Raw genomic sequence first — 141,410 nt, forward strand, 5'->3', positions numbered from 1 at the left:
GAACAGATCTGTATATGTGGAAGTGCGCAGAGAAAGAAGTGTCGACGAAGCACCTGAAGTGTGCCGCGCTGACCCAGAACCCAGCTGGATGGACCCCATCCTAGCTTTCAAGCTTCGGGGAGAAATTCTCGAAGACAGAATTTTGGCCTCCAAACTGAAGAGAACTAGCTCAAGGTTCATCGTCTTCAGAGGAGAGCTTATGAAAAAGTCCTTCTCAGCCCCATTGCTGAAATGCGTGGGACCAACATATGCAGATTACATCCTTCGGGAAATTCACCTCGGCATCTGTGGAAACCACATTGGGGGAAGGACCCTAGCCCACAAGGCATTGAGGGCCGGATATTACTGGCCCACCATGATCTCAGACGCTAAGGAGCTGGTCCGAAAATGCGAAAAATGCCAAAAATTCGCACCAGTCATCCATCAGCCGGCTAGAGACCTTCAGCCGATCCTAAATCCGCTTCCATTTGCCCAATGGGGGCTGGATATTTTGGGACCCTTTTCAGATGCACCTTACCAAAAAAAGATGGTTAATAGTCGGCATAGACTATTTCAGCAAATGGATTGAGGCTGAAGCAGCTTCGAACATCACAGAGCAAACTGTCAGGAAATTTATCTGGCAGAACATTATCACTCGCTTCGGTATTCCAAAGGTCTTTGTCTTCGATCATGGGAGGCAATTTGATAATTTATCGCTGAGGCGGTACACAGACCAGTTCGGCATCAAATTGGCATATTCAGCAGTTTGTCATCCACAAAGTAATGGCCAAGCTGAAGCTGCAAATAAACAAATCCTCAATGCTTTGAAGAAAAGGGTTGAAGATCAAAAGTCTAAGTGGATAGAGGAGCTTCCAGGAACCCTCTGGTCACTTCGGACAACTAAAAAAGAGGCCACGGGCTATTCACCTTTCGAGCTGGTGTATGGTGCCGAAGCCGTTCTTCCAGTGGAAATCGGCTCTGAAAGTTTACGAGTGCACCACTTCTCGGCTGAGAACGAACAACTTATGAAGGAATCCCTCGATTTCCTCGACGAAGTAAGAGACTCAGCTCAAGACAGAATGGTTGCTTATAAGCAGAGAATCAACAAATTTTACAACCGAAGGGTCCATGCAAGGCCTCTCAAAATTGGAGACCTTGTCCTTCAGAATGCTGCTGCAGTTCAGAAAGGCCGAATCCATGGGAAACTCTCAGCTTCATGGGAGGGACCTTACGAAATTTATGATGAGCTTCAGCCAGGGACATACAGGCTTCGTCAGTTAGATGGAACTGAGCTGAAAAATCACTGGAATGCTGATGTACTTAAGAAATATCATGTGTAAACCCTTCGGGGAAGAACAATATTTGTAAGTACATTTTGAATTATTAATGAAAGGCTTCAGAGCCATCATTTCTATAATTTTTGCAACTTTTTATTCTTTCAAGTTTTCTTTATTCTATCTACTCTTTAAGGGTTTTTATTCAGCCTCGTCTGAAACCTTCGCCTCCGGGTAACTGGGTTTCAGATTGCTGACAAACTCGTCTTTTTTAAAGAACTCTGGTCTTTCAGCTGAAGTTAAACTTCAGTAAGACTTGTTCTCCAAAGACATGAGTTCATGGACAAGTCTGGGATATTGCCTTAACTGAGCCTTGTATCCCAGAAAGCCATTATCTGAAACATTGCCTTCAGTTGGCCTTGTGTTTCAGATATCCATTTTTAAAGATAGACAGAAAACCAAGGATAACAACAACTATTAGAAATTTTTTATTCAGCTTCGTCTGAAAGTTAAAGAAACCCAACTCAGTAATCCAAAGACTGGAGTCTTCAGATCACTGGGGGGAGGCAAGAAGCACTATTAGTGCAAGTTTATCTTCAGCAGAATTCTTCGAGCTGAAAGCTTTGTACTTAGCAAATTTTTGCGAAATTTCTCAAGTTCAGAAACAGTAAAACATTCAAAATAAGACAAAGCAATTGAAGAAAAATGCATCAGATAAAGCTCAAATGCTCAGAAAACGAGCTACAAAGTTCAGACTGTTCAAAGGACATAATGAAATATCGGCAGCCGCCCACAAGCGGAAAAATACAACTGCCGAAGTACATACAAAAACAGATAAAGCAGTTTGTACATCAAGGCAAGCTGAAGCAAAAAACAAGGCAAAAAATTTCAGAAGCGGCAAGTCTAAGGTTGAGCACATGATGAACCGCAAGATTCTGAAGACGACTGCCCGAGTTCCTATGCTTCAGCCCGAGGGTCAGACTGATCAGCAGTGCTGGGTCCCATGGTGGCTTCAGCTCCAGCAGCAGATGAAGCAGGCTGTGCACCCTGCTGAGCCTCCCTTTCCCGCTGTTCGGCTTCAAGTTCCCTCCTCTCTTCTTCTTCTTCGGCTTCTTCAGCCGCAAGGATCTCAGCTTCAACAGGAGTGGGGAACTTCATATGGGGATCTTCTGGATCCTGGACCCATTCAGCACACTAGGACCAGTCCAGCTTCGGCTCAGCATGAAGACAGAGTCTTCGGCACACTCTGAACCCATTCTTGAAACCCATATCATACTCCTCTTGAGTATAGATACGGACCTTGAGCAGGGCTTCAGCGTCTGCCAGCTTCTTCTGTACCTCCTCCAAGTCCTTCTTGGATTGGTTCAGCTCTTCAGCGAGCTTGGAAGAGGCATCCTTCTGCTCGTTCAGCTCTTGCTGAACCTTTGAAGCTTCAGTCTTCACTTGGGTCAGCTCATCATCTTTGACCCTTAGCTGATCCTCAGCCTCTTGAATCTTGGCTTTCTCAGCTTCAGCAGCAGTAGCAGCCTCTGAGAGTTGGACATTTTGAGCTTGGAGCTTTTCTTCAGCAGTCATTCTACTGGCTTCCAAAGCTTCTAATTTTTGTTGCACCTCAGCCTGTGCAGCAGCTCCTTCTCGAATTCGGCTCTCAATGGCAGCCTTGAACTTGGAGATGTCCACTCCCAGATGATCCCGAAGGAAGTTTTCCCCTTATATCAGTGGGGGAAAAACCTCCTTCTCCATTGCAGCGCAGAAGGTTTGGAGGGCTTCAGCAGCCTTTTTCTTGTATTCTTCCCCCTCCTTCTGCTTCTCCTCAGCTGCTGCTTGCTTCAGCTGAGCAAGCTTCAGCTCCTCGAATGCCACCTTTCTTACATGTTCGGCGGCATCGACCCTGTCTTGCAGGGAGTCTATCAGCTCTACAGTGAGAGTCTGATTGTGCACAAACTGGAAACAGAGGCACAACTCAGTAAAAAAAAAAAAACTGAACTGAAGAGCTGAATTGAAAAATAAAAACAAGGATAAGGATTTACCTGCATCATCAGCAGTTGATTCGACCTTGCAGGGTCTGGAACTGATCTACTGGATTCGCCCATCCCAGCAGTGGCCTTCAGTGACCAGATCCTCGCCCTATCTACTTCGGTTAAGCCAGCGAAATTGCCGAAGTAGGCTGCAGCACCTTCTCGGTTCTGGCCCCAAATGAGGTCCCAGATGTGATCTGGAATTGGAATTCGGGGGGCCGAGAAACCCATCTCTCCAGAATGCAGCATCTGGAATGAAGGGAAGGAAGACTCGGGAGCTTCTTGAACCTTAGAGGGCTCAGCATCTTCTTCTTCAGGAGCTTTCTCTTCCTTCTCAGCAGAGTCAATGATTATAACCTCTGCTTCTTCTTCAGGGCTGAGGACAAAAGCCTCAACCTTCCTGGCAATATCAGCTGAGAAACCCTCAGCAACGGGCTTCTCAGCACTCTCAGCATTGTGCCCTTCGGCACTTTCTTGAACCTCTTCTGCTGGAACCCCTCCCTTGGGATCGGGAGTTTTCTGATCCACCTCCATCTCAGGAGGTGGTGGAGGGGTCTTCGGCGGAGACTGAGGTGGTGGCTGAGGAACCCTCGGCGATCCACCGCCTTCCTCAGGTTCCTGAATGCTTATGCCGACAGACCTCGGCCTCGTCTGGAAGTCGTGAGGGCCGATGATGGCCATCCGTCTTCTCCTTTTTCGAAGGGGCTGTTCGTCCATTTCCGAGTCTTCGGATTCCTCCTGGACTTGGTCTTCGGGACTAGCGGGGGCTTTCCCTTCTCTTCGTCTTTTGCTCTCTTCAGACTGCAAAAGACAGGGCGGCAGGAAGAACGTGAGTAAAAAAAAAAATAAAGCTGAAGCCTGAAAAGCTAAGTATAACTCACCGAGGTCTTCAGCAAAGCCTCGTCTTCGGCCTCAGCTGCCCTTGCTGCTGCTTCTTCCTCAGCAGCCCTGGAGGACCCTTCTCCTCCTTCACAAGCTTCAATAGCCCGTGCAACCTCTTCGGCTGTACGAGCAGCTTCGAGTTCCTCGTCCAATAGCTGGCACCAAGGATCTCTCTTCTTCCACCAAGGTTTCTGCCGCTGATAGAGGGCAGAAGCTTCGATCTGAATGTGAGTCGAGTCTAGATGAACGTCTCGATCTTTCGATTCAGTGATGGAGGGGGCCCGAGTCAAGATGGTCCTCCCTTGGTCAACGCCGAGACGCTCGTAGTCAATCCTGGCAGTGACCTCGTCCAGCACTGAACATAGAAAATAAGTACAAATCAGTTCAGCAACATCAAAACGCTGAATAAATTGCAAATGCGAAAGCAAAGAGATAAAAAGAAAAGGCTTCGGCCCCAGCCGAAATAGCTTACCATCTTTAAACTTTCGGCTGAGGCCGACAGCAGCAAGCATATGCTCCTGAAAGATGTAATGGTTATCAGGGAGCCAGGTTGCTGGAATGGTCTTCAAACGACCTCTCCCCCTTGGGTTATCAGCCTTCCCAAAAATATTGGCCTGATTGAGATTATGATCTCCTTGGCCATCATTTTCTAAGGGACCCAAGCTGAGCATCTCTGGGTCGGGATTGGAGAGGTATCGGGGGGCGCTGAAGACGAAGGGGTGGTCAGGATCTGTGGGCGCCCTAACCCAGATCCATTGGCCTCTCCACCCCTTATCCGAAGAATCGTTCGGCCACATTGTCAAATGTCGGGGCCGAGACTCAATCCGAAACCACCCAGGACCATGATGTCCATGCCCACTCTGGGTATTCGGCACCAACTTATGGATTTTCTTGAAACAGTGCAAGTTGGGGATATACTTCATAAACTTGCAGACCCACAAGTACGTCATCACCCTTCGGATGCTGACAGGAGTTAGCTGACACAGGGAGATCCTGTAGTGAATCAGCAAATCTCGGACAAATAAGTCCAGAGGGAACCTCAGCCCATACTGAAGCTGTCTTGTGTACACCCCCACATACCCCGGGGGTGGACGATGGATTCTATCCGATGCAACGGGCATTCTGCACCAATACCCATCAGCTTCCATTATGCCGTTGTGCAGCTCTATTTGCTCAGCAAACTGGTACGCATCGGCATGCTCAACCCACCAAGAGTAGGGGCAGTTCTTTATCATGGCTGAGGCAACCTCAGCGTCCTCCCATTCCTAAAATCCAGGAAGAACATCCCAAAGGTCGGCGGGGACTCCTTCGTCCCGCCCAGAAACGCTTGGCTCCTCCGTTCCTTCAGGAGGCGCCGATGAAATTGGGGTCGCCCTAATTCCTTCAGCAGGGTCAGACCCCACTCTTTGTCCGTTCCAGGTCCCAGTCCTGTTCCTGGGATCGGGGAATTGCCTTGCCCTTCTTGGAGCACGGGCCCTACCTCTAACTCCTCTCACCATTGTTGAGTTTCGAAGAAAAAGTCGAAAAAAGGGGAAAGAGTTCGAATTCGAAGAAAATCAAACAAAAATCAAAGGAAATTACCTTAATCTGAAGCGGAATTTGCCGATCTACAAGTTGGTAGTGACGAATTTCAGTTTCTAAGTTCAATACTCGGGGGATTTGCGAAGTTTTGATGCGGATTCTTGGGTTTTCTCAAGCGTTTTGGGCTCGTGTTTGTGAAGAAGTGAGGAGAGATAGTGCACTTCTTTGGTTTTATTTCCAGAAATGGGAATTTTAGGAGTTTGCGCTTTAATTTCTCTTAAATACCTCACTAAGTAACCGTTAAACACACGTCCCTATGATTAACCACCCATTATCCGTCCAACTTCCATAAATTATCCATCCAGCCGCAGTTATTTCATTAATTGCGGTTTAAATTCAAATTTTTTGGATTAATTAAATCATTTACTTCCCTCCTTTTTCTGATTAATTAAACCCGACCCGTCATACTTCCAAATCGGGTCTGGGGGGCAAGTTGTTTGGGTCCAATTTAGTCCAATTGGGCCTAGTCATTAAATGATCCAATTACAAGCCCAAGGTCAATGTTCAACTCTCCAATCATGCTAAAGTCAAGATCAGTCTACAAGGCAAGTCAATTGGGCCAAGGCCCACTTCTCCCATATATGCCAAGGTATAAAAGCCATCAATATTACATTTGTTCATACATACACACAAAGCCTCAAGCAATTAATTCTCTTGCATAGCTTTCTCTCTCTACACATTGTACTGACTTTAGCATCGGAGGGGCCTTCCTCGGCAACTCCCCCGAGGCTAGTTTACGTGTGTTTGCTATGCAGGAAATCCTCGGCCCAACGTCACTTGGACCGAGCCCAGTCTTCACCACTTCATAGGACCTTCGGCAAGGTCCCATTGTTTTCACCCGAAACACCAGTGAAATCAGGCCATCAATGTAAGCCTGGTTTCGAAGCGTTGGCTCTCGTTGATTTCTAATCCTTACTTTGTTGGTTACCATCGACGACAACATCAAGATAATTATCATCTACATCTTGTCAATGTTTTTACCATTGTTCCCTATTCTAGGATCAAAAATTATATTCCCGTCCAAAAATTACCTAAGAGCCACCCCATAATATCATTGCTTAATCAACAATGGCCTTCGAATATTATATTTTGTGTATCTAATGATTTACTCTTAACCTTGTCGAATTATGGTGGTGCCTTAGATCTAAGCATATCAAACCCCTTAACTAAGCAATCTTATACACTCCCTCAACCTCCACCTTGTTTCTCGGATAATAGGCGGTCTTTTGTAGATTTCAAAGGCATTATATGTAGCGTTGATGATCCTACCCATTATAAATTTGTGGTTGTAAAGGACTCTCCGCACCTACTTAGGCGTGGAGGTAGCATTGTAAGAAGTAGTGAATGTCTCAAGTTTTATGTCTTCTCTTCCGATACTAGAAGTTGGTGTAACTTTCTTGTGCCTGCTCCACCAAAATTCCTTACAAAGACCACGTTTAGTGATGCAATTGGTCAATACGCTACCACGTTGGATGGTGCGCTTTATTGGTGCACCAACATGATCGTGGTATATAATGCATTCGATAAAGTCAATCCACAGCACTGCGACTTTATCCATGTTCCTCATGAAGCTAAAGTTTCAAAAGATGATCTCCGTAGTTTATGCATAGCAAATGTTGAACAACACCTGAGGCATTATCACTGGAGCTTTGTGACCGCCTTTACTCAAAAACTCACCGTGTGGGATTTGAAGGACGACTGTACTTGGAATATAAAGCACTTTGTGGATCTTACGAGTATTAATTGGCTCTGTAACACAAGTGAGAATGTCTATCAAAGGTTTCGATCCTTATGATGGAGATGTGCTATACGTTCTTTCTAAAGACAACAGTCTACTCTCAGTGAACCTGAGAAGCAAGACTGTGCAATTAGTCTCCGAATTCAAATCCACTGCATTATCAATATTGCCATCGATCAAATTGTTTCCTTTTTGCCTACCTTTGTGGCCAATCCCTATCACTAAGAGCATGGCTGCTGCTGCTACTCCGGCACAACTTTGATTACAATTTCAACCTCGTCTGGATTGATTTTTTTATGCACTGTCTGTCTACATATAGACAATTAGACATGTTGTCTAACTAAAAAAACCCTGTCCTGGTGTGAATTCTCATACATATCATGTTTATGATCAAGATACTTGTTTGATTATTTGATAATGCGTCTATATGATTTCACTACTGTGGGTTTGTATTGTTTGATTTGGGCCTTTATTAGTGTGTTACACTCACTCATAAGCTGCAATACAAGTATACAACAGCACACAATCGGATGTTACACATTACATGTATTGTGTTGCTTTAGCAGCATAAGATGTCTTTCCAGGAAAGTTAATGGTGATGACTTGCTAACTATGTTCCTAAAAGCTTAGTATTCAATAGTGATAGAGTATTAAACATAATTTTAGGCCTCAACCAAAAGCTTAAGTTAATGGTTAAGGCCCAAAAAAGATTGGAGGAAGTATCATAATTGATTCATATCAATAAATGACTATAATAGGTTTAAATGAAAACAACATAATGAATTCTCAATAATTAATAATAATTTTAACACTAACAACAAAATAAATTAATTTATAATATAAAAAGTTTTAATTAGTTCCAATAAGTTCCAAGTTGGTCTAATAAATTTTAATCAATTCAATCAGGTCTAATATGTTTTGATCAATTTTATTTTTTTTGGATGTATTAAGGGTGTGTTCTATTCACCTGATTCTCACTAATTTGAACTTATCTGAACTTATTAGATCTTATTAAAACTTATTTTAGTTGTAATTTGTATTTGGGTAACCCTTGTCAAAACTTATTAAACCCGATATGAACTTAACTAAACTTATCTGAACTTATTACACCTGAAATAAGTGAAAATAAGGTGAATAAAACAAATCCTAAAAGTGTGTTCTATTGACCTGATTTCACTTATAAACTTAATTTATCTTATCTAAACTTATTAAAATTTATTAAAACTTATTCTAGCTGTAATTTGAATTTGAGTAACTGTTATCAAAAATAATTTTTCTTAAAATGAACTTATTAAACCTAAAATAAGGTAAATTACATTTACTTTTAGTCGAGTTCAAAATATTATAAATTCTAATAAGTTCAACTATAATCAAATGGAAAAAAAAAAAAATCTAAACTTAATAGACCTGATTAAAACTTAATAATAGACCTAATTAGAACTTATTGAAACTTATTATAAATTTGATTGAAATTTCCAATTGACAAAAATATGACACTTTAACCTAAGTAACAATGAAATTGACTTTTTTAGCCCTATTATTACCTTTACCATACCTACAATAGGCTACAAATCCAAATTTCGGCGGCTTTCTTTTTTCTTCTATATATTAAAACTTTAAAACCTCTTCCTTCCTTAACTTCCACTTATCTTCGAATTAGCTGAAAAATTAATAGAAGTTGCATTTCCACTCAACAATTCACAAGATTTCTTGTATAAACAACCCTCAATCATCTAGGCATCATTGGCAATCGCAAATTACAGGTGATTTTGTTTTACACAAATTCTTGCTCTGCATTTTAGATGATCGTATTCAAGTAAATAGTGTTTTTGGTTTTTTTTTTCTCTGTTTTTTCCTGTCTTTGTTTAATGCTCTTTTGTTTTCCTATTTCTTCCTCTCTTTCTTTAATAGTAGAACAATGCTCTTTTTCTCTGATTTTTCCTCTTTCTATCAATTTTTATTGTATTCCATTTCCCCCTTTTTCTCTCTAAAAGTTGTATTCTCTCTGTGTTTCTAATAATCTGCAAGCAGTTGAGTAATAAAGATTCTGTTGTTTGGAATCAGCTGGGTTATTGGCTTGTTCCCTTTTATAGATGACATTCTTTACTGATAAATGTTATTAATTTAACTGATTTGCTGCTTCCATAAGTAGTTTTGCCTTTTCTATTTGTCAAGATTCAAGAAAGATTTGTTATTTGTACAATAGCACAAATTAAAAAGCATAGACCCGATTAAAACTTAATAGCAAACCTGAATGGAATTTATTGGAACTTATTAGAACTTATTCGATTTAATTGAAACTTGTTATAAATTTGATTGAAATTTTCAATTGACAAAATTGTGACACTTAAAACCTAAGTAACAATGAAATTGACTTTTTAGCCCTATTATTATTACCTTTATCGATAACTACATATTGAAGAGCTCCTCCTTCCTTTAACGAAGATTACAAGCAATATAGGCATTTCAAATTGTTAAATACTCATGATTTTGTTTTAATCTTTAAATATTATTCCTTTTTCGATTATTATTGCAAACAAATACTTTCAAGGAAATTACACTTTGTGATTTCATAACTAAAAGTTCAAGAAAATAATTGATTTGCTCTTTTTCCTCTCTGTTTTTTCCTTCTTTTTATTTTTTTTTTACTTTTTCATTTATTTCCTCCTTTCTCTCAAAAAAATTACTATTCTCTCTGTCTCTTCTTCTATTCTCCGCTACACTCTTGCATCAGTGGTATCAAATTAAAAACGATGCCTAAATTATCCGCACTAGCTTTGAATTGAATATTCAATCTGGCTGAGACTAGGAAAACAACTGCAATGAAGGAACAGGTCAGAAACCTTGAAGCTAAAGGAAGATTAGAGACGAAATGTTAGAGACAAGAATCCTTTAATCATCAACAAGAATCGTTCAATCAAAGGCAAGATCAGTTAAGTATGATCGTAGGATGGTTGAGTATAAAAAGCAGGAAGAAACTTTTAAATCTAATGCCCAGAAAGATGATTATACTAAACAAGTTGATATGTTCAGGGATGCCTACTTCAGTGTGAGACACATTAACCTTCGAAAAAAAAAATAGCGCACAAAGATCATCTCAATAGCACACAATGATAAAAATTTCATTCATTAGAAATTGGAGGTTGATCTTAAAGAACTCTTGCTTATGGATATTATGGGAAGTATTTGTATGACTCCACACTACATATTTTGATGCTATCACATATTTATAGAAGTCACATAGGTTAATCTAGATTATTCTACATTTTTCATACAAATTATGATAATATCAAATGCTATTATTCTAGAACAACTACTCGTAATATTTTGCTAGGACTTTCTAGATATTATCTCACTAGATTTTTCTAGACTATGTCCTAGATTTACATTGGATATACCTTTAGATTTTTCTAGATTAACTTATTCTAACACACAACCGTCGTATAAGTAACACCAATGAATGAGTGATTCTGTCATGCATTTCAATTTAATAAGGAGCATTATAATAATAAAAAAAATGTATTAGATGTTAAGATTGTATACATAATAGAGCAACATAGCAAGGCTCAGACTCACCCCATAATGATACATTACTAAATTATAAAATTTATAATCTTTGTTGAGTTTGTTCACTTTCCCCCCAATTCTCATATTATCAAATTTCAAATTTTATGTTTTTCATTCTATTAATTTACTAGTTGTTAATTCAATAATTAACCATTTAACCCATAAACAAAATCAAGCATGCATACACTAGTCTAAACAAATTTATATCAAATAAGGGCAATAATATTCCAATTAAAAATTATTTATCGTTGTCCCACCTATCAATTCCCTATCTTTATCAGTTTATCCTCTCTTCTTATCCCTTTTATTTCATAATTGCTAAATATAAGTGTAAGTGTGTAACCTCTCTTTACTTACCGCGCCCTCCAAAAAAAACCAATATTACCCCTTTTCCCTTTTGTTAACCAAATTAGATCAGGCATGGGGCCATGGCCCTAGGCCTTAGCTCAGGAAATTTGTGAGAGAGACTTAAAATTGGGGAATTAAAAAAAAAAAAAAAAAAAAATCCCAAATTGAATTAGGGTTTATGCCAGACTTCCATTTTCCAGTAAAAAAAATCATCTTTTTCATTCTAACTCTCCGAAACCCTAACACAATTTTCCCTTTAATCACCAAAATTTCTGGGTTTTCTCCATCGAAATGATTGCATAATGAAGCAATCAAAGCGGCGTCATGGCCGCGATCGATCTCCATCACCACCATCATCGAAGAAGCACCACCATATTCACGGCAAAAGCCCTCAACGCCAAATTCATGATTTGGGTAAGCATCGCCCAGCTTTTATTTCGTATCTTGAATCCCCAAATTTACCCCCAAAAATCAAATTAATATGTGAAATTGTAGCTAGTACCCCACCTTTATCAGTTGCAAAAGTTCTAGATGATAATGGTATTAGGGTAACTCAGGAAGATGTTGAACAAGTTCTTAAATTGTCATATGGTTATCCTGCTGCTGCTGTGAAGTTCTTTAGGTGGGCAGGTCACCAATTGAATGATAGACATAGCCCTTATGCTTGGAATTTAGTTGTTGATATGTTAGGGAAGAATTCATTGTTTGATGCAATGTGGGATGCAATTAAGTCTATGAAGGAAGAAGGGATTCTTTCGCTTGCGACTTTTGCATCGGTTTTTAGTAGTTATGTGTTAGGGAATCGAGTTGATGAGACGTTTATGACGTTCGAGGTTATGGATCAGTATGGTGTTCCTAGGGACATTGTGGCATTGAATTCGCTATTGAGTGCGATTTGTAAGGAAGGGAAGACGGAGAAAGCAGATGAGTTTTTGAGGATTGCTAAGGATAAGATTAGGTTGGATGCTGATTCGTTTGCTATTTTGTTGGAGGGGTGGGAGAATGAAGGGAATGTAGCTGGTGCGAAGCGGACTTTTGGAGAGATGGTGGAGGAGATTGGTTGGGACCCTAGGAATGTGCCGGCTTATGACTCGTTTTTGTGCACATTGATTAAGGCTCCAAGTGGATTTCATGAAGCTTTGAAGTTCTTGAATACCATGAAGGAGAGGAGGTGTTCCCCTGGGATGAAGTTTTTTGGGTTTGCCTTGGAGGATTGTGTGAGGAAGAGTGATGCCCGAGGAGCTTCCTTGCTGTGGGAAGCGATGACAGTGAGGAGCGATTTCAGGCCTGACACTCAAATGTACAATATGATGATTTCTTTGCATTCTCATCTTGCTAATTTTGATATAGCTAGGAGGTATTTGGATGAGATGGTTTATGATGGTGTATTTCCAGATTCAAAGAGTTATAATACTTTGTTTCAATACTTAGTTAAGAGTCGTAAGCTTGATGAGCTTTCATCTGTATTTGCCGAGATGGTGAAGAATGAATTTTTACCAACCCAAGCTAATTGTATTGCTGCTATTAGTCTTTACTTAGACTCTGGGGATCCATACATGGCTATTAAGGTCTGGAAATTCATGGTTGAGCATTATCATTCTGAGTTGGAAGAGACTGGGAATTTCTTGGTTTTAGGGCTTCGTGACTGCAATAGAGTTCAAGAGGCAGTTAAGTATGCTGAAGACATGATTGAACGGAAGATAAAGTTGAGTTCCTTTACACTGTCTAAATTGAAACAAAACCTAGTAAAGGCAGGAAAAGGTCCTGTATATGATGAACTATTTAGGAAGTGGAAACTTCGTTAGGTTTGCTTTATCACTCTCCAGGCTTCCTATGTCATTTCCAGATTTCAAACAGCCTCTCTGTTGCAAGGGTGTGGACTGTGTTCCCCTTACCTTGACACAAGTGGGAGCCTTTAGAAGCATTGGCATAATTTTGATCTGCCGGTGTGATGTCATACTCACTCAGGGATACTCGCTGATCTGGGGTAACAAGGATAGCAGTCAACATTATAATCATAAAATCTAAACACTAATTTGTTTCCCTTTCCAAAAATGTTTCTGAAGGCACGCCCTGTACTCAGTAGCCAGAACTGTACAATTGATCTTATGATGGTTTTTTTTCCTTCTTCTGTAAATAAGGGAGAAAATACTTATGTTCGTTTTTATCCATATTTCTTTTTCATGTGTTTGAGCATTGAAGTTTTTCTCATGTGCCCGGTGTTGTCTTGTACTATAATGCTTAATAGCCCTTGGTTTTGTGGCACTCATTTTCATCCTCATGATTTGTGCTGAAATGTAACTTCCGCATCAACTCCAGATGTCCTTGGTTGATACTTGATACAAAGGAAAACCAACATGGATATTTCAGACTGAGCTGTCCTGAAAAAAGTAGGACAATAAAAGCGTGGTAGGGTGTGAAACTCTGTTCCACCCCTGAATTACTCATGGTTGGTGATGTATTTAACCAGATTTTCTACATTCTCTTCGCAAATGATCTTAATCAGAATTGACAAAAAAAAAAAAAAAAAAAAATTAGTACATGAACAAGAGATTTCAGAATATACCGTCAATAAGTGAGACATTATACGAGAACTCTGTACAATGTTTCTCTGATGAATTACATGGAGCAGTTTGCCTTAGTTATTTACAATTTCATGCAATTTTTATAAAATGTTTCTCTGATGAATTACATGGATCAGTTTGCCTTAGTTATTTACAATTTCATGCAATTTTTATAAAGGGTTGCTCTATGATGAAGTTGATGTGAACAGAAAAGCTCAAGTTTTATTACCAACTTTTATAATATCATCATTCGACCTCTTTGCGTTCAACAACACTCGATAAACATGATCTTCCTCAGTTGCCTTACAATATTATGCATGTGAACTTACCCACAGAGAATATCAGCTATGAAGTTGATGTTATAAATGTGGCTCCATCGCTGCCCGGAACAACCAACTTCATGTGCCTGCTGAGCTCTGTAAAGTCCATATATTGTATAATGGAAGATTAAGTGGTCTTAATTTGAGAGGAAGAAGTGTGAATTGTATTCTGATTTATGAACCAAACTCTAATAATTTTATTAGTAGTAATAATTTTTCGTATTATTAAGATTATTCATATTAATGTAGTTTAAGATATAAACAAATCAATGAATTAGATAAGCAATAAAGCTGGAATAGCTCAGTTGGTTAGAGCGTGTGGCTGTTAACCACAAGGTCGGAGGCGACCCCTCCTTCTAGCGTCTAATCAATTTTTTTTCTCTTTTCCTTTTATTGGTCTTAAAAAAAAGGTAAGAGAATCGTGAGCGGCAGGATTCGAACCTGCGCGGGCAAAGCCCACATGATTTCTAGTCATGCCCGATAACCACTCCGGCACGCTCACAATCATGGCTTAATTATTATTTTAAGTTGAATATTCTACCTTTGTTAATTGTTTTGTACAACTTTTACTATTTTTGTCCGCTAAACATTATGTGCAATCAAATTTTTTTTTCCTCTTTTAGTAAAAAAAAACTAGTTAAATGTCAATTTTACCCTCATTTAAAAAATTTAAACACAATTTACTAACTATAATCAGATTTAATTAATCACTAATTTCTCACCCAATTTTTACCCCAACCAACCCAATTTAATTCATCAACTCTTCATCTTCAACACAAGAAACCCAAAACCACCTTCATCTTCATTCATCTTCATCTTCCCCCATATTTTCTCTCTCCTCTTTCCATATCATTATCTTTCTTCATCTTTTTAGATCTTCTTTCTCTCTCTTCAACTTTCAAGAAATTGAATTCGTGATAGGTTTGTTGAATTGGTGGTGATGATTTTGTAATGGGTTTCTGTAGGATCTATGGGGGGTTTCGTGAAAATGGTGGTGGTGGTTTTGTGGTGGTTTCGTGATGGTTTCGTGAGAATGGTGGTGGTGGTTTCCGTCGGATCTATGGGCTGGTGGTGGTTTCGTGGGGTTTTCGTGAGAATGGTGGTGGTGGTGGTTTCCGTCGGATCTATGGGCTGGTGGCTTCGGTTTTGTGGGGCTGGTGGGTTTTGCATAGATGGGAATTGTGGGGTTGGTAGTGGTGGTGGTAAAGGCGGCGTTGAAGGCGGCGGTGGTGTTGGTGAAGGTGGTGCCGCGGTGGTAGTGTTGGTGAAGGCGGTGTTGGTTGGTCTTGGTGGTGGCAGTGGGTGGTTGATTAATTATCCAAACATTCTCTCTCTACCTTAATTACATACCCTTAGAATACATTAATCACCATTATCAAATTACATTAGCGACCGTGTCAAGCCCCAAAGTTGCACAAAACTATTAACGGAGGTAGTATTTATTACATTATATTTCCTCTGTTTCTTTTTAGTTGACACGTTTCTTTAGTCACGTTTGTCAATGCATAACTTCAACCATTCATATCTTTAATTATCAATAAGCAAAAATTATGAAAAGTTGATATTTTGAAAGTATATATCGCGACGAATCTAACAAAAATCACACATGATTATATTTTTTATTACGTATAAAGCACAAACGAAACACGGTCAAAGGAAAGTGTACGAGTAAATAGTACTAAAGCCAAAATGTGTCAATTAAAAAAAAACGGAGGTAATATTATTATTATTATTATTATTATTATTATTATTTATTTATTTCCCTTTTACCATACTACTCTTTGGCTCTTTGCAGTCACATCAGTCACTCTAAACATCTTAAAGGCTTAAATCATACTCGCATAACGTAAAATTATAGTTATGTACTTATGACAGAATTTATTATATTTATTTCAATGTGTACTGTTTGGGAGCTAGATGCCTAGATTTTAATGGATAGCTCGATACCAAGCCATAATTCTAACTAACGACTTTTATTTTTTATTTTTTTTCCACTTTTTAATTTAAACCATTTACGTCTTTTATTTTGTATACTTTGAGTCATGTTAAAATAAAAGCACAATACTGTAAAATTTTATTATATTCTTTCAATATGTACGTACGTATGTGGTCGTTGTACTGTAGGGAGCTAGATGCCTAGAATAATGTATGGCTCGATATTACAAACTATAAATTGCACATAAAGGCATGCATTCACATTGTGAATATAACATAAACTAACATGCATGCACGGTACATTGGTACGGTTCTTTAATGAGACCACGTACCATATAACATGCAAATGGAGTAACGGTGAAGGCAATTAAATTAAGAGTAGTTTTAAACTTTTAATGATTCTTGAGGCAAGGAAGCACGTAAAGAGGTAGATCGATCACGAACTAACACAATAACCCATTCTCCAATAGCCAAGTTTCTCATGCACACGTGATGATGGGCCCATTATTTCTAGCTTATCACTAAAATAATAATTCCCCAAAATTTGGTAAGCTTAGTTTTGCTCTCTAGCGAAATTTCTCCTATTAATGTTTTGCTTAACTAAACAAGTTACTATAAATTCTTAATATATTTCATTTAGTTTATATGTGTAAGAATTTTGCAAGCCTTCTAGAACCAATCCCTTTCATAGTTTAATGAAATCATTCCAAATCTTAGTTATGTAACAGTAAACACTAGTATTATAATTTGACTGTCATTGTATTTTGTGAGAAATTCAAAAATTTTAAAATATATAAGACTCATATTTTAATTTCAAAGTTTAGTCAGCATGCATGTCTTTGTTTAATAGTTTATCCTCAACATTATTCTTCTAATAAGTGAGTGTACACTATTGAAAAATAATACGATATATGATATAACGCGCACTTAATTATATTTTCTAAAAAACATACGTACACATCTACAAATATAATAAAACCTGAGATCGAGTGAGGGATAACTCAAGTGGTTAGAGCTTCCTATCATGTTTCGGGGAATCCTGGAATCGATTCTCACCCCCCCTTGTGACTCTATAAATACGAAAAAACAAATATAATAAAATCACTAGCTAAGTAAATTATTGAAGCACCTTTTTTTCGTAAATAAAGAAATACTAATCCGTTAATATAAATTTTAAGGAATTGTTGCAAATGATGGGAAGAATATTATGTATGAAGCATTATAATTATTTTTCATGCATATTCATAATGTTTTGCAGAAAGATTGCTTTACTAAATTAGTACTCCGTATTTTTTAATTTGCTCATAAAGGTGAGGTGCACTATCACAACTCACAAGTAATACCAAAAGATTAGATTTTTCTTGTACATTTACAAAAATGAGATTATTTATGATTATTGGTTGATTAATAGATCATGCATCGACTGTTGTTGATCGATGTGCAATAATTATCAAAAATATACTACGTATATAGTTTTGGCCAATTTGTAAAAGAATTCATTCTTATTACTCGAACAAACTACAATTAAAGGTAGGTGAAAGGGTCATGTGCAAATTAATATCATATACACGTGTATAAACAAATAAAACAATCACAAAATCTTCAAAAAATCAAAAGAATTCTAGAGTATGTATGTGGATTATTCATTATTGTGATTCATGTTCAGCCCTTTTGTTGAGTTGAAAATGAGTTTTTAGGCTAAATCATTACAGCATAATATATATTATATTTTAATATAATGTTGCAAAATGATTGATTTTTGGCAACTCATCATGCATGGGAAAACCATAATTACATAATTAGTGGGTTCATTAGAAAGTAATTCGATCTATGAACATGCATGTATTTGCATTAATATATATTATATAGAGACAAAAGATGTAATTGAAGAAGTTTAATTTCATTCATTTTCATAGTTTTGTGGCCCCTAATTGTTGTTGATGTACACCTTACAATTACCATAATATAATTAATAAGTGTCAAAATGATAGGAGTGTTTGTTATAAGATATGGTTTTAATATGATCCAATGTACGACTTGTGTAAGATATTATGTCTCCTTAGGTATTTTATGGCCCACTTGGTTTTAATTAGGGTCACCTTAAGTGCATGAGGATTAAGGAATATTATTGACCCTATCTTATGGGTCCCACATTTCTAATATTTTCCACCTTTTATTTACTTGCTGTCTTGAGAAATTGTGATGAGTATATATACCGTATTTATGTACAACTGTACGAGTATATGGGTAGTGTGTACTCTGTGTAGTAGTTCCATACTTCCATACACAGTCAAGCTAAGCTAAGTAAGTTGGTGAATGAGATAGGAGCTTATTAGAACAATTGGCTATATTGCCTATGTATCGATCTTCGATTATTAAACATGAATTTAGGTGTTTGTTTTACCAGACTCATTTTAGAAGAGATTTTCTTGATGAAAGTTACTCTCACTATTCAGTAAATGCTTTGCATTTTTACTAGAAAAGTTATAATTTGTTATAAAAGGATTAAAATTCTCTAAATACTAACTTGGCCTACTTTATTTGTACTCCCTTCGTCCCTAAATTACATTCCTACTTCTAGCATTTATTACTCACATAATAGAGAAAAGTAGGAATGTAATTTAGAGACGGAGTGAGTATATTACTATGTATGTTTTATTTTACTAAGAGATTTACTAGCCACAAGTGACACAACTTGATCACATAAAATTCTAGGCATTTAGATACCTATACGAGTAATTTTAAAATTCAAAGGAAAATACCCACAATATAATTATGTAGTTGAGGTTGAGGGTAATAAATATTTATTAATTAAACTGTCTTAATCATAAGGTGAGAGCTCTACTGAATACCATACGTTTACCTCAACTCCAACTAGATTATCTATTTCATGTACTAAATTTAAAACGGTATTAACTTCTTAATATATACAAGTTGATTGTCATCCTCATATATACCATATGGTTAGTTTTTATAAAGACGCTTAATTAGTTTAGGTACATCAAATACTATTTTTATTTTCACATTAGTTTTGTTTTGGAGTTGTTTTCTTGCGTGTGCAAAATATGTGCAATCACAATCAACCAAGATAAGAAAAGTTTAAATTCTTAGTTAAGATGAGTTTGGTGATATATTATAAAGTCCTCTTATACACGACTACAATAAAAATTATAAAAAACCTTGTGTTATTGACTAATTTGAAATATATCGTTCGCCTACTTCTATGTTTTTTTAGTCCAAAATGCCTTTTCTTTACCAGTCACAGGTGAGCTACACGTTTATGCATAAAATAGCAAATTACATTATTTAAATTACTTACTTTTTATTGGTTTAAACATATTTACTTGTCGGCTATGTACCTACTGCTGTTTTGTTGAAATTTTAACAACGTTGGTTTACAATTACATGCATGTTTAGGCTAATTAAAAGTTATAGGATACAATTGTGTTTAAATTATAATAAAAATACGAACATAATTTATGCTACAATAAGGTTGGTTTAATTTAATTGTTGTACACTTGTATGTATAGATACGTATTTATCAATTGATGTATTTGTTAATTTTTAAGTTTAGTCTTATACGAGTACTTTCATATTGTGTTTTGCATAATGATTGTGCTGGTAATTGATTGGTTCAACATTGGATGATTTTTACATATCACAATAATAAGGTTAATGCATAAATATTACTACTTCCATTTCATATCATTTGCAATGATTAGACATTTTTTCTCTTTATTTTATGTCAAATTAAATCGTTGTAAATACTAAATAATATGAAACGGGGTAGTAATATATTGATGAAGTGATAAGGGGAAGAAAAATAACATACAAACAATTCTTCTTTCCTTAGAATTATGAATTATAATATTAGGTGACCCTTTTATTCAGGGTTTTAAAGGAGGGAGAGTATCAAACTAACAATTGAATAACTACCACTTTCAACCGACCACTCAGTAGCTTCTTACATAAATTGCTATCTTGTCGTGAGCATTTAAAAGCCCTACAAATTGAGAGTGATAACAATCCAAAATGATCAATTAATTAGCCCTACAAATAAAAGCATCCAATCCACCTTCTCTCTTCCATTTCCATTTTCTCCTTTATTATTATTTCAAAACCAAATAAAAAAGTGAAACACAATTGAAAATGTAATTTTTGTTTCATTACAAACTATGGAGTAATTTTTTTTAGTAAAAAATCATTTTCTCTTGAAAACATTTTACGTCAAATCACATAGAGCTTGTTTTAGTTCAAATCATTCTGAATGACTACTACAAGGCCCGCACCCATGTTTCTTAGCATAATCAGTATTAATTGCTTTAAAATTAAAATAATGATAGTTGATACCCTTTACGATTTTCATAAAAGACCATGTAGAATTGAATTCCATACTTCTTAAATATGAATTTAAATTATTTTGCATCATTGTTATTTAATTCATTTTTTTCTTCCTTAGATTATGCATTATAAGGAGTATTTTGCTATATTCTTAAGGTTTGTCCTTTATTGTTGTAAATAAAAGAAAAAAATATATAGGCACCTAAGAAGCCATAACCAATAATTATTAGAAAGTTCATACCTAAAAACCGGTTAGTTTTGGCAGAAAGCTGAATAAAACCAAAGGAAGGAAGAAGGTAGTATATCCAATTCTAACCAATTTTAATTTGATTGTGACTTCTTTTTTCCCATTTTCCTTAATCTGCCGATGTCATTCCATTAATTAATGCATTCACAACACATGTCATGCACATAATACATGTATCTTACTAATATAGTAGTACTTCATACTGATTGTTACACTTTCTATTTTGATGTTTGATTTTCCTAATTTTTTTTTTCCCAATATCTAGTTATCTTATACTACTATATTAATTAATACGTCTTCTGTTTTTTTTTTTCTTTTTTTTTAATGTATCATTTATACTGTAATATTTTTAGTTGTGCATTAGTAAAAATTATAACAAAATTAAACTGTGAAATAAAAATTGTAATAAACCCTAAGTTTATTTATTAAAATATAGGAGTAGTGATCACTAATGATAATTATGGTCAAGAAATATAAGTAAAAGTCAATTCGTGTGTTCTAAGAAATGACACTTACACCTTCACCACACTTTTTGCAAATCAATTTTAGCCAACATTTGAAGTTTTCAAAGCATAAAAGTTTTGTATAAAAGTGTTTGTAATCTTGTGTCCCATAAACAAACAAAGGAAATACAACAACCCCAACCCTAAATCTCAAAAGAGATTGATCTAGAAAAATATAAAATGAATAAATGAAAGATGAAAAAAAAAAAAATTAAATGAAATCTTATACCCTTATTGCTTGGCTTACTTTATCGGAAATTCGGGATGTTATATTTAAGCTCGAGAGGGGTGAGGGTTAAAAATAGATTCCAAGTACTACTTCATATTAATATCTTGTATATTTTTATAATCAATGCTTAATAATTCAAATCTGTTTTGCATAAACTTTTAAAATATAAATCATAATATCATATAATATACGAAATATTTAATTACTTATGAAGTACAGAGTATATACGTAGCAATAACAAATAAACACTATGTATTACAAAAGTGTGCATTTCAAGTGGTGAGGAAATGAAGCTATAAATAAACACATCTCATCTGTCATGCTTAGTTGCTAAGGGGTGAAGAATGAAAAAGTGTCGGATGGTCACCAAACTAGTAATCATACTTGTTTAATTTGGCTACTAATTATCCTATTATCATTATTATTAATACTTTTTTTAATCTTCATATCCCAACGTCCAAATCCCCATATCTTTTTTACAAGTCACAACCTTTCATATCTTGTTCTTTTCTTTTCTTTTCTCTTCTTAGGTAGATATATATAGACCACTTTTATCCCACTCTTTTTCAAATCTCATTGATTGACCAATCATTTTATTTTGATTTTCCAACATGGCAACTATTCACACCAATTTTAGATTTTTATTAAAACCAATTTTATTAAGTAAATATAAAAATTATTGGTGATGACTTATGAGGTATAAATGTATAATCGCTTCTAATAAGTAAAAGAAACTTTTAATAGTAAAAATCAGTTTAGTTACCGAATAAAACCTAAATTGTCAAATCGATAATATTTTCAAGACAAAGAGGTCAAAGACCTTATATTTTTCTACACTTTATTCTCTTGAATTGAACCTTTTCACCCTATAGTTACTTAAGTCCAATCTATATATTTATGACTAATATGAGTAATATCCAAATTATAAAGATATATACGCACAAATCTTTACCATATATTTTCTTTCCTTTTAGGCATACGATATCTCAATCTTTAAGATTTGATCATAATATGAAGTACATCCTAAAAGATCATTAGTAGACAAATTTCGCCTAATATAAACTCATAATCCAAAGTTTAAACCCGATAAACATAAATGCTTACCAAAAAACAATACGTGGACGACTTCTTCCATCCAAAAAAACCCTCTATTTAGGTCGATTAATCAATCCCCGAAAACACACTATAAACCCCCCTAATAAATCGATCACCCAACCTCACTACCCTCCAAATAATGGAGTAACGGTCCCAAGTAGGTGCTTATTGTCTTCATTCTCCTCAACATCAAGCATCTTCAACAGCCCACCCCCCTCACCCCCCTCTTCATTTAATTAAATCTTTATCATCCAACAATTTTTATTAATTATTAATATCTTGGTTTACTCTAATCACTCATATTTCAATTTTTTTTTTTTAATATTATTCACATACTTTAAAAATTTCTCATAATCTCTCTCTTTCTCAAAAGCTGTTGTATTCTGTTCCTCTCTTTCAAGTAAAGTAGCAATCTTTCTTTCATCCTTCTTTATAATTTTTTCTGTGTTTTTTGTATCTTTTTTGAGATCTAAAATGGGGTTTTCCCAATGTGATTACACTGAAAACCAACAAATTCTTACAAATTCTTCAAATTCTCTCTCTTTAATCCCTGCTTATAGTGATACTATTGACAATGATGAGGATGATTATTGTGATAATTACAATGAATTAAAGTTTAAATCTTTTTTGATGAATATGATTTGGGATTTTGGGTTTGGTTGTTTTGTACCAAAAATGGGCAAAAATGAAGGGCAAAAGAAGAGTAATTCAGAGCATAATAAAGCATGGTTACTTGCAGAATCTGGTGGTGATTTAGCAAACTGTGAACCTCACTCAGTTCACTCCTCTTTTAGGTTCAGTTTATGTTCTCAAAAGGAACTTGATTCCTTAAAAACTGCTAATTTGAACTCTTCTACTACTATTTTAATGGTGAATTTGGATAATAATTCGAGTGATTCCAACTCCAAAGAGCTAAAATGGCGAAGGATTGAATCATTGGAGAAGAGTATTTCACCTGTTGCTAACTCTTTGATCAGGTTTAGCTTTGCTGAAATTCTTTCTGCTACCCGCAATTTCTCTGAAGGTACTTTCATGGGTTTTTTTTGTTTTTCATAATTTCTTGAATTTAATATGGGTTTGCTTTTATTTAGTTCATTCTTTTTCTGGGTTTTTGTTCGTTTTTGTGCTGATTGTATGGGTTGCTTCACTTTGGTTTTGTGTTTTTCTGGGGTTTTTTTTGGTTGATTGTTGTATTAATTGCAACAAGTTTTTATCTTTTTTGTTTTTGTTATATATAAAAGAAATTTACAATTCATGATATTTCTAAGGTTATTAAATAGTTTGCTTTGGTTTCAAAAAAAAATAAGTAAATAAATAAATGGGTTGCTTTTATTTTAGTTGAATCTTTTCTGTTTCATTTAGTATAATTGTTAAATTATGGGATTGATTTTGGTGTTTATTTGATGTGAAATCAGGTAGAGTATTGGGCAGAGGTGCATTGAGTTATGTATTTAGAGGTAGAGTTGGATTTTTGAGAACAGCAGTGGCAGTAAAGAGGTTAGATAAAGAAGATAAGGAGAATACAAAGGCTTTTTGTAGAGAGTTGATGATTGCAAGTTCTCTTGAACATCCAAACATTGTTCCTCTTTTGGGATTTTGTATTGATCCTGAGGAAGGCTTGTTCTTGGTTTACAAATATGTGTCCAGTGGAAGCCTAGAGAGACATTTGCACGGTATAGCTAGCGCGATTCTTTGTTGTTTTATGAGATTTTTCATTGGTGTTGTGTAAATTTTGGATGAAAATTTAAATATGAGATGTTATTTGCAGGTAAGAAGAAGAGTGGGAAGGGTTTCGCGTCGCTTTCATGGTCTGCAAGGTATAAGGTTGCTGTAGGAATTGCAGAAGCTATTGCATATCTACATAATGGAACTGAAAAATGTATTGTTCATAGAGATATAAAGCCCTCCAATATTCTTCTCTCTTCCAAGAAAAGGCCAAAGGTGAATTCCTGGTTTCTTTCTGGATTTAATGTTATGTTTTGATTTTAATATATGATAAGATGTCTAAACTCTAAACTGAATTTATGAATTTTTGTAGCTATGTGATTTCGGATTAGCAACATGGACCGCAGCACCATCAGTCCCTTTCCTTTGCAAAACTGTGAAAGGAACCTTTGGGTATGAATTTACAAATAAATACAAGTATTATTGTTTGTCAATTTTGAAAAAGAAAAAAGTTGGTTTTTCATCTATTTTCTGTGCAGCAATTCTACTTTTTTCTTTACTTAGTGAATCCTGAATTTTTTTTGCAGATATTTGGCTCCTGAGTACTTCCAACACGGGAAGGTATCCGATAAAACTGATGTTTATGCCTTTGGAGTTGTCCTTTTAGAGCTTATAACAGGCCGAAAACCAATAGAATCATCAAGGCCATCCGGAGAAGAGAACTTGGTTCAATGGGTATGTTACTGCTTCAATCTTGTATTCCTTTCATTAAGCGCCCCTGATCAGACGAGCTTAATTTTCTAGTCACTGTCTAGTTTTCGATTAGGTCTTATGATAATTGCTCCTCCTTATATCATCCTGAAAACAAACAATTCACCAAGAAAGTTACAACATTAACTTTGATGATGACATTTGTAGGTTTGCTTTCGTTGTATACGCTGACCAGAAGAGCTGAAACTGTTGTATTTGACTAGTTCTGGATTAAGATGAATTGATCCTTTTTATTTTCCTTAGTACAAGTGTTCATCTAGAGGGTTATAGCATTAACTCTAGTGAGGCCATCAAACTGATTTTTAGTTTTAATGAATATGGTTAGTACTCTTGGTAGTCCCCCACTGTTTGGTAGAGGATAATGGCGACTAACACCAACAGCCTGTACGGTGTATAATTAGTTTGACAAAGACATGGCTCATAAGTTCATTTATCGATAATTTTTGAAATTTTTCTGTTTTTATAGCAAAAATTTCCTTGAGATTCCTTCGTAATGGTCCTACCATATTCTTTACAATTATGCAGTTCGATTTGATAAGAGTATCAAAATCCACAAATAATCAAGTCACCTATGCAGTTAAAAACTATACCAGTGTTTCTGAATGTACCAAAGTTTAGTTTACGAGGGCATTTCAAAATTTCAGAGTAAATGTGAATCTTTTTTTGAAGATCACAATGTTGTGGTCTGCTGCTGTATTCATGTGTGAATCAAAATGTGCTAAGTCATCGTTTCTTGCTATTGCAGGCGAAGCCACTAATGGACCAGGGAAACTCAGCATTTGACAGTTTGCTTGACCCACGAGCTAAAGTTACTCCTAAAAGTTCAAAACTTATAACCCAATTGGTACGCGCTGCAGCTGCCTGTGTGAGTGGTGAAGAATCTAGTAGGCCAAGCATCAATGAAGCCATCATTCTGCTAAGAGGAGAAGGCTGCCTTGTTAAGGGTAAGGCAAGTTTAGGCAGTCGAAGAAGTTACGTTCCTCCAATATTACAACGAACAAAAAGTGAAATGAAGTCTCATTTGGCTTTGGCTATGCTTGGAGCATCTGAGCTGGAAGATGATGATTCCCTGTATGGTCGATGACACTAATGAAAGTCCGGTGAACTTTTTTTTCCTTGTGTGAATGGCTGTCCATTTTCTACATCAGCGTTGTTTATTGTCGTTCGTTAGTTGACTATCGAGAGAATTTGTCAGGCTCTTTCATAAGGTGGTGATAGGAGCAGGGGATGCTAAATGTTTTGTATAGAAGTAGGATCAGTGTGTACATAAATATTTTCAATGTGTTGCTCGAGAGGGATCGAGCTTCTTGTTAGGAAGTTGATTGGGGAACTGAGAAACTTAACATTGTGAAAATTTGTCCAGTATTTCAGAGTGATTGAGTCTGTTCTATAATATTTTTTTTTTTATTTTTTTTTTTTATTTTTTTTTGACACTTCAATTTCACACCAGTAATATTAACTGTTGCAGTTTTGATGCAAGAAATTTCTGATAAAATGTCAATGCACTTGACTTATGAATTTCAGTAACATGTTTTTTATTTCAAATATTCTTTTCATTAAGTCTTATTGTTTGACTCAAGTCTTTTACAATCATCCACATCAAAAATGAGCAAGTCAGAAAATTGCCCCTGAATTGTTTGAATGAATTATAAATGTTTGTGTAGACGTCTGATTTACCTTGCAGCCTAAATGAATAAAACTCTATTGTATCGTCTATACAACAACAAAGCCTTAATCCCATGAACAAAAAGTATGCCGAAACAATTACATTTTCATACTTTCCATACAAGTTCTTGTGTGAGTGACGTGAGTCTAAGTCAGGTTTGTTTCGGGTTGGTGAAATCAGGGATAGGTCTGTTTTAGTATGGACTCTTAACTCAGAAAATCGCGGTTGTCACTCAAAATTACACCTTCCGGAAACATAGGATAAAAAAATTCCTACAACTAGACATGAAATCACATGATCACATGTAGATTCAATTCCTTGCTTGCATATCAAATAATGCGAAAGATTGAAACCTTACAATTCATCAAAATATTACAGAAATGATACAATGACTACGTAAAGACATCCATTCATGTAGTTACAGAAATTCATGTGATTTTAGTGCCTTGTCCTTATATTTCTACCAAAGAAAAAGCATATTTTCTACAAAATAACAAAAAATGCAAGAACCAAAGACACCATTCCATGTTCATTAGTGTAATGTTTTTAGCTAAATCAACTAGAAGATCTTGGAAACATCTTTAACCAATCCACGGTTAGCCCGAGCAAAGTCAGTGAACTCATCAAAAGAAATGAAACCATCACCATCAGTATCGATCTCTGCCATCATCCTTCTAACTTCATCAGGGGTGACTGAGCCGAGGGTTTTGAGGGCGTCACCAAGCTCAGAGGATGATATTTTTCCATCACCATTGGTGTCGAAACGCTTGAAGATTCTCTCCCTATCAGCAATGTCTTGAGGTGTATCCTCAGCAGCCATGTTTATTTTCAATGTGAATAGCAAACAAAATAACCTCTTGGCTAGTTTAGTTATTGGATTAAAAACTTCTAAGTTTTGAAAGATATACATTTGTTTGAATTATATATAGATGTTTAATAATTACAGAGTAGTGAGGTCTTCCGTTGGTTTTAGAGGACTAATTAGCTTACTAATCGGATCGCCTTAAACTTAGAGTTGAAGATGTGGTTGTAATTAGAATCTAAATATTGATTATTGCTGCTAAAAATAGTTAAAGACCAAATACTAAATCCTATTTGTGGTTATGGATTTATTTACCACAGAATTTTGGTATGGAGTATATCTTAGATATGGAATTTTTTTTTATACCGTAGTACAAAAATCACGATATCATCATATTAACAGCGCGTCTCAACTCTTGCATTAACTTACGGTTGCCTAATGAACATTAGTCCATAGCCTTAAGTTCAGACATTGATGAACAGAAGTATGAAGCATCTTTCAGGGAATCCCTAACAAAAACTTCGTAAACAGAGTACATGTAACTATGTAAGCGAAAACAATTAAAAAAAAATAAAATTTCGGTGAACTACATATAATTGAAGCATTCATTCACAACCCATTAAGGGTAAGAAAAATGTTTGCAAATCATCACTCAATTTTTTTTGAAGAATAGTCAAGACTACAATATGTAAGAAAACTGCTGGCAAATCCTAAGATTGCAGCCACACTAATATTTGGCACGCTAATATACACGACATGCAACAATGCAAGGGCCATTATTTAAACCAAAGTTGACCTTGCAAATAACATTATTAAGCATCATTGTGGCCTAAAAATGAGGGAATAGTAGTACAAAAAATTACATGGATTCAACAGAATCTTAAGCCACAGACTTCAGCATTGCATTAAGCACTGCTTCTCTAGTTGGCAGAGCAGGAATCGCACCTCGCTCTGTAACAGTCAATGCACCACAGGCATTGGCAAATCGTAGTGCGTCTCTTAAGCGATCCTCTTCCTGCAAAAGTACCACAAAATATGCGTGACATAATAATATTGTCTCATGGAAGGCCTCTTTTACATTTCAATGCACTTCGCTTAGACTTGATTCTACTATTTTTTCTTCCTGACCCTCACCCCACACACAAGGCTCTACAGTCTACACCACCATGCGGCCGCATTCATTTTAACAATTCTCAGTAATAGATATATGGTATCGGAACCTTACCTGAATCAAGTTCGTGTCAGAAGCTAGTTGGGATAGCATGCCAGCAACAAAGGCATCACCCGCACCTGTGGTGTCTACAGCCTCTACCTTCAAACCATCGATTCTACCACTAAACTCCTGCAACATATCAAATCCAAAAACACTATTTTACCAATAAATTTTCTTGTTTATTTTCCTTCTATCTCTGTTTTTAGGAAGTCTTACCTTGGTATAATACCGACAACCTTCTGCTCCCTCAGTCACAAGTAGTAGCTTTAGGTTTTGGTGGTATAGTTTGCGCACAACATTGTCATCATAAGGATCTTCTCCTTGAGTCAAAAAGGAAATCTCTTCTTCGCTTATCTAATACCCAAATGAAATGTCAGATCCATATTTCACCTTTAAATTTATTTAAAATATAACACAATATTTTAGCATGAGATCAAAATTGGTCTCCAACCTTGATAATATCTGCAGTATCCCAAATGCTAAGGATCCCTTCACGAGCACTCTCTGCAGATGGCCATAATGGAAGCCTTAAGTTGGGATCATATGAGAGCAGCACACCAGCATCTCTGGCCGCATTAGCAGCAGCAATGTGAGCTGATTTGCATGGTTCAGTAATTAAGCTTATTGACCCATAATGAAATATCTTTGCCTGTTGATTGTTGAAGTAAATGTAGTATTAGTCAGTAGATAGCTTGTTTTCTTGAAATCACATAAAATCCTTAATCTTAAAGCAGAAAAGCTAAATGCAACACAGTTTTCTTACTTTGTTAGAATAATCCATCCTTTCCGGTTTCCACCGAAGAATTTTGGATTCTGATCATAGTCCTCAAGAAAATAACATGGAAACAAATTACTTAATGAGTCAGCCTTAGTTAAACATGCATGCAATGTTGTGCTTGAGTTTCATAGCATCGGTCACAGTGACTTTCATCAGTACCATACTGCCATCCATGCACTTCAAGCTCACAAGTCCTAACTTTTCAACCAAAAAATTTGATGTACAAAGTACAATGTATTCACTATACATAGCAAGATCTCTACATTTAATCAGAAAGGATTTTTTTTTTAAATACCTTCCTAATAAGCTCAAAATCAAGCTCAGATTCCTGAAGCAGCATGTCAGCACTAGGATTACGATAGAACATAAATTCACGCTCCCCGTCTTTCCTCAATGTCACAAAGGCTAACGCAGTTCGTGCTCCGGGATCGAATCGCATTCCTTCATTGTTCACATTATTCTCCTTTAGAATATCAGCAAGCATGTACCCAAACTCATCTTCACCAACCTGCATGTACAGATAATGCAGAAACACAGCAGAAGAGCTTTTTTAAGGCAGCTGTGCAAATAAACAGCAATATGACAGCAAATTATAACCAAAGATACTAAGAGCAACTAATTCTTGACACCACCCCCCCCCCCCCCCCCCAAGCAAAAAAAATAAATAAATAAAAGTGCATTGAAGGAGAAAGCCTTATGTTCAAGTTCAACTATGTTTCTGCAATTTGTAGCTTCATGAGTCTTGAGGTGTGACTGGCCCCAAAACGCAAAGTGTTTTAGGTTTGTAGTCCTCACATAGGCGAAGTGGAGGAAATGCGGAGCATCGCATAATGACTAAACTGATTGTTGTGCATTAGCTATAGTCTAATAGTTGTGTCTAGATTTGTGAGTGAGCTTCTTGAATTATCACAATTTTCTATTAAATTCAGCCACATAGTCCATTCTAGGACTAAGAATAACATCATGCAAGTCTTAAGACACTAAAGATATCCAAGAAAGTTTTTGCTGCACAAGTTGCAATAGATAATTCTGTATAGGACGTAACAATCAAATCATCCATACACTCAATCGCTCAGTTATATCTAACTGCTGCAATGAAGTCTGTTGTGCTTGAGATATTATAATCAGGAAACTGTCACAAGCCTCATCATTCATGGTAAAACTAAAATTAGTTTAGCAAAGCATTTAAATTCTGGAACAAAATGCATGATTCAGGTTTTCACCCATAAACAAGACTCATGTAGTAGGATTAAATACATATACCAATATGAAGTATGTTGGAAGACTATTCAATGGCTACAATAAAATTGTAGCTATTGTAGTTAGTTTTAATCTTGGCCCTATATTTTTTAATGTTTAATCTTGTCCATTCATCCAATTGACTTTAATTTTTAATAAGAAATGAAAAAAAAATAATAAAAAAGCAGTTTTCTTGATTATGATTCAAAAAAAAAAACAGTTACTAAAACAAAAATTCTGAACTTTGCCATTGATGCATATTCGATCTTGCAATTTCTAAGTTCAAATGATTGTCCCATCTCCATTAAATTATAGTTTATTAACAATAAACCTGTCTACCGCATTATATATTGCAAGGTCCATAATTCTTTCATCAAATTTACCAAAAAATAAATCATCCTCCATCAAAGGAAACCAGAAAAAGGGAGGAAAAAACGAAGAAGATGATAAAAAGTTATGAAATTTGTCTCTAGTTTTCCAGAAACCAATCAATTCACATTGAAGATAAAAAAAAAATGAAAACATCTAATAAGATAAATTATAAATTCCATATCCTTCGACCAAATCCTCTAAGATTTTTTTTTTTTTTTTTTTTTTTTTTTTTTTTTTTTTTTTTTGTGTGTTGATAAAGTGTATTTTAAAGTCAACAAAAGGATGAATATGATGAATTTTATTAATTGGAGGGTTGTGATTCACTCAGTTACAATGGCCACAATTTTATTGTAGCCATTTGAAAGCTGTCCAAGTATGTTACAAATATTGAAAATTGATATTCATTCTCCTCCTGTAGTCATTAGAAACAGATGGTTTTACTCATTAGAAAAAGAACAGTCTTGTGCAGGACATTGAGGTAAATTTAGATCTGCTTCAAATGTTAAAATTTAAAATACAGGATATTTGAAGTTTATAAAGGAAAAGCTGTGAAATTAACTGAATGGCAGAGATTGCATTGAACAATGGAATGTGCAGCACAGCAGCAACAAGGAGGGATTGTTACCTTGCCTATGAATGCAGATGCACCACCTAGACGAGCAATTCCAACAGCAACATTGGCAGGGGCACCACCAGGAGCCTTCTTAAATGCAGGTGCTTCGGCCAAGGAAAGCCCACTTGTTGTGGGCACAAAATCAATAAGCATTTCCCCAAAGCAAACCACAAGGGAGGACTCACTTGCTTCAAATGAACCATTATTTCCAGGTTGTGCCCTAGCTACAAACGATGAAATAATAAACATTGGAAGGATCAATCTCATAATCAACAACATATCAAATAAGAGGAGAAAAAAGATCATGTACACAAGATTAAGCACCACCCCACATCTTTGATATATCAAATAATCAAACTTGTCAATATTAGGAACTATACTCCAGAAGACCACAATAGAAGGGGAAAGCAACAACAGGATATATAATGGTTAACGGAGGAAGTATTTACAATAAAGTCTATCAAAATGCCCGAAAAGCAAATGCTGATCAATCACTATGTCCATTCCAAGAGATCTGTCACCTTTTACCTCATTATGAAGCAAAAAAATGGGAGCAATTTAATAGTATCAACACTTTTGCTAAAGCCATTGCTGAAATTGGTTTCAGCCAAAGTTAAACTTTATGCATTGATTACTCTACTAGATTCGATCCAAAAATACTAATTAAAGCAATTTCAATTCATCTATAGAAGTACCCATGTCAACAAAAATTACTTTTATAGGTAATCATCAATTCAAGGTCCAAAATTTATAGTTGATACAGTAATAATCAAAGTTAAAGTTAACCTTTATCAACTCAAACGCAAAAATAGCTACAGATTTTTGCAAACCCCAAATCAATTTTAACCATCAATTGTTAGTTTACCCTAAATTCCAAACAATTTTTTTTTTTTCCACATAATTTTCACATTTTGTATCAATTATCATGTTAAATTCAGGGAAAATTTAATTCCAAAATCACGTCATTTGAACTTTAATAAAAAAGGTTAAATCATTTTTTTTTAAAGTCTCAACTACTTCATGTTCGTAGTATAACTACTAATAATTGTCACATTGATAAATACAAATTCACTAAACTTAACATAATAATCTAAGAAAGCTAAATTTAATTAAATATTTTTATTTGGGAGAGAATTTGATACCTTTCAAGATACAACGGCGGCCGGAATCAGTAGACGACGGAGAAGCAAAAGTTCCGGGGAATTCTCGCCGGAAATATACGGCGGCGCCAGGAAATTTAGAGGGTGAAGAATAATCAGATTTGGAAGAGAGAGAAGAGAAGTGAAAAGGTGATAAATACAGAGCCATTAATATGTTTTAGAATTTAATTTACAAGTAGTACAAAATTGTTAATTATGCTATAATATGGTTAATTTCTAGAAAATAAAACGCAAATACGTAAGTATATGATAGTGATGGAGCTGAAAATATGAGTGAGATAAATTGGGAAGAATTTGGAGTGAGTTTGAGTAGGAGCTTGAGAGTGTTGACTTGATTGAGAAAGCCTTGTTTGGAGATGAGGAGGTGGATAGTTTTGTTCTGGTTGGGGAAGCAAAATTCTGGCTATTGTTTTTCGGATTATTATTTTTAAAAAAAAAAAAAAATATAGAAATACAAGATATTTTGATGATTTGAAATTCTTAGGTTTTGTGGAGCATGCTTGACTTTTTTCAAATAAATAAATTCAAGTTATACAAATATTTACTCCCTCCGTGTTTTAATAAGTATTATACTATGATCGGCACATAATTTTATACAATTTAATTATAAGAGGTAAGTTGAGTAGTTAAAGTATTACTAGTAAAAAAAATTGTAAAAGAAAAATAATAGAGTTAATAGTTTATTGAAAAGTAATGTATGTGAGAGAAAAGATATGATAAAAAAGTAGTAGTGGGTTTGGGTGGGGACCATGACAGAAGAAAGATGTACGGAGTAATATTTAAATGTAGCTTTTTGCCAAAAAAAAAAGTGTAACACTTATTAAAACACGGCCGAATTTGGTAAGTGTAACACTTAATAAAACACGGAAGGAGTAACATATTTTCAACATAAAAAAAAAAAAAAAAAAAAAAAAAAATTGTATACAAGTAGAAAAATTAGGTTAAAATAATTCAATGATTAGCGATGTGTATAAAATAATACAACCTTAACTATTTGCTATCAAACCGTATAACCTTTTGTATAATATTTACAAAATGATACGCGTATTTATTATATTACGTATTAAATTTTACAACATACGGATAAAGAACAATATTACACAAAATCAGTGGAAATAGATGCACAAAGCTAAAGCACTCAAAAGGTTGTAAAGATAATTAATTAAAAAAATAAAAAAATTAAAGGATGAGCCTATCTACATTCTACTCAATATCAGATTACAGGTGCTTAAAGTAATAATTTAGGAAATTGTTCAAACCACACAATGGTTTCTCTATTAAAATAAATAGCGTGGTTAAATTCCAGAAGCTACTATAGTACTCCGTGGGTTTTTTATTTTTTTAGGAAAATACTGTAGTAGATAAATACATGTTGTGAAAGATACTATAAAAATAGTGAAGGTTCAAAAGACTTCTAGATTAATGTTGCAATTTATAATGAAGTTTCTTACTCTTCCTCTAAACCACCAAATATCAACTATAAATACGAGTAAGGGGCGTCGCGATCCACCGCAAATCCTCCAACGCCATAATCTCCTACAGTCCTACTCCATATTATATGAATTTCTTAAGTGAGTTGATATAGTGTGTTACTTATTCCTTGATATTTTAGGATTATGATATTTTAAAGGTGGAGTACTTAAGAATATACATATCCTCAGTACTAAATATAAAGCTTTAAAATAACAGTAAAATAGATGAGTTTTATAGATAATGAAAGAAAGCTATTTGTATAGCAAGGAGAAATGGAGTAAAAAAATATTTATTTTTAAAAAATATTTAGCTAAAAATAAAAAATGTAATTATGATGGGTTTTATAATATTATACCTTCAATTTGTATCTGCTCCAACTCTCCACTATTTAGATCTTTAAGATGTGGATGAATAATGTAGTTTGAGAGATTAAAGGTGATTGAGAATTAAATCTAATTCCCTATCCCATAAACACACAAAATAATATTAGAGTAACTCATTGCTTGAAATCTAAAAATATCATTGGTCATAATATTTCATGTAATACGAAAATCAATTTGTCTCAAATAAAAGTCTTCCGCTAGATTTGGTTAAATCGCGGTCATTTAATCATCTCATTTTCCCAAATAAACTCTTTGATTATCGAGTTAAACTCTCCTCTTTTATTTCGATGGGTTATTCATTACTACATAAATTAATTAACATGTGGGCCAGAATCTAAATAAATTTATTTTAGTGTAAAGTTTTTAGATATCAAATTCATATAATTTTCAATACCTAACTAAATATATTAATGGCAAAAAATGTACATTAGATATTGCATAAATGCAAACTGAATCGAACTTTTACAAATGGATGAAATATTTTATTATACTCGTATATTAATTTACGTGGTTCCACTCATACACACTCACGCTTTTTTTACTATTCACTATAATTTTAAGAAAATTCGCTATAATATTTTCTTTCTTTACTTAAAAATACAAGTTAATCTTCATGATAAACAATATTTGTTTATCATGAGGGTATAATAGTCAGTTTATACATTTAAGTATGGGCAATTTTGTGATTACATGTATAAAAGAAATTAAAACTATTAACCATACACTAACGGCGTTAATGGAGGTGTTGGTGGATTTGAAGAGCTTTAATGGAGATTTCAGAAACTTCAAAGGAGAATTCAAGCTCAAGGGTTGCATCAATGGAGGAACTCGTCACCCCTACCCTTTGGGTTTTACCTTACCATTCATTTCTCTCTTTTTTCTTAGGGTTTTCGTTTAATCCGACGGCGCGGAAATGATGGTGGGGATGTCGGAAGCAATTATGTCGGTGTGAAGTGTGTGGGGATCGGGATGAAAGAAGAAGATGAGGCTTCTAGTATATATGATGGTGGATATGGTTTACTGCAAATATGCAATTAGAAAGGAGTAGTAGCATAGATGAAGAAGCAAGGAGGAAAAAGGAAATAACGTCTGTTATCCAAGCTGGAAAGCTCAAAAACCAAAAAAAAAATTATTTTAATCAGTAGCAGAAATTCCAAAGCCAATATATTACAATTTTGCCATTAGATAAACAAGTTTTGTTTATCATAAAGATGAATGGGGGCTCCCTCTTTTTTTTTTTTTTTTTTTTTTTTGAGGAAAATCAGATGGTGCCTTATATTATTAATTTTTCCATAAGAGTGTATGGAGTAACCTCACAAGGACTATGGTTCTCCCATACTTGTTCAAGACAAAAAGGCACAATGCGGGCTAAATTATGAGCTACAAAATGGCTCTCCCGCTTTACATGACACCACGAGACAGAATCGAACTTAGAGCTAGACCAAAAAATATCCTCAAGAAGCGCATCTAAGTCTGAAAAAAGTATTGTTCCCTTGCATAGCCTGCCAATTAGTATCTGGTAGTCAGGTTGTAGCGTTTTGCCAGACGCAATTCCATGGCTGCAGCCTAGCATTCAGCGATTAGAGGGGGCTAATAGGCTCGAACTCTCCTAGTTGCTGCAAAAATTACCTCCCCCTACCAATCTCTTGCTACAACTCCTAAGCCAACCCAACCATCATCTCGAACTGAGGCATCGCAATTGAGCTTTATAGTGCCTGTTGGAGGAGCTATCCATGTTTTGGGGCTGCTGCTCTTCTTCCTAGTGGCTGGACCGTAAATCTTCTCTGTGTACGATGCACAATCAGCCGCAAGACGCTTCACCTTATCAATCAAGGAAGGGTGATAAGTGTCCGTCCCCTTGAACACCATTTCATTTCTCCTAATCCAGATATACCATAGGAGAATTGCCCCCCTACATTGCAGTTGAGCCTTGTGGTTGCTCCATGTCTCAAAGAAGTCGATGAAGTTCATCTCTTGCGCCCACGAAGCTAGCTCGCTACAGCCACATTCCTCCCAAAGTTCTCTTACTGTGCGGCATTCAAAGAGGGCATGTCGGGTTGTTTCAGGGCACCCAACGCACCAGGGACAGTCGTCTTCTTCAGCCATATGACGATACTTTAGGTAAGCTTTGACAGGAAGTGTGCTAGTACAAGTTCTTCAGAGAAAGTGTCTAACCTTGGAAGGGACTTCAAGCTCCCAAATATTGACCTAAGATTTATGAAAGTCGTCAAGATTGCAGGATTTTCCCAACATATATGTTGTCTTCACATAATATTTGCCATCCATGGAGAACGCTTAGCTTGGAATGTCAGGAATGGACCTTGTGCTCAGGGGAAATGAAAGAATGCAGAGAGAATCAGTTTCACTAAATAAATTTATGATGCGATCAACATCCCATTCTCGAGTTTCGTGATTGATTAGATCACTAACTCGTTGTACCTCATCAGAATGAGGCGAGGAGATGAACCTACTTTCACCACTATCAATCCAAGGGTCTTGCCAAATGCTGACTTTAGTCCCGTCTCCTATTCTCCACAAAAGTCCCTCTTTAATCAATGATTTAGAGGACCAAATGTTCCTCCAAGAGAAGCTGCTCGACCACCCCAGCCTTGCGTCTATGAACGAGCTCTTAGCATAGTACTTCGCTTGAAATACTCTACCTACTAAGGAGTTCGGATGACTAACCAACCGCCAAGCTTGTCTTCCAAGAAATGCATCATTGAAAACGTCAAGATCACGAAGACCCAATCCCCCGAGACACTTTGGAGAACAAATATCACTCCAACTTTTCCAATGCACTCTTCTTGAGCCATCATTATTTCCCCACAAAAATCGAGCCATCATACTATGAATGTCATGAATAACTCCTGACGGAATCTTGTACACACCCATAATATATGTAGGAATCGCTTGAATCACTGACTTGAGAAGAACCTCTTTGCCCGCTCTAGACAACAATTTCTCCTTCCAACCATTAATTTCTTCCAGATTCTATCTTTAAGTGCCTCGAACACCATCCTCTTAGATCTACCAATAATCGTTGGTATACCAAAGTACTTCTCATGCTTGTCAACCCGTTTCATAGCAAGCACCTCTAGCAACTCTTCCTGCGTAACAAAATTTACTACTTTGCTGAAAGAAACATCCGATTTATCATAGTTAATTTTCTGTCCGGAAGCTGCTTCATATGTGTTGAGAATTTCAACAATTCTCGAGCATTCCCTTCGGTTGGCTCTTGCAAAGAGTAGGCTATCATCCGCAAAAAAGAGATGAGAGATTACCGGTCCTTGTCTGCTAGCTCGAGCCCCATATAGGGCCCCGTCTTCCATAGCTTTTCGTAGGAGACCTGAGAAAGCATCAATAACGAGTATAAACAAGTAAGGGGAGAGAGGATCCCCCTTGTCGGAGACCCCGGGAGGGGGTTACCGATCCATAGATACTGCCATTGACAATAATGAAAGAATAAGTAACAGATTTGACACAGTCCATGATCATAGCAACCCATCTGTCCGCGAACCCCATTTTCAGTAGAAGTTTCTCTAGAAAAAACCATTCTACTCTGTCATACGCCTTGGTCATATCCAGTTTCATTGAGATCATACCCTTCTTACTCTTGCATCTTGTTTTCATAGAATGAAAAGTTCCATAGCTACTAATGCGTTATCAATAATTAATTTTCCCGGGACAAAGGCACTCTGGTTCTCAGAAATAATACCAGGAAGAATATCTTTCAGTCTCATAACAATTGCCTTAAAGGCAATTTTGTATAACACACTACACAATGCAATAGGCCTGAATTCCGCCATGTAAGAGGGAGATTTAATTTTTGGAATAAGAACAATGTTAGTATTATTAACAGAGCTAAAAGAGTCATTACCTTGTATAATATTACTAACAAGTCATGTGACATCATCGCCAACAATATGCCAAAAATTATGATAAAATATTGCATGCATACCGTCAGGGCCCGGGGCTTTGCAGGGGTGCATTTGGTTCAGAGCAGCAAAAATTTCATCCTTGGAGAATGGGCGAAGAAGAATTTCATTAATATCCGGAGTGATTTTTGCAGGGATCACTTCAAGCACTGTGTCACACGCTTCATCTGATGGCTCCCCCTTACTTTTATCTCAAATTCTCAATTGTACATCCACTATTAGTTTTTTTGTTTTTCTTTTTTTTTTTTTAATTACCAACAAACCCCACCCGCATAATATATTAACAAATTATCAGATTCAAATCAACCACATAAAATTTCATGCTGGTCAAAGTGTTGTAAATTCTTTAAAAAAAAAAAAAAAAGGAATACTTACTCATTGCCTATTACAAATAATATTCAACTATTTATATGCAAACACCGGTACAATTGTATTATAGAATTGTTTTCAATTCAATTAAACATATGCATCTCTTTTCCTTCACTCATAAAGGTGTCTCACCTATTAATACGAATTTAACTAACTTGTAAAGGATTTCATTTTGACAAGTCAATAACCCTCGATACAAATTACACATATGGATGAGAGATTTGAACATGTAACCTATCATATACAATTGAATGCATATATAATACCACTATATATGCATATAGTACCACTATATATGCATATAGTATTACTGTAGGTTCAGTGGTATTATTTAATCATCCAATGATACCACTCTCGTACATATATGTAATTACATAAATGCCCCTTGTTATGAATTTCTACATGCATAACTTTCTCCATTACTAGTTCCTCGTATAGTGTTTAACATAATGTTTCCCTTTTTCATAAATATATATATATATATATATATATATATATATATATATATATATATATATATATATATATATATATATATATATATATATATATTAAACTACAACTCCGTTGTTAATAAAAGCAGATCCGTGAATCGGGTCCGCTAAATCTGGATTTGTGGCCGTTGTGTCACTCACCAATTAAGAATTAAGAAGACAATAAATACACATACAAGCAATAGACTATATAACTAAGTAAAATTGATTGGAATTGTACCCAAGAAAGCGCGTCCAAAAATAAGAAGCCAAACCAAAAAGCCCACAGAAAAGTATAGGACCTAACTACATCACATGGAGCTTCTATTTGAACATGGATCGTAATAAATTGGTTGTCTATCTCTTTCGTTTAACTGCTTTTCTTTTACGTTTATTCACTTTCTAAACTTTTACTTGCTTGCACACACTTCTCGTGTACGTTTTAAAGCCCAAACCTGTCGTTAACTGTTATGATAAATTACTAACTTTATAAGTTGATCATTTGCTATGTTTTTGTTGTAGATTGAACATCATTTGCTATGTTTTATTGATTATACATTAGAGTATTAATTTGATACATTTGATGTATAATATGCATGAATCAGCGTAGCAATCGTTAATTTGTTATATATTATGTATTTTTTCCATTTTTAGTATCTTATTATATGTAACCCTCAGAGTTTAGTACATCACTATATCATTTTTCTATGTATACTCTGACAAAATTATTTTCCTAATTTGTACCCGTATAAGTAGATACTCTCTTCGTGCTGTAATCATTGGCATGCTTTACAACATAATCTAAGCTATGCCTTAATCAAAATGTGTCAACTATTATAAAACGGATGAAGTAGAGAGCGTGTGTAAGATATGCATTAATTTTAAATGGTTTCTATTATCACATCCTTTTTATATTAACAATAATCCTGGTTCTTTAAGCTAGGGTAGCTAGATAGGTTGGAGGCAAGCTAGGTTCTGAAGAAAGAGCACCAAAGTACCAAATTATACTGATTGGATTGGGGCTTACTCTTTTTAATATAAGACGTGGCATAATCGAGACTTATGTCAGATTATCAAGGTGTATTTGGAAAGTGAATTTAAGTCACAAAACTGACTAAGTTCATAACAAGTATGACTAGATCGTGTATAAATTTAACCCATAAACAATCCACTCTGAAAATTGGGGCGCATTAGATTAGTACTTCGTACTAAATTGCAACTTGGGTGGTAGTTAAACAAATAGCTTTGTCCACCACTAGAAAGGAACTAAGGAATGATTCAATGATATAATCTGTTGATTAGTTGCTTTGTTCAACCATAACAATATGACATATAATCACATCCATCTTGAATAATTCTGAAATCATCAAATCATACATTATTATTTACACAATTAATAATATAAACCCTAACTGTATAACAAGAGGCAGCAACACTACTACCCCAACTAACTAAATAAAAAAAAATAAAAAATAAAAAATAAAAAACAGAAAAAAAGAATCTAAAAAAATATAAAAATATAAAGAATTCATACTCAAAGAAAGTTGGTTATTACTCAACCGCGTCCTCCTAAAACCGCGTCTTCTCCAACTATAAAACAACTCCATCACTACCTTCTCAAAAAAACCTTTTAATCTCCCCTTTTTCTCTCTCCTCTCCTCAACTTTCTCTCTCCTCTCAACCCTCACTTTCTCTCTCCTCTCCTCTCATCAATGGCGAAAAACTCAACTTCAAATTCAAATCCTCAGAAAAAATCTCAATCAGAAATCGAGATAATCTTCCAGAAATTCGACAAAAACGGCGACGGAAAGATCTCGGCGTCGGAACTGAAGTCGCTGTTACACGCCTTAGGATCGGAAACATCGTCGGAAGAAGTGAAGAAGATGATGGATGAGATGGACAAAGACGGCGACGGTTACGTCGATCTAACTGAATTCTCCGAGTTTCACGCCGGATCTGGCGGCAATGCCGGCTCCACTAAGGAACTTCAAGAAGCTTTCAGTTTATACGATAAAGATGGCAACGGTAAGATTTCAGCGCGTGAGTTATACGATGTGTTGAAGAGTTTAGGTGAGAAATGTTCATTGAAAGATTGTAAGAAGATGATTCAGTCTGTTGATGCTGATGGTGATGGTCATGTCGATTTCGAGGAGTTTAAGAAGATGATGGCCGCTTGATTGATTCATTGATTGGTTGATCGATGGAATCGTTCGTTAATCTAGAGAGAGGAAGAAGAAGATTAATTGTGTATAGGTGATGATTTTTAATTTTAATTACTACTTTTTTTTAAGTGTAATTTTTTGATTGTTAATTAGTGGTTAAATATACTACTGCTAGTTAATGGTTTCTTAATTGACGATTTTTAGGGATTTAAGAAGGGAAAAGTATTCTTGTGAATACACTTTGCTTGCTAACTGGTTTTAGTTTAATTTCTCATTTTAATTCGTAATTCTCTTTTCTTTATTTTATTCTAATTGTGGAGTTATTCGATTTAGATTCAGTTAGGTTTTCTAATCAATTGCTCAATTTCTATATAGTATGAGTTAGAGGAATATTGTGTTTTACTATCAATTTTGTCGATTTTAGCGCTTGATTTGGGTTGGGATTCATTATGGTATGGAATTGACAGATACGGTGTATATTTGACAATCGTGTAATCGATATGGGAGCTAGTAGGGCTACTTGTGATACTTTACGGAAAAATAAGATATACAAGTAATATGGAATCATACCGTTTTTTGGGTAAGATTTTAACGTGTGAACTACATACATCTAGGATTCTAGGATAATAGGTGCATCTAAAATAGTGCATACCGTACCATACTATGAAATCATCGCTTATTTTATTTATTTACTCGTATAAATTTAATCGTGTTCAGAAACGGATGGTGTAACAAAGATGAGAGTGCTTGCAAAGAAAGCGAGTTGCCCATACTAGAAATTTTATGACCACAAAAACAATCAAGTGTGCATTACCTATAATAATTAATGTACACACAAAATAATTTGGTTAATTTTGGGGCTTTTCCTTCATTGGAGGAAATTATCGTGACACATCATTATCTAATGTATTATAAGGCTCACCACGATACAGACTCTTGAGGAATTGATTAGTCATGTGGCGAAAATTCAAGACATGTCTGAAATGTTCAATGGGGTGCGGCAATGGCATATGGCTCAGGTTTTATCATTGTTTATTAAACTATTTTGGGTACAAAATCAACTTAAATTATTCAAAACATAATTTTATTTTCAAATTCTCTGTTCGGTAATTATTATCAGTTTCGCTTGCATGATTTTGATTTAGTAGTATTATCTAGGTTACTATGGTAATTATATTGAGTTAACAATAATTTTTTATTTAACAATTACTCCAAATATTCTTTGCCAAAAACGTAATGTTCAAAATCATGTTAAAATATAATTAATCCCTAAGTTATCAACATACCTTCTATTATCTCGCATTATTTTATATTATAGTATTACCCTAACCTCGTTTGTCTTTTTTCTTAGAACACTTTCATAAAACAAAGTTACAATGGATAAATTAAAAAGAATCGATATAATATTAAATACGATATACAGATACAGTCGGCTCATACAGAGTAATGAATATAAGTCACATACGAAGTATATAACACGATTACTGAATTATGGTTAAGGTTTGTTGTTTAGCTTAGAACTTTTCTAAGGTTTCCTGCGAATGTGGAGCGGGAAGTGGAGTAATATATGGGAAAAGAACATGTCGTGCATATAACCTATTCTAAATAATGTCAGAAGAATTTGTCAATGAATTTTTTAATTTTCTTATTGAAGTTGTTTTCAGCTACAATTCTTCAAAAGAAAAGAAAAGAGCAGAAAATCATCTTCTAAAATTCCAAATGTGGGCCCAAGCTCCAGAAAGTCCAATGCTCAGATTGGTCACCAACCACCATTCACCGAGTCACCGCAACTATTTCTGTTTATGGACCCACAATTGCCCCCATTAATAAGTAAATATAGTTGAAGAACATTAGTACGAGATTCCTAATTAGTTGATTTACTACTGTACTTCAATTTGGTTGTTAACACTTCCTAAGAGCCTTTTTTGATTTATTGAATTAAATTGATTAGAGTTGAAATAAAATGAACTGAACTGAATATTTAATGAGAAAAGAAAATTAGGAATTGAACTGAAAATAAGCTGAAGAGAACAAGCCCTTAAATCTGTCTAAAAAAAATTACTATTTTGTTGGATTGTCCATTTAATTTACTTCCTCCGTTTTAAAATATTAATACAGTTTTGTAATACACACTTTGAGATCGAGATATTATAGTGTAAATTAATCAAAAATAAATTTTACATGTAGTATCTAATCCTTCTCTAATCTAGTGATAAACTATGTGTTTGTCTTCACTAATCGCCTCCTTAAACTGTGTGCATAAAGGTGTGTTGCGAGTAAAAGAAACGAAGGAAGTAGAGAGTTCTACCACGATATGTTTATCCCTTATATTTCTTCTCTGTAATCGATGATACTATATCCACTTCATATTGATTTTCTCACTTTGATCAATTTTACCTCACAAAAATTATTTAAATGAGAAGATTAATATAAAATGGAGGGAGTATTATATTATCATTGTACTATACGTCTATACTACTATTGTAGTATCATATTAATCCAAAGTTGATTAAAGCATTGAGGTGATAAATAATTTGATAAAGTCTTATCTACATTACCAAATAAGTAATACACATAAGCATCTAAAAATGAAAACAATAAGCATTTAGTAATCATGTGTAGAATGTATTCGAACCCTTAAGTACTATAGCTATTAAGACTCTTAAGAATAAGGATTATACTTGTTTGGTTATTCATTTTCTAATCCGTATAATAATCACCATAAATGGATTTATACATATGTTTATGCTTGACTTGGCTATTAATATCTTTAGTTATTGACTTATTTCTTAATTAACAATTATAATAATTTTTTAGAGGTATGAATTGAGAATTTGAGATGTGTTTAGTTCTATGACTATATTTTTTTAAAAAAATTATTAATAATACTTTGAAAATATTGGTGCTCGAATAAAAAAAAGCGTGAATACTGTGAAGTCCAAATAAATCAATTACATGAAAATAGAGGAAGTATTTAACAAACCCAAATAAGAGAAATGCTTGAGAATCAGAGAATGGAGTGTTAGTTGTGAAAGTTAAGAATATTTCACATCAAAAAAGTCAATCTCAATTCTCGAATGTAACAAAGAGGTCAAAGACGAAAAAAAACCTCCTTATTTTCCATAAAACTTTATCAGATATTAATTGGGCTTTTAAGTGTCTTCAATAGAAGGCCATTTATGTCCTGAAGATCATTTCCAAAGCCCATCAGAAATCCTCCCTAAAACTATATCAAAAGTTTGAAGCTTTCCAAAGTTTGATAGAACATAAGAGGCATGCGAGTCTGTTATTTGTGAAAACGAAAACACTCGAATTAACTTGTGTACTTCGTATATATGTTTATCAACGCGTTTTGTTATTTTAAAAGGGTGAACGTAATAGACGTGAGGATGAGACTGCTATTCAATACGGTATAGATGAGGATATGAGGATGAGATCATGAGACCACTAGCATAACATTGTTGACAACTTGTATGTTTAAGGATGAGACTGCTATTCAATACGGTATAGATGAGGATATGAGGATGAGATCATGAGACCACTAGCATAACATTGTTGACAACTTGTATGTTTATCGACGCATGTAATAGATGAGGAGATTACTAGAATAACATTGTGATCAACAGAGGAAATCTGTTCCTGACATAGATAAATTTCTTGGGTGTCATTTATTCTCCAAGGTTATGACGAAGATGTCCAAACTACTGGGGAATGGCTCAGGACAATTGATGAACAAGAATAAACATAAAATAGCAGAAAAAGGGGCATTCGTACTCCCAACAGTTAATGGTACATTATTTTGAGAATGTAGATATCTACAGACAATAGACATTTGCTTCTCAGATAGAGCTTCTGGAGTTCCAGGACTCGAGAAGTTTTACAGGCGTATCCTGATTTATTATACAGAAATTATAATCTAGCCAATGAAAAATATCAGAATGAAGAGAGAAAAAAAAAAAAACGCAGAGAAAGCAGTGTGGCCTAACATGGAGGTCAAGCTCTCTTAATTACATGGGAGTACAAAAGTTAGCACAGTGAAGGCAAGGCGGTAAGGCACTTAGTACACTGCATCAGTGCCAACGCTGGCTGCTAACTTTACTGCAAAACTATACAATCTTTTGGCAGCAGTTGAGCCGATTCACAAGATTCTTGGAGAAGTTCCTCAGTCCCTTCCTCTTCTTTTAAGCAAGTCCTACAGGTTAGAATCTCTTTTAGCCCTGAAGCTTCTAATACTACTGCCTTCACCTCATTGAATCTCTCCTCCGACAGAGATACCTCAGCCAGAAGCCTCCATGCATATTCCTCTGATGCCTTGTCGAAATCCTCTCTCCTTTTCAGCACCATGTGTCCACTGATCTCCCACACTGCTGGGTTCACCTGTGTGTCCAGCACTTCTGGGCTCACTTGTCCCAGAGCTTGTTTCTCAGCATAGCACTGTATTTCAAAAGAAAATATCAAATATTAGTCTCTTTCCTTGCAAAGCACTAGCATCTTACTCTCAATTGCACTAAAGAACAGCAAACGCTAAAACAGTGGTTTGAAAATAATATACACAGTACACTTGGTAAGCGGTCATTAATGGCAGGAATGATAATGGATTTGTATGTAATTTTGCAAGGAAATCCTATGACCATTACCATATCAATGGAACCTCACCTACAAACATGTATTTTTGTCGAACAATTTTCATTTTCACACAATACCACATTACCACCCCTAAAATGGTAATGAAAATTTGGTATCTGGGGAGGGACTAGCATTACCATGGGTCCATGGGTATTGGGCCATTGGCAATCTTCTTCACAAAGTTACAAAAACCTATAAACTCATTACCATTAGTCCATTACCAACATTTAATTATTAACAACCAAACAGGCCATTAATTGATGGAATACATCATTTCAATCATTTGTCAAACATCTGATTTCAAGAAAAACATTAGCTACTAAAATGAAAATCAATCACATAATTCCATCAGAAACATACCCCTAACCCTGTCCCGCCTCAATATACAAGTCGGTAAGGTATGAAATATGCACTAAACTTATGGAAAACGATGGCAGCATCCTTTAATAAAACCCAACAAGATATTAATGCAACTAGACACAAAAGTCACTAAGAAAAGCGTGACACAATTTACTCTTTAAGGTTGGATCACGGTTACAAAAGAAAATAGATTACCTGTGGGAACAACATTATCCTTTTCCCACAACCAGATATGAGAATATTGAAAGGGACATTAGTACTTTGAAGGCGAATGCAAGAATTAGCAACAGCATCAGATAACTCTTGAATAGTGTTACCACCCTCAAAGACAAACCCCCGAACAGGATACTTCAAAACTTGAGATATCACAACTCCATTACGAGTAATATCTTGTTCTTCAGATATCACTTGAGTTGGTGCTTTCTCAGCTGGGAAAGGCACTTGCAAGTAATAAGCCTGTCATAAGTAAAAGAAAATTTAAGCACATGGATATAGACAGAAGTCAAAATGCAGTCCGTAATGCACTCCAAAAGATTTCTATTAATAATTACCTGAAAGTGCAGGTGATTAATTGTGGCAAATGCACCTAAACTATTATAGCCAACTCTAAAGAAGGGATCAGCTGCTTCTTTTGCAAAACAAAGAGCAGCCAAGAAGCTTGCATGATCAATCATCTGAGGCAGGCAATCGAATATACGAGGAATCAAAAGGACGTGTCCATACTCTATCGGGCTCACCTGACAATCAAACCAATTACCCTTGAGCCACACCACATAAAATTCTTCTTGGATAAACTACTCCGCAATCTAATATGCAAAATAAAGGGCAATTTGCTTTTTGGGAGACAGCGAGAAAAGCAAAGCTGAGATATACAAACAAACTTACATTTATAGCAACAATGTTTGGTGAATCAGATTCTGATGTGACAGGTGCACTTGGAAAATAATGAGTCATATGGTCGTTACTAGGTTCAAACCTAAAAAGTGCTTCTTCTTGGCCAACCTTTGTAAAATTGAACTTGTTAGCATCAAATGGTTGAAGAACCTGATCAACCCGGAACTCAGTGGGCCGTTTCTTTAGGTGACGTCCCTCATTAAGCTGGGCAATAAATCCATATCTTCCCGTTATAATTTTAGATTCGCATTTGGTCACATCGTATCTGAAAAGCCCTTTCCTCATCCTGTCCTCCCACTGTCCCAGCAAGAGGTCATGTAGAAAGGAAATAGAAGGCCATCGATCCAAAGAATAGGCCATGCCATTTTCAATCATAGCATCATCCTCTTCCTTGTATGCATATAAAGGAAGCTTTGACACTGAAAAGAAAACCCAACAAATGGATTGAATAGATGGGGTAGTATGTTCTATGCACAAAGCTAAGGCAGGAAACAAATCCACCTAACACTAGAGTGAACCAGAAGCTTCTTAGTAATCCTAAAGTCCTTGCATCTGTATTTTTATGTAGAGACACTATTGACTAGACACACACACATTGACTCTCATTCTTCAAAGCTACACGTTCTCGATTTTCATCTTGTATTAAATGCAAACAACTGATAATACACACGTGTTAATCTCATGCTTTACACTGATTACAATTACTCAGGTCTACAGCATATGTTGATCATAAAGTAACCAAACTAATCTTGATCTCATCTCTAAAGCAATTGCTCAACAATATCCCAAAAGAAATCTTGATTCAACAAATTAAGGGGAACATGAATAAAAAAATAACCAAAAGAAGCTCGAGTGCAAGCTGCTGTAAAACAAATACAACCAAGAGCGAATCAAGGAGATAAGAGCAACTTCAACAAAGAATTGTATGAAATTCAGAATCTAAATCCTACAAAGGAGAATATTTAAGAAAATCAAACTTAAACAAGCTTCCATAATCAAGTCACGGGCAAACATATAAAGAACTATAAAGCAATCTCTGTAACTAGTCAATGTGATTATAATCCCAAACATGATAGATAAATAAAATAGCACAATCAAAAAATGCACTTTTCGATATAAATGCAACAGTTTTCAACATGAATATCGGATGTTCATGCAAATTGAGCCATAAATGTCATGATCACAAGCAAATCATTCAACAAAGGCTGCACCTATTTGATCAAGTTATAAACACAAATTACGAAAAAACATCATGCAAATCAAACTCATAAAAAAAATTAACAAAATTAATTGCACCAAAATCAATTCATACCAAGCAAGCAGCATTTCCCAAGGCAATTGCGCCCGCAACCAAGCTTCCCAACATCACCCTCCTCCTGATAATTGGAAAGAACCGTGGGAACCCTCTTGATAGTAAGAGTTCTATCCAAAACCCCCATTTTTATACTTCCCAAAATTACTCGAAAAAAACAGAAAATCTAAGAAAAACCCAGAGAAATTAAAGAAAAAAGACGAAAAGGGTAAGTGACAGAAAAGCCACCACAAGCAAGGAAGAGGAGATCGGAAGGGCAACCGCCGTCAGAAGGCAGAGCACCCCTGCCTCCGTGAGGAGAAGGGGTTCTCAATTTATCAACACCCAATTTTGTCAATCGATCAAAATTGTTGTTTTTGATTTGGGATTTTTGGTGGGATTTGGGGGTTGTTTGGGCGTTGATCACAAAGAAAGCCGTGATTGAATTTTGTCGATGGAAATTAAAGACTGCAACTTTTTGTCTCTCTTTCTTCTTCAATTAAAGGTGGTGGTTTTGGGGTTTTTTCATGGAATCCATAAATTTTAGAAAAGATGGCGGAATTTGAGAGAGAATCAAAGGGAATCAGAAGTTAAGAGTTCCTATGTTACATTTTATTTTTATTTTTATTTTTTGATGGCCAATTTCCTAAGTTATTGGTCTTCCACGAGAAATCTACCAACCTTTTTGGAGTTTGGTTTTGAAGGATTGGGGGTAGAGGTGTGAATTCGCATAACCGGATGGAGTTTGGGTCAGGTCTATTCGGGTCGGGTGTGTTCGGGTCGGGTATGTTCGGATCAAAATTATTCTTATAATTCGGATCAGGTCGGGCCGGGTCAAATTCGGGTCGGATCAAATTCGGGTCATGGTTTATCGAGTCCGGGTCGGATATGGGTTGGATCAAATCCAGATCGGTTCATGTTCGGTTCGGGTTCAAAAAGGGTTTAACCGGGTTAATTTCGAGTCGGATGAATTTGGGTCGGGTTGATTTCGGTTCGGATGATTTCGGTTCGGTCAAGTTCAGTTTGATTAAGATAAGGTTGATCCGTTGATTCATTAAATTGGTCAATTTCAATTCAATTCCTTTTTGTGTTTGGCTGGATTTTAATCGAGTTGACCCAATTCATATTTAAATAAGGTTATTTTTAAACTAGAGTTATTATTGAGTTTTTACCTTATTATTGGGTCAATATCAAGTCATTCATGTATCACACGGAGTATATTTTATCGAGTTAAAAGAAGAGGTTTTGATGTTCAAGTATTACAAACTATTTGTAGCAAATTTTAGTTGAGATGAATATAAAGCTTAGAAAATAATTTTATGTAATTGGTATATACATGAAGTAAACTTGTTACTTCGGATTATTTCTTTGTAGTAAAAAACGTAAACTTATTAATAATAACGGAGCAGTATAAGAACTTGAATAAAAAGGTCAAAAATTAATTATGGCCTGGTTAAATTCGGATCGGGTAAAAATCAAATCAAGTTAAAATCGGTTCGGGTTAATATCAGTTCGGGTCAAAACAGATCGGATTAGATCGGTTATTTTCCGGGTCAATTTCGGATCGGGTTGAGCTCGGGTTGGATCAAATCGGTTAGGTTAGAGTTCAGGTCGGGTCAAACCGGATTCGGGTTGAGTTCAGGTCGGATCAAATCGGTGCCGGGTTAAGTTCAGATCGGGTCGAATTCGGATTCGGGTTGAGTTCAGTTCGGTTACAGATCGGGTTTGGGTCTTGAATTTCTCGGATCAAATCGGATCGGTTACAGTTCGAAACGGATAGCTTTTTTCGGGTCGGTTCGATTTTGACACCTCTAATTGGGGGCACTTTTATTGACCAAAATCTTTAATTTTTAATGACGTTAATTTTGGATTGATTGATCCACAATTAAAAAGTTGTTGATTTATCACAAAAATACTATGTCCTAAACAAATTTTGTGTATTTCAGAGATTATCTTGTATTTAGCTAAGCCGAATTTAGGCACTGTTCACTTCACCTTAAAAAAGTAATATTCAGTAAAATTAATTTCAATAATTCAGTTTAGTAAAAATAATTTCAATTCAGTAAAAATAATTCCAGTTCAGTAAAAATAATTTCAGTTCAGTAAAAATCAGTAAACTTAAAGAAGAAATATAATAGAAAATCAGTAAAAGTAATTTCAGTTTAGTAAAATTAATTTCAATTCAATAAAAATAATTTAATTTCAGCAAAAATAATTTCAGTCAGTAAAAATAATTTCAGTTCAGCAAAATTAAGGTGAAGAGAACGGAGCCTTAGTGGTGCATATGGCAAGTGTTTAGCTGGGCTCGCGAGCCAGCTAGCTGGTTGTACGCTACAAAAATGAACATTTACTAGAAAAAAATGAACATTTATAAGAAAAAATGAACATTTACTAGAAAAAAATGAACATTTATAAGAAAAAATGAACATTTCACTACTACAAAATAGGCCTAAGAAACCTGACAAAAAAGGCCTAAGAAACCTGGAAAAATCTGGTGCCTAGGTAGTAGGTCTCTTAGCATAAGAAACCGTATTTTTTTCCGGTGTCTTAGATTAAGCAAATAGACCAGTTCTTCCTCATAAACGGTCTCTTAGGTCCTACTAAAAGCATTAAATTATTGAGACAAAGGCATCGTGCATCTTTACTTTACCGGTTTCTTTGATAAAGTCAAAGAGACCAATGTATATAGATAACCGATCTCTTTGCCCTTTTTTTTTAATAAAAATTAATAATAATGCTAGATCAAATTTGATCCTATGTCCATGATAAAATCTCAACAAGGAATAATGGAATCTTGAATACCAACAAGTCGCCCAATTACAAATTTATAATTAAATTTGAAAATATTAAAGTACAAAGATATTAAAATACATCATATCCATTCATATTTCATAAGTATTCGGTGACATAAAACATGAAAAATATTTGACATAATTCAAATCAACTACACTATTATACTCTAATTACAACCTCCACCATAACCATTCAATCCATTAGCATTAATCAGCTTCGCTTGATTACTTCCGTCAACTGCACATATGCTCTTTTTGTATGGATCCATTTCACTGCAAAATTACAGAAAAGATAATATGAATTATCAAATCAACTTGAAAAATCAGTTTTTCATTTAACTTTTCAACTTCCTCTAGAATAATTTAGTATAATAATTACAGCAATATAATAATTCTAATTCAAAAGAGATCTATAATTAAAAAAATTCACCGAGGTGACATGCTTAGTACTATAAAATCTCACCAAGTAGCATGCTTAATATTTCTTTTTAAAATTCAATGGATATTGAATCAAACACACAATTCACCAATAAATTAATTACTTTGTAATTTATAATTTCACATAATTAGCGAATTTGAAATAGAAAGAAAAATAAATCAATGAAAAATGATTAAAATTAGTTGAAAAAAATTCTTACCCAGTTATGACGATGAAAGGAAAAGCATGGGTATGATAGCATGACGAACACTTGACAATAGATCTGACGGCACCGCAAGCCGGCGACGCCAAATCACACACGACGAGCAGATGACAGCGAATATGAAGGCACGGTGATAATTCCACGGTGATGAAGAAAGAAATCCAAATAATTGCTTGTAAAACAGTAATGAAATTGATGAACAACTAATCTTTTGATTGAGAAAGTGTAGAGTAAAAATTTTGATAAATTATGGAGGTGAAATAGAGATCTAGGGATTCTAGAGGAAGTTGAAAAGTTAAATGAAAAACTGATTTTACTCCTTTTTTACTTTTTAGTATAATAATTTAGGGGAAGGTGGGTGGTTTGTTATTTTATACAATAAATTAGGTTTTCACTTTTTAATTTAGTTAATTTTTTAAGATTTTATTTTCAAAAATCAAATAAACACAAAGAAACCATATTTTCAAGATTTGCAGTTCCTTATTTTTACCTAATAAACCGGATTTCTCTTAATTGTGGTTTCTTAATCAAAGAAACCGGTAGTTTATTTATATGGTGCCTTTCCTTTGGTCATTTTTGTAGTAGTGTTTAGTAATTGAACATTGCATTATACAGAAATGAACATTTATAATATAAGAATAAATAAAGAGACTATGAGGTACATCTAATGTTATAAAACTAAACATTTCAGTTGTAATGTTGTTGCTTATTCATCAATAGTTTTTTAAGTTTTAAATGAAATATACCTTGATTTGGTCGATTCTCTTAATGAATATCTTGCAATTTGCTGAACTATATGATTTAATATCAATTAAATAAATCAACAATATGTTTTTTAAATAATGAACAAAATGCTATTGTCTAACATTATTAATGCTTATGTTAATTGAACACCCTTTACTATAAAAACAAACATTTTATACAACGAAACAAACACAAAAATTTCTATTAATTAAAAAAGAAAATGAACATTTATTTTATAAGAATGAACATCATACTGTATGAAATGAACATTTATTTTATAAGAATAAACATCAAACTGCATGAAAATGAACATTTAATTATAGAAAAAATACAAAATTATTGTAAAATATGTTCAGTTAAAAAATGTTCACTTTTATTATACTAAATGTTCATTTCTGAACAAGGGACCAACCAAAGTTAGCTGGTCTCGAGTCCAGCTAACAACAACTGGGTGTATATTGGACCTATTTTGAATGAACTGGGCTTTTGAGTAAAGAGAAAAAAAATAAAAGCCTTGTTAGACAACCCTAGTTTTTTTAGACACAAACGCTAGTAGATAAAATTACTACGTAATAAGCTAGGCAGCTAGCTAAAATTGATAAGTTAATAGGTGAAACTAATGATATGAGTTGACAAGCCACCTAATTATATGTATTGTTTTGGAAAATTATTTTGTTAAGTAGATGAAAATTTATAAAGTGCTAAAACTTGTGTAGGTGAAATGAGAGGTGCGTGTCATTGGAGAGCATGCTTCATGGTCATTGAAACTATGTAAAATACTTCGTATGAAACGGTCTTGTGCTTTCATTGCCTAACCTCTACGAAGATCACGCAACTACAACATTGTAGCTTACTAGCTTCAATTTTTTTGTTCTTACCAAAGTTTAAAGTTTAACTCGATGTATATCAATATACTAAGCTATCCTGTTGTGAAACAAGCAAAAAGAATAAAATAATTTCATACTCCATACTTAGAAGCTTAGAACTTAGGGCAATTAAAAGAAACGGAGAAAATAAGATTGAGCTGATTCGACAAACAACATAGGCACGTACAAAAAAGTTATGAGCATGTTCAATGTCTTCTTCACTATAATCTTAGCTTTATCGTTGTACGATTTGGTGTACGTATCATGTATTACTTGTGATAGAGTATAAAACATATTCTTGGACTTCAACCATCACTTGAAAGTGTAGGAATATGTTTTGTAATCTATCAATTTGCTAACGTACGTAGAGCGGTAAGTCGTAAACAAATGTGAATTCCTTTTTGTTGGTTCTGATCAGTTGTAATCATGGATGCTACCCTTTCCGTGTGAAATCGTACGTACCAATAATATATCAAGAAATGAATGTGACTACCAAAGGGCCATACCAAAGATGTCCACTCCTTTCTTAGTTAAAATATCTCTAATGGTAAAACTAGCGTATAAAATAATTTCAATTTATACTACTATATAAAATAATTAATTTTACTAATCATAGCTTATACTCCCTGCATTGAAGTATATGGAGCATTTTCCACATCTTGGATGATGTGTTGCTAAATAGTACGAAGTATAAAAACTATTAAAGTTGAATCCTAGCCCAGCCTCTCATAAGGGTCCTAGGCCCTCACTCGCATATATGATCAAAGATTCAAAGCCCAGCCCATGACACCGGCAATCGGGGTTGCCACGTGCGATTTCGACGACAATAATGTGATCATAGGTAAGGGTGGACCGGCTATATATGGAAAGGTGTATGTACAAGGGTTTCATATAGATGGTGGAACTACCATTGTGGCTATCAAACGACTTAACACTACTTCAAAAGTTCAAAGCAAGAGGCTTATAAGTTTCAAAATGAGATCGCAATGCTCTCGAGAGCCATGTACAACTTGGTGTCCGTGATAGGGTATTAATTTTGAGGAACATGGTCAAACGACTCTTGTTTACGAGTACTCATACATGTTAAATTGCGAAGATGTGTGTACGTGATCGTGGGAGTGACCGAGTAACGAGAATAAAAATTAATTGGCTACCACTAGCGAAACTCTAACAGAAACCATTAAGGTAGAGTGTTTTGGTGATACTAAAAGTTAAAACATCCAAAATATAAACCAAAATGAAAAAACTCATGAACGAATAACAATAATATAGAAGAGTCATCCTTGAAAAGTCATACATAACTGAGTCAACTAACGTTCCAAACTGAAGTCTTCAGTATAATCAACCTAAGACACAAATATTAATCTAAAACCAAATTTTCAGACCTTATCTTCTGAAATCCATTCACATACCAATATATTTTGCAACAATTTTTTTAAAAATGAACCCAATTTACATCTTTTTAATAATAAACATTTTAGCAATTTCTTCATTGTCATCATCATCATCATCATCATCATCATCTGTTGTTGAACCTTTGTTTATAAGCTGTGGCATCCCGAAGTCTACTACTGTCGTCAACTCTAACGCGGACAACCGTGTGTGGAAGAGCGACGACGATCCCGATGTCGCTCCTCCTAACATTAACACCATCTCCACCACCGCCACGAACACCAGCCAGCAAGGTCGTCATCCGTATGACACGGCTCGATTATTCCGATCACCACTTATCTACACCTTCTCGCTCCCCCCAGGCCCCAAATTCTTACGCTTGTATTTTACAACATTCACCTCTTACAACAACATCCATTACTCCGAATTCTTTCTTTCTCTAAAAGCAAACCAACTCATCCTCTTGAATAACTTTAGCTCTTCTCTTAACTCCCCCAATGACAATACACAACAAATCTACATCCTTTGAAGGTTCGTAAGTAACTTACATTTTATTGTGTGCAAATTAACCATTTTTTGAAAGAATATAACAATTCGATTAAATTAAGTTTGGCTTATAATAGGACAGTTTTGCAATGGCTACAATAAAATTATAGTCATTGTAAAAACAAAATCTACACCATTGATTATCACTACGTAAATTATGACTGTTGATTTAAGTTGACTAGAAATATATCCAAAAAAAATTTCTTAAGCAGTTTTTCATTACACAAACTTTAAAAAACACCCGGTTTACAATAAACTCACTGTAAATCAGTCCATATAGCAAGTGTGGGTGTCTGAGTTGGGCTGATACATGTGAGTAATACATCAGCTTATTTCTCCATGTTATGAAAATATTTCCATTTTCTCTTTCCTTTCTTTCTCTCATAAGTCATATCCCTCCCAAAATTAAACTCATACTTCTCTTTCCTTATTTTTCCACTTTTAAAAACTCTATTTTCTGATTTTTTTATTATCTCTCCTCTGATCTCCGATCCATTGCTGAACTATATAGCATTCTTTGTCTTTGAAGGGAATATTTCAAGCATCCCACACTTGAGCCCCACTGTGATTATACACTTAAGCATGGTGGCGCCCAAAGGGAAAGAAGCTAGAGTAAAAAAGTTGCCAACAAGTTTTAGGAACTTGTAAATCGTTTACAGGGTGAAGGTTACACCCCTTCACGATCCATGAGATCGCTAACTTCATAGTGGTCTGGAACCATGACTGGATATTCAGGGATGAAGGTACAAATCCAACCTAAAAGAGATTGAACCTGCCCTAAAAATAGGCCTTTATTTTATTCTTCTAATATTCATGTGCGCTTTCTGACTAACATACAATCAATAGATTAACCCTAAACTTGTTTAATCTATGTTGGTTGAATATTAATGCACAAACGAATCTATTATTGACGATCACTTGAATTATAATCATGTTAACCTAAACAAGATTATTAATTATCTTATTAAGCGTGATTACAAGTACAAATTCCCTTTAATCCTGCAAGAGAGGGTGTGATCAAGCAATAACAATAAATAATATCAAGCAACATAATAATGACAATCATCGTCATAATAATCTTAAAGCATAATAATATTAGCAAGATCCTAGGCATGATACTAAAAAAATTAATAATAAATCCTAGTATATCACTAAGCAATAAAGATCAAAGCTTTAGCCCTAACATGGTACTAACATGATATTAGAAAGAATAGGAACCAACCTAAACATGATACTAGAAAGCAATAAAAGCATCCTAACATGATACTAGGAAGCAATAAAGGCATCCTAACATGATACTAGGAATTAAAATAAAATTAGAAGCATGATTTCTATATCAAAAGAATAATGAAAGCAACTTACTTGGATGCCTCGTATCTCTTTCTTTCACGTCTAGGGCGAAGGCAACTTCGAACTTGGCTAGGTATGTCTAGAACTTGTGAATGTGGAATTTTGTAAAAATGGGAAGGATTAGAAAGAGGGAGAAAAAACAAGCTTCTAGCTTTAGAGAAGAGAGAATAGATGATTGTTGATGATTGTGAATGCCTAAAAACGGGGAAATACGACCCTATTTATAGAGAAAATAGCTCGGAAAGAAATCAGAATCTGGATTGGAATAAAATTGGTCCCTGTCGCAAGCGACAGAGTCTGTCGCCATGCGACAAGAATCACGCATGACGACAAGCTCTGTCGTTTGGCGACAGGCTTGTCGTTTTGCGACAATTAAAGGATAAAACGCGCTTCTTGTACGAAATCCTTTTCCTTAATATAATTAAGCAATTAAAACTCCGTTTTAATCAATTTCAAATCAGATTTTATCAAAATAAAACACTTGTTTTATTTCAAACCAAATTCATCAATCATCAAAGATATTAATTATCAATCCTAATGCTATTAGAACTCAAAATAACCTTCTAGACTATTCTTAGAAGACTATAATTAATCCTAATAATTTTAGGAATAATAATTAATGGGCCCTCCACTAGATCATTGGGCCATAAAACCATTTCAGACCCAAATTAGTATTTGAACCATAACTTCCTCATTATTCATCAGAATTGGGCTTATAATATATCGTTGGAAAGGTCTTTACGAGCCCGATCCAACTACACTATTATTGGACCCTTATTATGGAAAAAACTAAATTGGACTAGCTATTTTCATAAAATAGAGAAGTTTTTCAAAACAGAAAGAAAGATTTTTACATCACAAGGCTTTTCACATTTTCGCTTCGTTCGATAATCAAATGACGTGAAAGATATTCATCACTGGGTTTGGTTTTTGGGGAGACACATTTGGGTGTCTACAGTCTTCCATTTGCAATATCATCTCGATTTCCATCTTTAAATTTGTTTTTTCAATTTTTTTGTGTTTTTCTAAAACCACATTTGATATTTGTAATTTGTTCATCTTTTTTTTCAATTAATATTTTTTTGTTCATATTTTTTAATTAGTTTCATTAATTTTTCAGTGTTTTACTAAAAAAAAAAACTAGGAGTATTTTCTGATGAATTTTTTGAGCAAGGAGTGGAGAAAGAAGATTTGAAGTCGGAAGAAGGTAAAGTGAGCTCTAACTTGAAGAAAGAGTCGTCGTCGTCATCGTCGTCGCTTTGCTCGGTAAGATAGTCGGAAATGGTGGAATCGGTGATGGTTTCAACGCTATCGGCGTCGCTAGCGATGGTTCCGGCGGCGACTTTTGATTTGTTTGAGTGATTGTACTGTTTTTCACGACTATTGTTAATTTTGTGTTTAATTTTGTTGATTTTGATACTCTGTTTTGCATATGTAGGTTAATTACTTTTGTGAATAAAAATGGTCACTTTTGTGAAAAAAGGGTCATTTTTGTGAAAAAGGATCATTTTTGAGAAAAAGGGTTATTTTTGTGAAAAAAAAGGGTCACTTTTGTGAAAAAATGGTCACTTTTGTAAGAAAAAGGGTCACTTTTCGCAAAATGTTCGATGCACAATAAAATTATTGTAAACCGGGGGCATGTAAGTTTTTGTTTTCATTATTCCTCTGCAAAATAAACAATACGAAAGCTTTCATGAAAAATTTCTGTCAAGTATGTATAATCAAAGAATCCACTTAACATAATCTTGGCTTTTGGGAGAAATTCAGAGGGATTATTATAGAAATTTGGGGGAGTTTTGGAGAAATTTTGGTACACTCTTTTCTACAAACTATCGAAAGAAAAATTTGTGAGGTTTGTAGCCGAATTTCGATCATAGATTCTGAATTGGGGATTAGTGTTCAAACTTTTGTTACATCAATTAGTACAAGAATAATTAGGGAGAGTTGTGGAGAGCAGTAATTAAATAATTTTGAACTATATAATTAAATTAAAGTTGGAACAATCAATCTTGGTTATACTAATCTTATCCATGTATGAAACTATCCAATGTATAAAATCAGATTTCTTTTTTTAAGTTTAGTTGGGAATTTTCCACTGATTATTTAGTTATACTTTAATCTCCATACACTACTAGAAAACAGGCAATTTCTGACGGAAAAATTCCGTCGGAAACACCCTGTTTTCCGTCGAAAATTAGGGTTATGACGGAATTCCATCGGAAAAGCATTGGTAGGAAAAACGGCCTTTTCCGATGAAATTTCTGTCGAAAACACTTTTCCGACGGAATTTTCTGTCGAAAGCGATTTTCCGGCATCGAAAAAGTCCGTCGGAAACTTCCAACAGATACAAATCCATAGGAAATTTTCGATAGAAATTCCGTCGGAAACCGCTGTAAAAAAAAAAAGTTGCCCCTCCACCAGTACCGCCACCACCACAACAAAAAAACCACTAGTTACTCCCCACAGCCCCACCATCGCAACCAGCCCCCACCGCCTTAATCCACGTTGACCATGATCTGACCCCATTCCTAACCTAGATCTGCAACCATTCGAACCCAGATCCTAACCCTAACCCCATCACCACCTTAACCCACCCAATCACCACCTTAACCCACCCAACCTACAATCCTAAACCCACCACCACCTTAACCCACCCAACCTAACCCAAATCTACAACCACCCGAACCCACGCACCTAAAACCAAACAATCTGGCCTAACAACCACCCGAACCCACGCACCTAAAACCACCCAAAAACCACACCCACAACCACCCGAAAATCACAATAAAATTAACAAAAAAAACCTAGAAAAAATCAAGAAAAAAGAAAGAAAATTAAAAACAAGAAAACATACCTTATAAATCGAAAATGGCCTTGATTTTCAACTCGAATTTGGTTTAAAACGGCCAAATTCGACCATAAAAACTCTAGATATAGAGTTGTCATGGTCGAATTTGGCCATGAAACCTTCGTTTTGGCTAAATTTCGCGAATATTGTGACGAAACCACTATTCGGCCATGAAAACCACCAATATTCTTGCGTTAACCACGAGAAAGAAAGAAGAAAAGGAAAGAGAATAGGAGATAGAAAGACAAAAAGGAAGGAGAAGAGGAAGCAAAAAGACGAAGGAGGAAAGAGAAGGACAAAGGAGAAGGGGGAAAGAATAGAGGAGAAGGAGGAAAGAATGAAGGAGATCGAACTGGAGAAGGAGGAAAAAGGAAAAGAGAAAGAGGAAAAGGAAAGAGAAAGAATGAGGGAAAGAAAAAAGCGGCGCCTCTTAAAACTAGGGTTAGGGATTTTTTTTTAAAAAATATTATTTTAATGGTTCCGACCGAAAAATCCGTTGAAAAACACTAAAATCCGACGGATTTCAATTTCGTCGAAATTTAAATAATTTCCGACGGATTTATCCGTTGAAATTTTACGACGGAACTTAAATCTGTCGTAAATTACCTATTTTCTGACGGATTTACTGAATTTGTCAGAAATATTCGACGGAATGTAAATCCGTCGGAAAAACTAAAATTAAGTTTTTCCGACAGAATTACGTGTTCGTCGGAATGTATCCGTTGGAAATCAACTGGTTTCTTGTAGTGATACTTATTTAATGGCAGCAACAAGGAGTTGGGATTTTTTTTTTCTATTTTTTTTTATAAAATAAAGTAGCTTTCGAAATTAATTACTGTAATTTTGTTTTTAATGTAAAAGTCAAATAATAAATGGACAAGAATAAACTTTAATATTTAAACGATTGAGATTAAAAGTAGTTACAATGGCTACAATTTTTATGTAGCCATTAAATAGTCTTCCTATAAGGTTATTGTTTGGATTTTGGATCCGTAACTAATTGTATCACTGGATAGTCGTCCTTTTGAATGGTTTGGAGATCATGAAGTTTAGTGAGTGTAGACACCCAAATGTATCTCCCCAAAACCAAACCCAGTGATGAATACCTTTCATGTCATTTGATTATCGAACGAAGTGAAGGTGTGAAAAGTCTAGTGATGCGGTCGTTTTAATAAAAATACTTCTTTTTGTTTTTGAAAATATTTCTTTTTATACTCTATTTATGAAAATAGCCAGCCCAATTTAGTTTGGTCCATGATAAGGGTCCAATAATGGCGTAGTTGGATGAGGCTTGAAAAGAGCTTTCCAACGATATATTATAAGCCCAATTCCGATGAATAATGAGGAAGCTGTGGTTAAAATATTAAATTGGGCTCGAAAATGAATTTTATATGCGGCCCGATAATCTAGAGGAGGGTCTATTAATTATTATTCCTAAAGTTGTTAGGATTGATTTTAAACTTCTAGAATATCTAGAAGATTCTTTTAAATTCTAAATTCTAATGGAATTAGGATTGATAATTATTATTAAAGAGTTTTATTTGGAATAAAATAAGTGTTTTATGATAAACCCGATTTTAATTTGATAAACGCGGAATTTGCTGCTTAATCATATTAAGAAGAGGATTCCGCGAGCAAAGTGCGTCTTATTTCTGACTCAGCGCAAGACGACAAGACTGTTGCCTGGCGCTAACAACTATTTCCTGGCGCTAGTGCCTTTCGTCTGGCGCTAACTCCTGTCGTTCGCGACAGGAGGTATTTTATTTCGAATGGGATTTGATTTGTTTTCGATCGGTTTCCGGACTATTTTTCTATAAATAGGGGTCGTATCTCCCCGTTTTTATTCACTAACAACCATCTAATTCTATTCTTTCTCTCTCTAAAAGCTAGAATATTTCTCTCTCTAAAAGCTAGAAGCTTTCTCTTTTTAAACCTTCCCTCATACAAAATTCCGCATTCACAAGTTCTAGACACACCTAGCCAAGTTCGAAGTTGCCTTCTCCCTAGACGTGAAAGGTTGATAATTTCTGAGGGTTTGGTCCCAAATCCCTATTTCAATTATTTGATTTAATTGTTTGATTTAATATTTTCATTGAAGTTACTAACGCGTGTATTTTGTTATTAGAAAGAGATACGAGGCATCCAAGTAAGTAATTTAATTGTTATTATTTTGATATAGAAATCATGCTTTGATTGTTTTGATTCCTAGTATCATGTTAGGATGTTTTATTGCTTCCTAGTATCATGTTTAGGGTAATAACTAAGATTTCTAATATCATGCATGCTTTTATGATGCTTCCTATTCCTTCTAATATCATGTTAGGGTTAAAGCTTTGATCTTTAACGCTTAGTGACATGCTAGGATTTGTTATTAATCTTGTTAGTATCATGCCTAGGATCTTGTTATTGTTATTATGCTTTCATGAGATTGAGAATATTATGACGATGATGATTGTTGTTATTATTTTGCTTGATATTGTTGTTATTGCTTGATCACGCCTTTTCTTGCAGGTTTAAAGGAAATTTGTACTTGTAATCTCACTTAATAAGATAATTAATAATCTTGTTTAGGCTAATATGGTTATAATTCAAGTGATCGCCAATAATAGCTTTGTTTGTGCATTAATATTCAACCAAGATAGGTTAAACAGGTTTAAGGTTAACCTAATGATTGTATGTTAGTCAGAAAGCGCACATGAATACGAGAAGAATAAAGTAGAGGCCTATTTTTAGGGTTGGTTCAATCTCTTTTAGGTTGGATTTGTACCTTCATCCCCGAATATCCAGTCATGGTTCCAGACCACTATGGAGTTAGCGATCTCATGGTTTGTGAAGGGGTGTAACCTTCACCCTGTAAACGGTTTACAAGTTCCTAAAACTTGTTGGCGACTTTTTTACTCTAGCTTCCTTCCCTTTGGACGCCACCATGCTTAAGTGTATGATCACAGTGGGGCTCAAGTGTGGGATGCTTGAAATATTCCCTATAGTGAGTCAGATGGGCAAGGCGTGTCGAATCTAGCAGCTCTTAACCTACCACAAGTTCCACAAGCTCCACAAGTTCCTCCAACAAAACTCGAAAAAGGATCAAACCACCATTCCCTACTAATAATAGGCGGCACAATAGGTGGCACGGTTTTTATCTCCCTTTCATTAATTGCTTGCCTGATTGTCTACAAACGAAGGGCAAGCATGGAAAAAAATGGACACAAACAACATAATGAATTCATCTTTGCCGTCTGAACTTTGTCGCCATTTCACGTTCACCCAAATCAGGGTTGCCATCCGTGATTTTGACGAGGACTTGGTCATAGGTAGGGGTGGTTTCGAAAAGGTCTACAAGGGTTCTATAGACGGTGGAGCTTGTTGGAAATAAGAAAGAAAAACTAGAATAGTAACGTTGAATTAAGCTAATGTTATTCTCATTCAAATAAACTAATAACAAATCATGCCTTATATAGGCTACAAAAACTAACAAAATAAATAAAAAGAAAATAATTAGCATGCAAATCCTAACTCCTAAGTACGTGGGATGGTTGTTGATACTTGATAGTGCCTATAATTTTAGCCCACTACTACCACTACTAACTTCCTAGTTTGACTAAGTAAAAACAATATTAAAACTAAATATCTAATTAACTAACTTTGAAGCACTAACTTTAATAGAGCTACCACAGTGGCTATCAAACGACTCTTTTCTACGTCTGAACAAGGTGTCTGTGAGTTTCAAACTGAGATCGAGATGCTCTCAAGGCTACGTTATGTAAACTTAGTGTCATTGATTGGGTATTGTGATGACGAGGGTGAACTGATGCTAATTTATGAGTATATGCCACGGGGTACCCTTCGAGATCATTTGTTGTACAAATTCCCGGGAAAATTGATAACAATATCAACACGCCATTATCATGGAAGCAACGCCTCATGATTTGTGTAGGAACGGCTCGCGGACTACATTATCTCCACATGGGAGCAAAACAAATCATCATCCACCACAATGTCAAGTCTACCAACATCCTCCTTGATGACAAGTGGACGGCCAAAGTCTCTGACTTTGGCTTCTCCAAGGTAGGACCTGATCACACTGATCAATTGGGTTATTCGTGTTAGCACCGCAGTCAAAGGGAGTGCAGGGTACCTAGATCCTAAATACTATTAGCGTCAGCAATTAACTGAGAAGTCTGATGTCTACTCATTTGGAGTAGTATTGTTCGAAGTATTAAGTGCTCGTGCTGCAGTGAACCCAAATCTTCCCAAAGAACAAACAAACTTAGCAATGTGGGCACAAAGCCATTATAAAAAAGGGATCCTCCACACTATTGTAAACCCAAATCTCACGGGACAAATTGCACCCGAGAGTCTAAGGAAGTTCGGAAAGATTGCTGATATGTGTGTACGTGATCGAGGCAGCGAGCGTCCCTCGATGGGGGACGTAGTGTCACTACTAGAAAACACCTTATTTCCGACGGAAAATTTTCGTCGGTGAAGGGTAAATTTCCGTCGCAAATCATCTTTCCGACGGAATTCCGTCGTAACGGTTCGTCGGAAAAGCCTTCGTAGGAAATCAGCTATTTTCCGACGAATTTTCCGACGGAATTTAAGGCCTTGGAAAAAAAATTGACTTTTGATCATGGTCCGTCGCAAATCTGCGACGAACTTTTTCCGTCGTTGATTAGTCTTTGCGACGGAATAATCCGTCGGAAGATCCGGTATTTACGACGGAATATTCCGTCGCAAAAGGGGAAAAGTTGCGAGGGAATTGTTCCGTCGCAAATTTTCGACAGATTGTTCCGTCGGAAATTTGCGACGGAACAATTTCCTCGCAAATTTTACCCTTTTGCGACGGAATTTAAGTGCCATAATTCCGTCGCAAAAGAAGTTTTCCGACGAAATTGTTTTTGCAAATTTCCGTCAGAAATTTGTGAAAACAAGGCATCAAATTAGATTATTTTCTGCCATAAAATAATATTAAAAACCTATTCCTGCACCTAGTTCCTGTTTACAAAATTTATCGAATATCGAAAATATTTTTATATATATTCCCACAAAAGCCATGCACCCAGTAGAACATAATAATATTTAGTTATTTCCAAAAGAGCGGAAACATAATCAAAAGCTATACAAATAAACTTAACTACATGTCCGTACTAAATGAGACTACATGTCCATACTACTATAAACATAAGCTAGGCTACACAATGGCCGGGGTACCCTGACCTGCTCCTCCACTACCCGGGTCATCCCTGGGGTCTCGATGCTGAGGCTGAAAGGTAGAACATGAGTCGTTGCTAGAGAATCGACTCATAAACTCATCCCACCGCTCCTTGTTTTTCCTCTCTATTTCAGCCACTTCACTTTAAATTCGGAGTTGCATCTCAGTTTCCATTTCACTTCTGATTTCATCGCGAAGAGCCTGAACCCTATGCTCCATCTGATCCTGCATCTGAGAAACAACGGACGGTGTGTACTGCTGTGACGACCTAGAAACTCGACCCATCCGGTTGCTGTAGTACAACTCCGCACTTTGACCAAGACCCCTTACTCGACCCTTCTTGTTGCGGCCACCCACACTCTCCCAATACAACTCATTGGGACTCTTCTTAATCCCTTGAGTACTTGCTTCTTCAGCCTTCATCTGGTAGGTTTCCTACAAGATATTCATTATACAAACATATATTAAATAAAAAAGACATGAAACAGCATAAGTTAATAGTTTTTAAAGGTGTCCATGACTAGAAATGAAATAAAACAACCAAATACATGAAATTAGGCACCATTTTCACCTACACACAACCAATTATGGGCAAAAGGCCTTCTAGTTTGCCTATTCTCTACATTTCTAGGATTATGAACTCATTCTTTCTCAAATTACTTCACATTTACATAGTTATAGGTTATCATGGCTTCAAATGACATTAAATGATGTATTTGCTAAGTATAGGATCCATTTTACTCAAAATAGAGCCAAATAAGGCTAAAAGGCCTTCTAGTTTGCCTATTCTCTACATTTCTAGGATTATGAACTCATTCTTTCTCAAATTACTTCACATTTACATAGTTATAGGTGATCATGGCTTCAAATGACATTAAATGATGTATTTGCTAAGTATAGGAGCCATTTTACCCAAAATAGAGCCAAATAAGGGAAAAAGGCCTTCTAGTTTGCCTATTCTCTACATTTCTAGGATTATGAACTCATTCTTTCTCAAATTACTTCACATTTACATAGTTATAGGTGATCATGGCTTCAAATGACATTAAATGATGTATTTTCTAAGTATAGGATCCATTTTACTCAAAATAGAGCCAAATAAGGCTAAAAGGCCTTCTAGTTTGCCTATTCTCTACATTTCTAGGATTATGAACTCATTCTTTCTCAAATTACTTCACATTTACATAGTTATAGGTGATCATGGCTTCAAATGACATTAAATGATGTATTTGCTAAGTATAGGAGCCATTTTACTCAAAATAGAGCCAAATAAGGGCAAAAGGCCTTCTAGTTTGCCTATTCTCTACATTTCTAGGATTATGAACTCATTCTTTCTCAAATTACTTCACATTTACATAGTTATAGGTTATCATGGCTTCAAATGACATTAAATGATGTATTTGCTAAGTATAGGATCCATTTTACTCAAAATAGAGCCAAATAAGGCTAAAAGGCCTTCTAGTTTGCCTATTCTCTACATTTCTAGGATTATGAACTCATTCTTTCTCAAATTACTTCACATTTACATATTTATAGGTGATCATGGCTTCAAATGACATTAAATGATGTATTTGCTAAGTATAGGAGCCATTTTACCCAAAATAGAGCCAAATAAGGGCAAAAGGCCTTCTAGTTTGCCTATTCTCTACATTTCTAGGTTTATGAATTCATTCTTTCTCAAATTACTTCAAATTTAAATAGTTATAGGTGATCATGGCTTCAAATGACATTAAATGATGTATTTGCTAAGTATAGGAGCCATTTTACTCAAAATAGAGACAAATAAGGGCAAAAGGCGTTCTAGTTTGCCTATTCTCTACATTTCTAGGATTATGAACTCATTCTTTCTCAGATTAATTCACATTTACATAGTTATAGGTGATCATGTCTTCAAATGACATTAAATGATGTATTTGCTAAGTATAGGATCCATTTTACCCAAAATAGAGCCAAATAAGGCTAAAAGGCCTTCTAGTTTGCCTATTCTCTACATTTCTAGGATTATGAACTCATTCTTTCTCAAATTACTTCACATTTACATAGTTATAGGTGATCATGGCTTCAAATGACATTAAATGATGTATTTGCTAAGTATAGGAGCCATTTTACTCAAAATAGAGCCAAATAAGGGCAAAAGGCCTTCTAGTTTGCCTATTCTCTACATTTCTAGGATTATGCACTCATTCTTTCTCAAATTACTTCACATTTACATAGTTATAGGTGATCATGGCTTCAAATGACATTAAATGATGTATTTGCTAAGTATAGGATCCATTTTACTCAAAATAGAGCCAAATAAGGCTAAAAGGCCTTCTAGTTTGCCTATTCTCTACATTTCTAGGATTATGAACTCATTCTTTCTCAAATTACTTCACATTTACATAGTTATAGGTGATCATGGCTTCAAATGACATTAAATGACATATTTGCTAAGTATAGGAGCCATTTTACCCAAAATAGAGCCAAATAAGGGCAAAAGGCCTTCTAGTTTGCCTATTCTCTACATTTCTAGGATTATGAACTCATTCTTTCTCAAATTACTTCACATTTACATAGTTATAGGTGATCATGGCTTCAAATGACATTAAATGATGTATTTGCTAAGTATAGGAGCCATTTTACCCAAAATAGAGCCAAATAAGGGCAAAAGGCCTTCTAGTTTGCCTATTCAATACATTTCTAGGATTATGAACTCATTATTTCTCAAATTACTTCACTATTTCATAGTTATAGGTGGTTATGGCTTCAAATGCTTACCGTAATCTCCTTAACTTGGTCATTGGCAGGCATTGGTCCTTTCCCAGGGACATCATTGAAGTGTGTCTTCATGAAAAGCTCATGCGGAGTTGGGAATTGGCCTTTATTCTTCGAAGCCTTTGAGTGTACATGCAATAAAAAGAAAGGAGAGGTGTTAGACATGATTTCACTATATAACACAATTAACTTGAATTTCACTTGCGTAATAAACAACTTTACCATCCTTTTTGCATGCTGCAAAGCTGAAATTGAACCCTGATAGTGTGTTGGTTGAACCACTTTGTCCATAGAACCACCTCTTCTGTTCTTCTTGTTCTGTTCAGACCGAGCCAAAAATTTCTCATCTTTGGTAACAATGTCCATCATCTTCTTGTGGACCTCCTCGTTAAGCCAGCCAGGCTTGACGCCATTCATCCTTTTGGTGATTGTGTGGAACATGTCTCTCAGCCGTTCTCTCATCTTCAATTCAAAGCCTCTTTGCACATGGTCCTCCAACTCAGGAGCCCATGTGCATTGTTTCTGCAATGACAAACTTTTAAAGTTAGCAACCACATGTCCATTAACACATTTAGTAATATATATATGTCTAAAGTAGAAAATGATATACTTTGAACAAGTTCCACCAATGTGTCTTCGTATTCTCATCAACCTCTCCATAGTTTCGCCAAGGGTCTCGATAGTAGCCTGTCAGGACACCGGAGACGCACTTAATCACGTCCCCATTATCAAACCTACATTTAATGTGGAAATTGGAGTATAAGTTCAAGTAATGTAAACAAATATACATTAAATATGAAAATTGGAATATAAGTTCAAGTAATGTAAACAAATCTACATACATACCATAGCGAAGCAGGATCTAATACCATCAGCTCAGCAGACTGTGATCCCTGTCCTTGCTGCCTCTGCCCCTGGTGCCGCTGGTGCCGCTGAAGCTGTTGCCCATTGCCTTGTACTTGAAATTCAGATTGGGTGAAGGCGGGATCCTCAGGGTCACTCAAATCATGAGCCTCCGCTTCCTCCATTTCCACGTCATCATCAAACACCAGAGCACGTGCTTTCTCCTTTCCTTTTTTCTTCTTCGACGCTTCCCCTTTTTTGCCTCCCGCCATAACCACCTGAGATAAAAATTGTTAGTAACGAATACATGATATTATGCAAATAATTGTAATTAGAAGTATACTGCGTTATAATACATATAATGCAATGTAGTGTTATGTAATAGACATAATACAAAATACATCAATGTTATATGACACAAAATACATAGAGTTTCATAATCTCATATTGATTTTACAATAACAAACAAATTGTCCTAATCAGTACTTTCAACACTATTATCACTTTCAACACTATTATCACTAGTGGATTCATCACTACTATCATCTAAAAACACATCGATGTCATCATCCTCGTCACTGTCACTAGAGTCAACACTAGATTCGTCATCCTCATCGCTTGAGATAATTAGGCCGACATCATCATCTTCATCTTCATCATCATCTTCAAGGTCATAGTCAGGAATGTCATTTGGTGGACAAAGCGTAGCATGTACTTGTGGGGACGGTGCCTGCAAGAACTCAAGGTCCACCGGAGCATCAACAACTGACCTTGCTTGTGTTTTAAACACAGCCCACCATTGAACTCGATCCCGTTTTAGGCTAGGGTAGGATGCGTAGTACACTTGGGTCACTTGATAAGATAACACAAAGGGATCATACTTGGGGTATTTTTTAGTATGATTTACTTCCACTAGCTTGTATTGTTCATGTATGTTCATACCCCTACCACAATCCATCCAACTACACTTAAACAGAATAGTCTTGTACTGTTTTTCCGGACCAGTGTAGACTAGTTCAATGATGTCATCTAGAATCCCAAAGTACTCTCCACCGTCCTCACTAGACACACACACACCATAATTCATGGTAGACTTGTGTTTGCCATGGGAATGTGTATGGAATTTAAATCCACCAACAAAAATCTGCTTCCATGTTCGAACACGCTTGAAAGGGCGCATGTACAATGCTTGCAAGACATCCGAATTTGGTTTTTCTTCAACCACCTACACATGTCACAATACATCAAATCGATAACGTTGCAACATCTATAATTCATTTTTACATAAAAGCTAGAAAGTTTCTATCACCTTGTGATGAAACCAATCAGAGAATTGAGATTCACATTTCTCCATGACTTCTTCTCTACGCAGGTAAGGTCGAGTACTAAGAATGTAGTCCTCAAACTTCCTATTTCATAAATGAACCAAGATAAATTAGTAGTTCAAACATTTTAATTGTTTAGAACTTTGAATTCAATTCATTCCTTAAATTGAATACCTTTCGTATTCTCCAAGAACACCACTGTTTCTTAACACGAACAAATGAGCACACTCGAGTTCCTTGTTATCTAAATATCGAGTTTTACCCTCAGTTGAGACACGACCACTGTCCACCGAGAACAACTCTGGTAAATCTGCGTTGTCCATATTGCTATCAACATCTACATTCACATTACGACCGAGATCTCGTGTTTTTGTGTCGACCGACGCTTGGAAGTAATTTGAGCAGAAGTTTGCTATCTCTTCAGAGAGATAAGCATTGCATATGGAACCTTCAACCCGAGCCTTGTTCCCAATTTTTCTTTTCAAGTGATTCAAGAACCTGCAATTACATTGAACAAGTCATGACAATGAATGGTTTTTAAGAAAGAGGATGTGAAAGGGTGTTGAAATTACCTTTCGAAGGGATATATCCATCTATATTGAACAGGACCACATAACTTGCCTTCATATGGCAAATGAATAGGTAAATGCTCCATGGAGTTAAAGAAAGCAGGGGGGAAAACCTTTTCAAGCTTACAAAGGATTTCAACAATGTTTTTCTCCAACCGCTCCATGTCACTAACTGTGATTGTGTAGCAACACAAATCGCGGAAGAATAGACTGATCTCTGTAATCGCATTCCAAACATGGATAGGGAGCAATTCCCTCAAGGCGGTGGGCAACAACCTCTCCATGAACACATGACAGTCGTGGCTCTTCATTCCATGAAGCTTACATGCTTGCAAATCTACGCATCTGCTCAGATTGGAGGCGTATCCATCAGGAAACCGCAATTGTTTAACCCACTCACACAACACTTTTCGCTGAGCCTTGTCAAGGGCGAATGGGGCTTTTGGCATGAACTCTTTTCCCCTGTCATCCTCCTGAAGATGGAGTTGTGGCCGTTTACAGTATTTGGCAATGTCATTTCGGGCAGATGGCGTGTCACATGTATGCTTTTTAACATCCATGATAGTGTGAATTAACTGATCAAAGAAGTTCTTTTCAATGTGCATGACATCTAAGTTGTGACGAACGAGCAAATGCTTCCAATAAGGAAGGTCCCAGAGCGTGCTTTGCTTGAACCAACCTTTTTTGGCTTTTTTGAGAAGTTTCAGTGCTTCCGGCCCATCCACTGCCCTTGGAAGGTCTTTAACACATCCCCACAGCTCCTCTCCAGACATGATATGTGGTGGTGAACCTTTCTCGACTTTGTTTTTACAAAATGCAGTTTTACTCTTTCGAAAAGGGTGATCAACTGGAAGGAATTGGCGATGACAATCAAACCAGGAAACTTTTCCTCCATGGTCAAGCCAAAATGCTTTGCTTTTCTCCATGCAATAAGGACAAGCCTTCTTACCCGCTGTAGTCCAACCAGACAACATGCCATACGCCGGGAAGTCACTAATAGTCCAAAGGATGGCTGCTCGAAGTGTGAAATTTTGTTTCCTCGAAATGTCATATGTGTTCGCCCCAACTTCCCATAATTGTTTCAACTCTTCTACCAGCGGTTGCATATACACATCCAAGTTGCCCTTAGGGTTTTTCGGACCGGGAACGAGCAACGAAAGGAACATGAATTGCCTTTTCATACACATTGACGGAGGCAAGTTATAAGGGGTCAAAATGACAGGCCAACAAGAATACTGTCCCCCAAACTTACCATGAGGAGCAAAACCATCTGTACACAAGCCAAGTCGAACATTACGAGGCTCATTGGAAAAATCTGGAAAGCAACTATCAAGATGTTTCCAAGCTTCAGTATCACTAGGGTGCGCCATCGTGCCTTGAACCCGAGGATTGTTCGAATGCCATGTCATTTCCTTCGCAACATTCTTGGTTGCATAGAGCCTTTGCAACCTGGGTGTGATCGGGAAATAAAATAGAACATTCAGAGGCACTAAGCTACCCTTAGAAGTCTTCTTGTATCGATCGCTACCACACACCCTACATGTGGTTAACAGCACATCATCCTTCCAAAACAGCATACATCCTTTCCGGCATGCATGAATCTTTTCATGAGGCAACTCCAACCCCTTCACAATCTTTTTCACCTCATAGAATGTGTCTGCCATATGGTTGTTGTCAGGAATCACTTCATTCACCAAAGAAGCAAACCCGTCAACACATCTGTGGGGCAAATTATACTCACACTTAAGACTAGTAATTCTAGCAGCCATCTCCAACACAGACATTGAACTCCCTTCATATAATGGTTGTTCGGAATTCTTCAACAAATCCAGAAAATGCTTAGCTTGTGCATTAGGCTCCTCCTCTTCAGAAACACTCGCCTCTTCCGAATGCCCTCGGTCTTCATCTTCATTATGACCAAAAGCATCGAAGACCATTTCACGATATTCATTCACCTCTCGTTCAGGAACTTCTGGAAACCCTTCCCCATGACACATCCACTCATAGTAATTAGGAACAAAACCGTTCCGGTACAAATGAAGTTTAACCGTTTCCGAGTCCCAAAGATTTTTGTTCTTACATTTAAAACATGGACACCTAACTTCATTGGGGTTGCTACTTTCGGGATGATCTTCCACGTATTTAAGGAATTCATCTACCCCTTTCACAAAGGCCGGATTAACAGATTGTCCAACTTTCCTTTCATACATCCAGCTTCGTTCAGTTTGTTTCATGATTACAACTTCTACACAACTCACGCAAATGTATAATCACATTAGTCACAAAATGTGTTGAATATTCATTACCCATCAAAGTGTCATGGGAATGCAAATAATATGTTATTCTCGTTTAATTAACTAAAATAAACTAAATGGCAATTAATATTTTTTTATCAAAGTAAACTAAACTAATGCTTATTATAAACCAAATAAACTAACATACATAATTAAATAAGCTATTTAATAAAGTAACATATTATTTTTTCCAAAGTAAACTTAACTACCAAAAAATGTTAACATTATAAATTAACATATATCAAACTTAATTTAACTAAGTTAACATTTTTTTTCATAATAAACAAAGCTAATGCCTATTTTTAACCAAATAACCTAACATACATAATTAAAATAAACTAAACTAAACTAACAAAAATGTTAACATTATAAATAATTAACATGTATAATTAAACTAGATTTAACTAAGTTAATATTTTTTTTCAAAATAAACAAAACTAATGCCTATTTTTAACCAAATAAATTAAACTAACATATTTCTATATACAATTAAATTTATATATTCACTAACATGTCATTCATCAACTAAACTAACAATTTTAAGTTTTATAATGTCATTAAACTCTAGATCTACCCTTTTTATTAACAATTACACCAAAAAAAACCACACTTATAACAAATAAATTTAATTGACATATAATTTAGAGTGTGTAATGTGAGATTCAATTAATTAAAGTGTTTAACATAATAAAAAAAATAAAAAAAACAGAGAAGCTTACCTGAGGTGCGATGGCAGAGAAGCCTCAGGGGACGGTGGCGGCGGCGGTGGCTGGAGAAGCCTCAGGGTTAGGTTGTTCGAAAATTAAAAAAAAAAATAAAAAAAAAAACGAATTGCGGCACTTACCTGAGGTGCGAACCGACGGTGGATGAAGGGGAGAAAATTCAACGCCTCAGGCGGTGGCGGTGGCGGTGGCCGGAGATAGTTAGGGTTAGGTTCTTCAAAAATTAAAAAAAAAAAAAAAAAAAACAAATTTCGGCACTTACCTGAGGTGCGCACCGACGATGGAGGAAGGGGAGAAAAATCGACCACTCAGGCGGTGGCGGTGGCGGTGGCTGGAGATAGTTAGGGTTAGGAACCTTAGGGTTCTTCGAAAATTAAAAAAAATAAAAAAAAAACCGAGTAACGCACTTACCTGAGGTGCGCACCGACGGCGGACGGACGGGAGAAAGTCCGGCGGGGGTGGCGGCGGTCTTCTCTTTCTCCCTTCTCTTCCCCTTTCTTTCTCTCTCTTCCCTTTTGTTCTGTTGCTAAGTCACGGGAAAGGCTGTTTTGTGTTTAATAATTTCCGACGGAATTAAATTTCCTCGGAAAATTTGAATTGCGACGGAAATTTCCGTCGGAAAGCAATTTCCGACGGAAAGCAATTTCCGACGGAATATTCCGTCGCAATTTAATTTTTGCGAGGAAATTTAATTCCGTCGGAAAATGTGAGACGGATTTTCCGTCGGAAGATCTATTTTCCGACGAAATTTTTCGAGGATGACATTTTCGTCGTAAATTTCAAACTTTCCGACGGAAATTAAGGTCCGTCGGAGGGATTCCGTCGGAAATAAGGTGTTTTCTAGTAGTGTGTAGGGGTTAGAGTTTGCGTTACAACTTCAAGAAACTGCTGAAAATAGCAAAATTACTAATGGTACAACGGATCAAAGTTTTGATCTAAGTGGCACTTATCTAAGTGCTATCGATGTTGGATTTATTGATAATAATGTATCGACAAACTCGGGTGATAAATTTTCTCAAAGTAGGGCATTGTTGAAGGCACTTCAAAGAGCTGAGGTTAATCAATAACATAATACTAAAACAGACACCGGGAATGACACGTGTCGCTTCCTGGTGCTGTTTTTTCCCTCCAAAATCTCTCCTTTTTTTTTTTTTTTTACTTCTTATTTTAAAATATACTTTATATATATTCTTTAAATCATTAAATTATGATTCACTTTCCTAAAAAAAATACATTGTGAATCACCTATTTTCCATATATTTTATTGTATAAATTATGATTTTATATCTATACTTTTGCATCTATAACGTAATATTAAACCATACACTAGGAAGAACTAAGAGACTCTATAAATGACTTGTGTCACTTCCTAAAACTGTTTTTTCCTCTAATTGTTTTTTTTTTTCAAGATGACATCTACTGCTTATTGTAAAATATACTAATAGTATTTTTAATAGTTAAATTACCGTGCATGGCACGGGTCCTAATCTAGTAAACAGTAAATATACGACCAGTACATAATTGGATTATCTTGTTGATACCAAATCTGGTTTAGTCTTTCTTGAGCAAATTTAAGGGACAATTTTCAAATGGCTACAATAAATTTGTGGCCATTATATTAGATTAAATCACGACCATTTATTTCTTTTGACTAATGTAAACCGTTAATAAAATTGACTTCAGATTGTTTTTGAAAAACGTTAAAAAAAAATCCTCCCATGTTCTATCCCACTATAATTCAGTTTTTAATTTTTCACATATCAGTTTTTTTTTTCTTTCCTTGCTCAATGTTGTTATCTTTCATTCTTCTTAATTGTGCTGCTTTAATCCGATCTTCATCCACTTTAATTAAATTATATATGCATAGATTTCTCAAAAATTAAGAGGATTTCTGTGAAAGGACAACAATATTCTACATTTTGATGGAAAAAATAACAGATGACGAGCAGAAGGCAAAGCAGCAGAATATCCAAGCAATCAAAATACATTATTTTAGTTATTGGCTCACGCTCCATGCTAATTTGTTCATCATCATATGTGGTTTCCTCATGTTTCTTCCAACCTAAACACGTTCTTAATTGTGGTGAAGACTGGATTGAAGCAACACACAATTAAGAATAATGAAAGCAAATGACATTAAAGAAGGGGAAAAAAAAAAAACTAATCTGTCAAAAACTGAAAACTGAACAATAGTGGGATATAATTTTTTTTTTCAAAAATATAATAAAAAGTCAATTTCATCAACGGTTCACGTTAGTCAAAAGATATAAACGGTTATGATTTGATCTAATATAATGGCCACAATTTTATTATGGCCATTCAAAAGTTATCCAAAATATTTTTCTTTTAGGGTTTAGCGGCTTTGGCCGTACATATTTGTTACTCCGTAGTTACTAATAATGCGAAGTATAATTTTTTTTTTTTTTTTTTTTTTTTGGTGAAAACGAATTATAGTTTAGTAATATCTGATTCTCCATTCAATAGGCCATATTCAGTTTTTTTTTTTTTTTTTTTTTTTTTTTTTTTTTTTTTTAATACCAAAAAAAATCCTCTATGATTGAACTAGACCGACAACAACATAAGCACGTATGTACAAAAAATGTCACGGGCACAATAGTCTTCTTCACAAAAATCTTGGCCTTGATCTGACTGGCCAGTACATTTTTGTAATTGTTAATGACAAGAACTACTACAAAAGTTGGTCATAATTATTGCTTGGAAAAGTGATCAAAATTGTAAATCTTGATTTACAAACAACTAAACGAGGTATTAATCCGTAATTTAACATTTTACTTATCATAGTGGCAAACCCGTACGTAGTATATACTAACTACGATTGTACGAGTATATTTTCATTTTTGTGGTAATCTTTTTTATTGAAGGACAATGTGGAATTTTCAGTTATGAAACCATAAATGTTAGTGTATCAAATTGATAAAAAGGAGAGTTAAACACTTTATAACTAGGTATAAGGCAAGAAACTATTCTTATTGTTATACATAGCTCTTTTGATCTATTTTGTTTAACACATCTTGATTTTTTACATTACTGTTTATTTATTTATTTTTTTTTTTACTATTTCTTTTTAAGATTGAGTTTGGATAAGGGATTCAATGGGCCAAGGCTTGGTGTAAAAGTGAGTAATATGGACATATGGTAAAACATAGCTGACCTATCATTTCTTATCCAATTCGTACGTAAATGTATGCGCCCACTCTATTAAGTAATGCAAATAATTCATTTAAAATTTACTCGTGCTTGCAACTACCATACCTTATCTTAGCTTGTCAAAGAAAAAAAACAAAAACCATAATGAAGATGGTGAAAGTAGTAATCATTCTTCAAATAATACTTGTTTCTGTAGCAGTTGCAAGTAGTGGAATGAGCACACCACATTCATATGTTGGGGTAGCTGATACTGTTGGCGGCGGCAACGGCGGCGGCTATGACAATAGTTTGGCTAACTTCCGGGGATTATTCAGCGGAAATGCACAACAACCCACGCCATTTTGTTACGAACCGTCTACCCAAAGCTGCATGTATGTGGTTGCTTACCAGACGAATCGAATTCCAAAACGTATCTGTCCGTTTATAAGAAATTGCCCTAGGTTAGACTCCTCGACTTATAATTAATTTTTATTATTGATAACTCCAAATTACGATGTAATAGCAAGTTCGTACGTTGTAATATTTGATATAATTATGTTCAAATGTATGTCTATTGATTCTAGCTAGTTATTTTAATAAATAAATAAATAAATATATATATGTTTGTTTTTATTGGTGTTTAGAGAGCCACAAGAACGAGTGATGGGAATTTTATTTTTAGGGTTCTTATAATAATTGGGAAGGTGATTTGGATTCCTATGGGTCTGGAATTTGTCATCAACCGATCGATCAAAACATCAGCGCAGATTACGGAGGTCTCAACTTGGAAAGATGCAAAGACATCGAAAATCATTGCTCGCGTCAAGCTTGAAGCGGTGGAGTATGAGCTATGCCAAATATGCAAATTAGTTATGATTTTGGTTGTAAAAGTTATGATATTTTCTCTGAATCTGTGGTTTACAGATCTTTATTATTGTAGATGTCGTACGACTATTATTTAATGATATTGTTACTTCCCGTTTCAAAAAAAAAAAAAAAAAAAAAAAAAGATCACCTAAAATAGGAGCTCTAACCGCTTGAGCTATCTCTCATCACTCTCAATATATATATGTTTGTTAAAGTAATGTTCGTTCAAAATCAATATTTTAGTCATTCTTTGATCTTAATTTTAGGTATATGATTAATTATGGATGCACACCTTTTTTTTGGTTATGAAACTAAGACACAAAATACTTGATACCATTTCTCATTAAAAAAAAAACAAAAAAAACTTGATACCATTATTAGCCTATGGCAATGCTTCGAACACAATCAATCTAGCATTATTTGTAACTAGCATAATTAATATAAAGGTAGGGTTTATTAGCCAATCTATATAATTAATACTAAAATAACAATTGCTGACATCATCCCTTTTTTCAAATTGTACACGTGTCAGCTTCTCCTTCAATTTTTTCCCACCTAAACTTTTTTTTTTCTCTTCCAATTTTCATTTCCTTTTTAATTTTTATTTATTTATTTTTAATTTTGAAAAGTTAATATTAACTGCAACATACTTTTATACAATACATTATCTTAAGTTATATTCTCTCCAAAAAAAAAAAATTGTTACACATAGATAATCTTAAAGAGAGAAAATATTAACCATGTATTTATGTGATTACTCCTAATTACAAAGTCCACTAAATTTTGTTGTACACATAAATTTTCTTTTGATTATATTATTTTAATTTTTGCAGTTTTGTTTATGTTAATACAAAAATTTTACATATTTTGAGTGATAATTAGACTTAAAAATGTACACAATTATAAATTATTTTTATAATATTCGTGCATCGCACGGGAGCTAATCTAGTGAATTAATCACATAATATCAAAGGCGAGACTTAACGAAATAACGAGACACTTGGCAACATAATATAAAAAAATTTCACTCCAAAATTATTTACTAAAAAAAACTTATTGTTACAAAAAAATAGGGTTTGTATCTAAATTATAACTTTTACTTTATACAAAATCTAAGATAAACATCCTTAAATACCAAATAGCCCATATAACATGTACTTTGTAGTTCATACTTTGTAATACTAAGTCTTTTCATAATATTTTATATCAATATTTTTTTTGTAAAATTTTATTGTCATTGTAATTATTTAACAACCATGTATTGCACGGGATTTAATCTAGTCATCAATGACGTGTGTCACCAAAGACATGTTATTGTGCCATGTCATACCAGACCATTAATGATCCCTATTAATTCCTCAAACAAAAATTTGTTAGGATTGATATGATGTTTGAACTCATAACCTTATGTTCATTATAATTAAGCTTTTACCACCACTCTAATGACACATTTTATATCAACATTAACTAATTAAAAAGTGATGAAACATATTCCTGGGCCTTAACCATCAACTTAAGTTTTTAGTTGAGTTGTTCCTTTAACATGGTATCAGAGCCAACATGACATAGAGGTCACGGGTTCGAATCTCATCTACCCCTCCTACATCCACATTTCAAGCCCAAATGACCTTTCATGTAAGGGGAAGTAATAGAGTATAAAATATACTAGGTAGAACCCGTGCGATGCATGATTTATATAAAATCTTATTTTATATAAATAAAAATTATGTACCTTGTACGTTTAAAAAATGGATAAATATAAATAAGAATTATGTACCTTGTACAATAATATTTGTAATTTTAAAATTTTAGATTTTTATCAAAATTGTGATATAATATCTGTTCAATTTCGCCTAATACATATTTCAATATAGGAGTCTATTTATTAGGGCCTGTTCACATTTCTTGAACTGAGCTAAACTGAACTGAATTGAACTGATTGGAGCTGAATTGAACTGAACTGATTGGAGCTGAACTGAACTGAGCTGAAAAGAGTATTTTATGTGAGAGGAAAATTAGGAGTTGAACTGAATTGAGCTGAACTGAATTGAAATTAAGCTGAAGTGAACTGAAATGAACTGATTGAAGCTGAACTAAACTGAACTGATTGGAGCTGAACTGAACTGAACTGATTGGAGCTGAACTGAATTGAAATTAAGCTGAAGTGAACAGGCCCTTAGTGTGCTATTTACAATTGTTTAACTTTTTAGGATAAATTGATAGGTTGTAGTTATAATGTAGAAGCTTCTAATATTCAAATTTCAAAATTGTTAAATATGGTAGCTCCAAAAAAAAAAAGAGTAAAGATGAAATCATCGTTGCATTTAGGCGGGAAATTTTTATCATGAGATTTACATGTGGACAGTGATGACGTTAGCAACGTTTTATTTTAGTAATAGTTAATATATTATTGTGCCTCAACCATCAGCTAATTAAGCTTTTGGTTGAGTTGGTCCTTCAACAAAAAGAGTTAATCAAAGTCATAAATTTCAGAATTTAATAATATATATAGTTTTTATACACGTATATTTGACAACAATCTATAATAACAAAATTGATCATATCATCTATTTTAATGCAATGTTGTATTATGTTGACTCGAATGAACAATACCAGAGGGGAGGGGGTGAATTGTATTGTAGAGGAATTAGGGTAATTTTTGCGGAATTTATAAAATAAACTTAAAGAAACTTAAAGTGCAAAGAGAGATTTTTACGAGGAAAACTTCTTGACCTTAATCAAGAAGAAAAACCTCGACCACAAGAGATTTTAAACTCAACTCTTAATTATAATAGGGCAAACAATCTATTACAAACTACGACACTAACCCAAGTTCCTCAACGAACTTGAGTTCCCTTCAACTGATTCCTCAACCAGTTGAACTCTCTAACCCTTTCCCTCTTTCTCTTTACTTCATTCAAAGTAAAAACACTTTAGAGTTTACCCAAACTCTAACCCAATACAACTCAAGATTAAACTCTAGTACAAGTACTAAGATACTCAAGGACTTAAGTGGATTATGACTCTTTTTGAAAACTAAAATATTGCAATGCTCAAGTGTGTTTTTCTCAACAGAAAACCAAATCTATTTATAGACTAGGGAGGAAGTTAAAGCTGTCGTTGCTTAATCTCCACTAAGTCACAACTTCCTCAAAACTAGGAAGTGCAAGTAGTGGGATCTTGGGCAGCAAGCAAAACCAAACCACTCCCTATTTTTTAGAAAACGTTTTACTACTTCCTATCTTTTCTCAATTGAAATCGACTTCGTAAAACACACGTTCAAGGTTATTTTCCAAAACCAGATTTTCCAAAAGATAGGTTTAACAAAATCAGAAAATCTTTTTATCCAAAAGATATTTTATCCAAAAGATATTTTTCTAAATTAAATTCAAAGATAAAATAATCAAGTTCGAATGTGGAAAATAAAACTTTATCATATAAAATCGAATCCACTTAATTCTTATTAATCATTAATGTACTTAGCATAAACATAAGAGACCTAAAATACAAAATAAATAAATTAGACTTCTTGAACACTCTTCGAAGGTTCGACTCTGGAGCTTCAGTTCCTCACTCAAGGAACTTGACTTCTAATTATCTTCATTACTTCTTCTTATCATCAAAGGCTGACTTTAGGTCTTGTTTTATATATACTCCATTCTTACTCCAGAATTTCATGGCATAAACTTAGTTCCTGTCATCAAACTCAACAAGGACAATAAGTAAAATTGTTATGGGTTTGTTAGGTTCCTTCGAGTCATCTTCAAAACTTAGGGTCAACATATCACCTAAAATTTATTGATAACGACATGAAGAGCAAATCACGCCTAGAGTGGTTGGAAACAGAAAAATAAATTAAATTAATGCATGATAACGATGTAAAGTACATTTTGGTGAATAGAATATTAATTTAATTTAGTTTAACATAGATATTTATGAAGACAATGCAAATTATTATTGCAAAAAATATACGAAGTACAAGCTAAGATATGGTCTTAAAATTAAATTGATCATAAGTTAAATGTATGTAGTAATAGGATCACTAGAACTACTTTATATTATTTTCTCCGATTGAGGTGGTGATCAACTCAAAATCACTCATAGTTTGACACATTCCATTGTCGTCGTTGTCATTGTCGTTGTCAACATTAGGAATAATACTACTAGTAGTAATTTCATTGTTGTTTTCAGCAGTTTCTTGAAGCTTCAATGCAAACTCCAGGTACCATACTACCTCTTCCATAGAGGGTCGTTCGCTCCCTTGATCACGCACACACATCTCAGCAATCTCTCCGAACTTCCTTAGACACACTGGTGCAATCTCGCCCCTTACATTAGGGTCAACAATTTCATGTAGGGTACCTTCTTCGTAGCATCTTTTTGCATACCTAGCTAAATTCACTTGTTCATTTGGCAATAACGCCAACAAGGGCATCATTGCGGGCCGAGCACATAGGACCTCGAATAACACTACTCCAAATGAGTACACATCGGACTTATCAGTAAGTTGCTGCAGTCGAAGATACTCTGGATCTAGGTAACCAATGCTACCCTTTACTAATGTACTAACATATGTAGGAGCCCCCTCTTTCATCAAGGGGCCTACTTTGGATATGCCAAAGTCGGAGACTTTGGCTATCCAATTCTTGTCTAGGAGGATGTTGGTGGACTTGACATCGCGATGGATGATAACCCTCCCAGTACCCGTGTGTAGATAATGTAAGCCTCGTGCAGCCCCGATGCAGGTCAAAAGACGTTGCTTCCAAGGCATGGAAGCATATAATGTGGTGTCACTTTTGTCATCGAGTCTATAACTATGTTTGTGGTAAAGATGATCCTTAAGGGTTCCTAGAGGCATGTAGTCATAGACTAAAACCATTTCACCATTCTCGTCGCAAAATCCAATCAATGAGACCAAATGTACGTGTCTAAGTGTTGTTAGCATCACAATCTCCGTGTGGAACTCAAGAGCCCCTTGCTTAGATGATGGGTTTAGTCGCTTGATTGCGACCATGACTTCAGCTCCACCTGCAACAAGTTTCGTTAACGGAGCTAAGTAGTTTGTACGCATGAATTTGATGATCAATTACATTGTAAATTTTAGGATTCGTAACACACTAATATTCTTTTATTGATCTAAACACTAGTAGAAAAACGCAAATGACCAGCCAAAAATCCACTTTAGCTAAAAATATTTATGTTTATGTTTATTATTCATATGTAAAAGTGTTTGGCAGTCAATTTAAGTGAAAAATGCAAAAAAAAAAAAAAAAAAAAACAAAAAAAAATTGTTAGATCGACATTAAGGGTAGCGGTTCAGAAGCCGAACTGCTGCCCATAACAGATTTTATTACCCCATAATAATATGTTATGGGCAGCGGTTAACTTTATTCCCTTGATCGACAAAATTGTCACCTTACAAAAAGTGATGATTTTAACCTGAATTTCCTGATATGTTACTCCGTAATATTATATAAATTAAGTTAAAGGGGAGTACATGCTTATAGAGGGTCTATAAAATATCATGTTATATCCTTAATCATTACGAGGGCAATGAATAATAGTAAAAACAAACACTACAATCATTAATCATACTAATGAATGAACTTACCATTTATTGCAATGGATCCTTTGTATACCTTGCCAAAGCCTCCCACGCCAATGACAAAATTATCATCAAAGTCGTTTGTTGCGACCTTGATCTGGTGTAACGTGAAGCAGTGACAAAGATGAGACGGTAATGAGGAGCTGCTGCTGCTTGAGCCGTTAGAGGGAAGGAGCCGCTTACAGTCATAATGGCTTGATTCGCGCATCAACCAACAGAATGCCAATGCAATGACTAAGGCTATAAAAACAGCGCTGCCTAGCACACCAACCAGTATTTTAATCAAGTGATCACTAGAGTTTGTATCACCTCTTGGTGGCGAATTTATCTTATTGGGCCTATTCGGATCGTCGGGGAGAGGAGCATTTGGCCCAGCAAGACTCCCATTGGATTGACTCATCTTGAAAATTTCCAATCCATTCAATATGACATCATGAGACCTAAAGCCAATTATTTGAGACTAAAGTTAATTGGTTGATGATTTTCACCACAAAAAAAAAAAAAAAAAAAAAAAAAAAATGTTAATTGGTTGATATAAAGAAACCTAAGGAATTACACTTTTAACCTTCTAAAATGGAGGGATTACTTATCTCATAATATATCATACCTATTAGATACTCTCTATCTATTCCTATTTAATTGCATGCATTGGCATAATAAAATTTGACGCACATCTCACTGCAGTAGTTTGACCAAATACATAGTATTTAATTTGTAAAAAAGTATATATAAAAAAAAAAAAAAAAAATTATTATGAAACTTTATACTCTCTATCAATTCCTATTAGTAAAACATATAGAACACAAATTTATCATGAAATATATAAAAAGTAAAATTTGAAATTATAATTAGATTTAAATTTGAAAAAAAAAATGAATAAACTAACTTACTGATAACTTTCAGTATCTGGATGAAGAGTAATTGATAGATTGGCTTTGGTTGAATTGGTACTCTCATATATGGAAATCACATAGTCCTTACAGACCGGAGTCGACCACAAACCGTCAGCCAAGTCGAAGGGGTCAACCTCATTATCAGCCTGCTCATTATTTACCAAAACTTCAAACACTCTTTGACCTCTTTTTGTAACAGCAGATTCTATCTCACAAAAATGGAGCCTAATCAGGTAGTCAAACCCATAATCCACAAGAAATGTCCATGTAAGACTGTTCAACTTATAATTTTTGTTGTTCAAACCCATGACCTTTGCTGTCCGGTACACGATGCTGGGCGCGGTGTATTTAGGCACTTTTGTGTAAGAGATGTTCGCTGTGGCTCTTTTCAGGATCATCCCAGTGAAATTTCCGGAGCAGTAGGTCTGATCAGTGTACCATGCACGTGACATTCCACCGGAGTCCATTTCCGAACTTACGTCAGTGCCACCAACATTTAGCCGTGTCACTGTCTCTAAGGCTGTTGGCCTTACGATTGTGAATTGGAATGTATTACCCACGTAAGTCTTTGCTGGGACACAAACTGCTGGTGGAGACCTATGTACAAATATAATCATTTAGAGTGATTGTATTAGATTATGTAAATTAATACATCATCCGTTCTCAATTAGTTACAATATTTTGATTTTTACGCTTGTCAATGTTATAAACTTTTAAAAAGACCTATTTCACATCAATTTATTGTGTACAACTAATATTAGAGCCACTAATGTTCCGATGAGGTAGGTATTGTCATTGTATCATGTTGAAATATAAGTCATAAGGGGTTATTTTTTAATAAAAGTTTTAATATACTAACTAGTGATCAATATGAATAATAAATAAATTAAAGGTGACTATGTTAAAATTAGGGTTACTATGTCATAACGCCATACTTTAGTTTCACAATAATATTAAATATTACACAAGTTTTAATAAAGGTTTCTATGTTTAAAATATAGTTATATTATATTAAAATTAGGGTCACTATGTTCAATATATATCATTAATTGTGCTCGTATGGACCATGTGTCCACACAAGTTTTTTCTAGAGGTGATCATTGGGCGAGCCGGACTGGAGCTTAAAAAATAAGCCCACTTCTTGGGTCGGGTCAAGCTTCGGGTTGGAATTTTTGTGCCCAAACCTACCCAAAATGGTTGGGTCATGCGGGCTACTCGGGCCATTTTCAGGCTGGGCCTAAAAATTAACTAAATACACATAAAAACACATTCCCAAACCTGATTAAAATATAAAATTTCGGGCTGGCCAGGCTAACTTTGATCACCTCTAGTTTTTTCTGATCAATAATGTATACTTTCAACTTATTATATATCTAATTCTAAATCAGTGCCATTTCGGACATTTTGGGGGCCTAAAGTGAAATCTTAAAAAAAGACTCCTAAATTATGAAAATGTATTTCATAAATTTTTAGATTATAAAGTTCACCAAAATTATTGATTACAGTCCTACGAGCATTTTTGTAAAGCAAATTCATCAATCAAACCCTCACAAGCTATATTAACCAATACCTCATTTTTTTTTTTAAAAAAAAAAAGAGTCAAGAATTTAAACCCAATAAAAAAATTAATAAAGAAGAGAAATTATATAATTAAAGCTAACATAATAGAAATTAGGTAATTAAAGCAAACAAATAAACTAAAAGAGAAAGTAGAAAAGTAAAAAGGAAAATGAAAACTCACATAAAAGAAAAAAATAAAAATCTAAAAATACAAAAGAAAAGAAAAATTAAGCAAATAAACCAAACCCCTACTTTAGTGCTTCTTCATTCCCTCCATTTGAACCCCAAAAAAATCACTTAAGCTAACTAAATTAATATTTTGATTCATCTTTAGATTAAGAAGAAACGGTTACACTTGTGATTAGTACTACAACACATAAATTTATCAAAGAACAAGTTTTTTTTTTTTTTTTTAAAAAAAAATAAAATATGAGGGCCCCACAAAAGGGCCCTGAGCGATCGCTCAATGAGCTCCCCTAGTAGCCGGCCCGATTCTAAATATGTAACAAATATAAAAACTTGATACAATGAAAATATAATTTGGATTGAATCTAACAAGGGTTTACATAATTATATTTTGCTCAAACTATAAATGAACAAAAGAGGTCAAATAAAATAATTAATATGAATAATATTAATTTCCAAACGTTTCAACTAAAAGAGTAAGGAGGAGGGTTAAAGGTGCTTATCTCTATTTGGTTAATTTGAATTTGATTTAAGGTTTTGTAAAACTTTAACTTATTTGTGAAAAAATTTAGTTGCTTGAAATGCCAAAATATGTAAACTAACAAAGAATGGACTAAGACACGGAGTTTTATTTTAATTTTAATCTACTAGAGTCTGAAACTTTGTATACCTGTTGGAAGATGATGTTTCAGAAGGTTGGGGGTTGAAATAATCGTAGAGGTTGTCTGGCACCGCGACGATCTCAATGCCATTGACAAAGGCCAAAGAACCCGTCATTGTGGGTGAGAAGGTAAGGTTGAGCCGCGAGGACGTAGCCATAACAAGGAACTCTTTCCCAACAACAGGATCAGGAAAAGAGTTCTTGAAAAATTGCTGCTGAAGATAAGCGCTAAAGTTGCCTAAAAGGGTGAAGGAACCATTGCCTCCGTCGGCCTTTAGTGTTAGAAAGAAGTTCTCAACGGAGGTATTGTCGTAGGTGGCAGAAGTGTAGAAGTAAAGGCGCACGATTTTAGGGCCGGGTGAAACAGGGAAGGAGTAAGTGAAAGGTGAATGGAAAATGCGAGCTCCGCTACAAGGGGGTTTGCCTGAATAGGATGGATCCTCCTTGCTGACGTGGGCTACTTTCGTGGCGTCTTTGTAGGTTGTCAAAGGCGCGAAAGTTGGGTTTTCATCGGTGTACCATGTTTGGTTATCGGCGGAGGTGGTGGTGGGTGCTCCGCAGTTGATGAGGTAATTGTTAGTCTTGCAACTGCTTGGTGTGATTAGTAGGGCTAGTAGTGTAACAAGGCAGATAATGTAGGGGAAAGATTGCAATAAGTTTATCATTTTATTTTGTACTAATTGTGGATAGTTTCATCTTACGTTATATTCATTGCGAATATATGCAAGCCTCCATATTATACTCCGTAGTTGACTGGTAGCATTAGTCGTCGTTAAGAGATTTTTAAGTTGTTCTAATTTATTACTTCAATTTTCATTTCAAGATAAGTATTCTGATCAATAACATTGGTCCTTGGCTTCCGTGAGATTCGGTGCACCAATGTCCCATCTATACGGCTGCATCAACGACCACGTGAAAAGTAAAATTATTTTTTTAGGCAAATGGAAAATAAAATGTCATACACTTATACAGATAAAAAGACTATTTATAAGAAAGTTTTGAATGAAACTACTCTATTACTGTACCATCAAAGTTAATAATATGCAAGCTCACGCGGTAAGGTTTTTGTCTTATTTTTATTAATCCTTCAACAAATTTCACTTGTAGTCTTGTACAATATTGTATTTTATTTAAACTAACTTTCTACACTTTTTGGCGAATCAACTATGGTGAAGCTTGTTGCCTTTACTATTCACTGAGGATGAAGCCTAACTTATCAAATAAAAAACCATATATAAGTGACTATTAGAAAAAGTTGTACAAGTACATAAAATTATTGGTGGGTCAAGTACTATTTACATAATTGCATCTACAATATGATCGACAAGGGACCATAAAAGGCCAATTGCCTACCACAGCACCTTATTTAGTGACCTTACAATTCTTATCCGAACAACCAACTTTTTATTTATCATCTTAATCTTTTTTTAGAGTGCGATCAAAGTATATAGGATTAGTACTTTATTATCAAATTCACTATATAAGCTTCATTTGATATTTTATTTCTTCAGAAGTAACCTCCCAACCACATACTACAATACACTTATTTTTTCCATTTCCATAAGAAATTAAATCGATCATACGAGAGAGGTAAACGCCATGAGGAAGAGTAACATTCTGTTCGTTCGTCGTCCTTGTTTCTCCCCTTCAATTCTTCTGTTGATCCTACTAGTTTTCAGTTTGAGCACCAACCTTGTCGTTGCCGATCAATGCACCGGAAAACTTATTAAGCCGAACCCATTCTGTAACGCCGCTCAGTATGGGAACTGCTTATGTGGAGGCGGGTCAACTGATAGGTGCAAAGCGTTCCGTAGATGCTCTCGTGCACCAGGGTATACTTCCGATGAGTAAATGTACCAGGATAGTCTGATGTTAATTATTTGTGTCCTAAACGAAAGTGTAATTTGTTATATTGTTCATGCTTTGGTAGTTTGGTATAAAATGTATGTAATCTATCATGGATATGATGTTTGTAGATTCAAAAAGATGGAATGATAAGAACATCGATCAATTAGTCAAACTTACCCCTTAATCGTTTCAATACCTAAGTACTTCAATTCGAATAGACAAAAGTTTATTAAAATCGGGTTTACAATATCAATATTGTAAATCAGCTTCTTTGGACTCGCACGTGAGCACCTTCTTCCTATCTTTTTCATTTTCTGGATCCTCATCTTCTTTGAGTGCTTTCTTCTTTCACTTTCTCTCTCCACACTTCCTCTTCTCTTCTTTTTTGCTGCAGTTCATTTCCTTCCATGATTTATCTCTATTGATTTTGAGATTCAAAGGTTTTTGCCTTTTTTATTTATTGATTTTTGTTATTTAATGGAATTTCGCAGTTAATAAGCTTGAAGTGCATAGTCGTCGTCATCGTCATCGTCGCCACTTTGCTCGGTGAGATGGTCGGAAATGGTGGAATCGGCGATGGTCGCTATCGGCGTTGCTAGCGAAGAAAGAATTTGAAGGTTTGTTAATGGTGGAAATGTTTAGTTTTGAGGAGAGATAAAGATATGGGATGAAAGTAGAGCCATTGGGTTAACTTTTGCATTTTGTGTTTATTTTTTTAATTTTGATACTCTGTTTTTGTGAAAAAAAGGGTCACTTTTGTGAAAAAAAAGAGTTACTTTTGTAAAAAAAAAAACGGTCACTTTTGTGAAAATATGGATCACTTCTGTAATAAAAAGGGTCACTTTTGTAAAGAAAAAGGGTCACTTTTATATAGAAAAAGGGTAACTTTTTGCAAAAATGTTCGATGTGCAATAAAATTATTGTAAACCGGGGGCATGCAAAAGGAGTTGATTCGAATATGACACTTCGTACTTTTTTTAGTCTATATCCATTTCTTTTAGTTTATACTCACTTTGTGCGTACTATATGTTACATACACATACTATTATCCTGGTTCGAAAATAATGGCACGCTGCATACTATATGTTACGTACACATACTATTATCTTGGTTTGAAAATAATGGCACGCAAATGAAGGCCTTTCTTGGCTAAATAATTTACTGAACCTTCAAATCTACCGCTTGGCTGGGAATGCATATTGGATAGACACTGGCTGTGTGTAAAAAAATGCAGGCCGCGTGATGGTGCTTGAAGAGTGACAGAATTGTTACTGAGCATAAGTTCAATTGAAGATATAATTGGTCTGTCTGCAGGGTTGTCTTGGACACACAAGAAACCGATATGGATGCATCTCAATATGACAATATCTCAATTTCTCCAAGCCTATAAACCAAGCAACGCCACCAATTAACATTATCAATTTGTCATTATTATATTCATTGTTTGGAAAAAAAAAAAAAAAAAAAAAAAAAAAAAACCAATCAAACTATATATTTTAATTTTTCTTTCAAAATATATATATATAATGAAAAAATATTTATATAATTGGCCGGTATTCTGGGAAGGATCCAATAAAGTGTAACTGATTTTAAAAAAGCACGGTACAATAAAAATAATACTTGTAACATGCAAATTACGGCTTTTCTTTATCTGGTTAAAAATTAAAACACAAAAAATACTCCCTCCGTCTCTGAAAGAACGACCCATTTGGCCTAATTTTAGTCCCAAAAAGAATGATCCATTTGCATTAAAACACCCACCAATTTGCAACAATATTTGTGCAAAATTAGCTTTCCCATATAAAAATTTGATTTTCCATGTAATTTTATTACTTTCTCTCTCTATTTTTTTACAAACCCCATGTAAATTTATCTTTTCAATATACTTTTACTTCTTTTTATTTAACTTTCTTAATACCCGCGTAATTAACTCAAATGGGTCGTTCTTTTGGGAACGGAGGGAGTAGTAGATTTTACTTTGTACCCTACCACCTAACTATCCATACAATACTTTCCTAGAAAAAAAAAAAAAAAAAAAAAAAAAAGGGGTCTCCATACAATATTCCTCCAAATGTTAAAAATAAAAAAATAAAAAAATAAAAAAAATTCTTTTTAAGTTTGAATAGTAAACGTAGATAAACATTGACTTCCAGAGTAAAGAGATGAATGAAAAACCAAAAACTCTCAATACTAGCCTTAAATTTCAATTCCCCAGAAATCCTAATTAGCACTACCCATCATTAATTTAATTTTCTTCAGCAGATAATTCAATCAACCATGCTTATCTACCCTCAACTTCTCCCTTCAATTTTCTCACTACTCCTCTTCCTACCAATCGCTACCTCTTACCTATCGTACCATCCAGAAGACCATTACTTTATCAAATTTGGCCTCCCTAAATCCTCCACCAAACCCAGCGGCGATACATGGTGGAGCGATGAAGATTTTCTCGTTGATCCACCATCTGCCGTAGCTGCTAACACATCAGCTACGGCGGTGGGGGTCAAATCACCATATGACAAGGCCAGAATATTTCAAGCCACTGTCACCTATTTAATCCACGTCTCTTCTTCAGGGCCTAAACTCGTCCGCCTCTACTTATACCCACCAACCTCGACAATCTATAACCCCGTTATCGACACCAATACATCTTCCCTCAACCTCATAATAAATGGATTCCAAGTACTACGCAACTTTAGCGCATACCTTGTTGCTTCCAACGCTAATGCCAACCCAAATACCACAGCGCAAGTAAGTAATGGCCTTGTGAGGGAGATCTACGTCACAGTAGCAGAAGAACGAGATCGTAATAAAAAATCTATCAACTTAACCTTCTCTCCAAGCAGTCCTAATGGGTTCGGGTTCATCAATGGCGTAGAGATTATATCTGTGCCTCAAGGGCTGTACGTTAACCGGTCATCGGATAACCAGCAACAAGTTTTTTATCTTAAAGGTGGTCCTCCAGGTTATGTGATGGATCCTTATGCTTTTCCAAACTTTTTAGCTATGGAAAATGTTATACGGTTGAATGTTGGTGGATACACTGTGGATCCTTCTGAAGACACTGGGATTGACCGGACTTGGTACAATGACGTTAACTTTTTGCGGTAATTACTTCTCTTTCTCTTGTATTTTTATTCCCAAATTCTCAAAAAAGACAAGTGTACGTTAATTTATTGTAAGAAATGTTAAATTTATCTTACAAGTATTTAAAGTTGCAATATTTATATTAGTTTTTTATAGTATGTAATTATGAAACTATAAGATACATTAAAATCAAATCAACGAGAAATTATAAGTTACTCTTTAAGGGGTTAAAGTTATCATAAAAATAGTTAAATACACCCTTAAACTGACCGTCTTACAATAAAATTAACGTACACCAATCTTACACAAAACTTATTGTTGTTTATTATATAGGTGACTATAAAAAACTACAATGTTAAGTGTTTCAATTTGACCAGCACATCATCTAATGGAAAATTTTGATTATAATATCTTTAATTAATTTAACTATCATAAAATATTTTTATAAAGAAAGTGGTTTTAATTTGAATCATGTTATGTTACAACATTTTCACTACATTAAATATTTTTCTTGTGTTGATTTACAGTTCTTTTGACGGCACCCCAAGCAACACAGCCATTTACGATTCTAGTAAACACATCCCTTACACAGTACTAGCGCCTCATTCCGTCTACTCCACGATGAGGACGATGGGGTCGTATTACAGAAGCCTAAAGAAGAACATGACATGGGAGTTCGAGGTTGATAATGGATTTAATTATCTGGTGAGACTCCATTTTTGTGAGTTAGACTCTACCTTCGTCAACAGTATTAACGTAAGATTGTTCTCTATATACATCAACAATCAAATGGCCTCGCATATGGATGTCCTTGGTGCTGCTGGCGGCTTGTACATTCCAATACATAGTGATTTTGTAATTCTTGTCAATGAAACTAGTAGCCGGAGCAGAGTTCTTCTCTCGGTGACCCTTATTCCCGACTTTGATACACAGTAAGTTCTTCATTCTATTTCATCTTTATTCAACAAATTAAATTATTAATCAAATGAACAAGTACACAACTAATCTATACATGTGTAAATTAACTCGGTAACATACTTTTTGTGTCTATCTAACCTAAGCGAGTAGATTAAAATAGACAAACGAATTTGTTTGTTAATATAATTTAGTATATGTACAACATATGTTTACAACGGTTGCATGTCAAAATTTCTTGTACAGCTATTTTGAAGGATTATGCCTTGCTAAAATTGCTACATTATTTTTATTTTAAATAAAAAAATCTGAGTATTTAAAAGTATTTACTTTAATTTCTGACTGAAGCAATTTTAATTTGCAAAACTTGATATCCTTGATAATTTATGTTGCATTTAGCTATGACGATGCCTTGCTCAATGGGCTGGAGATTTTCAAGTTGAACTCAACAAGTGGTTCGCTAGCTGCACCAAATCCTGCTCTCCCCGAAAGTATGATACAAGCTCCTATTGGTACACAAACACCAGCAAAATCAAAACATTTGCCTCTAGTCATCGGAAGCATCCTTGGAGCGACCCTAGTTTTACTTTCGATATTTGTATGTCTTATCATCATATATCGAAGGAATAAGAAGAAGCAAAAATACGTGAGTACAACCACCACGGAGAAGAGTAGCAAGTTAAAGTGGATATTACCATTACTTGATTCCACCGGCTCCACGACAACTACAGCTAGTGTGGCTTCTAAACTGCCGTCTGATCTTTGCCGGTATTTCACATTAGCCCAAATTAAGGCCGCCACTTGTAATTTCGACAAAGACCTTATTATAGGAACTGGTGGGTTTGGAAAAGTTTACAAGGGTACTATCGATAATGGAACCACTACTGTGGCTATCAAGCGCCTTAACTCGACATCGAAGCAAGGAGCTCATGAGTTCCAAACTGAGATCGAGATGTTGTCGAGGCTACGACATGTGCACTTGGTGTCCTTGATTGGATACTGTGAAGACTTTGGTGAGATGATCCTCGTATACGAGTACATGCCAAATGGCACTCTAAGAGATCACTTGTTGTATAAGCATAACCCTCAAATAAGTTACACATCGTTGTCATGGAAGCAACGCCTAATGATTTGCTTAGGTTCAGCTCGCAGCCTACATTATCTCCATGCGGGTGCAAAACACCTTATCATCCACCGCGATGTTAAGTCTACCAACATCCTTCTCGATGAAAAGTGGACGGCCAAAGTCTCCGACTTTGGCCTCTCCAAGGTTGGACCTGACCATACTGAAGCAGGTGCTACTTATGTTAGCACCGCGGTCAAAGGGAGTGCAGGGTACTTAGATCCTGAATACTACCGATGTCACCAATTGACGGAGAAATCCGATGTGTACTCCTTTGGAGTAGTCTTGTTTGAAGTTTTATGTGCTCGCGCTGCAGTGAACCCAACCCTTCCTAAAGAACAAGCAAATTTAGCAATATGGGCACGAAGTCACTACAAAAAAGGAACCCTCCATACTATTGTAGACCCGAACCTTACGGGGCAGATTGCACCCGAGAGTCTAAGGAAGTTCGGTGAGATAGCTAACATGTGTGTTCGTGATCGAGGGATCGAGCGTCCCTCGATGGGAGACGTAGTATGGGGGTTAGAGTTTGCGTTACAACTTCAAGAAACTGCCGAGGATAACAACATTGCAAATGGTACACCGGATGAAAGTTTCGATCTAAGTAGTAGTTATCTAAGTGCTATCGATGTTGGTTTTACAGATAATGATATATCGACAAACTCGGGAGAAAACTTTTCTCAAAGTAGTGTTGTCGAAGGTACAGAAAAGAAGATAATAGACAGTAAATCTATGACGAGTTCATCTTCGGATTATCTTGCTGATTCCAAACCTGGTTCAGTCTTTTCTGAGATCACTCATCCGACATCAAGATGAATCTGTTCCTTCTTTTTTTACAAGAAATTATTTTTATCACTGTATTATAAACAACTTTTATGTAATTTTTAATTTTTGTTGTTTAGCCTTCTTTTTGTATACTTGTAAGAGATACTGAAATACAGCATCATTATAAATCACTTCTTACTTTTTGCAAAATACTACTACCTCTATTCCATATTATGTACAAGTTTAGGGTATTATTTAATTTGTGAGGTATAAAAAATTCAAAAGTTAAACATAATATGTAACGAAGGTTGTAGTATTTGTTACGGAGTAGCTAGTAATCTTCTTCTAAGGTTTGGCTTAGGAATAATAATACATCTCATCTATCCACCTAAATTTATTTACTTCCTCCGTTAATGGTTATTTGCAACAAAGGAATATTTTATATCTCACAAATAATACCCCTTTGTTGCAAATAACCATTAACGGAGGAAGTATATGAAATTATTATGTGAAAATATCAATAAATATACTCCGTATAAGTGATTAATTGAATTTTGTTAGCCAAAACCTTTCTAAGCTTTTTATTTTTATTATCTTATCTGAGCTTATGTATTTTAAAATAGTTGTATGTTTAGAAATAAGGTCTTTAATTAAAAAAATAAAATTATAAAAGTTGAAAAGAAGACTCAACCCCCCCCCCCTCCATCTTAATTATGTTGTACTCACTTTTTGCTTTTATTCATTTTTCTAAATTTTACTCATATTACTTTTACTTTATTTATTTTATGATAATTTTTTATTCTTTTTTGGATTTTTTTGTCAGAAACTACCTAATACAACCTAAAATTTATAAGAAACTACCTAATAAAAAAAATGTTGTAAGAAACTACCTTATAAAAGGTAAAATGTTGTAAAGTACTACCTTTAGCCGAATTTTCACCATTAATTTAATTTTAAGGCATTGACCTACCTCAAAACACCCCCGAAACCACCACAGGGTTGCTTTTCAAGGTGGTAGGGTTATTGTAGGGTGGTTAGATGATATTCCAAGTTGGTGATCAGGGTAGTTTAATTTCGTGATTTGGGATATTTATTTTTGGGGTTAGAGGTGTTGGTTTTGGGATTGGAGGGTGGTTTCGGCTTGGTGAAGGCAATTTGAAGTAGGTTGTGTTGGTTTTGGGATGAAAGCGATGGTTTTGGAGGTGCTTAAAGGAGGGTCAATGGTGTATTTCCCGCGGAGGTAGTATTTTACAATAATTAACATTTTGTTAGGTAGTTTCTTATGACATTTTACCTTTTATTAGGTAGTTTTTCACAATATTTTTTTTATTAGGTAGTTTCTCACAAAATTTGGGCTTTATTAGGTAGTTTTTGACAAAAAGTCCTTTTTTTTTAATCATTCACAACTTCACTTTATTAGATTTAATTTTATTTAATAAATCTCTTACTCCCTATCTCTCTCCTCTTTTAAACACAAGTACTTGTTCTCATTCCCACTAATTGCTTAGCTACAATAAATGAGTAATATTAGAGGGAGCGAAGTACTTTGTATGTGTAGTACGAGAACATAATAGTCTTGTTTACTAAAACTTTTGCTTTTTAGAACGAAGAAAAAACCAAACAATACCATCCTTTCATACTAACTTTCTTTGAGAGTGAAACTAATGAAGTGACTAGAAAAGTAGGAAATGTAGAAAAGTAAAAAAAGGGTACCAAGAATTATTAGAACTAGACAAACAAAGCAAAGACATACAAATAAAAGAGACAAGCAAATTTAAGAATTATCCTACAAGTGGCTCAATATATACAAAGATCGATCGATAGTGAGAGTGATGAATTGAAAGGGCGATTTAAATTATTATAACGAGTCAAGAGTCAAGATCAACGAACCCATAAAATTAGCCAGCTTTATTTTATAATAATGTTCCTTTTTCTTGTCATCATTTCTATGTTCATATAAATAATGGTCCTCTAGTTAGATATTTATCAAGAGTACGTTAAGTGGTGGAGAGCAAATTCCATGCAAATGTTGAATTTTCTTCCTTACTATACAACATTGTGGTAATGAATTGATTGATTATAACGTTACACTGACTAGCATAGTGATTGTACAAGTTGCAGAAAATTAAAGTGATCACGTAATTGTCTTGAATAGTCAATGGTCGTCGTACTTGGTAAGTTAAAACATTAAATTGTTTGCCATATTGAACAAGACAATTATTCATTAACTTGTACGACTGGAGCTATGGACCAATACAATTTCGTGAGAATTTTACATTGCATGTGAGTTGCTTTATATTGGAGAAGATGGAAGGAATCAATGAACTTCATTCGTCTTCGAGTATGACCACTAAGTATTTAGGTAGATTGGTAGAACGTCTTTTACCCATAAGATACTACATATAACATATGTGATGTTATCTCTTAACAAAGTACGGTAACTAAGATGAATATGACTACAACTGAATAGTATGCATGCATGTGATCCATCCGATCTCTTAATATTATTATAGGTGACTTTTCCATCATTTACCAAAAATTAAAAAAATAATAAAAAAAAAATTAAAAATCACAATAAAATTAGGTTTTTACTGTAATTTTTAGAGTAATGATTTTAGTGGGTCTACGTACCCACGAGAATGGGCACATATGTAATGTTACCTATGAGCAATTGATTTGAGCATGAATATAACAAAGATGAAGATGACAATAATCCAATGTAACAACAAAAATAATAAAGATGACAACCACCCAAATATTTTTGTCTACAATATGCAGGATGAGAAAGGTCTTCTGTCTAAAGGAGTAAAGGGACATACATTGTTTTGCCTCTTGACTACAAGAAGTCTACTCCCCGTATCTATACTTATATATTAAAAAGCGTTTTTGAAATAGAATATGTTCCACGTGTCACCTTTTTTTAAATTCGACATGACATGTCACTTTCACATGTATTAGGTTTGCATCTAAAAAATGTTTATAACAATACTTGAACTCAAGACCAACAAGTCTTGAGTTAAAAATCTTACCATCTTAGCCATTTGTTAATTGTGTTTTTTTATCCAACAAAATATAGTTAACTTATATAAGTTAATTTGTGTCTTATTATACTATTTTTTTTCATTATGTAATGATTGAGTTTGACAACTAAAAAATGTTTATAGCAAGACTTAAACTCAAAACCAACAAGTTTTACTACCTAAACAGTCGAATTTGATTAGCAAATTAAACAAGTACAAACTAGCAACTCGGGGCATCGCTCGGGCCACACACTAGTTTTATGATTATTCTCAAGTTCTCAATAACTTGGAGCCTTTGAGAGTGAGGAATAGTTTAAGTGGTTATTGTTTTCCTCCCGGTTTCAGGAGATCTGGGGATCAATTCTCACCCCATCTTTGTAGCTCTCTAAACACCAAAATACAACTTAGAGCCTTTTTTAAATGATAAAATCCATCAAATACTTTTATACAAAAATAATTTCATCAAATACTTAAAAAATAAAATAAAATAAATTGATTTAAGTTTGGGCGAATTAAGAAATTTATTTTTAAGATAGTAACAAGAAGCAACAACTTGGCCTGTTCACTTCAACTTAATTTCAGTTCATTTCAGTTCAGCTCCAATCAGTTTGGTTCGGTTCAGTTCAGCTCCTAATTTCCTTCTTTCATAAAATTTTCATTTCAGCTCAGTTCATTTCAGTTCAGTTCAACTCCAATCAGTTCAGTTCAGCTCCAATCAGTTCAGTTCAGTAAATGTGAACAAGCCCTTATTCGATATTATAAACTTATCCAAAATTTGGCTCGCCTGAGCCGGGTTTAACTAAAGCTTCTTAAACACTTTGTTTTCGTATTAATTAGTTTGCCACCTTATGCTAGCTTTATTATTGAATACTTGAACAAATCATATTACATGTCATTCAATATTCATAAATTCTACACTCGTTTCAAATGTGGAACATTTGATTATATTAATATTTTTGTGAGACTTAAAAAATTTAATTATTACACGTATTTTAAAAAAGAGGTAGTATATTATTTTTGTATATATTTTTTTTCAAGGAAATTGTGATATCTAAAACTAGTATGTGTAAAAAAAAAAAAACAAAAAAAAAACAAAACGTACACCCTTCATATTTTATTACTTGCTTCATTTTTCAAGACATGAAGTTTGAAAAATAGTAGAAAATATTATTTATAATGGAATTGAAGTTTATTGAAGAATAAAAAAAAACTTAATAAAAGGGCAAAAGTAAGTATAAGTGAAGAGGGGGGGAGAATATATGAAAAATATTAAAATTTAATATGAGGAGACCACTAAAGGGAGGAAAATAGTACAATATTGTTAAAAGTTTTCAAAAATAAGAAATGGAGCAAATAATAAAATGTCGTCATATAAGAAAAGTGAAGCAAGTAGTTAAATACTAGGTTAGACTCCGTGCCATGCACGGAGATTTTTAATAATTAATTTAAATTAACACTATATAAGGTTTTTTTTTTATTTTTTTTAATGCATAAGTGGACCAAGCCCTACAAACAAAAGACAAAAAAGTTTAACATTGTATAAGTAAATTTATATGTGTATATATTACGTAGTATGGACAATTTTCAAATGGCTACAATAAAATTGTGGCTATTGTAATTGAGTGAATCTTGAGTTAGTCTTAAGTACTCCTGGAGTACCCTACTCTTTGGGTACCATACTAACATGCTAAACATGTTATTATGTTAAAACCATGAGTTATTTTGAATTGAATCTTATATTTTTTTGCTAAATTATAATGTTATTTCCGTAAATATTGTGTTATTTAATATATTAGCCTTTTGTTTTTTGTTGAAATATTGAATTAGGTTGTTTTGGTTTAAATTATATGATGATCTTCCTAAGTATGAGGTTATTTTTCTTAAACTTGGTGTTATTTTTTTTAATATAAATTATTTTATTATATTAATTAAACATTGTATTATTTTGCCAAAAACTTGTGTTATTTTATTTAAACTTATTTTACAGAAAGTAGCTAAATAAAAATAGAGAATAAAATCGAAAGAGATGAATATGGCCCGGTGAAAATAACATATAATATTATGTAATAAAAAGTTTTCAACTAAATAACATAGAGTTATATTATACTGAATAGCAATATAGTATAATGCACTAAATAAAGTAACATTCGTCCATAATATGGTATACATACAAAGATCAAATTGATGTAATAAAATTATTAATTGTATAGTAAAATAACATGAAATACATCATTGAATAACATAATACACATTTTGAAATAACATGAAACAATAAAAACTTTGTATTTCATGAGTACAAAAGAATGTCCGTACGGAATAACATATAGTTAATAATTTAAAAATAACATAATATACAAATTGAAATAATAAAAAGTTTACATCAAAATAACATGAAATGTACACAACCTGGAGTACCTTATGCATGGTACTCCAGGAGTACAAAAGAAATTGTCTTGAATCTTAGCCTTTCAATTAATAAAATTCATCCTATCCATCCAATTTAATTTTGACTTAAAACATAAAAAATCAGTTTTTAAAAACAAAAATCCATATAAATCATTTACCAGTAATCAAACTTTAAGTACATTATATCCAAAAAAACCAATTATATTTAAATAAGATTTCAAATTATAAAACTACCGAAAAAGATTTCAACTTTTTTTAAAAACTGGAAAATCTAATCTCATGATTAAACCTGTGATTTTTATCTTAGGAAAAATTAACAAAAATAATCTAAACTATTATCTCCCTTCTCATTCTAATCCCAACTAAAATTTAAATTAAAATAATCCTAACTATAAGGGTCCTTTCTCAAATCAATCTCAGCCTTTTGCTAACCTATTAATCAGGTAAATTGAACAAGGTGTCAATATATAATTGATTTGATTATTTAACATTATTAATAAAGTAAAAAAAAAACAAATCACATACTCCAAAAACCCAAACTCCCACCACCACCCTCTGATCTCACCACCTACCTAAACCAAGTCCATCCATTAAACTACCTTTACACCCCCAGACCCCAACCACCAAACGTATCTTTCCAGCCAAACCACCCTTTGTGCCACCCGCCCACCCCAACCGCTAATCTCAAAAGAGATGTGGTTGATGCAGGTGGGGTCAGGGGATTTAAGATGGGGGCGCCACATTAGAAGGAGGGGAGATGAGGGGGTCAAGGGGTTGTTGTGGTTATGGTGTGGCAGGGGGAGGTGGACAGGTGGTGGGTCCATTGTGGCCGGTTAGATAGCAAGAAATTATGGTAGCCGAAAGGGGATATGATTAGGGTGTTGATGACTGATGAGGTGGTGGACGGAAGGGGCGGTTGTTAGTGGTCGCAAGTTTCGGGGGTGAATGATGGTTATTGGTTAAGTGAATGGTGGGTGACAAACTGACAATGATTAAATTATATAAATAAAAAGTAATTCTCACACCAAAAAAAAAAAAAAAAAAAAAAAAAAAAACCTTTAATCGGTATCATAGGTTATGGGTAAGAGAGATTAATTTGAGAATATTTTCCTATTGGGATTATTTTGATTTAAACTTTAGTTAGGATTAAAATGAGAAGGGAGATAATACTTTGGATTATTTTTGTTGATTTTTCCTTTATCTTACTGGATGATTTTTAATTTTTTTTTTTTTTTAAATAATAGGTTTCTTGAAATTAGAGACAAATCTAACATTTTTTTTAAATTTTCATCTTCTTACCTTTTTAATTTGGTTTTGTTTTATGCATCATGGAGGATGATTCTTTCTTTGACAAATTTAATTGATTTTTGTAAGGATCTTGTAATACTGTAGAGACTAGAGTACTACTATACGAAGTATATTTATTGTTGATAAACTAAAATCAAATGTTGGTTTTTAATGGATATTGGAGAATTCTTTGAACTTCGAAATTGCAGGTGTAGATTTCAATGACAAAGTTTGGTTTTATAAACCGATAGGAATATTGTTTTTTTTTTTTAATCATTCTATATTTTTTTTTCTAGTTGTTATTAAATCTCTCGCCTCGCCTCTCCTCCTCTCTTCTAGAGTTTCTCCGAAATCTTGGTCGTTTAGGCCGAAAGCCGAAAATAGTCTAATTTCTTCGGAAATTAGACTATTTCCGACCATTTTCCCTAAATTTACTTTAGTTTTGCAATTTAGGTTTCAATAAATCTACACGAGTAAGTGTAGATACGTCCATCTCCCTATGGTGGAGTTGTTAGTTTTTGTTAGTTTAGTTTTTTTTGTTTATGTTTAGGGTTTGTTTATGTGTTAGGGTTTATCAAAAAGGTAATCATCTTTTGCCCTATTGTCAGTTCTTTGGTAAATATTTGTTCAGAATCGCAACGGTTGTCAAGTTTTCAAATGCGTTCAAGCGAATCAGATGAAAATCATCCTTGCGGCTACAGCAAATCGTTAGACCGTCTCTCCGAAAAGGCTGTATATTCCAGCGATGTGTGCGAGAGATGTACCACAATATAAGATTTTTTCAACGATCGTAGCCTTGATGAAGGAAACCCTAATTTGATTCAATTTTATGTATTTATTAATGTAGATTTCATTTGTAGATGTCGGATGGCTTTTTATTAATGAATTGATTTGTTTCAAAAAAAAAAAGTGTATGGATGGACAAGATTAGTCATTAAATATAAAGGGTCAAGATTAAAACTAATTACAATAGCTACAATTTTATTGTAGCCATTAAAATATTGAATAGTCTTCTTACATAGTACAATGGATTATAAAATATCCTATTTGCCACACAGATATTTTAAAATATGCACTTGACTATATATTGTATCGTGGAAGGATACATCAAATATTTTATTTATGTAAATAAGAAATTATGTTTAAAACTTAAGTTTATAGTTGGCAATAAATATAAGGACACATGAAATCTTTTATTTAGGTATAACATTTGTTTTTTATATGGAACTTTTTTAAAAAAAAATATATATATATATATATATATATATATATATATATATATATATATATATATATATATATATATATATATATATATATATATATATAGGGGAGGGATCCGGTAAGAACCCCTCCTTATGTAAGAACCCTAGTTATATAAGAACCAATCTCATCCGTAGGATTAGATTAGGATGAGCGATCAAGATTAAAACAAAAAAAAACTCCCCCAAAACCCTCCCCAAACGTTCATACTTTTCTCTCTCCTCAAACTTTCAATCCTCTTTACTTTCTCTCTCCTCAAATCTCAAAATCTAGCCCAAATTGCTGCAAAACAACCTAAATTGCTCAAATAAGGTACGTTTTTCTTTGATTTTGTTCTAATTTTATGAATTTCACATGATATTCAAGTCGATTTTGTGCTTTCAATCGCATGATGTTTGCAAATTGGCGATTTTGATTTTTGCGATTTGATTTTCATGAATTTTGCATGAGTTAAAGCCGATTTTGTATGTTTTTCTTTTCGATTTTGTTTAAATTTCTATGAAATTAGCATGATGTTCAAGTGGATTTTGTTTTTCTTTTCGATTTTTTTGAGTTCGATTTTTGAAAATTTAGGGCTCGAATTTAGGGTTCGATTTTTGCGGCTTTAGTGTTCGAATTTAGGGTTCAATTTTAGTTCGATTTTTGTTCGATTATTTTGTTCGATTTTTGCTCGATTTTAGTTCGATTTTTGCTTGATTTTAGTTCGATTTTGCTAATATTTTGATTTTTGTTCGATTTTGTTCGATTTAATTAGTTCAATTTATGTTCGAATTATTTTGTTCGATTTTTGTTGTTTGTTTTCTGTCAATTTCGAACAGGCTTGTATAATGTTCTAGACTTTTTTTTTTTTTAAATTATGTTCTAAACTCATTCTATTATGTTCTATGTTTAAATTAATGGATAATGTTCTAAACTCTTTTTTTAAAAAAATTATGTTCTAAACTCATTCTATTATGTCTACGTTTAAATTAATGGATACCCGACAACATAATCATAATGGAGGTGGATCTTTGATTTTTACGATATATAATTCCACGTTTTAAAAGCATTGCTAAATGCTGCTGAATTATTCAATGGGAAAATGTACCGAAGAAAATTCAATAATAGAGCATCTAGAACAGAGACAACATAAAATCAGTTATCATCCCGACCCATCGCTGTCAATTCGTTCATAATACGATGTGACATTACAATCAAAGAGGAATCATAAAAAAGGCGTAAAATTAGAATGCTGTCAAAATTTTGATCAATTATACTAGAATGTTTGGTTTTGATAGTTCATTATTAGAGTTCATATGAGATTGCAAATAATATGAAGCATTTGCTGGTAGTTGCACAAATTTAGTCATTTAGGTTAGTTCATGTAAAAATAAGAGTATTATAGTAAGATATTAGGTTAGCACTTGCAGTAGATAAATTTGCATAATATTTTATAGGAATGGAATCACTGGATGAACATCCAACTGTATATTTTCCTCTGTCAGACTGATGTAATTTACTTGATAACACTTCCTAGTAGTACTGTAGTAGTTGTGTTGGGTAATGTGTGAGCTATGGTGGTTGTTTTAGCAATAATGGAGGCATTTGAGTTTCTACATGTGATCGTTTTCCTCTACTTCTATGGGAGGGTAGTGTGTTGATCTATATCAAAAACCTATTAGCTCAAGTGGTAGAGCACTATGCAAACTGCATAGATGATGTAGGTTCGAATCCTACATAGGCTATATTTATAAATAACTATATAAAAAAACTTAATCATCGTTCTTTCCTTAGAATAAATTTAGAAAAAATTAGATCATAATTCATAATGTTATAATTTAGAACATAAGAAATAATTTTAGAACATAGGGAAAAAAATTAGAACATAGGCTCAAAAGATAGGTTTAGAACATATAAAGAATTGAAATTTAGAACATGGACGAAAAAACTAAGAATATAGGAAATGATTTTAGAGCATAGGGGAAAAAAATTAGAACATAGGCTCACAATATAAGTTTAGAACATAGGAAAAAGTTTAGAACATAGATTAAAAAAAAAATTTAGAACATGAAAATGTAAAATTGAACATAAATCGAAAATCAAGCATAAATCTAAATTTAGAACATAGAAAAAAAAAATTAGAACATAGGGAATAAATTTAGAACATAGGCTCAAAATATAGGTTTAGAACATAGAAAGAAATTTAGAACATACACGAAAAACTAAGAATATAGGAAATGATTTTAGAGCATAGGGGAAAAAATTAGAACATAGGCTCACAATATAAGTTTAGAACATATGCAAAAGTTTAGAACATAGACAAATTTTTTTGAACATAGACAAAAAATTTAGAACATGGAAATATAAAATCGAACATAAATCGAAAATCAAGCTTTTTATGTTCTAACTTTTTTCTGCTTATGTTCTAAATTTTTGTTTGCTTATGTTCTAAATTTTTTCTGCTTATGTTCTAAAAATTTTCCTATGTTCTAAATTTTTATTCTATGTTCTAAATACAAACTCTTCAAAATTACAGAAATGTCATTACTAAGGGATCATTTTAGATGGTTGGATCAAAACAAATGAAGGGTTGAGATTGGTTCTTATATAAAATTGGGTTCTTATATAGAGGAGGGTTCTTACATGAGCCTTCCTATATATATATATATATATATATATATATATATATATATATATATATATATAAATTGCTAGAAATGGGCCTAATAGCAAGATACAAAACATGCTTGAGGATAACTAGTCCACTAACAATAAAATAAAGATTTATGACCTATGTACAAAAATGAAAAGAACTTTGTTTGTCCCAAAAAAAAAAAAAAAAAAAAAAAAAAGCTTCTCCCTCCTTAATAAACAAGACAACTAGGGGTGTTTATGATACGAGTCGAGTTAGGGGTAGCTCAACTCGACTCGTTAACATTCCGAGTTGAGCTTTGAGCGAGTCGATCTCGAGTAGCTTGTAATTTGATCCGTCATATTAGAATTCTCTATTTAGTGTAACACCGCTTCATTTTCTTTAATTTTGTCATTTGAGAAACATACATATAACGATTCGAGTACATAAATAATATTTTATTTATTAATTATTAATGTAAATTTTTTTTTCTCAAAAATTAATTTTTTAGTAAATATAATATTATATAAAGGAATTTGAGTTTCTCGACTCGACACATTAACGTTTCGAGTCAATCTCGAACTTGAGTCTAGTTTTGATCGAGTCGAATTTGAGTACCTCACGAATTGTCTCGTCTCATAAGCACCCCTAAAAATAATAGATAACCAACCAATAATTCCATTTGGGCCATCTATTGGGCTTTTGTTCAATAATAAATTCATCGTTACTATTGTTGGACCATTATATCCGATTTCCATGCCCTATAATAAAACGGCCCATATAAAAATATCAGAAATTCATAAAAGAACCAAAAGATGAAAAGAAAAACAAATTCACAAATTTTCTTTTCTACTAGTGCAAAACCAAGCGTTTAGCCGCCATTGAAGCTCATTTGCGCTGCTTCATCTTCAATCTTGAACTAATTCAACAACATGAGCAAGAAAGGTCCACCTAAGCATCAGAACAAGTTCGCATGGAAACCCCATCTTGGTATCAAAATCAATGAAACGGTACAAAAATTCAATTAATTAAACTAACAAATTATTTAAAAAATTCTCTCTTTTTTTTTTTTTTCTAATTGATCGAAGAATATATCTTTGTTTACAAATTCAGGAACCAGGTGGAAGATTCAGGCCATTTCCAGAAGTTACAGGGGTTTGTCCTCGTTGTAGAGATCAAATTGAATGGAAGCGCAAATATGGCAAATATAAACCCCTTGTTGAACCCTCTAAATGGTTTTTCTCTTTCATCCTTCCTAAAAATAGATACTTTTAATTGGGTGTATTGATGAATTTTGATTATGGGTTGTGATTTAATTTGTTAATGAATAATGGGTATTGATTTAATTTGTGATTTATTGTGCTAATTTTTCAGTCAGAAGTGTTCTAAGCGGGCTGTTCGTCAAGCTTACCTTAATCTCTGCCCTGGTTTGTCTTAGTCCTTTTTATTAAACATATTGTAATGCTTAGAATTATATTGATTATGTTATGCAATGCAGCTGCTAAGTTAAAATTTTAGGGTTCAAAGATTGAAATTGTTATTGCCAATTTAAATTGTAGTACCCAACTAGTCAAGGACCTAGGATCTAATCCCGTCTACATTATTGCCTTTTGCGGCTCCTTAGTCCTTACACAACCCACAATATAAAAATAATAATAAAAAAAAGAAAAAAAAAAGAAAAAGAAATGCAAAAGTGTGATTCTTTGTCTTTGGAATGGATTGCAGGCTGTGCTAAAGAACAGGGTGTATGTGCCAAGTGTTGTAGTCGTGTGGGTCAGCTTGTTGGAAGGTTTTGATCTTACTTTCCTTAAATTTTGAGATTGTAAACTATGTTGTTATAATTGCTATGTTACTTATTACAATTTTGTTTATTATGTGAACTTTGTGAATCTATTCAGGGACGCGGCAGAAGTAGAAGCTGAGCAGAAGGTGCTTGAGGAGGTAATGACATTGTCTTCTAACATAAGTAGCTAATAATGCGGGGAGAAAAGATTGTAGTTGTTTTTTCGTTTGATATCTGATAGTTTGGATCTCTGTGTCATACTGCAGGCTATAAAGAATGCTCGAGAGAGAGATAGGAGGACACTATTGCGATCTGTAAGTCATCAGCTATCTGTTACTTTTGCTGTTTTGCAATTTATTTGGCAGTCATTTCGTACTTTATTCAGTAATAATTGGGAAACTTGCCTTTATTGAACTCCCGCCTACTCCCTTCACTAACGTTCCTCCAGTGTATGGATGAGCCCAATGACATAAAAGCTACCGTGACTGTATAATTTGAACTTGGTTATAGAACTTTTATGATCATCTGGCGGTAAGCTGGTAACTGTGCCTGCCTACTACCTTGGGTAATTGCTACTTTAATTTAGCGGACTGCTCAATTATGCTGTCCTTATGAAACTATAGTAACAAACTGAGAAAATATGAATTAGCTGTACATTTAAAGCAACAAAGAAAACCAAATGCAATGCTTAGATGTAAGCTTGCTGAGTATAGATTGAAACCCAAGTCTTTTCTATAACACTTAGCAGCCTGGCTGATGCTGCATGAAATGATGGTCATAGGTTGTGTTCTCTTCAAATGAATTTGACTTACGTAAACTTAATGTATTTGTGTTGAATTTGTTGAATAAGTTGAGAGCACCGTGTTTGTAAACATAATCTTCATATTGTATTTTTTGAATAATATTAGTGGAACCTATGCATTCAGCTTTTGACTTTGCTTGCTATCTACTTGTTGCATACCTTTATTGATTACTATACAATGTGAATATATAGGGATGGGTGGTAGTAATATTACAAACAACATACAGTTATATCGCTACCATGGCATTGTTTTTCAAATTCCCTAATCCTCAAGCCAAATATCTATAATTGCTTAACACCTTGGTCATAAAGGTTTTCTGGTAAACAATATGGGAGAACAATGTACTGTATCAAGTATTCAAGCTTAATCCCGTATTATTAGTTTTGTCAACCTGATTTGGGGCGGCTACTGTCTATGCTGATGACTGATGGAAGTTTTTACTCGATATTATTGTTAGATCAGTGCTGGTGTTGCTCAATTTGTATGTTTCATTGAGTCATTAAATTTGCCAAACTTATTGCAACAGATGAACAAGGATAAACCCAAAGGGCAAGACAAAACCCCAGCCGTTCAGGATGGGAAAGTTGAGGAATTGTTCTCTGCTGTATCACTAGATGAATATGCGGAATTGAGCAGAGATGACGAAGACAATGGTGATGGTGAATATGGTGAAGATGATGCCAAGATCTGTAACTAAGCCATTGGCAAGTGTCTTTAATATCGAATCTGGAGTGGTTTTTCGCGATGTGAGAAATTTTGACAATGTCACTGTTAATGATGGATCAATGAGTTATAGCCTTTCTTGTCATTCTTTTGCCTGAGCTAAACCATAGTCAAGCACACAACAGAGACATTGATGCCACATCTGGCTCTCTACCTGTATTTGCCAAGCAAAAGCCAGAATGTTTAAGTTCAGATGTATCTGCTGTGATAAAAAACCGGTCTCTACCCTCTCCTAGTTCTCTTGAATTGACATCATACAGTTCATGTATTTTATGAATGTACCCAATATATCATATCAAAATGTCTTGTTCCTCTACTATTAGATGTTGCCGAGCAAAAAATTAACCTTGCTACTCGTGTCCTGCTTAGCCTTGGGTGTGTCGAGTGTTGACGAGCCTCTTCCTCTACTTGCTGCCTAACGCAGATTGTGTTGGGGATATTGCACTTATAATGCAATTGGAATTGATCAATGATCATGTCGGTAATTTTGCATCATGATTTCTTTAACTGCCCCATAACGAAGCAATTCAAGGAGATAAGTGTTCACCACTCAACAATTTCATTACCAAAAGTTAAACGTGGTTGCTAATCCAACATTCGGGGATACAACTCATACAAGTAGTGATTTCAATCATGATTCTTTGGGTATAGATTCATGACATTCGGGCAGAAAAAAAGGAAAAAAAAAAAAAAAAAAAAATTCCATCCTAAGCACAAACTCGATTATGCTGGCCCTCATCCAAAGTGCTTAGACTAGTATCTGTAGCTGATTTACAATCTTGCATAGACACAGTCCAAAAAGAAAAAGAACAAAGTGAGCTAAAAGAATTTCACATTATTATCTGTAAGCATTCTGAACAAAGGAATGAATACCACAGAAAAGCTACATCTTCCTTGTAACAGCTTCTTTGACTGAAGTTTAAAGAATTTTTCGCTATCACCCTTGTGGGTGTAAGCTCATGACTTCTATGATTTGTGGTCATTAAGATATACAGAAAATAATGACTCCTTCCTGCAACTTTCTAATCTATGCATACAAAAAACACGTCACTGGTATTGTAAAACCATGCCTAATAACGGATATTCTCACTGGTTATGAGTAACAGGAATGTTCAGCTAAATACAACTTGCTAATTCAGTAGGTGTAACCAATCTTCATTGCACGATTATCAAAGGCTGGATACTGAAGTCATGAAACCAAGTTGTAAAAAGTTTCTTGTAAATGTTGAGGGTAGTTGATAAAAGAATGGGCAATTAAAAAAGCCAAGGGCGAATAAAATCTTATAGCCACTTTGAGTAAGCTGAATCTTTCACAGCAATGAAATGGTCAGCAAATGTGTTATGTGAATCTAGTCCTCCTTTGCACACAACCGCTCTGCACAAAATTACAGGAATGGTGTTCAATTCTATTGGACAAATCAAAATTGTGACAACAAAGAAGGAACTGCTGTAAGAGAAGAATCCATACTCAGATATTCATAAGCCAGTATCATGGAGGTTCCCCAAGCGGACATGCTGAAAAATCTTGGACCTAGTCCTCTATAAAGACCTTTCCAACCATCATCTGCAATCAATTTCTTTACAACTTGAACAGCGTTCTGTCTCTTATCTAGCCCCATTACCTGCAATGTGACAAATTTTCAAACGATCAGAATTGCAACACATACATATCCAAAAAGATTCCTGGGTAATGAATGGAAGCAAACCGAGACTAGATGGGTGGATTACGATCCACTTACCAGTAAAGCATCCTCCTAGTCTCCTACTTCTCCCTTTCCTAATAATTTTCTAACAGCTATGTTGGAACTATTTTGATCTGCTCCTAGAGAACTCAATGAACAGACACTTTTGTAAGCAAGGAACATGCCTTGCCCAGTCACCCAACAAGCCAAGCACAGTTCACAAGGCATCACATACCAATACACCAAGGTCAACCATGGTAACAGACTGGATTGGCAAGGCAAGTTCCTATCAATAACCACTTAGCACCAAAGTGACCATGCCCATGAACTTATAGTCATAGACTGAACCACAACTCCAAGCAAAGTCATATGGAGCAATGCAAAATTAAGCCAACTTAAGGGGTGATGCAGCAGCAAGCTGACCTAAGTGGAGGCACAAGCAGTCAAGCATAAACAGTGGTCACTGCTTAAAGGCATACAAGTGGCATAAGTCCCCTCCCCTCTTTGAGGGATTACTACTCAATGAACCTAAAAATGTAAAGGGAAACTTTTCTCCATTTTCTACCAAAAGTTTCACCCATATTTAGACAAGATCTCCTACATTAATTACATCATTTGCTAAACAATCAATCATGATTATGGGTATTATCTCCTATTTTACAAGCCACGGATGATATATCCTTCTACTTCTACATTGTCTAAGAAGAACTAAAATTTCCATTTGACACTAGTTGACTAGTAAGCATGATCTAGGAAGCTTTCCCAAGAGTGGGTAACAGCAATCAAAACAAAATCATTTTTGCAAGGGATCAACATAATCTTAGTTCTCGAAAGTCAAAGTATTTAAAAGTCACCAATAGGAAGCTTCATTCAGAATTCAATAGGCTAAGATTAACTTGCTCATTTTTCAATTGAAAAGAGATACCTCACAGGCATTAGTGATATACTAGCACCATAAATATATTGCCCCAGAAGACTACCAAGATTGAAGAAACCAAAGGGTCCTCTCACCACATCTTTCAAAGGGTGGACAAGAGGTTTTCGTCCCAAGTTCACCATACAAGGGACTTCCTCCACAATGTTCCATCACTTCCATGAATGCAACTCCAATAAAATAAAAAATTTCTTAATTAATTAACACACTCCTATCAGCATATTTGTTGGAGATATTGTCTTTGTCCGAATTTAGTTCTTACACTGTTGGTTCATATTAAACAATAAAAAATGAAAAACTTTTCAGTACAAAGAGAATAATTGAAAAAATGAAGAAAGCAAAGATTGCTAATAGATATCCAATACCTTGGATATTCACATGACATTAAGCTAATTTCAATACCATCCCCTTAATTTTTATATCAAAATTTATAATAAGCATGAATTACCTACAATAGAGATATGCACACAAGCAGCAAACACATCTACTAAAAAAAACATAATAGCACTGAGATATAAAGCAGAATTTTGTTTTACCTGTAAACGAGTCTTAATGGTGTCTAGTGGAGTTGTGATGCAAGATGCCGTGGCACCAGCAACAACACCCCCAGCAGCTTGAATAGACACAATTTTCCCTAGACTAGGAACCTCTTGCTGCTCAGTTCCATCTCCTAGAAGGCTGAACATATACAAAGCATTTAAACCCCCAAAAAAAATAAAAAAAAAAAATAAAAGAAAAATAAAAAAGAAGACAGAACTATAATGTTTTATGATCGGTATAAAATATGACACATAAAATACTGACACTCTTAATTCCTTAAGAACACATCTTCATAATGACCACTTCAGAACAGCACAATTTAAGCTAAGTAACTCCTCAGACCTCAGTACTAAGACTTCTAACATATAGCAAAGTTTTACACTTTCACTATATTGATACAGCAACTTCAGTCTCAATAAAACACAAATTATCACTAGGCCTTAATTCAGAATTAAACTCTATAGAGATTTATACCTTACCTCCAAAATAAACGTTGACTAGAGCCGTAACTGGCCCACCATACAGCACTGGAAGGGGCATATGTCATCACTGATAAACCAAACCCCCTATACAGTCCCCGAACACCATCTGATTTAACAACCTTGCGAACAACATCAAGGCCCCCATTATATGTTGCATAACCCGAATATCCTTGTACCATCAACTTCTGGCTAACCTAATTTTCAAAGATAGGAAGAAAAAACAAAGGGTCAAGGTGTATAGTCAACGTGAATCAGGTAAAAGTTAACAATTAAGTTTCTTTCAATAAAATTGTTTATCAAATGAAAAAAGCAACAGAAGGTTGGCCTCGAGAAGTTAATAAATAATTGCACCTTTCTATGAAAAGCACATAAGCATAGCCTTTCTAAATAACTGAGAACTGACAGGACAACAAAGAAGAGCATATTCATCAAAGCAAAAGATCACACAAGCAATTTTGGATTCTAAGTGACTTTGAATCCATAATGTCTGTTACAAAAGTAGATACTCACAAAGTAGACATGCCACAGTCAAAACACACAAACTTGTTGTCAGAGACATCACAGAATTGACCTAATTATAGGTACTTGTTCAATTACAATGATACTATAAAAGAACAAACCCAAATTTATATTCAATCTTAGTTTCAACTACTCAAAACAGATACATACCACGTCGACTGGAACAAACACAGCCTGTGCAGAAAGTGAACCAACCATGCCAGCAATACCATTTGCTATGGCTGCCTGTGACGGTTCAGACAATTTAAGTGGTTCAACCATCCGAAATGCCGCCACTTTTGTAGTCTCTAGAGCAGTAAGAAATATGATCCGAGCCGGAACTGCACCAGTGATGACAGTACCAAAACCTCTATACAAACCAGGTACACCATCAGCTTTCAATATGCCTTTGGCAACTGAAAATGCACTTTTCTCAGTAATATCCTTGGAAGCAACCTGTAGCCTAGTCTTAACAACAGAAACTGGATAAAGTGCCACTGTAATTCCCGTAAAAAGCCCAGCTCCAACAACATAGAATTTTGTCTTGTCAAGTCTGCAAAGAATTATAAAAAGCAAAATTTTAAAATAAAACTGCTTAGACATTTAACAGGGGGAGAAGAAAGCTACTGTAATTATTGTCCAAAAGGATAGATACATTCCAATACAATCAAATCAACGCAATAAATATCTTAGAAAGACATAAGAATCTTTCACAGTGACTTAATGTAATCAGACCAAAAAATACTCAATATTTATATAAAAAAGAATAAAAAACAAGGGTGAAGATCTTTTGTATAAGAGGCTTCAATAAAGTTGTAGGATTTCTAATCGTCGTCAAATGCGGCTTGTTAAAAACATTCAGGAAAAGGTCAGGCAACATGATTTGTATTAATGAAGAAGGTATCCTATTATGTACAACACTAGTAAAGGCCAGAGGTACTGTTTCTTTAGTTGAGGCAGCATAAATGAAAAATAATGTCTGAAAAAGTGAAAATATAGAAACGTGAAATTATGACACAAGTATTGAACTAGAATATCCTTTGAATCCTATTGGCCGATATTGCAGACATCATAAGAGGTTGTACAAGAGCACTATTCTAGTACTCTTACATACTTGTTTATAGGATTACACCAAGTGACTATGACTTTCCCAGTAAAGTCAAGTTCCATGCTGATAAACTTGTACTGCGTATCAAATCCCAATATTCCAATGAACACCTCACGACAACAGATTTTTAAGGGAGTGGAGTGACACACCATTTTAACTTGTTAAAACCATACTTAAACAAAGAGAGTACATCAAATTCAAGAAGCGCTCCCACTTTGGGGAATGTGTCCACATAGCACAAATTAAATACCAACTCAAAGCCTAATAAAGCCTCCCAATCATTATAACAGTCACGGAGTTACCAGAAATTTTATGCTTTAAACATTATTTCAAAATCATCCAGGAGGAAACAACATGTGAGCTGAGATCAGTAATTTCAAAAAGAAACAGGCAAATGAGATTAATCTTATTTTAGCAATAAAAGCAATCGATGGGTCGTGAAGCATTACTACATACGAAGTACTTATGGACTGAATATCAACCTTTCAAAAGTACAACCCTCAATTGCCAAAGGTCGGAACAGAGACAATGAACTCCTTGGATAGTTGCACAATCAACTTGGTAAATCCAACAAAGTAGCAGCCAAAACTCCTTGGATAGTTGCACAATCAACTTCAGAATTACCAAACTAACATACACTATTCTATCCCATTTCAACTACCATCTCTATTTCTTTTCTCATCCATCCTAAGATAATGATATCTTGTATGATTAATCGTTTTTGTAAACTAATACGAAGTACAAATTTAGCTTATCAAGTAAACAAGAAAAACAGATATATCAGTTCATATAGTAGACTCTGATTTTCTACTGATTAATTCTTTCAAGAAACTCATCCGAAACTCTAAAACAATAACATAACTCAATTTCTCGCCTCAGAGACGGGCAATGCTCCATTACACATAGATTTCCATGGTTTACAATAAAACAGCATCTATCATCAAGAATTTTGCCTAAATTTAGCCAGATTAAACTATAAAATACCAAATAACTTAAATGTTTAACACTGTAATTACATATCCATGAAAAATTAAAGAACTAAAATATCTAAGATTCACCAAATAAACAAAGGTTTGTCATCAAATCTTCAATTTCAGCAAAATTCTACTCCAAATACTTTAATTAACTAAGTGAAACTAATATAAGAATTATCCAGCAACATTAAAATTGCAAATTAAAAGCTCAAGAAATCTCAAATTTATAAACATTAATTGAGGAAATTTGACATAATCAAGGAACTGATAAATGAAACACTTACTTATCCCAATTAATCTCTGTTTGTCCGAATGCCGGAGTTCGAGGACCAGACGACCCCATTTGAAGAGAGAAAAATTGAATTAAAGAACAAAAAAATTAAAGAACCCTAAAATTAGAAGATAAGCGAAAAAGGGGGGAAATCTCAAATAAAATTGGGAATCTGAACCAATGAATGAGTTTGATTTGATGAAGTAAAGTGAAAACTTCCCATCAAATCAAAATTCAAGAAATGAAGAAAAATAGTTGTATTCTTCGCTCTTTTTATTTTTCTCTTATTGTTTTTAAGAACAATTCTTTGTTTGTTCACGAGGAAATTATTGGGATTACTAAAGTGAGGGAAAACGTGGTTTAGCACGTCAGAAAAACGTCCTCATTTCTAAAACTAGGCTGGCATCACCATGCCTCCCCACGAGCCAATGGTGCATGGTGGTCTAGCCGTCTGCCCGTCCAGGCTTAGTCTCAACCTACTAATTTCGTGTCGTGCTGACGTTTGTTGGGGGTGTAAGGTTAGATGCATTTTAGAGTTTTTTTTAATTGGGTTACTTAATTATTTTTCTGTGTAAAGTATTTTTAAATGAAAGAAAAAAAAAATCTTAATAAAAAAGTTTTTACTCGTGCATATAAGAATTTTTAATTGTATATGACTAATTAGCATATGTCTTGTACTCGGTTACCTTAGTAGTGATTTCAGTGAAATCATTTTAGCTGTATATATGCCTACTCCGCAACTTGTGAATTGCTATTCGTCGCTCCCATTTTACATAGTAACGCTCCCATTTTAACTTCAATTGACAAAGATGTCCTTTATGCAAGTTGTAATATTTAAAAAGGACTTTGTTCCCTTCAATCACATTTTACATACTAACGGTCCCCTCAAAGTAGTACACCGTGAATCCCGAGCCCACCACATCGGTCCCCACGACCTTTAAACCAAATCGGTCCCCACGACCACCTTAAATCGTTTTTTTTAAAAAAAAGTAATCATCAAGTTTTTTTCCGACGGGTCTTGGATGATGGACGACTGGAACATTCGTACGCCGGAGAATGCGTCGGAACATTCTGTAAGTTTTTTTTTATTTTTTATTTTCTGATAATGGGACATCCGCCCAAAATTTCCGGATGTCCCATGGTGGATCCGCCTGAAATTTCCGGATCCACCATGGAACATCCGGAAATTTTAGGCGGAAGTATAGATCCACCCAAAATTTTCGGATGTTCCATGGTGGATCCGGAAATTTTAGGCGGATCCACCATGGGACATCCAGAAATTTTGGGCGGATGTCCCATTATTCAGTTTTTTTTCTTTTTTTTTGTTTTTTTTAAGTTAATTATTTTTTTTTTAATTGTTGTTGTGATTTAGTTTTTGATAATTTGAGTAATTAGTAATAATGTTATTACTGTTTTGTAATTGTTGTTGTTATTAGTAGTAATATTATTATTATTATTAGTAGTAGTAATTTTATTTTTTGAAACCTTATTATTATTATTATTATATTAATTAGTAATTATGTTAGGGTATTACTGTTTTGTTATTTATATTATTAATATTGTTATTGTTGTTGGTGGTGTTTATGATTATTGTTGTTGCTATTATGATTGTTGTTATTAGTATTAGTTATTAATTTTAATAATATTATTTGTTGTAATATTGTTTTATAAATATTATTAGTTGTAATATTGTTTAAGTTAATTTTTTTTTTAATTGTTGTTGTGATTTAGTTTTTGATAATTTGAGTAATTAGTAATAATGTTATTATTGTTTTGTAATTGTTGTTATTATTAGTAGTAATATTATTATTATTAGTAGTAGTAGTAGTAATTTTATTTTTTGAAACCTTATTATTATTATTATTATTATATTAATTAGTAATTATGTTAGGGTATTAATTGTTTTGTTATCTATATTATTAATATTGTTATTGTTGTTGGTGGTGTTTATGATTATTGTTGTTGCTATTATGATTGTTGTTATTAGTATTAGTTATTAATGTTAATAATATTATTAGTTGTAATATTGTTTTATAAATATTATTATTAATATTATAAAAAAGAACATAATGACATAAACCGTTGTTTTGTTTAATTTGTATAGGATATGGAATCTGAAGACGGCGGTGACGGTGTGAATTATAGTGGGAATTTCGTCACGGATACGTTATTTCCAACGTTTGAGGATGCAGTTATATGGGCGGATGCTGTTTCCATAAATCTGGGATTTATTTTGGTGAAATCGTCTTATAAAAAAACCAGAGATGGTCGGTCGTATCGATATTTGAGATGTGATCGGTCACGGAGGAGCAAGCCGAGAGGTTTGGAGAACGCAATACGGAAGGACACAAAAACCAAAGCTAATGGTTGTCCTTTCTACATCAAGATATATTATGAAGTCAGCACTGATAGTTGGAAGATCCGTGCGAAAAATGATCTTACCGGGACACATAACCACCCAATAATTGTGTATGAAGAGGGTCATCGTAAAGTGAGCGGATTGAGCCCGGGTGCAAAACAGGTTGTGCGTGACATGACAAAGTCCAAGGTTGCGCCCCGTAACATCATGGCAACTATTGCAGAGCAATTTCCTGATGATCATCCAAACATCAGGCACATTTACAACTGTCGGAATGACTTCAAGATGGAGATGTCCGAAGGAAGAGGAGTTGTTCAGCAATTTCTTCATTTGGCGAGAGAGAGTAAGTACATTTACTGGGTCATGTCCGATGATCTCGACGTCTTACAACATGCATTTATGGTGCACCCGATCACGGTCAACATACTCCGCACATACCCACACGTCATAGGGATGGACTCGACTTACAAGACCAATCGATATGGCTGTCATCTCTCAACAAAAGCAGAAATCAAAGGCTAATCAAGTTTTTTAAACATCACCCCGAGCAAGTGAGACAACTAACTACCATCAATCAACTGGAGGTTCTCCACTGATTGACGACCTCGCCACGTAACCAAGTCAGAACACAGCTTTGACCTACTCAAACACCGCAAGACACCTCGCTCCTGCTCGATCCATATATATCGTGCCACGTGACCACCAAAACTAGGGATAATAGTCTCATCCTCGGGACCACCCGGCATCAGCTCCTGCACTAACAATGCTTCTACAGAGCTGGTAGTAGGCTGACTCGATCCACTACCAACAAATCTCCCATACTGACCCCTATATACCATATGATAATCCTAGGGGGGGCTCGATTCTTCATCTCGGTCACCAGCATGACTAGCCGAGACTTCCTCCTCGTCAGATGTAGGTACTCCACCTGGCGAATACATGGGCCGACTACTTCTTGATTGTTGGTCTCCCGACCAACCACTAGTAGACCCGTATTGCTGCTCGGGCTGAAACGGTGCTGAACGAGATGATTGTCTCCTAACAGACGCATTCAAACATCGTGATATTGCATGCCGAGCACCAGAACCCTCGATCTACATACAATAAGTACAAAATCCAATTTCAGTAATAATTACAAAAAATACTACTTGTTTAAAGTTGGACTACAAAAAATACTATTCAAATTAATTAATTTCATATCAACATAATAATAATAATAATAATAATAATAATAATAATAATCACAAAAATAATAATAATAACACAACAACATAATAATAATAATAATAAAAATCATACTCACAAAAATAATCATACCAACCACAAATTTTAAAATATAATCATAGTCATAATAATCACAATAGCAAAAACAATAATCATAATCACAAAAATAAACTAACAATAACATACTACTACTACTACTAATAATAATAAGAATAATAAGGTTTCAACAAAAAAAATAAAAAAATAAAAAAATAAAAAATAAATAAAAAATAATAATAATATAAATAATCATAATAAAAATCATAAAAATAACAACAATCATAATAATAACAATAATAATAATAACATTATTACTAAATATAACAATAACATTACAAATAATGTACTAATAACATAATAATCACAATAACAACAACAACAATCATAATCACAACAACAATAATCATAATCTCAAAAATCATGCTAACAATAACATAGTACTACTACTACTACTAATAATAATAATAATAACAATAATCATAATAAAAATCATAAAAATAACAATAATAATAATAATAATAATAATAAGATTTATTCACGAAAGAAAAAAAAAATCGGAAATTGGGACTTCCGCCCAGAATTTAAGGAACTCCCTTGGAAGATCCGCCTGAAATTTTTGGATCCTCCAAGGATTTTCTGGAAATTTCAAGCGGATCTTGACTTCCGCCCAGAAATTCCGGAAAATCCTTGGAGGATCCGGAATTTTCAGACGAATCCTCCAAGGGAGTTCCGGATCGAATTTCTGGGCGGAAGTCAAGACTTCCATTTTTTTTTCTTTTAAAGCTTTTACCTGTTCGCCGCCGCCGCTTAACCCACGACCATTGTAAGTCACCCTAATTCGCCTCGGATCAGCCATTCCTTTGCCTTGTTCTTCAAGTGGTGGTTTATAAGGTGGTTGTTGGTGATGGTTGTTTTTTGTTTTTTTTTTTTTTTTCAGATTTTTTTAAAAAATTTCAGATTTAAATTTTTAGAGAGATAAAATGAGAGTGAATGAGGTTAGAGAGTGAAATATGTGACTCGTTCAGTAGAAACTCCGTAATTATATGCTAGGGGTATAAAAGGAAATTCCTTATAAAAATGGGAGCGTTAGTATGTAATTTGCGAACGACGTTTAACAACGCCCTTTTTGTTTTTGTAGGAATTTATATGCCAAATTTTAGTCATTTTCCTTCAACACTTGAAAAAAAGGTGAGGTGATTAGAAAAAACTATAAATTAATTCCTATAAATTAATTTTAGCAATTAATGAAAACTGATTTTATCTAATGCCTTAGCAAATCACTAGTCGTATTTATTTTCATCATAGATACATAGAACTAGAGTAGTATATACTGTACATATATGAAATTGGTCAAAGACATTAAGCTCAATAGCTGGTTGGTTGACTTCAAAGTTTGAAATAGTTGCCTTCAAAGGAGAATAATCAGCACATATTGGCTGGTTGATCGTTGACTTCAAACTTGGAAAATAATAATACAGTACTCCACTTTGTATTACTCCATATTTTTTTTGGAATAACTAACAGTCAATTCAAGGTGACACAAAAATAATTATCTATCAAATTCAGATCATGCCCATGTTCAGGTTTTTGAGTTCTCTTGTGTTCTTCCTCTATCTCTCAAACTTCATTACTACAGGTTAGCTCGCTCACTTTTACTTGCATTAGCATTAGCTCGTAAATTTGGAATACATGTTTTGTTTCTGCTATAATCAACTTAACATTTATTTTTATGAATTGTATTGTCTAATGTGGAAATTTGAAGTAATTTTATATCTTGTATCAAAACAATGATTGGTTATTTTTTAGAAGCGGCTAATAATGGTTCAAATGGAAATATCACAATCAAGTGGGATGTTTTAAGCTGGACTCCTGATGGCTATGTTGTAAGTAACTCTTAACAAATGCTTATCTGTTACTCGTATCGTATCATCTCTTATCATTGATTGATATGATATTGATGGGAGCATTCAAAATCAAACCCTTTAATCTGTAAATGTGTGGTGTGGCCTACTGCAGGGTGTAGTTACAATCTACAACTTCCAAAGGAATCGTAGCATTCGAGCACCAGGATGGAAATTGGGGTGGACGTGGGCAGGACAGGAGGTAATATGGGCTATGACAGGAGCTCAAGCAACAGAGCAAGGTGATTGCTCACATTTTAAAGGAAGCATCCCACATAGTTGTATAAAGAACCCCACTATAGTAGACTTTATGCCTGGAACTCCTTACAACCAACAAATCGAAGATTGTTGTCGAGGAGGAGTGCTCGCTCCATGGTCCGGCCATGATCAAGCTCGTTCCAAGAGTGCTTTCCAAATCGCAGTGGGACAAGAAGGCACTACCAATCAAACTGTCAAATTGCCCAAAAATTTCACGTTCAAGGCACCAGGAGATGGTTATAGCTGTGGACCTGCTAAGATAGTAAGGCCTACTCGGTTTTTTACCGCGGATAAGAGGAGAGTTACTCAAGCTATAAGTAAGGCCTATTTTCATCTAAAGTAAAAACAGGACATTTTTGTGTTATGCACTAATCATTCTATAGTTTATTAATTTTTTCTACCGAGGCTTATTATTTACATCTTTGTGCGAACACTTTACAGTGACTTGGAATGTTACATGCGTATATTCTGGTGCCCGGAAATCTCCTGCACAAGTCGGGTTTTAGGGAAGATCAAGCACGGCAACTGGCCCTGCTCCCTGGCCTCAGCTTTCGCCTCGTGGATGGATCGGAGTACATTAATACACTCCCTAATCATATCAGATTGCCACTGAATTCACATATTTAATTTTTTTTTTTTTTTTTTTTTTTTCCGTTTTGAAAAATGTAATCAAAGATGTTATTCGTGCCAGATGTTGTGTATCTTAATGCTAATATGAGCTAATAAGCTTGTAATTGTGATGGAGTGATGCTCCTTTTCTTTTTATCTTATAAATTAAAGTTCACAGTTGGATGTCATGGCTTTTAATTTTAATGCTCCATACTCTTTTTGAAAAGACATAGGATTTGTTCTCTTTAACTTAATTTTACTTCAGTTCAGCTCCAATCAGTTCAATTCAGTTCATTTCCTAATTTCTTTCTTTCATAAATAATTCATTTCATTTCAGTTCAGTTCATCTTCAATCAGTTCAGTTCAGTAAATCAGAACAGACCCATAGTCTAGTCTTGACTAAAGTTGTTTGTTACTCCGTATTCAAGATATCTTACTGAGCTTTGTTATCGTTGTAGAAACTTCTATTCGTAGTAGCCATCATTGAAGAGAGCTTGAGTTCTCCCTCCATACTTCCAATGGACATTAATACTTAACCAATCGAGTAATATTAACTAAATTATCATTAGTTAAAGGAAAATTTTTAAATTACCACCCAAAAATGTAACCATTTTCAAATTAACCACCCGTTTAATTTTTTCTTTTAGATTACCACCCCTTAAATTAAATAAATGCTTAGATTACCACCCATTTAAAAAATCCAGTGGATTTTCCGTCCGTGAGCCCCACCTAACTAACTTCCCTCCAATTTTTTTTTTTTTTTTTTCTCTCGATTTAATCATCTCACTGATATATTTCACTCAACCTATCATTATTTCTTTCATTGAATTCAACACACCAATATAATTTCATTTCTAAAACCCCCCCAAATTTTACAACTTCAGACAAAAAAAACCAATATATCACCACCATTACACTGTCACCCTTCTCATTCATTTTCTCTCTCCTCCACTCACTACTAAAAGCTAAAGATGGTGGCTCGCTCGTGAATTCAAAGCCCCAATTTCAGCCCCAATTCGATTTAATTCCATAAACTCTAATTCCCAAATCTACCTATTTACCCCAATTATAGTGAAATTTGATAGAATTTGGTGAAGGAAATGTGAATTGAAGTTAGGAGAGTGTTTTTAAAAGAAAATCGGGGAAAAAAATAAGTTAAAAGGGTCAAAATAAGCGTTAGGTGAGGCCCACAGACGGAAAATCCACCGGATTTTTGAAATGGGTGATAATCTGAGCATTTATTTAATTTAAAGGGTGGTAATTCATTTATTTAATTTAAAGGGTGGTAATTTAAAATAAAAAATTAAACGGATGATTAGTTCAAATGTGGTTACATTTTTGGGTAGTAATTTAAAAATTAACCTTAGTTAAACCTAGCTAAAAACCATTGCAAATTTACAAAAGCTTAATTATTATTGCCGAACCAGTCCTTAGATCATGAACTGTTCTACAAAAATAGCTAAACGTACAGAGTAAATAGCATTACTCTTTCCGAAATTCAGAAACATCACCGACGTAGTTTGACTTCAAACTATGGAGTAATAACATACATAATTCACATCAGTACACACATATCCACATAATAAACTAAACCTGGTTGCATTACACAACAATATTTCTCAAGATACAAAAAAAATCATATCATTCAAATTATTAATTTAACAATACTCAGCTGACCTTGGGTAATAGTAGTAATTATTTACAACCAAGTTGCTAAGCCTAAAGATATACAAGTCAAGTATAACACAACATATAAATCTCATCTCAGTTTGATTTCTATACAGCCCGAAACGAGGTTAAAATAAAACCTCAAACTTTTTACAAAACATGGCATTAATCAGAGTCATCCACATTTTTAAAATTTTCAAGTATCTTAGCATTTTCGTTGTTCTGTTTTTCAATTCCTTATTATTTTCTCCTACAGGTCAGGCTCATTCTTCTTCCCCCCTAAATTTGGAATTAATTTTGCTGATAAAATTCTAGATTTTTTCCACTAATCCCTTTTTTTTTTTTTTTTTTTTTTCTTATTTCCAGACCCTTTGGCTTTTGTTGGTTGTACGTTCATTCTATACTTGATAGAAAGGATCGACTATGCAATTGATGACTTCTTCTCGCCTAGTCATGCCCCAGACCAACTTGGTGAAGGTGGCGATCGCGATTTAGCCGCTTAATCATCCGCTCAAATACCATGTATGCATCATCTGAGTCCATAAATGTTGACCCGGGTTTATTTAATTTTATTTTGTAATCTGTAGTTTTTCTTAATTTATGTAATGTAATCTCTCATATATGGGAAATGAACCACCTTGCTATATTGTCTACTTGGAGAGGGTGAGCAATTTGCTTATGTAACTTTTTTGCAAAAATAGTTGGTCAAAACACTATCAATCACAACAAAATAATTGTTAAACACACCCTTACTTAGGGATGGCAATGGATCGGAGGTGGGTCGGGTGATGCGTCATCCGCCTCCATCCGCCAAAAATCCATCCATCACCCGACCCATCCATCACCTAATTTTCCTTCATCCACATCCGATCCATCCGTCATCCATGGATGAATCGAGTAGATCGGGTGATAATTCGGGTGAAATATATATATAAATACAACTTTGCACTTTAGGGCTTGTTTGGCATCATTTTTGGTTTTCAGTTTCCTGTTTTTTTGAAAACTAAAAACCAAAAACAGGAAACAAGAAAAAGGTGTTTTCACTTTTTTGTTGTCAGTTTTCAAAATTATCATGATTTTAATAGGTCTAAATTTTTTTTGATCCATTATGTAACATATGTAATATACTTTTAAAAAACAAAAAACCAAAAAACAGAAAACCACAGCGATGCCAAACGGACCCTTAATAATTAAAATTGAGATTTGAAAAAAAAAATGATCAATTAATTAAAACTTTTATACATCCTTCTAATACTCGTTCCTTTTTACTAAATTAAAAACAAATGTCAATTCCTAACACTACAATAGACAATAATTTATTAAAAAAAATATTTATTTTTATTTTTTTTATATATAAATTTAACGGGTGGATGGATGGGTCGGGTGATGGATCGGGTGATGGGTTGGATGTATCATCATCCGTATCCGACCCGATCCGTCACCCAACCCATCCATCATCCATCCGTCATCCACTTAAGTTCGGGTTTTCGTCCATATATTTGGATCGGGTGGATGGTTATCCATTGGGTTTGGATGATATTGCCACCCCTACCCTTACTAACTATTTGGGACATTCAAAATACCAGCTAAAAAGCAAAAACTATTACAAGTTTATAAAAGCTACTATCGAACAAGCTCTTAGATCGAGATATGTTCAATAAATAATTAAATCCGAGTGTAAATTGGATAACACTTTCCGAAAATAAAAAACACACACGTTGTTTGACTTCAGACTTTGGAGTGACAACACAAGTCACATCCACATGGTAGTCAAACCCTGTTGCACAATATAAAAAAGTTTCTCAAGATACAGAAAATCAAGTCATTCTAGATATACAAACAAGTTGCTGAGCATTAAGATATACATACAACTATACAAGTATAACACAGTTATATAAATCTCATCTCAAAGAGAAATTAATTCAATACAGCCCAGAAACATAATAAAGGCTCAAACTTTTTTCAAAACATGGCTTCGAATAGAGTCGAGTCCATGTTGAAAATTTTCAAGTATTGCTGTATTTTCCTTGCTCTTATGATTTATTCCTTAAAATTTTCTCCTACAGGTATTCCCTCCTACTTTTGGAACTAACTTTGTTGATAAACTTTTACACTACTTTTACTAATGTATAATTCTTTTTTTTTTGTTCGTAGATCCTTGGGCTTTTGTTGGTTTGACGTTCATTATTTACTTCATAGATCGGATAGCTGATGCACTTTATAACCACTTCTTGCCTTACCATGCTCCAGATCAACTCGGTGAAGGCGATTTAGAGCTATCTTGATTGGATTTTTTTTGCTTTAATCTATAGTTATTCCTTGATACTAGTATATGTAATCTCCCTTGGAAAATGAAGCAGCTTGCTATTATATGTTTTCTTGGAGAAGATGAGCAATTTGCTTATGTAATCTTGCTTTTTACAAGTAAATAGTTACTCGAAACACTAAGGATCATTGCAAAAGTTATTGCTAAACACGCCCTTACTAGCTTTAGAATTTGGATTAACTATACAATTCACATCACACGACATGTCCACATGTTAGTCAAACCATGTTGCATTATTTAACAAATTTCTTATGATACAAAAAATCAAATCATTATATACTAATAAGCTGACCCTGTATTATTAACGACCGAGTTGCTAAGCATTAAGATATACAAAAATAGCTTCAAAAAAAATTTACTGATCACCCTTCCGTTTTTCATCTCAAAGGAACAAACTACCTACTTGCAAAACATGGTTTCAATCTGAGTCATGTACGATTGTACTTGTTTAAAATTTTGAAGTATCTCAGCATTTCCCTAGTTCAGTTTTTCTGTTTCTCAAATTCTGATCTTACAGGTCTTATTCCTTCCTAATTTTGGAATTAACTTTGCTGATACGAGTATTAATTAAATCAGTAGCCATTATGTCATTTTTGGAAGATGAGCAACTTCCCTCAGCGTTATGTGTGTTCCTTTTGCGGATAAACAGCTAGTCAAAGCACTAAGAACTATTTCAAAAGCTAATGTTAAACACGTCCTTAGACCCCATACTAAAATAAATAGTACAACTCTTTCCATGATTAAAAGTTCGGAACGTGATAGTAAGCTTCTCCGGTGCAATTAAAAGTTGTATAAATATAGAGACTTTTTGCGACCTTTTGTATCGGTTAGATTTATACCCCTACTAATAAGATATGCAAGTATGAGGTTGTTAAGCTTTTTCCTGCTAGTTTTCTTTCTCTGTTCCTTAAACTTAGCTCTTGCAGGTGAGCTTTATTAAATTTTTTCTCTATCTTATTACTAGTTATTAATACATTCTTAATTGAATTATATATTATTGTTGTACGATATTTTGCTTAGTGTATGTCAAGGCGTTACAACATTTTCTACCCCTACATACCTAGCTAGGCAAAACTTGATTTAATTCTATGGATTATTTTCAATTCAGAAGCTGGTGATCATTCAAATTCTAAAGGGAATATTACGATCAAGTGGGATCTTGTTAACTGGACTCCCGATGATTACATTGTAAGTTGTCCTTCATTCAATTCGATAAACAATTAGTCAAAGAGTAATAATTAATTACTTGTATAATATGATAAGCCGTATTAAATTTATTGGCAAACAGGCTGCGATTACAATCAACAACTACCAAAAAAATCGTAGTATTCGAGCACCAGGGTGGCGATTGGGGTGGACATGGGCAAGAAATGAGGTCATATGGAGTGCAGTAGGAGCCCAAGCGACAAACCATGGAGAATGCTCGAAATTCAACGGATACATCCCTTATAGTTGTAATAAGAATCCTACTATTGTAGACTTGAGCCCTGGAACTCCCTTTTACCAACAAGTTGCAAATTGTTGTCGAGGAGGGGTGCTCGCTTCATGGTCTCCACAACATCCGTCGTCTCATTCGATAAGCGCCTTCCAACTTAGCGTCGGACGAGCAGGCACTAGTGTTAGGACGGTTAAATTGCCTAAGAAGGTTACATTCAAGGCACCCGGAAGTCGTTACACCTGCGGACCTGCTAAGGTGGTTGCTCGTAACAAGTATTTTACCTTGGATAAGAGAAGGTTTACTCAAGGTAAAAGTAAGTTTGTTACTCTACACATTTAAAATTACGAGTTTAAATTTATCTCAAAAAAAAAAAAAGGTTATACAACATAAGGTCATACAAGTACTAAATATTGTTGATTTTATATAGAGTACACATTCGTCGATTGCTGACTTATTAATATTTTATTATTTTCACATTTGACAGTCACTTGGAAGGTTATATGCAAGTATGTTGGTACTTGGAAATCTACAACACAATGAAAGTGTATCGGAGAAGAGCAAGTCGGTCCCATTACTCCCATATGTGTGAATTGTGATGATGAAGTCAAGTACACACTCATAAGAATAATTTCAAGCAATTGCATCAAATTAAAATTGTATGTTATGAATTTATTTTTATTTTTCTGGGAGAAAAGATCCGTTTTAACTATGTGTACGTTGTTGTATAAGCCGAGCTTTAATTTTATAGTGCTACGATTGTAAACCTCATTAACAATAAAATGGCTATGCTGATTTTAGTGATTTGTATTTGTGCAATTCATGTGAAACTAATGGTGAAAACTATTTAGAAAATTTACTCTCAAATTCTAATTGTTTGATTACATTAACATAAAACCAAATTATAACGACCAAGTTTTGGAGCAATTATAAAATAAAGAGAGAGTATTAATCCTGTAAATGTATACTTTGTGGATCGATTTATGTAATTCAATGGAAGACCTTGTTTAGTTCACCTTATTTTTACTTATTTCATAAAAAATAAGTTCAGATCAGATCAGAAAAAATAAGTTTAGATCAGATCATCGTTTTATGTGCAGTTTTTTATCGCTAAATTCTTTAATTTCGTAATTAAAAGAATTTTGAAAATCACACATTAATAAAATACACGTTATTACGAATTTAACAAGACCCCACTTGATATATTTTTTCCGTGTAGATTTTCGTATATTTAATGTCAAAGTTTGGTCAAATCTGACATTCAGATCAGATTAGATCAAATCAAACCAGATCAGATCAGACCAAATTAAATAAATTCAGATAAGCAAATATAAGGCGAACTAAAAAAGACCTAACTCACTAAACAACAAAAAATAAACAGTGGAATTGAATATTATGAATGACAGCGCCGCAAGCCCAATTTGCCAAAAGTCTGGTTAATGCGGGCCTGATAGTTTTTTTTTTCCTTTAATAATGACCCACCCAATGACGTGGAAATTAGCCAACCACTAATTTGGGCACAGCTGAGCATATGATATTGAAAATAAAAATAAAAACCCAAAAAAGGGAGAAAAATAGAAAATCAGAAAAAAGCGCGTTTGTTTAGTTTAAGAAAGAGTCAATATAATCTCACACGAATATACCATAACACAAGACAAGCTGGAAGTGCACGGTCTTCCACTACTTAACAAATACCATTGTACTTGTAATCTAGTAGCTTCTTCCTACACGACACTGACTATACAAAAACATTGTAACTCCCTTTACTTCCTTAGTTTAGTTTCTTCTTAACTTTATGGATTATCATTATTAAATTTTAAAGCAACACTTGCATGCTAAGCAAATCTTGTCCATCAATATAGTGCATGTAGGTTTTGTGTCACTAATTATCTCATCCATTTAGGGAATTTTTCATGAATTAACGGGTTTTGGTGATGGAGAATATTATATAACATATACGCGTAACTTTTACAGAAGAGTTGTATTTGTCTCATGTGAATATGTATAATTGTTTGAGATGTCAACATGAAATCCTTCCTCAACCAGTCACGTTCATTGACAAAAATTAATATTTTTTGTAATATGACAACTACAATAAATTATATAAAAATTGTCAAATTAATTACTTATTACGTATATGAAACAAAACTAGTAAAAAGTTAGACGTGGGAATAGAATAGTAAAATCAAGCTGCTCCTATTCCTAAACAAAAACAACCAATATCCAAAAGACATCCCACTAGAAGTCTAGAATCTATGGCATCACACGTACCATGGACCATGCTCAAGTCATTATTAAAACTTCAAATAATAACACACTCTCTTATTGTCAAATTTGTCATTTTCATTACCAAGGATGAGACATATATTCTAAAATTCAATGCTGAAACAAAAAAAGTTCAACCAAGAATAATAGTAATAATTTTATACAACTAGTTGCTCATACTAGTAGTTCATAATTAGTGCAAATTCTTTCTTCTCTTCCCATTAATTCTTAAAAGATTTGGCACGTGAACTTCAGAAGCTACTGGAAGTCCAATTTTAAGTTTGTTTGAACCTCCACCTCCACCTCCACCTCCACCTCCACACCACTCCTTTTCTTTTTTTGTCATAATTTCACTCTCTCTCTCTCCTCTCAATTCAATTCAATTCAATTCCTGTTTATCATCTGTAAATTCTGCAGAATGGGTTTCTTCTCATTTCGCAATTTGAGTTTTTTCAGCATTTTTTTCATCTTCTTCTCTTGCTTTACTATTAACCTTGCAGGTAAGCTTTCTTTCTCTCTCTCTTTTTCCACTGATTTTGATTCTGGGTTTCTTAAAGTTTGAGACTTTAATGGGTTATTTGTTGATCAATTTGAATGATTTCGATGATTTTATGACAAATGGTTTTTACCCATTTTGTATGATCAACAATATGTAGTGCTGAAGTTTGAGACTTTAATGGTTATTTTTAATTTCATTTGTAATTTTTTTTTCTTCTGAAATTCCCAAAAAATAAAAAAAAAATTAAGAATGAACTTAATAACTTTTGACGTTGGGGTTTGATCATGAATTTGCAATTCTAAAGTTTGAGACTTTAATGACTATTTCTAATTTCATTTGCAATTTGTTTTTTCTGAAAATCCCAAAAAAATAATGCTAAAAAAAAAAACAGAAATGGGAATGTTGTGTTGTTGGTTTTTTGTTAGTATTATAAACATATACCAAGTAATTGTTTGTTTTATGTTGCTACTGTTTTTAATTAGTTGTTGCTGGAATTTACCCTGTTTCATATCTTTACAATTTGATTGGTTTTAGCCTGCCCTTGGGTCATGTAGTGTTACAGTTTCATGAAATTACGTCTTATATATTGATTCTGTAAATTGGAAATGATTTCCTAAATACTGTATAATATCAAGAAATTCTATCTGAAATGGACTGTATCAGAAAATTGAAATATTTGCCCTGATTATTATTGTTTGTCTTTGCCCATTTTGTAATATCTTGTATAATTCCTCAACTATCATGACATTTTATTTGCCAATGTGTCATTTACTCGTACATGAGTGAACTAGCTATGATAATCAGATGATGTGTGCAATATAATTGTCATTTGTCAACTTAGGTTAATGATTTGTGAATTTTTGAAAACCTTAAAAATTTCTGGATTTGTATTGATGGCCATGGAAGGTAAAACCTTGGTTCATGTGGCCGTCCCACGGTCCCAATCAGATTGGGATCAAGGCTCTCATGTTGTTACTTTGAAAAAATTGCAACCCTATGAGCACCTAGGTTGCATGTAAATGGGGAATTGGGGATTTTTAGTATGGTTTATTATTGTAAATGGGTACTGTATATGAATAGAGTTGTGAATTATACACATTTGAGGTACTTGAATTGCATTCTTTCACTGTGGGAACTTTCATTGTTTTCAGTTGAGAACTGTGAATATTATAAATGTCAGTAAGATGTGCTCTACATGTTCGTGTCACTTATTGATATTGTTTCACGACAAGAGGACTTTAAGACGAAGCTTGATGAATTTGTTTCTGGTTATTTTCAGGAGCATACGATCCTCTCGATCCAAATGGGAACATTACCATCAAGTGGGATATCATAAATTGGACTCCTGATGGTTATGTTGTAAGTAATTCTTTCTTGATTGGGGCTTTGTATGTTTGTGTACATTCATGAAGCAAACACATATAGTGCTGTCTTTTCTTCCAACAACGGGTCCTTCGTTTGAAGTGTGGAATCTTGAGCATATTGTCTGTTTATCATACCTAGCAACAACATCATTGTGTTGCTAATCCGGTGTCCGATTCGTATATGAACTGAAAGCTTATGTACCTGATGTTTATTCATTTTCATGTTTCTTTTATATCTGTTTAGCACTGCGTTTTGTAATCATTGTGTTGCTAAAGATTATGTATGAAGTATTACATTATGTCAGTATAAGTCTTTCTGTTTTGTAAAATCTTTGGCAAATTAGCAGGAAAATGTTTTGATTGTTGAATTTTTAAGATAAAAAAAAAAATACTTATCTTGCTTCTTAACAGTCTTTCTCCTTAAATTGGACTTTTAGGCGGTGGTTACTCTCTATAACTTCCAGAAGTACCGCCACATTCAAGCACCCGGGTGGCAACTTGGATGGACTTGGGCGAAAAAGGAGGTTATTTGGACCATGTTGGGAGGCCAAGCAACAGAGCAAGGGGATTGTTCAAAATTTAAGGGCACTATTCCACATTGCTGTAAGAAGGATCCAACTGTTGTAGACTTGATGCCCGGGACTCCTTACAACCAGCAAGCTGCCAACTGCTGTAGGGGAGGTGTGCTGAGTTCATGGGTGCAAGATCCTCCAACCGCGATTAGTTCATTTCAGATTAGTGTGGGACAAGCAGGCACCACTAACAAAACAGTCAAAGTGCCAAAGAATTTCACCCTGAAGGCGCCTGGACCTGGTTACACTTGTGGACCTGGAAAGATTGTTAAACCCAGCAAATTCAAATCCCAAGATGGGAGGAGATCCACTCAAGCTTTGAGTAAGTCAATTGGGAGTTACAATTATAAATACTGCATATAGTATTGTGTTTTCAGATATGGCATCATAAACAAAGAATAATTTTAAGTCCTATAAATTTCACAACTTTGAAAAGAAAAAAAAGTTGCCAACCCGAAAGATCCTTGATCAGTGCTGTTTTTGATGATCTTTTATGTGCCATTTAACGTTATGGTTCAATTTACTGATTTCTTTGCTGAAACTGTGTTTTTTCAGTGACATGGAATGTGACATGTATGTATTCTCAGTTCTTGTCCCAGAAAACTCCTACGTGCTGTGTATCTCTTTCATCCTTCTACAGTGATACTATCATATCTTGCCCAACATGCAGCTGTGGCTGTCAAAACAATGCCTCCAACCCTGGAAGCTGCGTAGAGTAAGTTTTTTTATTTGCTTTACATTCCTGTTCTTGGTGACTTGACTTGTGAAAATTTTAAAGTTGTCATTTTCTTTGATGACAGGCCAAACAACCCATTTTTGGCTTCAGTTGTTTCTCCTGCACTTTCGAACAAAAACAGTATCTTGCCACCTCTGGTTCAATGCACTAACCACATGTGTCCAGTTCGGATTCACTGGCATGTCAAAACTAACTACAAAGAATATTGGCGAGTGAAAGTTACAATTACAAACTTTAACTATAGGATGAATTACTCAAACTGGAACTTGGTTGTGCAACATCCTAACTTTGACAATTTGACCGAAAGTTTCAGCTTCAGTTACCAACCACTTACTCCTTACTCGAGTATAAGTAAGTTTTTCTATCCTCTATACTAGTGACATAAAATTGTGCTCATTATTTCCATATCTTGATTTATTTGGTTTCACTCCAGAAATAATTGATTTCTTGTTATTGCTCTATAGATGATACTGCTATGCTATGGGGAATTAAGTTCTATAATGATCTTCTTATGCAAGCTGGTCCATTGGGCAATGTGCAGTCTGAATTACTCTTTCAGAAAGACAAGTCTACTTTTACATTTGAAAAGGGCTGGGCTTTCCCTCGCAGGATCTACTTCAATGGCGATAACTGTGTCATGCCACCTCCTGATACCTACCCATGGTTGCCAAATGCCAGTCCTCGGCCAAATACCTCACTCCTAACTACAACATTGACACTATTATCAGCACTGGCATTCTTATATACTCATGCTTAAGACTTTTGACCTTTCTATCGGAGCATATAGATAATATGGAAATTCCGAATGGATTTTGATTCCAATACTTGGCTTTGAAGACCGAGTGGGAGGCCTGTTGAAGATCAGCTGCACAATCACCCTTCAGGGGTGTAGTCTGCTATTTGTCTGATGATTAGGTTGGTGCATTCATTGCCAATTGGTTTTCATTCTTTTGTAATACTCGAGTTTATTAATGTATTAATCATCCTTTTCTGTATATTTCTTGTGTTACAAAAAACTTACAGTTGTTACAAAAATTGCCAACCACACAATGGAACTTAATTCTAACTTATACTTCCCATCATGTTATCATTGCTCAAAATTAGCACGTGTCTGATGCTTTACATATTGCAGAATTCGAGTTCTTGTTCAAAACTAAAAATGAATTTTCTATGCCTGATTTTCCAATACTACTCGTGTTCTGGAAATATATTTCCACATCTGATGTTTTTATGTCAACTAGTACAATGCTCAAAATTGAGTAAATATGCCACAGCTGAAGATTAGCAAGACAAACGACAAAATGACCGTGAAAACTGAGATTGATGGCTTAAGTCCTGAATTGGGCAAGAAAGGGTATGTATCAGGTGCAGGAAGCCTGCATTCATCTCCGTTGAAGTAAACTTTCCTAGGGAATGCCCATCCTTGCCTGAAGGTGAAAGTGTTCTCATCTTTCTGCATTAAGACTTCAGACTGTACATTACCTAATGGTCCGGCTTCCATCAGAAGATCATTATAGAACTTTTGCCCGTAAAACATCCCTGTATCATCTGCGATAAATATCAGAAAAACTGTCAGAAATTCAGAAGTATATGATTTGTTGTCTGAAGCTATCAGAACCATTGTCAGAAACTTACTTATCGATCCAAAGGGAACAAGAGGTTTGTAGTTGAAGCTGAAGACTTCAGTAACCTTGTTCAGGTTAGGGTGCTGAGCAACAAGAGTCCATTGGCTGTAGTTTGTTCGATAATTGAAATTGGTGATGCTAACCTTTACGCGCCAATAGTCTTTGTAGTTAACCTTAACATGCCAGTGCACCCGAACTGGGCACATGTGATGGGTGCAGTGAAGCAATGAGGAGCTTTCTCTCCTCCGCGAATTCACTTTTGTCGGACTCAGAATTTTTGAATCACTCCTGTTATGAATAATAGAGTCAGAATTCAGAAAACACTAGTGGTAGTGGACTAGTGGAATACTCGAGGGATATTTTTGTATGCTTTCACACTTTTTTCAACAACATTAGTAGGACCTTATAATCTATCACATTTCAAATTTCTACAATTCAATTTAATCCAATCCAAAACAACTCGACCTGGATACATTATGTATGGTTATTATAGTACAAGTTAAACCGGACATAAACAGGATCGTATCACCTAAACTGATCCCGACTAGACGAATAGACTTTACGCAAAGTTAATTGAAGAAAAATTCTTACTTGACGCAATTTTTCTTATGTTCACATCCGCAGGCGCAAGTAGGGCAAGGGGTGATAGTTTCATTGTAGAAAGTTGACATGGAGACGCAGCAAGATGGGTATTTCCTCGCCAGAAACTGTGAGTAGGTGCAGGTCACGTTCCATGTCACTGCATCAAACATTCAATTAAGTAATTATTTTAGGTAACTTAATTTTTGTTAATCTGTTATTTTCAGATTTAAATGTGACTAATCATACTAACAACATTTAAACTATGTATAACCGGTCCAAATAAATGACTTGCTAACTAATACTTTAGTTGATCAAATAACAAATAAAAGTAAACGTTTTAAATTATTTTAATGAGCATTCATTTGCACAAGTTTCTTAGGAGTATATCACAATTGAAAGTTTGAAAGTAGTGTGAATGCAAAACTATGTCGAAATTCCTAAATTGTACTTGTACCAGACACTTGAGTATAAGCGTATAGGTAACAATTATCTATATTAACAGTTTGTTATACATGATGGTAATGGTAATTTATAAAAGGATTAATCCTTACGTGTCTAGTCATAAATTAAGAAATGACTAAAATGAGGAGGATCCAACCCAAACCTAACCATGCAAACTTAAAATTAGTGATAATCTAATCATTATTCATTAATCAACTTACAAGCAACCCAAAAATAAACAAAAACTAAAAACCAAGAGATAAGAGTAAAACTTACTCAAAGCCTGAGTTTTACGACGACGATCAGTACTCAAGAAATTAGTAGAAGGAACAACCTTAGCAGGCCCACAAGTATAACCTGGGCCTGGGCCCAACATGGTAAAATTCTTGGGCAACTTAACAGTCTTATTAGTAGTACCAGCCTGCCCAACACTAATCTGAAACTGAGAAACAGACCCATCTTTGTCCTGACCCCACGCATTAAGGACCCCACCCTTACAACAATTGGCAATCTGTTGATTGTAGGGTACCCCTGGTAAAAGGTCCACTACTGTTGGGGTTTTTTCACAACAATGAGGAATGTTCCCTTTGAATTTGGAACAGTCTCCTTGTTGGGTTGTTTGGGCTCCTACCATTGACCATATTACCTCTTTTTTGGCCCATGTCCAGCCCAATTTCCACCCTGGATTGCCTATGTGCCGGTACATTTGGAAATTGTTTATTGTTACTGTTGCCTGCATTTTTATCATGCAATTTAATTTTTTTGGTTAGTATAAAAGATTTGAATTTTGTATAAGTCTATTTTTTTTTTCATTAATGAATCAAGTGCCTTAATACTTATGGAAATAGGTAATCGCTTGTTTCAAACTTAAAGGTGGCTACACTCTAAAGTCATAAAATGACTAATAGTTACGGACTTACGGATATGAAGAAACTAATGTGCACCTAAAATTTTAAAACCAAGAGAGTATATATCCTAAACAAAAAGTCATTTTATTTATATATTTGTTGATAAATAAGTAATAAATAAATAACATTTTGATTAAAACATGATAATAATATAAACATTAGTATACTAGTAATGAAATGATAATACTTACCACATAACCATCAGGGGTCCATGACATAACATCCCATTTGATTGTTATATTCCCATTTGGATCCAAGGGATCATATGCAGCTAAATCCAAGAAAATAACATAAATTAACTATTAGACCAAAAAATCATAATAAGTTAACATTTTCAATGAAAATTAAAACATAGACTAACCTGCATAAGATAGAAATGTCACAAGGCAAAATGCTATGATAAGACTCCTCATTTCTGCATATGCAACTCTCGAAAAACAATGGTCTTGTCTAAAATGTGATACAACTTCTTTGATAACCAATCGTTTTTGAATAACGATTTCGAGTTCCTCGACTGTTTGCCTAAGATCTGATCTAAAAATCTAAAACAAAAACTACGAAAATGTACTAACAATGTAAGCAAAATTTGATGATCGAAGTGTGGAATGTGCAATAGTAGTAGTAGTAGTAGTAGTTTGTTTTTCTTTGTATCACTTTTAATGCAAGGTAAGCTTTACTACCAACTGGTTGTTGAAGGACTTTATATAATGTCCAAAAAATGTTAGGATCAATTTTATGGTACACTCATCTTAATACTTAGATCTCGTGTCTTTTAAGCAAGGTTCTTCTTAGCTTCATTCCTTTTTAACGGTGAGAGTGGGATCTACTAACAAATAGACCAATTAAGCAAACCATGCAATATATATTAAGCTACTATAAAGCTAAGATTATTACCAGATTTTGGTGTTAATTAATCATATTTATGTTTGTTGTATGGTGGTTCATTGGTTCTTTTTTCTTGTGATAATGACTTGATGGTTCAACAAATGAGTTTGCAACACTGACTTAATAATATAATCATTATCTTAAGATTTTTTTCAGGCTTGGGTGAAATGGCCTTACACAACTTATGCATATTGTGATTGAGGTGCTAAACTAATATTGTTAAAATAGTAACTTCAGAAAATATTTACAAATTTAACAATAAATTATTTCGAGAAAGTCTCGGATCACATACTAAATTATGTATATGGCACAAGGTAAGCTCGTAAGTACATCATAAAATATTACCGTGGTGGTGTTAAAACGTATAAGTGATAATATAGTGTTGATTTTCTAGTAAGTCATATATTCAATCATATAACCATTTACACCTACTAGCTAGTTGGTCACATAAAGGTCTGTATTGACCTTAAATCAATAACACCCAACCGGCAAAATAGATAATTAAGAGGCAAAATAGATGATTTCAATCTACACCCATGTGGTGTTCTGCATGGATTCTTAATGGGATTGTGGGTATCGTCTTGACCTCTAGCCTTTCTGAATCTAAAAAAGTTGAAATTTCTCATATACATATTTTGAAAAATTAATAATCCATAACTAATTAAAGTGGACGTGTGGAGTCTCCCATGATCATAAAAGATGAATTAGAACCATAATAAGCCTATTATTAAGTCTCTAAATCCCCGAGAATGAGTTTAGTTTAACCAAATAACCACTTCGGACCTACATTATTTTTAACCAATACTCTCAAGAGTTGCTACTAAAGATTCTAATCACCCACTAGACATCTCAAAATCTCATTATTAATGTGCCATATTGTTGTATATATATATATATATATTTTTTTTCAGGGCACTTATGTAGTGTAAAAGCTGAGTGTTTGAGTGTCAAAAACTCAACAATGCCCAACCTGTAGTGAGCTGAAACTTGGTTGCCTCTAGATGAATCCGGTAATTAAAGTCAGCAAAGCTAATAATGATAGAGATGTCATAACTAAAGTTACTTAGCTTGCTATATTTCTTATCATGAGATTTTTTTCCCCCACGATATTGGAATTTTCGCATTATATATTGTTTAGGTAAATGTAATGTGTTACCCTCCAAGATAATGATATCTTAACCTTAGAGTTTTGTAGAGTTTTATTAACTCATTTAAGTGCAATTTAGCATGCATCTTGATATTTATATTTTTATTATATATAGACCTTCTAGGAAACCTAAAGATGAAAATTGAGATCGAGAGAAACAAATGCTTGATTGTCTCGACTTTAAAGCTTATTACTTTGAGGATAAGTGAGAGAAAACTTGGACATTGAGAAAGGCCATGTGTTTCAAAATAATTGTCATGATAACATCCCTCCTATATATACTCTGATCCAATGGGATTCACGTATGTAGGTAATTAAATTAAAAAAAAAAAAAATCGGTACAACATTATAGTACCTTGTAATTGTTAAATTCAAGTGCGTACATTTATTTTTTATTATTAAAAATTAAATAAGTTAACACAGAACAAGGTTAAAATAATATCGTTGAATTTGTTTTGGACTTTGTAGGTATGTATTCTTTACACACTTTTTTTTTCTCCCGGCCCTGCACTACGAACAAGTATACAGAAGGAGTGAAATTCATTCAATTTAATTACTACTCGTAATTGATAAATGTTGTATTGGTTCTTCTTACCATGATAAATTTTCTTTTACCATTTATAAGAACAAGTTTAATAAAATCAAAGTTTGATTAAACTTTTTTGTAAGGAAGAAGGATAAGAAATGAGCAATATACATAATAATTAACTTATAATATAAATTAAAGATACAAATAAATGGTCAATCTTAATTACGTGGATGTCTTCTTTCAATTAACTACGAGCTGAGTATAAGATTAGAGGTTCAATTCTCACTGTAAGATGGTGGTCTATTTATCAGCTAAACTTCCTAAAAAAAACATAACAAACATTAAAAACAAAAATAGATAGACATCATTTGTTTGTAATAACAGTTGGATTAATGCAACTTTTACACTCGTATAGATCTAGAAATGCTAATTTTTGGAATTTATTTTAGTCTCATTTTAGTCAATTTTGTAGATTAAAATAATAATATTTTTGTCAACGAGGTAGTAGTCAATTTTGTACATTTATTTATCCACATCATAGGAGAGGGCTGAGATGGAAGATATATGGGCTGAAGACTTGACCAAGAAGTAAATTGTAGATTATTTTGGTCATTTGTTTGACCTCAAGTACAATACAAGAGGCTCAAGCACCTGGTTTTAAAAAAATTACGTAAACGCGCGTATTATCCTTTGAGATTTAATTTACAGTTCATAGATGATTCATTCAGCCCACAGATTTATAAATGAAGTTTTCTGTGCACTATATATACATAATTCTACATGTAAATTTTATACATAAATACACAAATAACTAATTGACTTAAATCCCAAGTACTCTATACTAAAGAGGTAAAATCATTTAAAATTGTCTGCTTCATCAAGCTCAATTCTGTAGATAATCAATCCCTCAATAAACCGAAATGGGACGTTGGATCAAGCCTGATGTAAGTTTTTTTTTTTCCTTTCAGTATAACTCCATTACAAGTAAATAATGTAAATGGGATTTGATTCATTTAATTTTGTAGTTAATCTATTGTATATGTCGCATGATTCATTAATTCTATTTTGTCGACCGCCTTTGTTTTTTTTTATCAGCTCGATCCCCCCTCCTAAATTAACTGCTATTTTATACTCTCATTAACTTTTAGATTTTTTTTTTTTTTTTTTTTTTTTTTTGTATTTTCAAAAGATAAGAATTACGAGTATATTATTTTCATTATTGCGTGATTAAAGTAACCATAAAAAGTCAAATATAGCAGTAATTTTGAGACCGTGTATAAAATTTTAATCAGCAAAATATTACCATTAACTATAAACAATTTCTGATTAGTATGTAATTACTACGTACTTTGTATAATTTAACAGGTATATCCACTAATAGCAGCAATGTCATTTGTCACCGGTATGTGCATATTTCAGCTGACAAGGAATGTGCTACTAAACCCTGATGTCAGGTAATTTACAAAATAATCTAAATACTCAGAATAATCCATTTAATAATTTTAATCTAATATTTTTCACCTTATTTTTTAAAATCTAATTGGTTATTATTTCAAATGATAGAATCAATAAATCTCATAGAGCAACAGCAGTGCTGGAAAACTACGAGGAAGGAGAGAAATATGCAGAGCATGGTTTTCGCAAGTTCTTAAGGACTCGTTCCCCCCAAGTTATGCCGACTATCAACCATTTTTTCTCCGACACCGGAAAAGACCGTGTATAAAATTTTAATCAGCAAAATATTATTGTTTTATTTGATTTTAATGGAGTACAAAGTATTTAAATAAATTGTTTTGTTGTTAAACTATATATGAGATCATTATATTATTGAGTAGTTTGATGACAAGAGATTAAGAGATACATAATTCAGTAGTAATTGTTTGGGTTTGGAACTTTGGATTATATTTGTATGAATTATAAATAAAGTAGTAAGGTTACAGAAATGCAAAGTTTATTTGTTCTTATGATCGAATCAATCAACCAAGTCTATTATAGATCTCAGCAAATCTTGATGGTTAGGAAACTATACTATACCCCTATTACTATATTTCATAAACCTTATAGTAGTATTATATCAAATTTCCTAATATATTATCTAGCAAATCATATCATGCATATCTAATTGATCAGAGCTTTTTTGGTGCAGCAGGGCACACCGTGTGGCCTGCTGCCAAGTCAATAAAATAACGGATTCAGACGCTTGTATAACGGGGTTACTATTTACGGGGTTACTGGTTTTGTCAGGGTTACTTGTATTTTTGGGGGGTTACTGGTTTTGTCAGGGTTACTTGTATTTTTCAAGAGTTACTGGTTTTGTCAGGGTTACTCGTATTTTTCAGGGGTTACTTGTATTTTTTTTTTCAGGGGTTATTTGTATGGATTACTTATTCAGGAATTACTTGTATTTTTTTTTTTCAGGAGTTACTTGAATTTTTTTTTGGGGTACTTGTATTTTTTTTTTTCAGGGGTTACTTATATGGGTTAATTCAAAGGTTACTTGTATGAGTTCTTTATTTAAGGGTTACTTGTATGAGTTAATTATTCAGGGGTTATAACTTATATGAGTTAGTTCAAAGGTTACTTGTATGAATTACTTATTCAACGGTTGCTTGTGGGCCCCATACCAAACCAGTAACACACTATAAGTAACCCTTGACCAAAACCAATAACACCCTACAAGTAACCCTTGACCAAAACCAGTAACACCCTACAAGTAACCCCTAACTAAACCAGTAACACCCTACAATTAACCTTGTCCAAAACCAGTAACACCCTACAAGTAACCCCTAACCAAACCAGTAACACCCTACAAGTAACCTTGACCAAACCAGTTACACCCTACACATAACCCCTTACCAAATCAGTAACACCATACAAGTTACCCTGACCAAACTAGTAACACCCTGCAATTTTTGACGAAGAATGTTCAATCTAAGATTTCACGAAGAAAACGAGCTCACATTTCTTTGGTTCTCATCGATTTCACTACTTCAAATGTTGTTGATTATCTTAAGGATAATTAATCACAATTTTTCACAGCAATTTGACACCCAATTTCTACAATTTCAGGCTTTAATTGCAGCAATTTGGCAAAGAGGAGAGAGAAAATGGGTGGAGTAGAGTTATAGTTGTTGGTGATGTGTAATTTGGCTTGAAGAAGAAGCTAAGAAAAGAGAAGAGAAAAAATGGGTGAAGTAGAAATATGATAGTTGGTGATATGTGGTTGGCTTGAAGA

General features: G+C 34.3%; 16 protein-coding genes, 2 long non-coding RNA genes, 2 other non-coding genes and 2 pseudogenes across 20 annotated transcripts; 12 read left to right on the plus strand and 10 right to left on the minus strand.

Annotated features, from left to right (window-relative positions):
- The first annotated feature begins 11,538 nt into the window (after positions 1-11,538).
- Positions 11,539-13,571, plus strand: LOC145592851 (pentatricopeptide repeat-containing protein At5g15010, mitochondrial-like). Its single transcript, XM_081649354.1, has one exon. The coding sequence runs from the start codon at positions 11,690-11,692 to the stop codon at positions 13,190-13,192; it is 1,503 nt and encodes a 500-aa protein (XP_081505480.1). The 5' UTR covers positions 11,539-11,689; the 3' UTR covers positions 13,193-13,571.
- Positions 13,572-14,561: 990 nt separating this feature from the next.
- On the plus strand, positions 14,562-14,633 carry TRNAN-GUU (transfer RNA asparagine (anticodon GUU)). Its single transcript has one exon. It is a non-coding gene; the product is annotated as a tRNA-Asn (tRNA).
- A 58-nt stretch (positions 14,634-14,691) lies between these two features.
- On the minus strand, positions 14,692-14,773 carry TRNAS-AGA (transfer RNA serine (anticodon AGA)). Its single transcript has one exon. It is a non-coding gene; the product is annotated as a tRNA-Ser (tRNA).
- Positions 14,774-22,885: 8,112 nt separating this feature from the next.
- On the plus strand, positions 22,886-26,602 carry LOC145592853 (putative serine/threonine-protein kinase PBL7). The gene is made up of 6 exons (XM_081649355.1): positions 22,886-23,645; positions 24,037-24,294; positions 24,390-24,562; positions 24,660-24,739; positions 24,874-25,021; positions 25,803-26,602. The coding sequence occupies exons 1-6, from the start codon at positions 23,096-23,098 to the stop codon at positions 26,139-26,141; spliced, it is 1,548 nt and encodes a 515-aa protein (XP_081505481.1). The 5' UTR covers positions 22,886-23,095; the 3' UTR covers positions 26,142-26,602.
- A 474-nt stretch (positions 26,603-27,076) lies between these two features.
- Positions 27,077-27,571, minus strand: LOC145592854 (polcalcin Che a 3). The gene has a single exon (XM_081649356.1). It carries the CDS (start codon positions 27,541-27,543, stop codon positions 27,283-27,285), a length of 261 nt encoding a protein of 86 aa, XP_081505482.1. The 5' UTR covers positions 27,544-27,571; the 3' UTR covers positions 27,077-27,282.
- Positions 27,572-28,101: 530 nt separating this feature from the next.
- On the minus strand, positions 28,102-33,251 carry LOC145591306 (putative fructokinase-6, chloroplastic). Its single transcript, XM_081647732.1, has 7 exons — positions 32,883-33,251; positions 31,753-31,964; positions 29,812-30,024; positions 29,190-29,387; positions 28,955-29,092; positions 28,751-28,867; positions 28,102-28,540 (listed from the first exon to the last, which is right to left on the minus strand). The coding sequence occupies exons 1-7, from the start codon at positions 33,046-33,048 to the stop codon at positions 28,406-28,408; spliced, it is 1,179 nt and encodes a 392-aa protein (XP_081503858.1). The 5' UTR covers positions 33,049-33,251; the 3' UTR covers positions 28,102-28,405.
- Positions 33,252-37,051: 3,800 nt separating this feature from the next.
- Positions 37,052-37,648, minus strand: LOC145591647 (putative mitochondrial protein AtMg00310). Its single transcript, XM_081648162.1, has one exon. It carries the CDS (start codon positions 37,646-37,648, stop codon positions 37,052-37,054), a length of 597 nt encoding a protein of 198 aa, XP_081504288.1.
- A 3,449-nt stretch (positions 37,649-41,097) lies between these two features.
- Positions 41,098-42,008, plus strand: LOC145592855 (putative calcium-binding protein CML18). Its single transcript, XM_081649357.1, has one exon. The coding sequence runs from the start codon at positions 41,246-41,248 to the stop codon at positions 41,708-41,710; it is 465 nt and encodes a 154-aa protein (XP_081505483.1). The 5' UTR covers positions 41,098-41,245; the 3' UTR covers positions 41,711-42,008.
- A 3,454-nt stretch (positions 42,009-45,462) lies between these two features.
- Positions 45,463-49,487, minus strand: LOC145592856 (GDP-L-galactose phosphorylase 1-like). The gene is made up of 5 exons (XM_081649359.1): positions 48,888-49,487; positions 47,567-47,994; positions 47,233-47,418; positions 46,877-47,137; positions 45,463-46,129 (listed from the first exon to the last, which is right to left on the minus strand). The coding sequence occupies exons 1-5, from the start codon at positions 49,012-49,014 to the stop codon at positions 45,791-45,793; spliced, it is 1,341 nt and encodes a 446-aa protein (XP_081505485.1). The 5' UTR covers positions 49,015-49,487; the 3' UTR covers positions 45,463-45,790.
- A 2,239-nt stretch (positions 49,488-51,726) lies between these two features.
- Positions 51,727-52,610, minus strand: LOC145590771 (uncharacterized). Its single transcript, XR_014102155.1, has 2 exons — positions 52,297-52,610; positions 51,727-51,931 (listed from the first exon to the last, which is right to left on the minus strand). It is a non-coding gene; the product is annotated as an uncharacterized LOC145590771 (long non-coding RNA).
- Positions 52,611-55,350: 2,740 nt separating this feature from the next.
- On the plus strand, positions 55,351-64,528 carry LOC145591648 (receptor-like protein kinase FERONIA; annotated as a pseudogene).
- Positions 64,529-69,326: 4,798 nt separating this feature from the next.
- LOC145591649 (uncharacterized) lies at positions 69,327-72,979 on the minus strand. The gene is made up of 7 exons (XM_081648163.1): positions 72,024-72,979; positions 71,695-71,918; positions 70,749-71,592; positions 70,351-70,674; positions 70,161-70,260; positions 69,800-70,076; positions 69,327-69,703 (listed from the first exon to the last, which is right to left on the minus strand). The coding sequence occupies exons 1-7, from the start codon at positions 72,977-72,979 to the stop codon at positions 69,327-69,329; spliced, it is 3,102 nt and encodes a 1,033-aa protein (XP_081504289.1).
- An 8,728-nt stretch (positions 72,980-81,707) lies between these two features.
- Positions 81,708-87,448, minus strand: LOC145591309 (receptor-like protein kinase FERONIA). The gene is made up of 4 exons (XM_081647734.1): positions 86,690-87,448; positions 84,271-84,870; positions 83,387-83,820; positions 81,708-82,803 (listed from the first exon to the last, which is right to left on the minus strand). Exons 1-4 carry the CDS (start codon positions 87,343-87,345, stop codon positions 81,824-81,826), a joined length of 2,670 nt encoding a protein of 889 aa, XP_081503860.1. The 5' UTR covers positions 87,346-87,448; the 3' UTR covers positions 81,708-81,823.
- Positions 87,449-87,894: 446 nt separating this feature from the next.
- Positions 87,895-89,426, plus strand: LOC145591310 (uncharacterized). The gene is made up of 2 exons (XR_014102291.1): positions 87,895-88,811; positions 89,020-89,426. It is a non-coding gene; the product is annotated as an uncharacterized LOC145591310 (long non-coding RNA).
- A 1,153-nt stretch (positions 89,427-90,579) lies between these two features.
- Positions 90,580-94,628, plus strand: LOC145591308 (receptor-like protein kinase FERONIA). The gene is made up of 3 exons (XM_081647733.1): positions 90,580-91,635; positions 92,143-92,547; positions 92,930-94,628. Exons 1-3 carry the CDS (start codon positions 90,806-90,808, stop codon positions 94,467-94,469), a joined length of 2,775 nt encoding a protein of 924 aa, XP_081503859.1. The 5' UTR covers positions 90,580-90,805; the 3' UTR covers positions 94,470-94,628.
- Positions 94,629-105,833: 11,205 nt separating this feature from the next.
- LOC145591312 (uncharacterized) lies at positions 105,834-108,630 on the plus strand. Its single transcript, XM_081647736.1, has 7 exons — positions 105,834-106,015; positions 106,119-106,240; positions 106,380-106,432; positions 106,731-106,794; positions 106,904-106,946; positions 107,055-107,102; positions 108,118-108,630. The coding sequence occupies exons 1-7, from the start codon at positions 105,938-105,940 to the stop codon at positions 108,286-108,288; spliced, it is 579 nt and encodes a 192-aa protein (XP_081503862.1). The 5' UTR covers positions 105,834-105,937; the 3' UTR covers positions 108,289-108,630.
- Positions 108,631-109,112: 482 nt separating this feature from the next.
- LOC145591311 (uncharacterized) lies at positions 109,113-115,129 on the minus strand. Its single transcript, XM_081647735.1, has 6 exons — positions 114,817-115,129; positions 112,622-113,003; positions 111,950-112,146; positions 111,467-111,608; positions 109,783-109,936; positions 109,113-109,689 (listed from the first exon to the last, which is right to left on the minus strand). The coding sequence occupies exons 1-6, from the start codon at positions 114,873-114,875 to the stop codon at positions 109,664-109,666; spliced, it is 960 nt and encodes a 319-aa protein (XP_081503861.1). The 5' UTR covers positions 114,876-115,129; the 3' UTR covers positions 109,113-109,663.
- A 4,789-nt stretch (positions 115,130-119,918) lies between these two features.
- Positions 119,919-121,376, plus strand: LOC145592857 (COBRA-like protein 1). The gene is made up of 4 exons (XM_081649360.1): positions 119,919-120,061; positions 120,232-120,308; positions 120,442-120,901; positions 121,026-121,376. The coding sequence occupies exons 1-4, from the start codon at positions 119,995-119,997 to the stop codon at positions 121,088-121,090; spliced, it is 669 nt and encodes a 222-aa protein (XP_081505486.1). The 5' UTR covers positions 119,919-119,994; the 3' UTR covers positions 121,091-121,376.
- A 3,836-nt stretch (positions 121,377-125,212) lies between these two features.
- Positions 125,213-126,964, plus strand: LOC145591650 (COBRA-like protein 4 pseudogene; annotated as a pseudogene).
- A 2,036-nt stretch (positions 126,965-129,000) lies between these two features.
- LOC145591314 (COBRA-like protein 1) lies at positions 129,001-133,158 on the plus strand. The gene is made up of 6 exons (XM_081647737.1): positions 129,001-129,387; positions 130,666-130,745; positions 131,188-131,644; positions 131,878-132,037; positions 132,123-132,409; positions 132,523-133,158. Exons 1-6 carry the CDS (start codon positions 129,306-129,308, stop codon positions 132,813-132,815), a joined length of 1,359 nt encoding a protein of 452 aa, XP_081503863.1. The 5' UTR covers positions 129,001-129,305; the 3' UTR covers positions 132,816-133,158.
- Positions 133,159-133,293: 135 nt separating this feature from the next.
- LOC145591315 (COBRA-like protein 4) lies at positions 133,294-136,236 on the minus strand. The gene is made up of 6 exons (XM_081647738.1): positions 135,976-136,236; positions 135,806-135,885; positions 134,983-135,439; positions 134,275-134,422; positions 133,694-133,971; positions 133,294-133,606 (listed from the first exon to the last, which is right to left on the minus strand). The coding sequence occupies exons 1-6, from the start codon at positions 136,025-136,027 to the stop codon at positions 133,308-133,310; spliced, it is 1,314 nt and encodes a 437-aa protein (XP_081503864.1). The 5' UTR covers positions 136,028-136,236; the 3' UTR covers positions 133,294-133,307.
- A 2,840-nt stretch (positions 136,237-139,076) lies between these two features.
- LOC145591652 (uncharacterized) lies at positions 139,077-139,898 on the plus strand. The gene is made up of 3 exons (XM_081648164.1): positions 139,077-139,119; positions 139,541-139,629; positions 139,739-139,898. Exons 1-3 carry the CDS (start codon positions 139,096-139,098, stop codon positions 139,896-139,898), a joined length of 273 nt encoding a protein of 90 aa, XP_081504290.1. The 5' UTR covers positions 139,077-139,095.
- The last annotated feature ends 1,512 nt before the right edge of the window (positions 139,899-141,410 follow it).

This window comes from Chenopodium album, chromosome 18, assembly GCF_948465745.1.
Source record: "Chenopodium album chromosome 18, dcCheAlbu1.1, whole genome shotgun sequence".
NCBI lineage: Eukaryota > Viridiplantae > Streptophyta > Magnoliopsida > Caryophyllales > Amaranthaceae > Chenopodium > Chenopodium album.

What these genes read in the sequence shown, in the direction of transcription:
- LOC145591649 (XM_081648163.1), bottom strand. Translation starts at nt 72,979, where the DNA reads ATGAAACAAACTGAACGAAGCTGGATGTATGAAAGGAAAGTTGGACAA. An exon ending in CGTAATGTTCGACTTGGCTT is followed by an intron (nt 71,919 to 72,023) that starts GTGTACAGATGG and finishes GTGTATGAAAAG; the next exon opens with GCAATTCATGTTCCTTTCGT. An exon ending in TGGATATATCCCTTCGAAAG is followed by an intron (nt 70,675 to 70,748) that starts GTAATTTCAACA and finishes ATGTAATTGCAG; the next exon opens with GTTCTTGAATCACTTGAAAA.
- LOC145591309 (XM_081647734.1), bottom strand. Translation starts at nt 87,345, where the DNA reads ATGATAAACTTATTGCAATCTTTCCCCTACATTATCTGCCTTGTTACA. An exon ending in CCAGATACTGAAAGTTATCA is followed by an intron (nt 83,821 to 84,270) that starts GTAAGTTAGTTT and finishes AATTGGCTTTAG; the next exon opens with GTCTCATGATGTCATATTGA. An exon ending in AGGATCCATTGCAATAAATG is followed by an intron (nt 82,804 to 83,386) that starts GTAAGTTCATTC and finishes AACTTGTTGCAG; the next exon opens with GTGGAGCTGAAGTCATGGTC.
- LOC145591647 (XM_081648162.1), bottom strand. Translation starts at nt 37,648, where the DNA reads ATGGGTGTGTACAAGATTCCGTCAGGAGTTATTCATGACATTCATAGT.
- LOC145591312 (XM_081647736.1), top strand. Translation starts at nt 105,938, where the DNA reads ATGAGCAAGAAAGGTCCACCTAAGCATCAGAACAAGTTCGCATGGAAA. An exon ending in CTTGTTGAACCCTCTAAATG is followed by an intron (nt 106,241 to 106,379) that starts GTTTTTCTCTTT and finishes CTAATTTTTCAG; the next exon opens with TCAGAAGTGTTCTAAGCGGG. An exon ending in AGCAGAAGGTGCTTGAGGAG is followed by an intron (nt 106,947 to 107,054) that starts GTAATGACATTG and finishes GTCATACTGCAG; the next exon opens with GCTATAAAGAATGCTCGAGA.
- LOC145591306 (XM_081647732.1), bottom strand. Translation starts at nt 33,048, where the DNA reads ATGGCTCTGTATTTATCACCTTTTCACTTCTCTTCTCTCTCTTCCAAA. An exon ending in CATCTGCATTCATAGGCAAG is followed by an intron (nt 30,025 to 31,752) that starts GTAACAATCCCT and finishes CTGTACATGCAG; the next exon opens with GTTGGTGAAGATGAGTTTGG. An exon ending in ATTTTGAGCTTATTAGGAAG is followed by an intron (nt 29,388 to 29,811) that starts GTATTTAAAAAA and finishes AACAATCAACAG; the next exon opens with GCAAAGATATTTCATTATGG.
- LOC145592851 (XM_081649354.1), top strand. Translation starts at nt 11,690, where the DNA reads ATGAAGCAATCAAAGCGGCGTCATGGCCGCGATCGATCTCCATCACCA.
- LOC145591315 (XM_081647738.1), bottom strand. Translation starts at nt 136,027, where the DNA reads ATGAGGAGTCTTATCATAGCATTTTGCCTTGTGACATTTCTATCTTAT. An exon ending in GACATTTCTATCTTATGCAG is followed by an intron (nt 135,886 to 135,975) that starts GTTAGTCTATGT and finishes TCTTGGATTTAG; the next exon opens with CTGCATATGATCCCTTGGAT. An exon ending in CATAAGAAAAATTGCGTCAA is followed by an intron (nt 133,972 to 134,274) that starts GTAAGAATTTTT and finishes TATTCATAACAG; the next exon opens with GAGTGATTCAAAAATTCTGA.
- LOC145591308 (XM_081647733.1), top strand. Translation starts at nt 90,806, where the DNA reads ATGCTTATCTACCCTCAACTTCTCCCTTCAATTTTCTCACTACTCCTC. An exon ending in AATGACGTTAACTTTTTGCG is followed by an intron (nt 91,636 to 92,142) that starts GTAATTACTTCT and finishes GTTGATTTACAG; the next exon opens with TTCTTTTGACGGCACCCCAA. An exon ending in ATTCCCGACTTTGATACACA is followed by an intron (nt 92,548 to 92,929) that starts GTAAGTTCTTCA and finishes TGTTGCATTTAG; the next exon opens with CTATGACGATGCCTTGCTCA.
- LOC145591314 (XM_081647737.1), top strand. Translation starts at nt 129,306, where the DNA reads ATGGGTTTCTTCTCATTTCGCAATTTGAGTTTTTTCAGCATTTTTTTC. An exon ending in CTTTACTATTAACCTTGCAG is followed by an intron (nt 129,388 to 130,665) that starts GTAAGCTTTCTT and finishes GGTTATTTTCAG; the next exon opens with GAGCATACGATCCTCTCGAT. An exon ending in GGACTCCTGATGGTTATGTT is followed by an intron (nt 130,746 to 131,187) that starts GTAAGTAATTCT and finishes TTGGACTTTTAG; the next exon opens with GCGGTGGTTACTCTCTATAA.
- LOC145592855 (XM_081649357.1), top strand. Translation starts at nt 41,246, where the DNA reads ATGGCGAAAAACTCAACTTCAAATTCAAATCCTCAGAAAAAATCTCAA.
- LOC145592853 (XM_081649355.1), top strand. Translation starts at nt 23,096, where the DNA reads ATGGGGTTTTCCCAATGTGATTACACTGAAAACCAACAAATTCTTACA. An exon ending in TACCCGCAATTTCTCTGAAG is followed by an intron (nt 23,646 to 24,036) that starts GTACTTTCATGG and finishes ATGTGAAATCAG; the next exon opens with GTAGAGTATTGGGCAGAGGT. An exon ending in CCTAGAGAGACATTTGCACG is followed by an intron (nt 24,295 to 24,389) that starts GTATAGCTAGCG and finishes TGTTATTTGCAG; the next exon opens with GTAAGAAGAAGAGTGGGAAG.
- LOC145592857 (XM_081649360.1), top strand. Translation starts at nt 119,995, where the DNA reads ATGCCCATGTTCAGGTTTTTGAGTTCTCTTGTGTTCTTCCTCTATCTC. An exon ending in CTCAAACTTCATTACTACAG is followed by an intron (nt 120,062 to 120,231) that starts GTTAGCTCGCTC and finishes GTTATTTTTTAG; the next exon opens with AAGCGGCTAATAATGGTTCA. An exon ending in GAGAGTTACTCAAGCTATAA is followed by an intron (nt 120,902 to 121,025) that starts GTAAGGCCTATT and finishes AACACTTTACAG; the next exon opens with TGACTTGGAATGTTACATGC.
- LOC145591652 (XM_081648164.1), top strand. Translation starts at nt 139,096, where the DNA reads ATGGGACGTTGGATCAAGCCTGAT. An exon ending in GACGTTGGATCAAGCCTGAT is followed by an intron (nt 139,120 to 139,540) that starts GTAAGTTTTTTT and finishes ATAATTTAACAG; the next exon opens with GTATATCCACTAATAGCAGC. An exon ending in CTACTAAACCCTGATGTCAG is followed by an intron (nt 139,630 to 139,738) that starts GTAATTTACAAA and finishes TTCAAATGATAG; the next exon opens with AATCAATAAATCTCATAGAG.
- LOC145591311 (XM_081647735.1), bottom strand. Translation starts at nt 114,875, where the DNA reads ATGGGGTCGTCTGGTCCTCGAACTCCGGCATTCGGACAAACAGAGATT. An exon ending in AGTCAACGTTTATTTTGGAG is followed by an intron (nt 111,609 to 111,949) that starts GTAAGGTATAAA and finishes GTATATGTTCAG; the next exon opens with CCTTCTAGGAGATGGAACTG. An exon ending in CCATTAAGACTCGTTTACAG is followed by an intron (nt 109,937 to 111,466) that starts GTAAAACAAAAT and finishes GTCACATTGCAG; the next exon opens with GTAATGGGGCTAGATAAGAG.
- LOC145592854 (XM_081649356.1), bottom strand. Translation starts at nt 27,543, where the DNA reads ATGGCTGCTGAGGATACACCTCAAGACATTGCTGATAGGGAGAGAATC.
- LOC145592856 (XM_081649359.1), bottom strand. Translation starts at nt 49,014, where the DNA reads ATGGGGGTTTTGGATAGAACTCTTACTATCAAGAGGGTTCCCACGGTT. An exon ending in TTAATCACCTGCACTTTCAG is followed by an intron (nt 47,138 to 47,232) that starts GTAATTATTAAT and finishes TACTTATGACAG; the next exon opens with GCTTATTACTTGCAAGTGCC. An exon ending in GGATAATGTTGTTCCCACAG is followed by an intron (nt 46,130 to 46,876) that starts GTAATCTATTTT and finishes TTTGAAATACAG; the next exon opens with TGCTATGCTGAGAAACAAGC.